Below are 144,179 nucleotides of genomic sequence, written 5' to 3'. Positions count from 1 at the left end.
AGAAGGAGCAGTGAAAAATCGATCGAGCGAAGAATTAGGCACTTTGACAGCACCTTCTGAAAGATGAGAGGCTGTGACCCCTGTATAAGGAACAGTGTTCCGTCTTGGCAGGGAGTTTAGAGTCCCAGCAAAACCCCAATCCTCTAGCATGTGTCATCAGGGAGGTCTGGGACTCCATCTTCACTTCCTCAAAAGGTTTGTGGGAACAACAAAGATTGAACTCCTTCCTCCCATGATGGCTGATGTCTCTGCCATGAGATACAGAGAATCTGTCCTCCACAGTAGCATCTACAGAGGATAGATACCCCTAGCAGACTGGGCGATGCATGCCAAGGATGGCACCAGCCATAGGCAGAGTCCCAAATATCTGAGGAGACAGTGCACCAGCCCAGGACACAGTTCTGATGTCTCCAAAATTACACTAGCCGCAGATACGACTCTCCCACCCATGGGAGAGCTACTGTTTTTCCACAGACTCAGCTTGAGTCTTGATGCCTCATTGACTCCTTATACATCTTGTCTTTCCTACCTTATGTCTCCTCAGGCTTGACTAGGCCAGCTTTATTAGTTCCTTGCCTGTCTATACCTTATTTGAAAAGAAAACACTTATGCTCTGGTTTTTATGCTCTGCTTTGGATGGAGGGAGAGGATGGGGCCGGCGGCTCCATGATATGATGGGGTGGGTGCGATGGTGTAAGTTGGAGGAAGCAGAGTGAGTCTACCCCACTATCTTTCTCCCATGGAGTATGTGAGACACAGTCTACATTAAAAACCAATCCTGGATAATTATTCCAGAGGCTATGGAAATGGAAATTCCTTAGAAAAGCAGAGGTTTCCATAGCCAAAATGACCTCTGGGGTCATCAGTTACAGGTTCCTATCTCTAGGTAGAACTCCACTTAATTTCATTCCAGGCTGGTGGGGGTCAGTACTGCTGAGGATATTTCTGGAAGAAGATGCAATAACTCATTCTACCACCAGGTGTCAGCACTGGAAGCAGATGCAGTCAAACAGGACTTGGCTTTCTAGCACAGGACAGGGGGGATCAGGAAGAGACCACCCACAAGGGCACAAGACCTTTCTCTCACTGCCAGTCATCATCAGAGTTGGTCTGGAGAGATCTGGGGCCAGACACGGGACTTCAGTGCATTGTCCTGGCTCCTGGCATCCTACAATAGCTTTGTTTGTTGTGCTGAGGCAGCTCCCACATGCTGAGGTCTGCCCTTGGAGTTGGAATCAGCCCATCCAGACACTCTGGTTCTAAGATCTCAGGTCTCTTATCCCTGAGAGGCCTGACTGCTATCCCCTCCCTGCTTTAATGGACTTTTCAAGTAAGAGAGCCTCTTATGTTCCCCTGACAATGCATTTTCCTATTCTGAGGAAAGGCTTATACGACTTTCAGGCAGGACCCCACTGCTGTTGGGGTCTTCAAAATATCTCCTGCCAACTCTCCATAAAGGGGCCTCTGTGCCAGCCTGTCACTTATCCTGAAGCCGGGTTTTGTGGTCACAGCTTTGGGAAGAACTTCAGAGAAGGAACATCACCCTCTAGAAGATATGGCATCTGAGAAATGATTCTGACTGTCAGCATAGTACAAGTGTATCTCTATTTTCTGCCTGGATCCAGTATAGTGTGTCCAAGGTCTGCAGAAAAGGAGATGATAGCAGTAGCATGCAAGCCATAGTAGTCACAGGAGAAGTAACTCTGAGAAGAGCCAGTTGCAAAGGGAAATGCCTCTACAGCCACACTTGAGAGGCTCTGGGCTCTGCACACAGAGCTATTATTCTTGTTTCCAGGTGAGTGCAGAGGTTGGAAGATGGTGTCACTTGGGTCACCACTGCTAGACACAGGCAGATGAGAACCCACCATTCTCTTGATTTTTCCTTATTACACATTCCAGAGTGCACCTAGAGCCTAAGTCCTCAGGCCCTCCAATGGCGGGCTGCTGTCTCATTAGTTCACTCTCAGGTACAGTCTGGGATGCTCTTAGGAGATAGAAAGGCGAGGGTATAAGATGGACAGAGAAGGGGAGCAGGGGGATGCTGGAGGAGGACAGAGGAGGGCTCACCATGCACATTGAGAATGTAGTAGGCCTTGTAGCTGCCCATGTTGCTGGTGGCTGTGCAGCCATAGGTGCCGCTGTCACTCTTGTTGAGGAAGGGAAAGATCAGGGCACTCTCCTGGGTCATCTTTAGGGGTGGCACACTGCCCTCCTTCTCCCATAGGTACTGCTGGGGGCTGTGGAGGCAGAGAAATCAGAAGTGTTCAGGAGAGAGTAGGTCAGGGAGTTAAAGGGAGACAAAAATAACTGGGAGTAGGGAAGTCAAAGAATGTTTGATGAAGGCTCGAGAAGTTATAGGGGCCAGAAACACTGAGCTGCTCAGAGATAGGGGGAGGGTGCTCTCTTGGGGATCGATCTGCGGACGAGGGAGATTTCCTAACTTGTATCTTACTGTAACTTGGTTCCTTATGGGAACCTCAGGTGCCCAGCCAGAGAGTGGCACCTCCCCACTTCCATTGCTTTGCGGAGAAACCATCAGAGGATCGAAGTTGTTAGACAGCGTCAGGGAAAATGAGAGGCTCGGACAGTAGAAAAGGAGATGGGAAGACTCTAGGTGAAGATCACAGTCTGAGAGTATGGAGGGGTTATCAGAGACCGGGAAATGGATCTTCTTACACGGGATTGCCACGACCCTCACAGTGTAGCAACAGCTTCTGGCCCTCGCGGGGTTTCGGAGGGTCTGGCCTAATCTCCGCTGTCGGTGTGTCTGTGGAGAAGGAAATGGCATCAATGAAAACTCTCACACTGTTTAGGAGATCGTCTCAATCCCAAAACCAGCCAGCTACGCACTACAGCTTCTACCCCTGAATGCCTCAGAAGCCCAAGAGGCTGTGAACAAGACCTTCGTCCCCACCTTCGTGAGCAAAGATCGCTATTGCCACTGAATGTGTGATGGACTTGTTCTGCAACCTCGTGGAGGGAGGATTCCAGAAGTTCTGTCCTTGGTGGAGACCCAAAGGATGTCTTAGAGAGCTGAGAAGGGGGTCACTGGTTCCTCTGTGCCTAGCACACTGCCTAGCACATAAATGGGACTTAATACATATTTTTGACAGAACGGATAAACTTGAACTTGACCATTTATGAGCTCACAACCTCTCAATCCTCTCTGCTCTGCAAGGGAGTGTAAACTGGAAGCAATGCTTGATTGCAATGCTTTGGTGGTCAGACCAAAAATGAAGTGAGAGCTTTGAAACAGCAAGAGATGGGGGCCATATTTTGGCTGCAAAAAGGCACTGACACAATATAGATGGGCCCTGCGAAGGAAGAATGGCATCTGCCACTGACGCCAAAGGGCTGCTTAGGAGGCTGGGTCCAGATGGCCGGGTAGAACAATACAACCAGATGCTGGTTTAGAACAACAGATAAAGAGGCCAAGCTTCCCCTAAGGATAGAGCCAACCTTAACAACCAGTTAATGAACATGTTTCAGTCAAATCAAACAGGACAAAGAGAATCAGGCCAGGTGAGAGAATGGGTGTTCTGGGGCCCCACAGCCATAAAAACCTCTAGCACGGTGCCTGGAGAATAGCATTTGTTGACTGACTGCCGATCACAGTTGGGCCAAAAGGGCCCTGGAGAGTAATTGCCAGATGGTCTGGTACCTAACAGAGAAGTCTTTGAGACTCAGATGGGAGTGCCTTCTTTAGCTCTGGCCAGGGACCGGGCCCAGGGGAAGGAGCCCAGGCCAGGGCCTCACACTCGTAACTAATAATCAGAGAAACACCTTATAGCAATATAGAACTTTGAAGCTTACAAAGTTCTTTCATACATATTGTTTCATTTATCCTCACAAAAATTCAGTGAAGTAAGCAGGAGCCACTAAGAGACGAAATGCTTTGGTGAAAGTTAACATAGTCCGTAAGCAGCGGCACTTGAGCTGGAATTCAGGTTGTCTGCTTCCAGATGGAGAGTCTGCTAAACGGAAAGTGAAGCCACCCCAAACCTACCTCACGTTTAAGTTTCTGCGATGTGTCTAGCAATTGATTTAAATAGCACTGAGGTCAGGCCTGGATCTTCCGTAAGAAAGAGATTAAGTGTTTTAGTTATTTTAGAAGAACGCCAGCCTGTAGATAAGTTAGGACAAGAAATGCATTATTTTATCACTCATTATCTTCTACCTTTGTACTTTATTTTCTTTTTCCCTTGGTTTCTCCACTCCAAAAAATTCTTTTTGAAAATTTCCAAATTTCCTCAGGTGAGGAGGGAAGTTTCCTGTCCGTACTCAAGGCAGATTCCATAGAGGGACGAGGATCCTTGGAAAAGTTAGGAGTAGTGATCATGACAGTGGCCATTTCAGGTTAGAATCTCAAGAAAAATCATAGGGCTAGGGCAGATAGGGGAGTACTGTAGAGAAGGATCTGGGAATAATGACGCCAGAGAGGTTGTGTTTTCCTACCACCTATTTTTTTTTGAAATCGCAGTATGTTAGACCCGGAAGAAGCCTTAGTGATCCCCATGTTCATCTTCTCATTTAGCAAATAATCAAGGTCAGTGGGATAAAGTAATTTTCTTAACAACACACAGCTAACAAGTGGTGGAGGGCAGACTAGAACCTGCATCTTCTGACTTCTGATTTGCTACAGTTACGACTACAATTTACAATCTAGGTGCAAAACACTGGCCTAGCCCAGGAGTTGGTACACTTACTTGCTGGGCTGAATCCTGCCAGCTACACGTTTCTGTAAATAAAGTTTTATCAGAACATGGCCATGTTCATTTGTTTACATATTGTCTATGGCTACTTTTCTGCAGCAACAGCCGAGTTAAGTAGTTGAGAGACCATAGGGCCCTCAAAGCCTAAAATGTTTGCTGTTGGGCCCTTTACAGAGAAAAATTGCTAACCCTGGGCCTAGTCCTGTCACCTCTTGTCTTGTTTTTTTAACCTATTCACTTATCTGTGCCTGTTGTTTCATATACAGTCACTGGCACTTTCCTTTTCCCCACTCCGCATCTCATACCTGATCCTTCTTCACCCACAAGCCCAGGACATACATAATACTTCGATGCGTTGAGAGGTGGATCTGTCAGCTCCCTTTAGAGATTCATGGTTCACAGAGCATATGATGTCTGCTCCGTCATCCTCCCGGGTAACCTGGAATGTCACTGAGCTGCTCACGGTGAAAGTTTTACCATTGGGATCTTCCTGTATTCGGGTTGGTTCCCCTAGAGTGCAGAAACAGACACATGCACATACACATAGACACAGAGTGAGCCCTAACATACAGATATTGTGTGGGCCCCACTGTAGACATACAGATGGTGAGTCTCAACTTAGACAAACTTAGAAAGTTGTGAAATGGATATGTACACACAAGGAGAATGTAGGCCTTAACACAGATATACACACACACGTAAGTGTACACAGAATATCTGTCATTTCCCCTTTCTCCTTTTACACCATGCCTTATGTGCATATACAAAGACGTATGGACACGTACCCCTCTGTCTCCCTCTCTCCTCCTTGACCCGGTACCACCTCCTCCCTTTACCCCAAGGTAGGAGGAACTTACCATGGAGGTCTTGGTCACCCTTCCTCCAGGTGAGCTGAGCTGCAGGTTTGCTCCCAGAAGACTGACAGCTCAGGGTGGTTGTCTCCTTTTCCCGTAATGATGACTTGTAGCCACTGATTACGGGTTTCTGTGGGATTCCTGCCATGGAAAGGGGATGGCCAGGATAGGAAGGAGAGGCACCATGAGGTCACACCTCAGCTCTCCCTGCTGAGATGACCTCTCTGGGGTGAGGATACCCAGTTTTATGATGGGTAGAAGACTAGGGAAATCATCTTTCTCTTTGGTCTCCTCCCTGAGGACCAGGAGGGAAGACCTGGGGAAAGGAGGTATGGTAGTGGGAGCTATACCCTACCTGAGACACTATACCCTACAGCACAAATGAGTGGCCACAGAAGTAGTATGAGGCTCAGGGAAGCAAAAAAGGAAATTGAAATATAGGATCAAGATGAGAGCATGTAAGCAATTGGGATACTCATCTTGGAAATGGTAATCATACATTGCATGCACTTCTCATGTTTCCATCTTACAATCTTGGGAGGTGGGTGGAATAGACATTATCATCCTCTGTCACAGGTTAGGAAATTCAGGCTCAAAGAGAGTAAGAGATTTGTCCCAGAGCAAACAGTAAGTAGAGAATAAAGGATTAGAATCCAGTATTCTTTGCATTTCATTCCATTACAAAGGAAATACAGGCTGAACTTTCCAAAATGTTTGGAGACTTGCCTGGCTTTAGGGTGCTTCAGGGCCCCACCTAGGGAGATTTGCTTGCAAGGAAGCATGCTGCGGAGACACTGGGGTTTGGGAGCCTCACCAAGTACAGTGACGAGGGACTTGGCTGTTCTCACGGGCATAGTGAAGATGGAGCAGGTGTACTCGCCCTCGTCCGCCAGGGCCACGTTGCTGATGCTGATGCTGAGCTCATGGGGAGTAGATTTAACCAGCTGAATTCGATTATCTCGAAGGGCTGGGGAAATCGGGAGAATCAGAAGCAAAGCTTTTACTGGAACCTTACATGTTTTATCTTCCAATCCCAGGCCAACTTCTTTGGGAGAAGGGGTCTAGTGTGGCTTGGGGTGGGGGAAAAAACTGCTCCTGGGTTTGAGCAGTCTTTAGGTTATTCAGTCACTTTCCTGGGCCATTGGGCACAGTAGCCTCGGAGAAACTCGGAAAAGTAGGTTTTGGATCTTGTGGGCTTCCTTGTGAGACATATGAGGCAATGCTGACATCAGCTATCTCTTAGGGTTCCTTTGAGGTGAATCACTCCAGGACCCTATAAGACCATGTGTGGCCTAGGTCTTACTGAAGCCATGTAATACTGAAGTTTCTCTTGAATGAGTTGAGAAGCCCATGGCTTGTTGCTTCCTCAAATAGCATACCTTCACATATCTCAGCCTCTGGACTACAGGGACATTTCCCCTCAGGCTCTTCAGTCCCCTTCCTAAGCCCATGGTTCCTAAGGACAGAGATAACTCATGGAACACTACCTCTCTTCTCCCCAAAGTAGAGAGTCTGCTGGGCAGGGTTGGACCACTGCAGGGATGAGTCCTCATGGTCTTTCACTTGGCACTTGAGCACCACGGTGCCACCAGCCACCACTGTCTCGTCCGATGTCCAGGGCTGACTGTCTGCAGGAGTAGAATAGGGTTAATTTCCTGAGGAAGCCCTGGCTCCTCCACCCATTTCTGGGCCAAAGTCCACCTCATCTAATTCAGACCATCCAAGGCCCAGGTGTCTGTCTCGTGGGGGAAGGAATAGAGGTGGTGGAGGGGGAAGGGAAGGGGGGGGCAGACCTTATTTCCTCTTGCTTTGAAAACACAGAAAAACAGTCACTTGCTGAATGAACTGACAGGGCCACAAACATTTAGAGGAATAAAGGCACCCCAAATCTCCACAGACCACTCCACATGTATCTTTTCTGATGCGTTCTACCATTCAGCTTTGAAAACACACATACGCATCTGTGGTTCTAAGTTTCGCCTTCCTGACACCACCTGTGCAGAAGAGCAAGAACAGGAGAAGTGGTTGTGACTAATAATCCTGCAACTAAAAGTGAGGGAAAGGCTGAGCGAGCCCTCGGGTTGTACATTCATTTACACAAGAGGTAGCTATACAACTGCAAAACAAACAAAAAAGATAAAAAGTAAAACTTGAAACATTTTGACATAAACTTTTCAATTCCTCCAACAATAACTTCCCTTCAGTCATCAATTCCCTTAACATATTCCTTTTGGGATTAGTACTACCCGCCTCCCACCACCCAAACCCAAATCACCATCCTGATGTTATTTTAAAGAGTAAAGGATTAAAGTTTTCCCTTCAGTGTGATGGAAATATGTTTTCTAACTCCTCTCCTTAGTCAAGTTACACAAACAAACAAAAAGGAGTAATAAGGTGTCATATGGATGAGCCATTTGAATCCCAAATATGCCTTCCAGTTAGGCCTAGCTGTGAGCCCCTCAGACTGTGTCATTCTTGCTTCCTCCACCCTATATTGGTCCATGTTCCCACAGCATGGATTCTGATTCCCAGTATTGATTCCCTCATCTTCAGGACTGACTTTCTGTGACCCAATAGCACTTACTTCCACAGAACTAAAATAAACAACACCTTCCAGCTCTGAGTCTGAAACTTCCATAAAATTTCTTCTATGGTGCTAAATTACTTAACCAGCATTGTTTATCTCTGAATAGGACACCAAGAAACTTATTTCTTACATTCCCTAACTGAGTAATTTAAAACAATCCCCATGCTCCCTACAGCACTGAACTTACCCCTGCCCTGTCTTCTTATTCCTTTCTTTCTTGGTCACCAGAGCTCCATTTTCAAGAAACATACAATGAGCGCTCCTAGCAGAGAAGGGGCCCGGAAGAGGGAAGGTAGTATGTGCTGGAGTTGACACCAAGCACCAGTGCTTCAGGATGGCTGCCTCTGAATTGGAGCACAAAGCCTGGCTGCTAGTTTTAGTGTTTAGAATCACAAAAATTAGACCTGAGGGGGATCTTAGCGATCATGGAATCCAATTCCCTCAATTTACAGATGTAGACAATGAGGCAATGGAGGTGAAGTGATTGCCTAAGATCATTCTACTAATCAGTGATTCTAGTTAGGACTAGAACTCCTTTCTTCTGACTCTCAATGCAGTGTCCTTCTCATTGGAATGCTCCTCAAGTAATCATCTAACTTGAGAATTGGAACTATGATTTTGAGATTAGTGAGCCAGAGACTAAGCTGGCTGAGTCAATTTGGAAGCGATATAGTCTGTATATATCTCAACAAAAGACTCGGGAAACCTTTTATTTACTGCTAGCCACATACCAATTTTTGACTTGTAATCCCGTTGTCCCGGTTCCTTTTGAAGAATTCTACCTCGATTGTGTCTTTCCAGAACCTCTTTATTCTGAGTAATACACTCCTCCTGGAATCATTTTATTTTTGGAAAAAGGTGTAGGGGATACAGAGGTCTGTGTACTGGAGTAAGGGAAGAAGAAGTAGGTGCCAGAGAAGTTTGTGTGGAACTAAGAACTACAACGTCGGATGGAAGGAGAAAGAGTGCGTGGTAATGAGGGGAGTGAGAACATGGGGTGGAGGTGACATGAGTGGGAGATGATGTGAGGATGGTTGAGGGAACTGAGGGACATTGAGATGAGGGGCCTGGATTCTCACCTTGACTGGCCAGCATGTCAGGGCTGCTCCAGACTGTGGAGCTGATGGCCTCGTCGAGTGAAGCCAGAGTTCCCAGCTCCAAATCCTGCTCCTGCCAGTAGCCTGGGGAGAGAATCTCCATCAAGGATGAGCCCTGCATACATGCTGCTTCAGTTTGGGATCTATACTTTCATTGTTGGGGATGGGGGAGAAGCTAGGCCCCTATGAAAAGCAGGCTCACCAGGATACCTGAGAGAAGGTGGGTTTCTCACAAAGGGGAGAGATTAACCAGAGTCCTGAAAAAGGAAGTGAGCTCCTCCTCCGAAAGGGTGAATTAAAGGAGGATGCTAAGTTTATCAGTAGATCATATATTAGAGCCAAAAGAGATCTTAGAGATCATCCAGTCCAGTTCTCCCACTTCACAGATGGGGACAGTGAAGCCCACAAAGGTTAAAAGTGACTTGGTGAAAGTCACTACAGAAAAATGAAAGATAACCAGAATTTTCACTACTTATCCAGGATTCTTTCCGCTACACCGTATTATCTACTAAAATAACAACAGGTTTAATAACTAGAAATTTCACACTTAATCCTTTTAATAAACCTGTTAAGTACGCTGGTATTATCACTCCCACTTTGCAGAGTGGAAACAGAATGAAGTGACTTGCCCAAAGTCATACAAAAAGAAGAGCACAGACTGGAAATTAAATGCCCGATTTCAATTCCAATGTTTTATTTATTTCAAGGTAAGACCCCTACCATTGAAGACACAGACAGCAGTTAGGGCTGAAAGTTGCCCCACGTCTTCCCAGATTGTTGCCTTCTATCGAGGGCTTAAATTCTCAAGTTTTCCTCTCCACCCTCAGTCCCACTGCCCACTTGATAGCACTGACTCTACCCCCTCCTCTGGCACAACAAACCCCCAATGCCTGAGTCACTGCCTCCTTCCTAGCAGGTAGCCCCTGACCTCTTTTGTGAATTACTGGAGAGTGTCAACGGCCTATTTCTCCAACTCAACCTGAAGAGGCGGAGGGACAAAGAAACCGGCCCGCGAATCTTTTCAGGGTCTCCCGCCGTAAGCCCAGAAGTAGCCAATCACGTGCGCAAAACTCAGTGAGGTCATCGGCTGCTGAGCAGAGTCCGGAGCTGCTACACATCCGCCCCGGAGTCCCGGCAGAACTTGGTCAGTCGTCCCAGCGCGCTTGCTGGAGAGCCAGCACGGATAGGCGAGTAGGAGAGGAAAGAACGAGAAGGGGGCGCTGGGACCGAGGGCCAGGGGAGGGGAGGGGTGCGAGACTAAAAAGAGAAGTGGGACATGGGTTTAGAGTCCGTGGAGAAGAAAGGGGACAGGACGAGAGAGAATTACCAAATCAGAAGAAAAGGGGAGAAGGGAGAGGGGAGAGGGAAGGAGAGAGAGGGAGGAAGGAGCGGGAGTCAGAGAGCCCCAGCGTCGTCGGGATAGGGCTCTAAGAGATAGCTTCAGAGGTTCACCGGCCTCCATGGAGACGCCTCTCCTCCCCTCTTCCTCATAGACAACTTCCAGGAGATTTGAGAAATTACTCTGTTCTCAAACAGGAGAAGCGCTAATGCCCAAAGGGGAGAGGGAGTAAAGCAGAGAAAACAGGAACTCTGTAACAGGTAAAGAGAAGTAGGCAGGAAAGGGGACAAGGAAAGTGTTGAAAAGAGGCTAGAAAGATCTGGATGGGAGAAGGAAAGGGGGCCAGGGAGAGGACAAGGGCTCTCAAATCCAGCAGAGACTCTCCCTGGGGGCCAGGCCCTCACCCTGCTGCCTTCTGTGGATGTCAAGGATGGTAGCAACCTGAAGTTGGTGAGTGTTTCCCATTATTTCCCAGGTTGTGTGTTTGTGGGTGCTTCAACACACAATAGCATGCCAGATTGGTTGTGCTAAAGCTTGGAAGGGTGGAGGGACAGGGAGAAGCCAGAGAGGGGTCAGTCCCACAGTACTGGTACCCAGTGCACAAAGTAAGCTCTATAGGCCTTTGCTCAAATGAATGGAGAAATTAGCCATCTCATACCTTGCCATAGAACTCTCAGTTTGCAGAATGGATTTTCAACCTGACTTCATTTAATGTCAAAACAAGCCTGAGAGGTAGGCAGCCAGATGGAATCGCTTCCTAGAGACGAGGTTTAGAGGTTCCAGTGACTTTCCTAAAGGCACACAAATAGCACACCTCTCAAGAATCCTCTTTCTGTCTCTGGTGGTGCTCTCAAGGCTTTTTCAATGGCTCCTATTTCCTATAGCATTTCAGCCCATTGTGTTGCAATTTATTTGTTTAGTTATCAGTTTCCTCATCTAAACTTGGAGTTGGTTAAGAGCAGGGGCCTTACCTTATTCATCTTTGTATCTTTAGCACTTGGCCCATAGTGGGCTCTCAGTACATTTAATTGGCTCTGGCAATTCATTCAGTCACAATTGGCACTGTGCTATGTCTATTCTTAATCAGGCAGAGCAGGCATTCTGTCCAACAGCATGAATTCAGTCTTCACTCTCCTGCTCCTTCTTTCATCTGTGCTTTTCTCTGCATTCTCCTCAGTTGCTTTTCTCCTGGCTTATATTCCTTTCATCCCTCCCTTCCTCCTGCATTTTGCTGGCATTTTTTTTTTTTCTGTATAGGATGAATAAGTGAAATGATGATGTAGGTCATTCAAACCAAACTGAATTGTTCAGACAAGGGGGCTTATAAGTAAACAAATAATCTCCAATAAATGGCATATTTGGGATATACTTGATACATTGTCTCTGTCGGTTTACAGGGAACTCACCCTGGATTGTAGTGTTTTAAGAAACTGATGAAGAGGTAGCTGGGTTTTTTTTTTTTTTCCACTGGGGGTGACAGTTCTCCCTCTAATTCTGGAAAGTACTTATGATCTCATGTGCCCTCTTGAGAGCTGTCTGTTAATATGCCTGAAAGTTTTCTTGCTGTTTTTACAAAATTGTACACCTGTAATGATAAATTCTGAATGGCTACTCCCCTGGGAGTGAATGAGTGATGATAATGCTATCCACAGAAATATGGATAAGTCGCAGAAATTAAAACCTGGGTGGTGAAAGGCTTGTGCCTTCTTTGGATTTAGATTGTGCCAATCATTTATGGCGTCAGCATAAATCCCCTCAATGGATTCAGACTGGAAAATAAAACTTAAAGAGTTCTCAGAAAGGGCGGCTTGGACTCTGAAGTGGATGGAAATCTGGTAAACTTTGCTTAGGCAGGGTCTTTGGAGGGAAATGCAGACATTTGGACTACAAGACCATTAGTGAAGGGAGGCCCAGGCTGCTCACATAGAAAAACAGATGAAGAGAGCTCTGGCCATATGGGTCATATTGTTTCCCTGCTTAGAAACCTTCGCTGACTTCCCATTGTCTGCAGATAATATCCGGATTTGTTAGCCTGGCCTTCAGGATCCTGTACCGTCTGATGCTAATTTGCTTTGTCTTTTCTTTACTTCACTCACTCCATCTCCCAGATGCATGATGCTATTTGGAATTCTTTCTATAAACCCTTTGCTTCCCTGCATACATTCCTTTTCCTACAATAACTCTGTTGATAATGCCCTTCACCCATCTTCACACATCTAAGCCCTATCCATCCATAAAGCCTATTTTTTGTGGCATCTCCTTCAAGAAGTCTTCCCTGATTGCCCCAAATGGAAAGAATTTCTCATTTCTCTGAGTTACAACACTTTATTTGCTTTTCTTAAATTACACATCACTCTGTACTTTGTACTGCAAGTTTGGCTTCCCTCCTAAATTATAAAGAGTCCTCGGTAAGGTTGATATCTGATTCATCTTTGTATCCAGTCTGGCCCTAATACAACATATTACACATAGAAGGTGCTTAATAAATATTTATTTAATAAATGAATCAAAGATGCTGAGCGTCTTCTATTGTGAGAACGAGGCCCAGCATCTGCCAGTGAAGAGGAAATAGCAAACTAAACAGGATAAGAAGATAGCCCAAGGAAGAGGGTAGACCAGCCAGAGGCTGAAGCTCTATAAGTCTGCAAGATGGTGGGAATCGATATTTATCAATCACCGTCTGTGTGTCAAGAAGTTAGGTGCTCTTTACTCATTATTCCAGAACTACCCCTTTAATAGGTATTATTATGCACACGTTAAGGATGAGTTAACTAAGACTCAGAGAAGTTAAGTAACTCGCCTGTATGATGGATCCAATAAGTGTTGGGATGAGACAGCCTTTAAATTTAGATATCCCTGACCACAAAGCCCAGACTTTCTGCATGTCCTCACTACACTGCCTTCTTCTGCAGAAGCGTGTTTTTCGTGTGTGGGGTGGTGGAGCAGGAGTTATAATGAGAAAGGTTTGCTTTTGCGTTGCTGGCCAGAGGTGGTTCACCTAAACAATATTCACAACACTCATCTGCAATATGATAAAAAAATAACAGTGTAGCAAGTTGGAAATGGGTGCTTGTGATAGTGATGGTGGTGGGATTTGTACCCATTGGATTACATTTTTAGTTGGATTTCTTAATATGTCTTCATCTGTACCTTTGGGGGCTATTTCACGTACCCCTAAGAGCCTTACAATGTGAGACTCTTCAGTTAACCAAGCAACAGACGTGTCCAGTTAAAACTAGTGGAATCCCCTCATGTTTTCACAGCACTCTAGCACTAGGCTAACAACTAAAAGATTATCTTCTTGTTTGCCCTCAACTGCCTCGGGGGTTTCTTAATTCTTGGTTTATTTACGCATAGGTTCCAGTATCTTTAGGATTCCCAGCATTTTAAAGGACAAAGTGGCCCTTTCACTCACTGATTTCCTTCTGATTGATTGTTCATATTAAGAGTAGCAGAGGTGGGAATTGGAGACTTCCTAATGTCCTCTATAAAGCATATGCTGGCACCTGTGATTCAGTTTTTCATTCATAGCACGGGACCTCACACATAGTAAGTGCTCAATAAATATTTATTGAATAAATAAACGAGTGACTCAAACTAATAAAAATGTATTACGTCTCCAATTTAAGTGACACTAGTAGGGAAGTCTATAAGAATGTGCCAGTATAAGCCCTGATGGCTTGATTTATGTATCTTCCCTGCCTTGTCTGTTTTGGGAATCTACAATGCATTGGCCTTAGGGCCGTGAACGGGGTCACAGGTGCACATTTGGGATGGTGTCACAAGGGGACGGTGCTCTCCCGCATGACCGCTGCTGGCCTTGCCAGTGCTTGGGTCCAGAGCCCCACTTCCAAGACTACAGAGAAAATCAGCTCCCTGAGTAGGAGTCGATGGTGATGGTGATGGTGATGATGATGATTCAGCATTTCTCTAACGCCAGAGTTAAAAATACTCTTCATCCCAGCCTACTTGTTATTCCTCACGACTACCATGACAGGTGGGTGGAGGAGTGTTATCTCCAAGGGAAAAACACTGGGGGCTGTGGCCCAGAATACTGAAGGGACCCACTTCTAGGATGGTTTACTCACACCCATTGCTAGGCCCCCTGGCCAGGTGATCTCCCTCTAATTCCTCCCTGACCTTGACTACATAGTGAATTCTGTGTGTATTGGGATCACACTCAGAAGAGAATGGCCATGGCAAAATCAGATTAGAACTTAGCCCCTGGAGCTCTTCTTTGCCCATAGCCCCATTTTTCTTTAACAGTGAATGTCTGATTCCGCATTTGGAGGAAAATGGACCAATCCCATCTGAGTCCTGATTTAGGCAAGATTTTGGGGAGTCACTTTGACCTGAGAGACTTAAGAGCTAAGAGCACAACACCCTGATCAAAAAGGACTCTGTTTATACTAAACTCTCTACAGTTGCTCTTGGGCTGCCAGGAATTATGCTGTTTCTATTGAGGTCACTGTGTCATTTCCTAATGTAAGACTTTAGGGCCTGAATGTCAAAATGTTCTCTTACTGGGGCCGGCCCAGGCGTAGTGCTTAAGTTCGCGTGCTCTGCTTCGGCAGCCTGGGGTTTGCAGATTTGGATTCCAGGCGTGGACCTACACACCACTCATCCAGCCATGTTGCGGAGGCATCCCACGTAGAAAATAGAGGAAGATTGGCACAGATGTTAGCCCAGCGACAATCTTCCCCAAGCAAAAAGAGAAAGGTTGGCAACAGATGTTAGCTCAGGGCCAACCTTCCTCACCAAAAACAAACAACAAAAAAAGTTCTCTTACTTTCTGCCCTCCGGTCTGCTCTAACTTTGTCCAGCCTCCCCTAAGTTCCCAATTCCCTAATAATCCTGATAGTACAGTGCAGCCAGACAAAAGCTGGAGCCATAAGAGATGGGCATTATTCTGTCCTCTGGGACTGTCTGTCTTTTCAGGTGTGCTTCCTCTCTTCCTTTGCTCCTCAGGGAGAGGCCTGTGTTCCTCACAGGCAGCAGGATCTCCTAAAGGATCTCCTTGCTTAGGACAGATTGCTTTAGCTCACATTCACTTCAGAACTTCAGAGCTCGGTCACACTTCAGCTGCTGCCTCCCTGATCTAGGCCCTCTCTCCAGCTCGCTGACCCCTCCACCCTCTTTCTGGCAGGGCTGCTGAGACCTTGCTCCTCCTTGTTCCCTCCCTCCGTTATTTCTGTTGCTGTCTGAGTTTTCTTCCTGGAGTCTTGTTTATCTACTTTCCTTCTGGCTCCCAGCAGCCTCTTGGGCCCAATGTCACTATTCTCCCGGCTTGGCTTTACTCTCCCAGGAGGCATCAGGATATAAATGAAAATAGATGGTAAATAGGGGTGGAGAACAGAACCTTCACTCTAAGAAGTGCTTGCTCTGCTGATTTGCCCTGTAGCTTGGTAAAGCGTGGCCAAGAAGCCCGGATTTATAGAACCAGGGATCCTGCACTGTCAGGGTTTAGGTTTGGAAGGGACTGTTCTGGGCTCAAACAGGTTTATTATTGTACGTCAGCAGACACCTTTTAGTTCCAGCCTAAGCAGGCTTTTGTTTCCTGGGCTTGGAATGGTGTGTGGCTAAGCTTTTCCAGGCTGAATGCGGAGGAGGGAATCTTTGGGGGAGTTGGCTAGTTTGCCTGTGGTGAGCGAGAGGGTGAGGTTAAAACAAAAAGCTTATCTCGGTGTTAACTCTCTTTTCACTGAAAAAAAAAAAATCCACTTATTCCAAATGTTTTCTCATATCCAAATATTTTTTAAAAAATTATCAAACTTCAATATGTCATGAATAAATATATTTTGTACATTTTCTAACATCTTGCAATCAATTTGCATGTCTGGTCATTTTCTACTGACCTCTAATGGCCAGAGAAGGTTATTCCTCAGATCTTTTTGATTCTACCAGAGGATGGAACTGATGTCCTTTCTGACCCCTATTACCGAAGTTCAGTTATTCCTCTCCTCTTTCTGTTACATGTGATTCTTCCAAAAATATTTGCTCATCTATGATTCTTAGAAGCATAGACTTTTAGAGTTGACAAGAAGCCTAAGTAGCCTCTAGTGCAAACCTCTCATTTTTTTTTAATTTTTTAATTAATTAATTTATTTTTCCCCCCAAAGCCCCAGTAGATAGTTGTATGTCATAGCTGCACATCCTTCTAGTTGCTGCATGTGGGACGCGGCCTCAGCATGGCCGGAGAAGCAGTGCGTCGGTGCGCGCCCGGGATCCGAACCCGGGCCGCCAGCAGTGAGCGCGTGCACTTAACCGGCAAGCCGCGGGGCCGGCCCCAAACCTCTCATTTTAAAGATGAAAAACCAAGGCTCAGAGAGGTTCAGGAACTTGGACATGGTCACACAGGCAGCTAGTGGGAGCTGTAGTTATAATGCTGCCTCCTGAACTCATTGTCATTTGGTAGCAGCCCTGGGGACTACCTAATTCTGAGGTTAAGTTGCCATTTAGTGTGATGCTTCCTGCTCCCCATCTCCCTATGTATTGTAGGGAGGAACCCCAGGACCCTAGGCCTCAAGGGAATTAACTCCACTGCATGCTGGGCAGGTTAGAGAGTTGGGGTGAGATGAGGAGGTGGTCCCCGACGATAGGAAGAATGGCATCTTCACAATCCTCAGGGCTTTATTGGCATATTCCAGTTCTCAGAAAAGAGGAGGCCAAGGAGCAGAAGCCACTTCCATGCCCTTAGGAGTTAAAAAGGGTAATTATGAGGACGGGCCACATGTGTGTGTGCACTAGCATTTGCATGGTGAAGCGCTGGGGAAATGCTAACCTGATTGTGAAGTGGGAGACAGACTAGAAGAGAGAAAAAAGCAGAGGAACATGTCCTATTCTTGAGCTAGAGGGGGAAAAAATCTGGAGGCAGAAGTGGGTTTGTGGTAGGCTGAGGGGGGGCCCTCAGAGACTTAGTTAAAATTCCGAGGAGCAGAGACTGGGAAGTGGGTGGCAGAGAAGGAGGTGGGGACAGCTGTTGCTTTGATTTGCTATTGAGTCAGTGTTCTCTGTGCATTAGCACTGGGAGGGAGCCCTGGGCTGGCCCCCAACAAAAACAAGCCCCTCTGTAGCCAATACTGCCTTGTAGCAAGAACTGCAATTGGGAGACAAAAAAGAAGGGGATCTGATTCCCAAAGAGGCCTGTCCTAGCCTTAGCTCCTTCCTTCTAGGACTGGGCTGTGTGCACTAGACAGGTGTCTAGGCTTCTGTACAAGGAGACTGGGAGGGGGGATGAGACAGAGCCAGGGGGATGGCTCAGTAAGAGCTTCTGGGAGAACGGGTTCTGTGCAGGGGTCTGACTCTTATCAGTTGTTTCTCAGGTAAGCCCCTAAGGCCAGGCAAAAATCACTCCAGCTGATGACAGCCCTGAGACAGTTTAGGAGTGTTCCTTTATCTCCATCTCCTCATTCCCTTCCCACCACGCTCACATACACAGAAATCAGGATGGGTGCAACCTGCGTGGGATCTGCATTCCAATGCAGTAGAGAGTCAGGAGGCCAGACTTTGTCTGAACTCTTAGATGTCCCTTGAACCAAGTGCAGGAACTTTATACCCTTTCCTTAAATTTTTCTTGCTGTTTTCAAACGTATGCAGTAGAACTGGGAAAAAATCCCCCATCTTAGGAAAGTACTTGGGAAAAGAAACATAAAAGAGTCAGTGTGGAGTAAATGAAAGCAGAATTCAGTTTAGCTCATTGGAAAATATGTTTAGCTATGGGAAACCAGGGACTGGGAATGGGCAAGAAAGCCCAGGGACATGGGGGAGAAAGAGAGAATAGATTCCCGAAGGATGAAAAATGTGAGCCCAAGTTCCAGAGCCTTGCTCCCGCACTCCAGAGCCTCAATACCTATTTGAGTGCAGGGACGAATTCCCTTCCTCAACAGGCTCTGTGTTATTCTCCTTTGCTCTTTATGTTGTACTTTAGATATTTCAGGCTGGTGGCTTAGTGTAATGCGATAACAATGCTGTGAAAAAGTTTAAGTTGATGGAAGTCAGGCAAGAAAGCATTCATCTCTGCTGGTTCTGATTTTACTGACTTGGTCAACTGTTTCCCTTCACTAGGTGACCAGAATCAGGGTGTGGGTGACAGGCTCAGGGCAGAGGTTAGGAGCAGTACATGCAGAAAAATGTGTTCTGCTCCAGACACCCAACACTTCTCCAGCTTCCCCTCTCCCCAATCCTAACTGAGATCTAGTCTCTTCCCTTGTCTTTTCTCCCTTAAAAAATGTATTTTTCATAGAGTGGCACATTGTTCAATTAGCCTTACTTTGTGCCTTTCTGGGAATTTAATTCTTCTATGAAACAGACACATTCCTCTAAGTCTACAAACATCACAGTTCCCAAAATGGCAAATAATACTGTCCTATCCCAAAGATGTCCTCCTCTCTTCTTAAACCATCATCGAGGGTCTCTCCTGTGATGCAGGTGTACACTCGTTTTTTGTTTCCCAAGATGCATATATATTCCAGCCTGGTTACCCTCTTTCTCTGCTTCAGCGTGTATCCCTCCACACAACCACACACACGACATACTACAGTTTTCACTATTCATTTGCCTGTTTTAATTTTTTCGGACATAAACGCATAGCTTTTCTTATGACCCAGATACAGAGCCCTTTTCACAATTCCATTATTAATCAGAACTCCTTACTTCCAGAAAACCATATGGCTTAAATTCAGAGATTCTCCCCAAACCAGAATTCAGGCTCTCTCTTCTGCTCATACTCCCCAGGAGAGGGCCAGAATCCTCTCCTCCCCAGGGCTGAGGCTCAGTCCATCTGTCACTGCCATCGGACTCCAGGGCTTGGAAACCAGAAAAGAGTTGGCATAAAGCAGCAGTTGAGGATAAATGAGAATATGTGAGGCCCAGAGGCTTAGTGATGGTGGTTTTTATATTTGTTTGAGATTATAGGGTAGAGATTCAGGGAGGAAACATATAATATGTGTTTTGAACGATTTAATCCCCAAGAACTAGAGTAAGAACAAGGAAAAATGAGTGAGTACAGTTGTCCCACTGTCATTTCTGCATTTGCTGGGGGACAAATGGTTAGTAGCAGATGGTAAAACTGGCCCCTCATTTTATAATAAGGAAAGAACTTGGCCCCGGTCTCTTCAAAGGCTGACCTAGGCTATGCTAAGTCTCAAGTTACTTGTCTTCGATGTATTTATTAGAGTCTTGCTGGATTTCCAAGAAGTGCCAGGTATTTAAGTCTGAGACTCCATAAACCAGTTCACCTTCTGGAGCTTTTTACCCTGTCTGAGGCTTTGGCTGGAATTCTAGAATCAGAATTGGAAGCAAAGAGCCAGGGCATAGAAGAAGAAAACTAAGCGTATGAAGCCAGGATCTGCAGATTCTCAGTGGAACCTGGAATTGGAAGTACTAGTTCTCCATTCTACCTTGCCAGTACCTGGGACTGTATGAAGAAAGGGGAGAGCTAAGTCATAGTTAGCTTAGACGTGAATGGCTGAGATATCAGCCTTCATTTCTTTTTTTTTTTTTCCCTAGGGAAAGGTGATGCATCTGACCTTCCTGACCCTGAACTGAAAGTAAATGAGCCAAAGGTGCTTATAATTAGCAACCAATACACAATTAGTGTAGGTCTAACTAGGGCAAGGAGAAATAAATTGGTAGAGAGGACAACATTTTAGTTCTTTCTATTATTTAGCTTTCTTCTCATTCTCCTGGAGACCTCTAGGAGAAAGATGGAGAGAGATGAGATGGTTAAAGAATCCCAGAGGTAAGAGCTCACATAGAAGAATGATACACATATTAAAAAAAAATGTTGGGATCTCTGCATTAGCATCCTTTCTGAAACATGTCTGCTCTTCATGAGAACAGGAGGTTCAAGGAGATGAATAGGTGGGAGATACTCCAGCTGTTACTGTAACCCTAATTCTGTCTTCCTGAAGGCTCGCTCATGGAGATAAATCACTTCCATTACCTGTCCTTGAGGAATGAAGTTTCTCCTTGTTTCAAATGAGGAAATGGAAGAGAGGTCCTCGACATTCATTCTGGAAGCCTGCCTCCCCAAATGGACTCTGCCATAGGTCATTCATAAGTGTTTACTATTATATGAACTATTATGCAGAAAGTGACATGGAGAAATCAGCATTTAGGGGAAGAGAAGCTTGTGTAGTTCTGATATGATGAGAGGAACAGGCTGTCTAGTCTCAGACTGGCAGGGGCTGAGCATTCTCGGCTCCTTGCTTCACTTGACATCATCAGTTTATTGGCAGATACCCCAAAAGAGTATCAGAGTCCAGTTTAAAGATGCATCTCCTGAGATCTGGCCAAGGACTTGGACTCTGGGATGGGATGGTTATAGGTAAGGTCATTTAGTTCTGTACAAGATGGTTTTAAAGATGGGGGACATGAATCAGGGTTTTAATATATTTCTCTATGCCTCTCATATATTGAATTCCTCCATTATCTATTCTTATAACCCATCACTATGTATTGTCTTTGCATTTACTGCTAACATTGAGGGAAAAGGGAAAATAAGCACAGGTCAATTAGTTGGTCATCAGGCTCAGAGTGGTGTTAAGAGTTGCATGCTTATAAACTGCGTAGGACTCATTTTGCATTCCACATTTATGTGTATATGAGGTCATCATATATGAGCAATACTTTCTCAATCTAAAACATGACAATTTGTAGTTCTGTTTTAAATCTGTAAATCCATATATGGCAAAACATCCAGTTCTTTTGAGGCCATTTGAGGTCACTCTAGGCCCTAGTCTCCTGAGCATTTCAAACAACACTTCTTTTCAACTTCAGAATTACTTGGTCTTTCTGTACTCTTCCTACAGTTGATTAGATGCTTGTGAGGACTCTCCAGATCTATATCTCAGGTTTTATTCCCTTCTTCCTGGTGGGGCAGGTTAGGGATCATAGCCAAGATCATGTATACCTTTGTGGTGGGGGGAGGGAGATTCCAACCCTGTTCTGAGGGCTGTGCTGTGGAGAGTAAAGAGGTTATGAAGCGTGCAGGGAGAGCAGGACCATGGAGAGCAGCAAGAAGAGCCTGGAGTGTCACCATCAGGGGCTAGCACCATGGAGAGCTCAAAGCACAGGTAGTTGGTTCTACAAAGAACAGGAGAACCAGGATCATGGGTTAAGGCAGCCAGATCTCAAGCAATCAAACTGAAAGAACAGACATCAGGGTTTCTGTTAGGATCATGTTACACCCATCACTTGCTCTAAAAGGCCTTCTGAAGTACTTTGTTATAACCCATCACATACACACCCAAGAGTATATAAAAAGTGAGGACCACACCAGACTGAGCCTTGGTAATTATGACAATTACCTAAGTATTAGTGGTGGTGGAGGGGGGGTTTAATTTGCTACAACCAATTATGAATAAAATTACGATTATCTTCTAATGAGGGAAACAGTGCCACAGAGACACTAGGGCATGAGGAAGCTGAACTGTGTATTACTGTCAGATGGAGTATGAGATGTATCAGAGTCACAGTGCTCTAAGGCACCTCAAATAGCTGTGAATAGTTCAGTCTTGATCAAACTTGGAAAAGAGGAATGGATAATGCCTCTTAAGAAGGGTCTTGTGCTCAGGACTTAGAAGTCTCTGCGTTAATTGGAACATTTGGTCACTCTCTTTAGGCTTGGGAAATTTGGGTAAAGAGACAAATAGTTCTGTCTTCAGTACTTGTTGCTTCAGTGAAGAATATGTAGCTTTACTGAGCTTCTATTTTTCAAAAATCTCAACAGCTTCGTGTGTTCAAGACTCTTGCCAGCTTGGCTTCCCAGTGCCAGAAGGGATGGATCTCCTTGTTATAACAGGATAGGATTGGGTTTTCCTTGGGTTATAGGAACCCTGAGTATCAGCTGGTTCTGACCTTGTAAAGAATCATCACTACTGCAGATCCTAGAGGAAGAGGCAGGTCTTTGGCCCCAGACTTGTTCTTCTCCATTTTTCAATTACATGGAGTGTTTATTCCTAATTTGACTGAGATCTTAAAGATCTGAATCTTTTTCTGATGGCTTGCTTCTCTAGGTTCTTTTTCTGATGGTTTGTTTCTCTGTATCTCTTATAAGCATTCCCATGGGGATTGCTATTCTCAGAGTTTATGGATGGCCTTCTAGGACATGACCTCATCCAGGAAACAAAATGTTCCAGTATATGGGCCTCTAGTCAACGGTTAAATACGAAATAGTAAATTTTAACATGAAAAATGAAAAGAGATATAATTCCCAAAACTTTCTAATACCCTGGATTTTTCATTTAGTAGTCAGTAAGGAGCTGGTCCAGTCCACAGCTTGCTTTCATGGAGAATCTGGAACCAGCCTTAGGTGAAATTCCATTACCAAGAATTAGATGACAAAAAAGGGCTTGTTGAGCCAGTATACAGTTCTACTGGAATAGGAAACAACAAAAACTGTGACTAGTCATAGCCCCAGGGGTGTTAGCTCTCTGGTGATGACTGTGAAGATTTTTTTCCTAGCATGTGACTTAAGGACGAGCAGCTTTTGATTCCATTCTACATTATTATTTGGACTGCAAGTAAGTAGTAACAGCAAGGAATACCAAAATCAAAGCTAGAGGTTTACAAAGCAATGGCACAACTACCCAATCTGCTGTTTCAAAGTGACCAGAACACCAAAAAGATGCCATCTGTGGAATTTTATGGCTGCAGAATTATGAGTCACTCTCCAAGTGAATAGTGAATGTCTCCAACAAGGCACTCTTGAAATGAGATTTGGACCTCCTTTTTTCCTCAGTTGGAAGAGGAAGGGGAGAGAGAGAGAGTCCAAAGGTAGTGAGCTGGCTCATTTACTGTCAGTCTGGGGCAGAGGATGTCAAACTGCATGTCGCAGAACCCCAGATTGTGCCTTAAGGATTGTGGGGTGTGTGGGGAAGCCCAGAAGAAGTGTGAAAGGGCTACAGGTCTTCTCTGTTTCAACAAGAGTACTTCTCCTTTGATCTGTTTTATTTATTTGATAAAGAAGTTTCACATCTTTAAAAGAAAGTGTGAAAGCCACTGCCCTAGAGGAAACCACTAAAACCAACAGTGCTGCCTAGCCCTAGACAGAGCTTAGGATAGCATCTTTGCTATAACTCCTGGATAGGCAGTTAACATGCCGCAGCTTGAGCCCCACATCGGACAGACAGGTTCTTCATGGAATTAACTAAACTCTACTATACCAGTGTCTCTCTGATGGTCTCAACTTCTCTGTACCAGAAAGTGCACATGCCTGAAAGGAGAGCATATCCTTCCCAAGGGTTACAGCTGCAGCTAGGAAGAGAACAGGAACAGAAACAAAACAGCACAGTTACAGCTGCAACTAGGAACAGAAACTGGATGGAGTAGGTCTGCCAAGCAGATCCGTGGGCAGCTCTAGAGTGAATGCCTGCTGGACTTCTCCGGCACATTGGGCATGATCTCTACACTGGGCACCTGGCCAGGGGGCTGCAGAATGGACAGCAGTGGGCAGAAGGTCACGGGAAAGGGAAAGACATTCCTGTGTGGGGCAGTGCAATACAAGGTTAAATTGCTATAACGTGGTATTAAGCAAAGCGTCTAGTTTCTATGCTAGATCAACTCACAGAGTGCTGGAAATAACTTGAGAAGGAAGAATCCAAGGAAGGCTGGTCGCAGGTTGAATGTCGAGCTGCTCATCAGAGAGATAACCACGGGGCACCTTAAGTTCACAGGGCTTGTATCCCCCAAACCTGGAATTTCCAACTTCTGCCAGTACTATTGGAGAAATGTGAAAAGGAAGGGGCAGATGGCACACTCTGAATGTCTAAACCATTCCTGGGTTTCTAGCTACAGCACTAGTGGCCAGGTTCAGGTATCACTTGCTTGTCCTTCTCCAGTCTCTTAATCCCTATTCAGCCTTATGAAGCCTAGAAAATGTATGCTGCACCCAGGGAGCTATGTACCCCAGCAGCACATGAAATTTGTTTTCCTTATTCTAAATGGAAATAGCTGCTCTACTACATACCCTTGATCACTCAAGCATCAGTCTATTAGAGTATCTTGTCCTTAAAACTTTCACACACATCTCTCCTTGTGTTGGTCAAACATCACCAGGTAAGCTGTGCACTGCCTAGCTCCCTGCCCAGGGGCCCCAGGCCAACTCAGGGGCACTAGACACACCTTCTGCAGGATCCTGGTCAGAATGGCCTTCAGGATCACCATCAATGAGTATTAAATCTATGCAGCTACCTCCCACTATCAGAGCTGGCTTTCTTAGATCCAGGAACTAAGAGGTAAAACTAATTTAAATAGAAGATCGTACGTGGTTGTGTTTCTAGTACATCAGTGCATCCTAAGACATTGCACCCCAGACATATGTCCACCATCTGGGAAGATGATGCTCTACAAGGAAAACGATGCTTGATTTGACTCTTCCTAGGGAACAGACCTCCCTCCCCATCCCCAACTTCCCAACCGCTCCTCTAGAAATTCTCCATTAAGAAGTTAGTTCCTTCCACTCTTTCCCTCAAGCCACTATTCTGAGACATATTTATAAATATGAGGATAGAACATTTCTCTTCCTCTCAACCTTAAGCCTGAGTAGGGGCTGTGCCCCCAGGTTGAGGATCAAGAAAGAATAGTGAAGTTGGTGAAGAAAGACTTAGCTAGTACATAGATTTACTCTATTATTGAGTGTTTACATCCTAGAGTTGAAGAGCTCACAGCTTTCTGGGATGACTTCTTTATGTTTAGGTCCCAGCCTGGTGCCATCAGTTCCCATGGCCAAACAGGTACAGTTTGGGTCACACTTGTCTCTCTTTAATGCAGCTAGCAGGATGGGAAGACCAGGGGCTGTAGTTGAAAGTCAAAGCCTAGTAGAGGGTTGTCATTGAGGCACAAACACTCAGCGCCTCTCCTTGCCTTGCACTTAGCCTGCCCTCCCTCAGGACTCTCCTCGCCTCCTCAGTGAGTAGGGTCTTGAGTACAGTCCTCTGGGGAAGGGGGATTCCACATAGGGGAGAGGAGGGACTGCTGTCTCTGTGGTGACTCCAGCAGGAACTCCCTTTGGGGAGCGTTGATAGGTACTGGGTGGAAGGAGTCAGCCAGCCAGCTGTGGGGAGGGGATCCCCAGTGTCCCCATACCAGCAGAGGCTCTTTTATCATTATGGAGACAGGGCTGAGGAAGGAGGTCAGGTGAGATGGAGCGATTATTCCTCCAGCATCCTGCTCTTTGCCTGTTTTCTTCAAATGAAATTCTCTACATCATCTTCCCAGTTTCAACCCCTCCCCTCTCCACCCCCGCCCCGCCCTGTGCCCATCCCTGCTGGCCACTGGGTCCATCGCCCAGGAGCCGCCTCCCCTTTCTCCTCCCCTGCGGTTCTTTCTATTTTTCCTTGGCATCTGGCCAGGCATAGCCACCTCCCTCCCCCTCACTCTCCCCACATCCCTCTGCTCCGCAGAGGTCCTGTTTCCTCTCCCCACTTCCCCAGCCCAGCCCTCCTCTGACAGGGGCGGAGGAGACTGGAGGATGCATTCCTTTAGTCCCTTCGTAGCCTGCCCTCCCTCCTCCAGGGACCTGAGGCTCTGAGCTGTGGCTTCCTTCCTGGTCTCCCTACAAACTGCCCCCTGCCACCCCATTAACCATCAGCAGCCTTTAAGAAAGCTTAGGTGCCCCTTACAGCGCTGACCTACATAGCCCGGTACAGGGTGGGAGGGGCTCTTCCCAAGTCCCCTCACCCCTGGCCCTGCCTCCTTTTTCCCCCTACTCTTCCTTCATCTCTCTACCGTTACAAACCAAAGAAGGTTTGAGTTCCAGACAGGTCTAGGCAAGCTACCCTACCCCAAATTTGGGAAAACCAGTGCTTAGCCCAGGAAAGCTTTGGGTTTTCCGTGCATCCTCCTCCCCAAATACCTTGATGCTTCCTTCTGCCCAGCCTCCCCCCACCTCCTCCGCTCCTGTCTGGGTTTCTTTTCCCAGCTTCTGCCACCGCTAGGGATATTGCCATCCCCGGGGCCCCCTCCGCCCTGTGTTGTTGTTTTGCTCCAAGGAGAAGCTCCCCAGTTCCTTGCCCACGCCCCCCTCCACAGCCTCACCCAGGCCCCCTTCCCTGCCCACTCCGAGCCCCGCCGCGATTGGGGGGACGGGCGGGGGGGAGCAGAAATGTTTGCATACAGCAGTTTGGGGGATTGCACTGGCTACCCAACCCCTCCAGACATACATACACAAACACTCGACACACGCCCTGACTGAAACAGCGACAAATCTCACTCCGCCCCCAACACACACCGACACAGACATACACACAGATACTGACACAGAAAAGCAGAACCAGACACCAACACAGACGCGCACACCCAGACACACACACACGGACATCAACACATCCAGATCCCGGGTTGCTTATAATAGACCCAAACAGCGGGTGCACACGCAGACACACTCGACAGTGTACAAGGAGGGTGCACACCCGGCACACCCCACGATCCACAGAGACACGGATGCTCAGAGACAGACACCGGGGTATTAGCAGCGCCTGACGACTTTAACCCCTGGTTCCAAACAAAGCCCACAGGCTCCCTCCGCCCCCACTGCCCATCGGAACCCCCGCCCCGGTCACTCCCCACCTCCCCTGGCGCCGCCCCCTCCCTCACTCACCGTCCTGGGAGAGGTTGGCCGCGCCGGGCGCCCAGCAGCAGGCGAAAAGCAGGAGCAGGGGCAGGGCGGAAGGGGCCCCCATCGCGCTTCCCGGCCGGCTCCCTTGCTGGGCGCTGGCGAACCTGGGTCCCCAGGGGCTGGGGCTGGGGAGGGGATAGACTACGACGCGACGGAAAGGGCGCCCCCGAGCCGCTTCGGAGCCCGGGGCCGAGGCGGGGACCGGGAGGGAGCCGGCGCTGCTGCAGTCGCGGGGATTAAATAGGGCGCTCGGAGCAAACCATTTGGTTGGAGGTGGAGGGGAGGTGACGGGGGGCTGGGCTGGTCGCGGGGGGGCCAGGCTGCCGCATTCCCCACTCCCCCTGCCTCCCACACCCCCTCCGCGCCATCGTGGTGCCTTCCACCTTCTCCCCCGGGAGCTCCGCCAGCCGGGCTCGGGTGTGGAGCAGAGGGAGGGAGCAAGCTCAGCGGTGGGACACGGCGAGCACCCCTCTTAGGCTTGGGGTGGCGAGAGGGGAGTCGGACAGGGCCCTGGGCCAGCTGGCGAGAGCGGCCACTGCAGGCCTGGGCAAGGGCGTGCCCACTAGCCCGAGATCCTCCAGTCCCGCCCTGCCTCCTTTGGCAGTTGGGGATCCCCATGAGCCCTAGGGTCCCCCTATCAACAGTGTGCCCAGGGACATCTCCCCAGTGGATAACCAGTAATCCTGACCATTTTCCTAAACGCTAACTTGTTCCGTTGACCCAAGAGCCCCTAGTTATCAGTCCAGCAACAATTTGTGGCCCCAGGCAATTTCCCTTGAAAGGCATCTTCTAGCAAACCTCCAGGCCACTGGAGTCAACATTTCCCTTAATCCCTTGTCCAAGAAATTACGCCCCCTCTGAAAACAGTGATTTCACTTAAGACTTTTGCCTAACCAAGCAGCGTACAGAGCAACTCTTAATCCTTATTCCCAGCCTTTACTCCCAGCCCTTCCCCCCAATAATTTTTCTTCTTTCTTACTCTTTTAGAAGATCTTGTTTTTGTTTCTCAAGTTTTAGGGAGTAGATACCTAGGTGAATGGTCTGATCTCCAGACCCTCAGGAAGCTGTCCTCTTAAGGACCAGTGAATATGTGACTAATGTGGTTCTTGTCCCTGAGGCCAGACAGAAGATGGATGAGAGAGGTAGGGTCTCTGTATTTGCTCTTGGCTCAAGAGTCCCAAGTCCCTGGGGTTTGCTGTTCTTTGTGATTGAGTATCTGGAAGAGTCTTGGTACATCTCAGAAAAGGATCCTTCTGAGTCAATTTGCTCAAACTTAGCTTTTCGGAATAAATTTCTAAATTTTAGAATCTTTGAATCAAAGAATTTTACATATATAAGGATTCTTAGAAGAGATATGGTCCAACTACTTATTATACAGGTGGAGTTGGGGTCTAAATGGTATTAACTGACCTACCCAAAGTTATTTTTGTTGTTAGTGGCCTCGAATCGATTCTGACTCCTAGCAACACTGTGTACGGCACAGCAGAACCCTGCCTGGTCTTTTTGCACCATCCTTTCACCTTGCAGTGCTCTATCAGACAGTGCTCCACTGCTATTCATAGGGTTTTCAAGGCCAATTTTTTTAGAAGTGGGTGGCCAAGTTTTTCTTCCTAGTCTCTCCTAGTCTGGAAGCTCTGTTGAAACCCGTCCATCATGGGTGACTCTGCTGGTATTTGAAATACTGATGGCATAGCTTTCAGCATCATAGCAACATGCAGCTGCCACAGTAGGGCAACCAACAGACAGGTGGTGGGGGTCCCTGACTGGAAAAAGGACCTGGGCCACGACAGCGAGAGCACCGAATCTTCACTAGTAGACCACCAGAGCTATCCAAGGTTATACTGACAGTTAATAGTAGAAAACGTAAGTGTTTGCTAGGACGTGGAACAGCATGATTTTTAAACTGGCTTCCAATCCTGTGAGGCCATGTTTTGCCCCTAGATGAGGGATTTGGGTGCATGTCTTCTAACTCGTGGACCAGTCCCCCCTCTGCCTCACTGTGCTAATCCTTAATGTTTGGAGAGTCTTTCCCCCTCTCAGGTAGGCTTTTTCGGCTCTCTGTGATGGACTGAATGTCTTTGTCACTTAGTAACTCAAGGACAAGGACATGGAGAGTACTTTGTAATCAGTAAAGCTCTATGTAAATGTTAGTCACTGATGGAGAAGCCAAGAGAATATTGTCTGGGAAGATCCTTCAGGATGGTCAGAATGCTGCCCCATTGTTTTTCTCTCACTGTTTCTAGAGTTTATCTCTGGTTTCTGGGAGAAGAGCTCTGCCTGCCTCTTGAACATCTCCTGAGTGTCTGGGTAGTTATTAAGAATTATTTGCAGGACGGTTTTTGACCACTTTGGGTTGCCTGACTTGCCTGCCTTGACATATCTCAGTGACTGCAAACCATTCTGCCTCCCTGGGGTTCTCTGACATCTTGAAATCTCTGAGAGGCAAAGATGGAGGGAGTAGTATGGTTGAAGGATGTGAAGAGCTGGATGTGAGAGAGACGAGAGGCTGGACTTTGGGCTTGGAGAGGAGGGGAGATAAGGGGAAGATTGGACTTACTGACAGAGGTGAGAAAAGGCTGGCATGAGTTTAGTCATGCAGAGAAAAGGAAGGAGTGGGTGTGTTTTCAAAGAGAGAGTAGACCTTCAGAGGGGAAGGATCAGGCTAGCCTAGTTAAGAGTCTTGATGGATAAAGAGTATTATCTTTGGAGCTGGAAGAAGCCTTAGAGATCATCTAAGTGGGCTTAAGAGTAGACAGGTTAGTGATGGGGGGGTGAGTGGGGAGTGGGAGTGGGCATGGGTGGGACAGGGACAGCAGGATATGGGATTAGGTCCCAAGCTCCTCTAAAGAATCCTCTTCCATCTGCTGCTCTGTAGTGATCCCCTTCTGCCTATCCTCTCTGAATTCCCTAGTGACTCTGCCCCACCCTCTACTGTAACTGTGTGGGACGAGAACCAAGGGTGGCAGGAGAGGAAGAGAGCTCTTTTGGAGAGAGTATTAAGAGCTAGCAAATGAGACTCTGGAATGCTCTTTTCCTACTGGCTCCTTTTCCCTTTTCTGCATCATCAGCATCAGTTTGGCAGCGCTTTAGGCCGTGGGAATAGGAAGCAGTCATTGGCTTTTAAAATTATAGAATAGAAGTATATTAGAGTTATAAGGGACCTTCAAGATGACCTAATTAATACCCCTTGTTGAACAGATGAGGAAAATGAAACTCAGAGAAGTTAAGTACCTTTCTACGTTCACAGAGCTTTATAGTGAAAGGGTGAGCTGTTGGATAGGGGAGGTAGAGAGCACCCTTAGGGGCAGGAGGAATAAGGAGAATTTTTTCCAATATTCCTCAGCAGTGTCCAGTTGAGGAACACCTCACTCCTGTGTATCTCAGAGTGAAAGGGTGGTTCCTCCTGCAGATGTGGATGTCTCTATTTGGAATACCTCCTTGCCTATAATCATTCTAATGCCCTTTGTACGTGTGCACCCAGCATCTTACAGGCACCCTATTCACTAAGAATGAGTTTTACAAAGAAAGATTGACCTACAAGGATTATCTCCATCATGAAAATAGGTAAAATAAAAGCATCCATGTTGGTTGTGATCTCTATGGTTACTTTCCACTTTGAAATGCTCTGACATACAATATGCGTTTCCCGGAGACTTGCACAAAGTGTGGAGTAGGTTGTCTGTGGGATTAAAGAACTGGTAGCTACAGTGAAAACTGGGGGGAGCAGAGAAGGGGAGAGGAGAGAAGGCGGGTCTTGGCTCCTAGATGTCCCTGTCCACTCAGCAACAGCCTGGGTAGCTGGGGGTGTGGAATGTCGTGCTGGCACTGGTGCTGGGCTAGACGCAGCTGTGTGGGCCCTGGGCATTCCTTGCCCCACGCTGCTCCTCTTGGGAGAGGAGAAGGAGGGAACTCAGCCTGGGTGGGTGAATACTACATATTCATCTGGAAGGAAGATGACAGTACCTGTAGGAAAAATCTCAGAAGACTTGGCTCAGTTCTGCTTTGCACTCCTAACCCTTCTTCTCTGTATGGCTTTTTCTTTATCAGTAAATTCTACACAGGTTTCCACATTGTTTTCCTCTTCAATTTTCCACCCAACTAAACCAGTACTCCTTGTACTGCTTCTGACTTCTATTATCCAGTTTTAATTAACCCTATCCTTAATAATATTCTCTGTATGCATTTTAATTCTAACCTTAATTGAATTCTAATTTTAATCCTAACCCTAATCTGTTACAGACTCTAACCCCTAATCCTAATACCGACTCCAATTTTATTGTCAATCTTAACCAGCATCTTAATTCTAACCTGTTATAAGCCAGTAACCAGGACAGCAACCTGCATATAATAAAAATGATCAGAAGTACCATTTACTGAGAACCTATTTATGCCAGAATTTGTGCTGGGTACTTTACATACATATCTCATTTAAGTACCCTAAGGCACCCTGATGTTGTTGGAATTAACTAGCTGCCTTACAAATATGAGGAAGCAAAGGCTTAATGAGATTATGTAATTTGTAAATAGTGGATTTGGATCCACTACTTAAGGTCTGCTTGACCTTCAAGCCTGTGATGATTGCTCTTTCTGCCAACAAATACTTTTGATTGACCTTTTCCTAAAGTCCTAACTAGTTCTTACTAGAATTACCGCTAACATACTGAATTTCTTGAAAGTGTATTATTAGGCTATTTTTTTTAAAATACATAGTAGTGCAAAATAGAAACTAAACAAACAAACCAACAAAAAAGCCCAGATCTCCCTGCCCAGAAACTCCATTGACTCTTTAAAACATTAATGTTTTTATAAAGTTAAAATAATCAAACTACAGAAATAAACAAACTTAAAGGAAAAGCCTCCTTCTCCTTCCCAGACTCGCCATATTGTGCCACCCCTGGGGGCATCATGTGCATTACAGTTCTGCAACACAGCAGCCTTGCCCCCCACAGCACATTAGAAAGGCAGATAAAGTCAAGGTAAATATCTACCAATGATATCACCCTATACATGTGTGTGATGTAGGCATGAGAATCACTAGACAATTTGAATTTATGATTAACAATAACTTAAAGGCCAGTGATGTGCCAGGTTCGAGACTAAGTTCCTTACATTTATTATACCTTTTAATATTCACGAGCTCTCTTTGCAGTATGCGTTACCCCTATTTTACAGAAGACCACAAGGCCCGGGGAAGTCAAATGACTGGTACAAGAGCACAAAGATGGTGAATGAGAGACCCAGGTTACAAAGAAAGATTTGTGTTAATCCAAAGCCTAAATTTTTAACCACCTAGCTTTAGCCAGGAAGGCTTCTTAGAGAAGAGGTCATTTGAGCTTGATTCTGAAGGAGAGAAGGGGAGTTGCTTGTTATTAGAAAGGAGGATGACCTATAAGGCTGTGGATGGACTCAGATGGATGTGGGAGGAGACCATACAAGGGGAAAAGGAGCAAGATAACTAGAGTACAGAGGGAGAGGAGAAAAAGGTGGGAGAGTAATAGGGGAATAGAACAAATACGAGAGAGACTGGGGAAATTTTTTGTGATAAATTCAGGCAAAAATAAAATCATGTAGTAAATATGTGTGCCACTTTTGCAAACAAGCTGATTGATGTATTTTGGAAAGACAGTAGGCGCACATAATCATCTGCAAACAGAAATACACATATTCAGTTACAGGGGTGTCTGTAGCCTCTCCAGCAAAGTATCTCTGCATTCCTCCCCCTGCATTCCGTGCTCCAGCAATATCAAATAGCTTGTAATTTCCCAAACATGCTATGTTGTTTCATGCCTCAGTGTCTTTGCACATACTATTGCCTGTACCTGGATTGCCCATCTCATTAAGCCTGATGAAACTTGTACTTGTGTTTATCCATCCAAACTGTGATTAGGTGTCGCCGCCTCTGTGAAGCCTTCTACCCAGAAATAATCACTCCTTGCTAGGTGCTACTGCGATATTGTATAGATAGTTCCACTCTTACACGACTTTCACTGTGTTGTGATGGTTTGTCTACATGTTTTGCATCTCTGACTGTGAGCTCTTTGAGGGCAGGAATGATATCGTGAATCTCGTTATTCTCAGTGCTTAGCGTAGAAATAGAAAAATAGTAGATTCTTAGTTAAATTCTACTGAATTAAGCTGAAATGATATGTTTATAATCACATAGGCTTGATAAACCGTTTATTTGCAGAAGTATATCCATGTATATAACCACATTTCATTAGCATACTCCCTACAGGTATGTACACATTCGTATAGATACAATGTGTCCAAAATAAGGTGAATGAGTCTAATACACATGTACACATATTTTCATCCACTTATTCAAGATACATTTTGTAATTCTTGAAATTAACTTTAGATTTTGCCACATCCTTTTGCATGTATTCAATTGTGGAAAATTTTCATCCTTTGAGGTTGGCTTTTAATTTTGAAAATAGCCAAATGTCTTTGGGATCCAAGCCTTATGGATAAGTGGCAGTTCATATTGGGTAATACGAAAACAAGATTTGGCTGTAAAGTAATAGTAAATGGCTTATAGGCTGACTAATACATTGGTTCTTAAGGCAGTACCCAAAGGGGAGTTCTAGAAAATTTCTGAGCAGTGACATTCTGGTTTATTTATTAATACAAATAAAAACAAACAAGAGTTTGTCATTTTATAGTCACACCTGGTGAATGTACATGCTTTCGTAAAAGAACACAAAAAATTGTATGTCTGGACTAGAACTCCCTGATCATTCATTCATTCATTATAGTTTGTGGAGCTTTTATGTGCAATGCACAATGCTAGTGGAAATTGGATATTTTGACCCAGCTGTTCTATTTCAGTCTATTAAAAAAAAACCTATAAATCCCCAGTTTTTATTTTTTTTATTACAAAGCAGAATGATCAGTGGATGCTCTTACTCCATCCCCAATTCCCATTTTTCAGCCTCATTTTATCTGTGAGGAATAATGCAAGGGTCAGGGAGAGAGTAATATTCAGAGTTGTGAAATACTTGATAATTAAGACCAATCTGACAGTAACAATAAGGTTTGCTTTTTAGAATCATAAAATAGGAGTGAATGTTAAAAAATGCTACAACAAAGTGTCAGTGTCTGGTGCTGGGGTCTTGAGAATACAAAGATGAGTAAGTCATGAAACTTACCTTCAAGGAACTCGTAGTCTGGTAGGGAAGATGGGCAAACACACAATTACTACACCGTGTGATAAATGATACAATGCAATTATATATAAAGCACTGTAGAATCAGAGAAGAGGCAGAGGTTAAATTTGTGGAAAACCTTAGGGAATGACTAGGAGTTGGCCAGGTGTAAAAAGGATGAAAGGCATTACAAAAGAGGGAACAGCATATGCAAAAGCAGGAAAGCAGGAAACAATATAGTCAGTTGTGACTGGATTGTGGAGGGAATTTATGCTAGAGATTGCTTTTTATTCTGCAGACAAGGAGTCATTGAAGGGTTTTAAGCAGGGAAATGTCAGGGCCAGATTTGCATTTTAGAACGATAACTCTGGCAGTGGTGGATGGATGGACAGGAAGATACACATCTTTGATTCAGAAGCCTGACCCTTCTGGGGATCACAAATTGAGTACCATGACATTGAATAGGACCCACTGAATGTGGTCTTGTCTGATCCTATGGGTAAGGTGACGATAACACTCAGAACACTGTTGTAGGACCCACCCACACCTAGACATAGTGTGGACAATGCTGTGGAGCATACAGGCGCAGACGGCGGTGCGCAGCAACATAAAATTGTGTAGAGTAAGGGGTTAGGTACGATGACCAACTGTCCTGGCTTGCCGAGGACTGAGGCAGTTTCCAGGACTTTCAGTGCTAAAATTGAGAAAGTCCTGGACAAATTGGGGTGCTTGGTCACCTTGGACTGTTCTTGGAAGAAACAGCCTGCACTCAGTGGCACCTGTTACTCACACCATCTCCCTGGCAACCAGCTGGGGGTCATCTTCAGGGCAGTGGGAGGGGGAGGAAAGCTGAGTGAGTTATTTCATAGTTTAGGGGAGGGTAGCAGTGGCAAGGGGTAGGGGGTCTTGGTGAGTCAGAATAGCTAGGCCAGTTGAATGGGAGGAGAGAGAAGAAGAAGCTTAAGTAGGAAACAGAGGGTGGAGCTTGGTTTCAGAAGGTCTGGGATCCCACCTCCACTCTCTGAGATCCTGGGCTCTCTGCTGGTGGTAAGGAATATTGCGGATTGAAAACAGCCAGCATTGCAAAGAGTGAGTGTATATATTTAGCTTTTCATTCATGCATAGGTTTCATATATTCATGCATATATTTATTCATTCAGCATTCATGGAGTGCCTACTATGTGCCTGGCACTTTGCGTCTGCTATATCATTTAGTCTTCACTCATGGCCCTGTGACTTGTAGGTAGTATTATTCTCATTCTACAGATGAGGAAAATGAAGCTTGGGAAATGTGGTAACTTCCTATAAGTCACACATTAACTGGTGGAGCTGAAATCCTAATTTAGGTGTGTCTCCAAAGTCCCTGGTCATTCCAGAAAACAGTATATCCATCTGTGCCTGATCGTAAGAGTTACATGAGGGCACCTATTAAAAACAATACAGGTACCCAGGATATTCTGGTTCTGTAGATTAATAATGATTCCCGGCCTTACTGTTAACAAGAGCTCCCAGATGATTCCACGGCCCTGACAATCCTGAGAAACAACACACCATAGCCTGCGTCTCCTCACGAAGAGCTCACTGACTCTTGAGAGAACCAAGTGTAAATAGTTCACTAGAACACAGTTGTGTGAAGTTTTAAAAACAAAAAATATCAATGAGCCTTTCAACAAATAGTTTTCTTGACTCTTTCTCTCCAGTGATTGCTAACCTTGTTTGTAAAACCCTACGCAATCTGGCCTCTCTCTGACCTCGTGTAACCTCATGGCCACACCATCCCTCCCACGCTATCCCTCCTTTTGCGTCTCTAACACACCAAGCTCATGCCCACCCTAAACCTTTGCACCGGCTGGTCCTCCTGAACTGGAACCTTCCCTCTCTGCTCTATGCAAATTGCTCTTGCTTGCACATCTCAGCTTAAATGTGACCTCTTCAGAGAGGCCTTCCCATTCCCTTGCAATCACTTGTCATTTTCTGCTATCTTCTTAATAATTTATCTTTTCTATTTTTTTAAATTTGTTGTCTATACCACTTCTCCAAGTAGATGTAAACTTCCTGAGAAAAGAAACCTTGTCAATTTTGAGCAAAGTTGGGTTGCCAGAAACTGAAAGAATGTTGCACACAGCAATGCCTGGCACATAATATGAAATATTGTTTGAATGAATGCATGAAAGAGAACACGCTCACTCATCACATTTGGAGAAGAGTGTCCACATTCTGAGTTCACACTTCGATTTTACAATCGAGAACTTTTTTTCTTACGTCCTAAGTAAAGCCTCCCCCTGCCACTTAAGGCGTTTCCTCTGGTTCACGAAAGAAGACATCTCTTTCTCTTTACTGGCTTCTGTGTCATGTCCCTCTAGAGGCTTTAAGACTGTTGTTAAATTGCCCCTCAACCTCCTGTGTATCAGGTGAAGTGTCCTAATTCTTAACCTTCTGCTAGTTCTTTTATCATTTCAGAACCTCTTCTCTGCTCCTTTTCTCTTAGACAGTTGGGTTCAGAACAGGTCCTGCCAGGTGATTAAGGCCGTGGCTGATTTTTATGAGTTGAATGTGACATGTTATTCCAGGCTCTCTTGTATGTTTTTCTGTTGTTCTTGATTTTTAAACTGTCTTCTTTGGCTCACTCATGGTTGCTTGTGGTCCATTTTGGTCCTAAGATCTTTTTAAGCCCTAAAATTCCAGAGTTTGCTGCCGCTGGAGTAGTATTCCCTTGCCAGGTGACACCTGATGAGATTTGCCACAGACCTTCCAGTCCCAGGGCTTCTTTGTGGACTAGTGTCCCCCTGTACGCATACCTGTCAGGCTGGCCATTGTTGCTGCCATTCCTGTGGCTAAGCCAGAAACAGAGGCAGACATATTTAGGATATTCTCGCTACATTCCTATGAAGCTGTGGCTACGGTTGGTGTGACTGTGAAGGTCCGGGAATGACTGTGTGTCCTGCTGTAAGAAAGTTAAACAGGTTCTGGGTCCGGCTGTGAGGAGTCATTTCTGATTCATGGAAGAGACAGCACAGGAGAGTGAGAAAGCATGAGTGTTGAAGTTGGACTCACCTGGGCTTGAATACCGCTGTGCCACTTCCTTTATTTCAGATTGGTCTTTTCACTCGCTAAACATTAGACATTCTTACTGTCTGTCTTGTAGACTTGTTGTGACCATTAACGGAGAACATTTATGCACAACTAGCTAAGAACTCAATACATGTTAGTTACCTTTCTCTGTGTCCCCTTCACCATGGAGCAGATGTATGAGAGATCTTTCTCTCTTCTTCCTGGGTGCACCGTAGAATCATGCTTTGTGTCCATTATCTGAATATAAAGTACTACTTGGATCTAGATTTTCAGTTCTAATTCCTTGTTCATCCTACTCAGGTCTCTCCTGTTTGGCTTGCTCTCTGCTACCCTCGTGTGGCCACCCTGACCCCTTGCCATTCCTGATCCTCTGCTCCCTCGGAGTGGTTGCTTTGCTGTAATGCAGTCTCGTCCCAGCTTCTTGGCCAAACTAGCTCCCGACTCCTGAGTTTGGAAAGTGTACACAAAACATTTTTCAGTTTAATTTCAGTCTTCTCTACTCAGGTAGTATTATCTCAGTTCTTCTGACTGTTCTTCATTCCTTTCTAATATTTCTCTCATCTGTACATTCTTTAGGAAATATATCCTCCATGTTGAGAGTTTGGATGCCAGTAAGGTCTCTTCAAGTTTCAAATCCCATTATCTGCTGCCCTGTTCAACACCAAGTTCTCTGTCTCATGAATGCGGAAAGAACAGTATGTTGCCATATATTATTTAATCATAGAAATCCCCTCTTTTTGCCATCGAATTCAGATCTCTTTAAGTCAGTAAGGGGAAATACACCTATTCTTACCTTGCCAATGGGCAATAGTGGGCCTTGGATAGACCCCGAATGCCAGTGCTTCAGAATGAAGATGTGTGGACAAAGGATAAATCTGCTTTCTCCCTCTAATTGCATAGCATTTTTAGCAAGGAGAATGAAGGATTATTTAGTGTATAGCGAGAACATTAGTTTCTTCAGAAAACTTTCTGGATGAGAATAAAGGAAAGTGAATTTGGTGAGGTGGCTTTAAACCAAATTTGAGAGGGTAAGACTTGAAAACCCTCTACTGAAGAGTTTTATCTTTATGCTAGTGGGAAAATTTTTGTCGTGGGATGTTATGTGATTGAATTGGTATTTATAGATTGATCTTCAGATTCAGCGTGGTAAAAATGTTAATAATTCTTTCTTCCTGTTAATCTGTAAATTCAGTGCAATCCCGTGCTAAATCCCAACATTTTATTTTGCATAACTTGACCAGTTGATTCTAACATTCTCTTGGAAAATAAAGTCAAGAACAGCCACGATTTTTTTTAAACACATAGAGTTGAGGGTGTGAGGAGAGGGTTTTCCAGCTATTCTAGGTTACTTTTAAATTATAGCAATGAAAACATTGAAATATTGCACGGGAATATACAAATAATTCCACGGAGCAGGAGAAAGAGCATAGTCACCAGCTGATTTGGGAATTTAGCGTACGAAGAATCCTACATCTGATACTGCACTTCTGCTTAGTGACTAAGGGTTGGACCATTTATTGACTTGGTATTAGAATAATTGATTATCTGTCTGCCAATTGGAATGGGGTAGGTCGAGCCTTCCTCCATGCCATATACCAAAATAAATTTCAGATGGACTGAAGTGCTAAATTTTATAAACAAACAAAACTAACAGAAATTCTTAAACACTGTAGAAAAATATGTTTAATCTCAGAGTGGGAAAGACCATCCTAAGCAAGACACAAAACTCAGAATCCATAAAGGAAAGGACTGATAAGTTTTACTGCATGATTTTTTAAAATTAATATAATTGTAGACACCGTAGACGACAAAGTTTAAAAGTAAGTTACAGACTGGGAAAATTTTCTTTACAACATATAGAAGAAAGTATTAAATTGATAATATGCAAAATATCCAATAAATACACAGAAAAAGACAAAAAATCCAATGGAAAATTGGACAAAGGATATGTTTAGGAATTCTGAGACAGAATATAGTTGTCCAATAAACATCTGAAAAGATGATCAACTGCATTTGAATTTTGAGAAGTACAAGTTAAAGGAACAAAGAGAGCCTAAATTGTTAAAAAGGATCGAAGAGACCCAACAGATTGTTAAAAATTAAAATGATGGATAGTATCCAGCATTGGCAAGCGTTTGGGGAAACAGGCACCTTCATTTATTGTTAGTGAGAATGAAAATCTCTGCAGCCATTTTGGAGGTATTTTGGCAGTATCTATCAAAATTAAAAATGGAAATACCAGCAGTGCTATTTACACAAATCTGTGCTATATATCTAGTCACACATGAGCGCTATGATTTATGAACATAGATGTGAATCACATCATTGTTTCCAGGAGTGAAAAATGGAGAACAACCTAAATATCCATCAGTAGTGAATTGGTTAAATAAATTATGTTATATCCATACTTTGTAATAACACATAACAGTTAAAAAGAATGAGGTAAATATATATATACCAACATGGAAAGGTAACCCAGATGTATTGAGTGAAAATACAAAGAAAATGCACATACCATTATCCCCTTTGTGTAAAATAGGAAAAAAGCTTAAAACAATATATGTATGTTACATTTTACATACCCGTAAATGTGTGTTTAAGTAAATGAATAGCTACTTACTGGCTGTGTGACCTTGGGCAAGATGCTTAACCTCTCAGTATTTTCCTTGTATGGAAAATAAAGAAAATAATAGTATATATGCCCTAAGATTGTAGAATGTGATGCTTAAATAAATTGAATCTATTTAAAATGCTTTGAATAGTGCCTTGCGTATAGCAGGCACTTGAGTGCTCCTATTGTTCATATACATATTAAACTTGGAAAATTATTATTTCTGGTGTGGGAAAGCATAAGGGGGGGCTATGATTGTTTATATTATATACTTAATTTTTTTACAGTGATCATGTGCTTATGTGTTGAGTGACTACAAAATTAATTTTAAAAGCTTATTCTAAGGAGATCTGTTAAAAGATGACTATCGAAATCCAGGAACAAAGTGAAAGTGTCCTGAGCTAGGGCGGTGGCATCGGGAATGGAAAGGAGGCACCACATTCGGTGTTGGTTATGGGAAGCAGGAGAGTGAGGGAAGACAGAGGCGGCTCTCAGTTTGGGGGTCTGTGATTGACTTGGAAAATGCTGAACCACAGAAAGAAACAGTGGAGTCAGGAGAATCTTTTTGTGGGGTGTAGTATTTTGGGATGGAGGAAGATTAATTTTGTTTAAACTGTGTTGAGTTTAAGCTTATGGGAACCCATCTAATAGGAAATATTCAGTAGACTGGATGTAAAAACTAGAGCTCTAGAGAAAGTTGAATGTTTCTGCTCTCACTTTGAGGCAGAGCAGCAGAAAATGTCTCCGGTTCTCAGGTCTCATTTTAAGAGTTCCCATCAAATATTTCCATTATAAAAATAAATAATCGTGGTATTCTGGAACAATCTCTGGGTTAGGGGGACAGAGACAATTCTAGTCAATTTGTTTCTTTATTCTTTTTTTTTTTTTCCAGAAATCATGTACTGAGCACATAGTAATGTGCCAGGCACTGCTCAGACTGACAAGGGTAGAAGGACTCAGGTTGCTCACCGTCTGGTAGGAGACAGACATGCGCAAAACTGATTGCAGTACAGTGTGCTCAGTGCTCCGGGAGCCAGATGCACAAGGCGCAGTCATGGTGTGAAAATGGGTGTGATCCAATCTGCTTAGGGTTGTGGTGGATGTCAGGGAAGATATTACAGAAAATGAGGTGACTGAGCTGAATCTTCAAGGAGGAGGAGCAGTCTTCCAGGCAGATGTGAGGGTGGGGAGAAGAGAAGGGCATTACAGAAAGAGGAAACATCGCACATCAAGGCATGTTAGTATGCAACCATAACTTTTTAAATTTTTTGTTTATCAGAGAACTGTCAGTACTTTGACATTGCACAACATAAGGCCAGGGGTGGGGATGGGGAATAATAGTAAAGGAAGTTGAAAAGACGAACAGAAATCAGATCATAGATGGCCTTGAGGCTCTTCTCTAGGCAATAGAGAAAGATTGAGGGGTTTTGCCTTCCAGAAAAATCACAATTGCTCTGTTGGTGGTGTGGCAGATGGGTGGAAGGGGAGCAGGGATGGCTGCAGATGGACAAGTGAGGGGTTATTAAAATATTCAAAGAGTTTCAGGTCTTATATTCAAGTCTTTAATCCATTTTGAGTTAATTTTTGTGTATGGTGTAAGGTGATGATTGACTTTTTTTTTTTTTTTATTTTGTGAGGAGGATCAGCCCTGAGCTAACATCTGATGCCAATCCTCCTCTTTTTTTCTGAGGAAGATTGGCCCTGAGCTAACATCCGTGCCCATCTTCCTCTACTTTATATGGGACGCCGCCACAGCATGGCTCGACAAACGGTGCCTTGATGCGCGCACGGGATCCCAACGGGCGAACCCCCGGCTGCCGCAGCGGAGCGCATGCACTTAACCACTTGAGCCCCTGGGCCGGCCCCGACTTTAATTTTTTTTTGTATGTAGCTGTTCAGTTTTTCCAACACCATTTATCAAAGAGACTTTCCTTTCTCCATTGTATGTTAAATTCGAAATATTATGATGTACAACTGAAATTTATATAATATTGTAAACCAGTGTTACTTCAATAAGAAAAAAAAAATTTTAAATATTCAAGCAGCCCTCGTTGCAAAGGATGAACAATCTGGACTAAGCCAAAAGCAACGAGAATGAACAGGGAAGGATAGATTTGAGAGCTAGTAAAGAGGCAGCATTGATAGAACTCAGTAGCTGATTGAATTTGGAGGATAAAAGTGAGGGAAGGAGTCTTGACAGACTCCAGGTTTCTAGGTTTCTAGCTTAAGTGACTGGATGACCAGTTCTGTCTTCCCAATATTGTTTTTATCAAATTAATCTTCTCCTTTCAATTTCCTATTGTTTAGCCAGTTCTATTCCTGGGGTCCAGATCTCCCTTGTAATTGACCTTGACGACTGCAGAAGCCCCCTCACTGTGTCCTCTTGAAATTACCCACCATACAGCAACCAGAATGATCTATCTAAAATGCAAGTCAAATCACAGTTCTCCTTTACTTAAAACCCTTGACTGCCTCTGCATCTCCTGCAGGGTTAAAATCGAAGGCCTTTAACACAGCATATGAAGGTCTCCATGGTCTGGTCTTTCCAGCCACATTCTTTGTCACTCCCTGCCTGGAACTTTGGACCTCAGCATCCCCTCATTTCTTGTAGTTTCTTACACAGACAAAATGCTTTTTGGCTGTATCTTTGTTCATGCTGTCCCCACTTCTTAGAGTGCCTTTCTTCCTCAGTTTCCCCAACACACACACGCATGCACACACACACATGCACACCCTTTGCACCCTAACCTCTTTTTTGCTCAGGTTCACAACTGTTCTTCCTTTAAACCTCAGCTTAGGTCTGTAGCTCCAGAAAACCTCCTTAGACCCCCCAGAGTGTGTTTGTTTGCCCATATTCTTTGATTCTGTAGCATGCTGGATGTATCTCTACAGTTGGGCAACTTTGTTTTATGATTCTGTTTATTTTCTGCTTCTGACTGTGACTTTATCACGGGCAGATATGGCGTCTTCATTATCTTTGTGTCTCCAGTGCCTAGCACATTTCTTGATATAGTGTGTGTTTGTGGGTATGAGAAATAAATACATTAATAAATGAGTAGTTGGTTGGTGCTACTGTTAACTAAACTAGTGGATTACGAAGAGCAGAAGATTTATGGTGAAATATAAGTTCAGATTTGTACATTTTACAATTGAGAGGCCTGTGAGTCATATAGGGATGGTTATCTAAAGGCATCTGAAATACCAAACTGGCTTTCAGGTGAGATGTCTAGTTTTAAGATATGGATATGGGAGTTTTCAGCTCATAGTTGGTAGTATGTGCTATGGTGCTATTTAAGATCCTTCAGGGAGAAAATATAAGAGAAGAGAGCCAAGCACAATTGAGAGCAATGTTTTTGATCACAACCCACAAAAGAAATTCATTAATTTTTTATTATGACCTAGAACACACATGTGCACACAAATATATGTACATGTAACTGAAAAAAAATTCATGAACCAACACATGGTCTAATTAGAGGGTGATGCCTTCTGCTATTTTCTTTTTTATCCTGTTCTGCAGTATCCTATCCCATCAGTTCTCTTCTCTTCTATTTAATAATATAAAAATGCTGCTAACATCGTACTGGCAGTCTGATAAATGCTGCTCTTTGGAACACTGATATTTAAGAAGGAAGAGGAGGGGCTGGTGAAGGAGACTGAAAGGAGGGGCTGAGAAATAGGAGGCAAGTTAGAAGAGAGTCCTGTGTCACAGAAACCAGAGGAGTGAACGTTTTCAAGAACGAAAGTGTGGTCACTAGTGAAATGCTGCAGAAAAGTGAAGTGAGATATTGAATTTTATGATTGGGAGGCCGTTAGTGACTTTAGCGAGGACATTTTAGCATTAAGTAAGCTAAAGTCAGCTGAGGAATGAGGGGAGTAAGAGAAGACAGACTGAGCATAACCTATTCTCTGTGAAAAGAGAGACTGCCAGGCACTAGTCTACTAAGGATTTTCTCTTCCTTTATCTCATTTATTCCTTATAATGACCTTACAAGGTAGGCATTATTACTTGAGTGAATCTTTAAAATCAGATGAGTAATTTGAGCCTCAAAGATTCATGTAGGTGCCCTTAGGTGCCCATCATCACATGGTACGTTGTGGAGCTGGGATTCAAACCTTGGTCAATCCTGACTTTAAAGTCTGTAGTTTTCCAATTGGACCGTAATGGTTAGTCTATTTTTGTAATATTGGATAAGTAATTTAATTCCTATGGGCATGAGTTTACTAATCTGTGTAATTACAGATGGAGAGGGTTGACAAAAATTATAGACTACAGAAATATAGAAAATAAAGAGCAAACATTCACTCACTTAGCATTATCAACTTAATCTTCAAACTAATTTTTTAAAATTTCTAAAAGTAATAAAAGCATGTGGTAAAGATTCAACTGATGCACAAAGGTAAAAATGAGACAATTATCTTAAAATCATTTTCCATTTTGAGCAGTCACTGATTCCAGGAAGGGAAGAGTTATTTGATTCTTTTAATTTTCTGATTTGTCAGTTAAGACAGAATACTAAGCGTTTTGCTCTCTCCCTCCCTCTCCTTCCCCACACTCTGTGGAGAGACTATATTGGGGATTCAGGAGTGATTTGGCAATACTATGGTGGAGTAAAAGAGCACTAAAGTAGGAGTCAGAAAACCTGGAATTGAGTACCAGCTTTGTGAATGAGTAGCCGTCATTTTATTTGTCTGGACCTGTTTCTTATATTTTAACTTGAGGTAACTGAAAGAAGGAACCACTGAAGTGCAGACCATAGAGAGCTCCCTTACCAAATGCTGCTCTTTCTGTCTTCTAAAAACCATAGCTTTTTACTCCACCTGTGGCCCTTCCCATACCTTCCTGGCCCTCCTGTCCTATCCCTGGGGCACCACCCTACAATTGCAAAGGCAGAGAAGAGACTTGTGGGGAAAGGTCTCAGTATCTCACTTCCTGGGACAAAATCTTAATGGGGATCCTATGCCACTCAGCAGGAACCTTCCGTGGAGGCCTGCCTGGAGCGGTGACAGAGGTTAGAACACTGCACCAATGGCTCTCCTCCACCCCCCTACTTCCGAGTTGAGTGACTGGGCAAGCCACTTAATGTCTTTGATCAAGGTTTTTCTTTGTAAAAGGAGGGTAATGATAATCATTCTTTCCACCATCTAGCATAGTTCTGATGATAAAATGAGATAAAGAATTCAAAATACTTTTATCATCATTATGACTACTGTTAATACTGTTTCTTAGAATCATAGACAGATAGTGTGAGGAAGGACCTTGGAAATTCAGCTACCAGCTTTTAAAGGAGGAGAATCTGAGCCTGCAGGAGATTATCTGGATTACTCAAGGTAAAGTACTTCCCCTTGACCCTATTTTCAGTGTGGGGACTGAATGCTCTTTACGACAGGCTTTAGTAGGGCCGGTCCTGTTTAGGCAATGACCGACTATTGTGTAAGGATAAACTATGTATAGACCTTGCTATGATTTGTCAGACAGAAGGTCCTCGTGTAAGGACAACTTTAGTTCCTGTGATTGAAACTTTCATGGTCACTTTTTTGTTTAATTAAACCGTTGCATTGTAAAAGATAAACATCTTTCTTCTCTTGCCATTGTGGAGTCTGCTTTCCTATGTTCATCTCAAGGTTCCTGCCAGACTGAATGGGAAGTGGAGCTGAGGTAGGAGAAAGATGAAGAAAGCCCAGTTTACTCCTAATATTAGGCAAAACCAAGGTTCTTGAATCCTTTGGCCAATGACCATAGAATCATTGACCCTTTAAGGATCCATCTTCTAATTTTTTGGCCTCTGGCCTAGAGTATCTGGCCCTTTAAGGACCAGAGGCCCCGTGGACACTGTGAAGGTTAAGGAGCCTGGTTGCCAGCCCATCCCCATGGTAACTCAATGCCATGGGGATTAGCAGGGCCCTTTTCAGGGCCTCCCAGTTGTAAAGCCGGTGGTGCATAGAGTCCCAGGCAAAGAAGTAAAACAGACACAAGTGTATTGTAGAGCAGGATGTCTGGAGGTGAACATGGGGAAGAAGGGAAGGAGCAAGTCATTCTGGACAACCCTCAGGAATCTGGTGCCCTATGGACCGGGTGGAAGGAGATTCAGCAGAACAGGTACTATAGATTGAAGATTTAAGAAGGAGGAGAGATCTGGACTAAAAGGATGGGGGGAAAGTAAAGAGGTGTGGAGAATGAAATCTGGAGAAAGGAAAAAAAGGGCGTGAGGATGAAGGAATGACAATACCAAGACTCTGGAGCCAAATGACAGAGTATAATGATCGAGGGTGATGCTAGAGGAGCTTGGAGGCCTGGGAAACTCAGAGAGCCTTAAGGATGATGGCCAAGGGGGCCAGAGACAGAGAGGAGCAGTGGACTGAATCTAGGGGAGACCAGGAACAGTGAGTTTGGGCAATACTGTTTGGAATAGATAGATCCTAGATGAGAACAAATGTAGATATGGCTAAGAAATTGAGCATTGCAGAGGATAGGGACTGGATGGGAAAGGATTAGGGAATGCCAGCTGCAGAATGTGGAGAGAAGTGAAATGAATGTGAATGAGGAGAGGTGCGCACAGAGGGAGAAGGGGCATTTTATTTTAGTTTATTTATTAATTTTTTTTTGTGAGGCGATCAGCCCTGTGCTAACATCTGCCAGTCCTCCTCTATTTTTGCTGAGGAAGACTGGCCCTGGGCTAACATCCGTGCCCATCTTCCTCCACTTTATATGGGACGCCGCCACAGCATGGCTTGCCAAGCAGTGCGTCGGTACGCGCCCGGGATCCAAACTGGCAAACCCCGGGCCGCCGCAGCAGGAGAAGGAGCATTTTAAATCAGGACATGACTAAGGGTAATGTACCTTGAGGAAGAAGGAGTAATTGATAGAAATGACAAGAAGAAACAGTAAGGAGACAGGACTGGGGAGTTAGTACTGAACACACAAGAGGGCGATGGCTTGGGGTTAGCACTGGAGGTCTAGAGAGCCCGGATTCTAAAGAGGGGAAAGGGAGTTGAACTAGAGAGGTAACATGAGAAATTAATTCATTTTTTTGAGAACCTAGGTGAAGCAGAGAAAATGTTTCCCTACAAATTCCCAGAAAGATCTGGTAGGACATGACGGCCCGCTTCCTCTCCTTTTGTTAAACACTGCTAGCTTCCTCATCCTTCTTGACCAAACAGAGAAATCACATCCTTGGAGACACACTCTCTAGAATTCTCGAGACAGTTACTTAGAGAAGGCTGAGAGAGGTGGGAGATAGAGGCAGAAAGGAAAGGGAGAGTCTGTCTCCAGATTCTTCACCATTCCTAAGACTCCCTTAGGGGCTTGACCTCTGAATGGACTCCATTGTGACCTTGACTAGCCAATTGTTGAAATAGATTGGCTCTACGTCTACTTGTGGGGAGGCTTGAGAGGCCTGGGTAACTCAGTTGGACTGGGCTAGACCTGGAATGGTTTCTGAAAGTTAGATGTGATGATTAAAGCAAAATTTGCTCTGTATTTGTCCTCCTTTGGCTTAATTCTCAGGCTCAATTGTTACCTGAATTATCTCAATTCTTCCTGCTTAAAGGATAGGAAAGAAGATGGGGAGGGAATAAGCAATCTGTAGTCTGGGTCATTGGCTAAGGAAGGAAGGAAACAGAGGCTTTAGGAACACAAATGCTTCATTATGATGGGTTAGAAAAATGCATGAGAGGAATAGAAAAATGAGCATGGGGCAAGACCCCACAAGGATGAAATATCTGGAAAAGAATTGAAGGGCCTTTGCCTTATAGGTGTGTTCATGTTGCCCTTCTTTAAGAGGTAGGGAGTTAAGAGCTGAACATCTATTAGTTTTGCAGAGTGGGTCTAGCACCATAGGCCTAACTTTGCAAAACATCTTTTTCAACCTCCCTGGGAGGTGCTGACAGGAGGAATGTGGTGGGCTGATTGCTAAGGGGTGAAATAGTAAGAAGGAGCTGATAATAATTAGGGACACTAGAAGACAGTCCATGGAAACCACTTCTAGAGGATATGTCCACAACAGATGTGAATTAATAAGGTTTAGGACATTGTAGGGACTGAGAGATGAAAGTATAGTGGATAAAGTCTGTGTTATCCAAATGACTATTTCACTGTCTTACTCCATCTAATATCCCTTAGCATTTAAAACATGGACTAGTTGGTAAAGATGCCTTTAGGGAAGCTAAAGATAAGTAGGACCTTAGTGAGTAGGACCACAGTAGGACGTGGAATTTATTGTATTTGTTTCTGGGACAATGGGGAAATTTTTTGGCATTTATCATACATATCCCAGCAACGCTTTATGAATGAAATAATATATGAGCATCACCAGTTTGACTGTGGGGTCAAAGAGTGGTATTCAATTAGAGGCATGAGTAATGTTTGAGTCACAAATCTTTGGAGAATTAGATCAGTACGGAAATTTTTTTAGAAGGGGAATGTACTTATCTTCTTAAGGGTTTACATAAACACGAATGACGTATATCTAGTTTAAAAGACAAAAATGATGTACTGTCTTCAATCTTTTTGTATGGCTCAACCTCATCTTTCCTGCCCTTTAAAACTGTCACTTTCTTTGACTGTTTCCCTCGTTATTTTTAAATTAAACACCTAGTTTAGAGATATTATTCACACTTATCAAGAAGCTTCACCTGATTTGTGGATAATAAAGTGAAATGAGAGATGTCAGAGAGACATCTCTGATTTGAAAAAAGCCCTTAGACAAAGTCCAGAGTATTTTTGTTGATATAGATTATAAGTGTAAGAGGTCCTGGAAAGACTCTTGTTGAGTGAGAGGTGTTTTTTGGTAGAATGGCAAGATTTCTGTGGGGGTGAGGGGAAGATAAAGGGAAGGTACTCAAGAGGAAGGAGGCCACCCAGGCAATAGAGTCAAGAAATGTGACTCATAAAACAGGGGAAGGAAGGGACAATGCCTTGCACTGTGAAGTCTCAGTTAATCTTTATCAAGAGCATTTATTATTGCCCCCAGTTTATAATGAGGAAATGGAGGATTGAGAAGTTAAGTAATTTTCTCAGAGTTTTGAAGAAAGTAAGCTGCACAGCTTGCTATTGACTTTGGATTTTTCTGCTTCCAGCTTATGGTCTTTGTGTGAACTTGGAAAATTGACTGATTATTTGGTGGACAATAAGATTGATTCCTTCTTGTCTTCCATATGTCTTATAGAGTAGTTCCTACACTGGAATTTGCCTACAGGATCCTTGAGGGTGGCACCGTGTCATTCTTTATCTCTCATCTTTGTATCCCCAGTGCCAAGTGAGAACATTGCGTTGAATGAAGCTTCTGGAGGGAGTTGGAGAGCTGAGACTCTTCATTCAGATTGTGGAGAACCATGATCTCTTAAGAGGCAGAGAAGCTTTGGGCAAAACTTGGGTATAGGACAATATCCTTGTGAAAAGCAGAGGGTATGTGTCTGTGTCTAAGAGAACATTGACTGAGCCTGGTGGGAAGTGTCCTGAGAACCTAGGCTCTTCTTTTCCTTATACCCAAGTGGTTCATGGCTGGCCTGTGGGGTTGAACTTCCCTTTACAGACACGTGGACCTCCTGACTAGTTCCTTGACTAGCACCTTGTTACCAGCCACTGAAAGTAAAACAGTCTTTGGCCAGCATCGAGTTCTCTGTGTCAGATTCTTGGAGTAGTCTAAGATAAATGTGTTAAGAAAGGCCTATGCTGTGCCCCCTTACTTTAGGTTTATTACATAAACCATCAGTTTCACTTTTCTGAGCTCCTATCGCTAGGTCCTAGAGGGCAGGCAAGCTTGGTTGGAGTGGCTGCTTTTGCGTAGGTGTTAGTCTTCTCCTTATATTCCAACCTGACTGAATCATCCTGGGCCCATTCTCTCCCAGATCTCATTCTTGGGGCTATATGAAGGGTAGGGAAGTATGAGATATTGCAACTATCTCAGAGTTAGAAGGGCCCTTAAAGATCTTCCAGTCTAAGCACTTCATATTGTCATATTGCTCTTCACTTGGCCATCACCTGGTCTCACAGGTTACAAAGAACTATCTTGAGTTATGATCGGAGTCAGTTGGTAGTATCCAGAGCTGGGGGCTGTAGAAGCACATGCTGAGGGAGGAGGAGGGAGTCTGAGCCAGCTTTGCTTTTATTATAACCTTTTGAGTGGGAGTGGGCTGGTGAACGCTGAATCACAGTCTTTAAATCAATGGACTATCATTGGGAGCATAGAGGCCAATTGTCCCCTGATGTGTCTAGGAATCAAATGGGAGAAAATGAGCTGAAGGTGAGGTAGGAAGGACTTAGGTTAGACATTCAGAAGAACTGGCATAGTGGAAACTACAACTAACAGTGATTATGGAATTGTCTTCTCTAGGAGGCTTTTGAAAATAGGGGCTGTTTTCTTGGATCTTGGCTGGGTATGGAAGCCTTTATATATGGTTATGGAGGGCTGGTCGGTTTGCTTGTCCTAGGATGCCTCTAGCAAGCCCACACAGCTGAGAAATCCTCATGCTTTAAATTAGGCAGCCCTGGGAGGAAAGAATGGCAGAGATTTAGAGCTAGGGAAGGTCGAGGGAAGGGAAGCAGGTTATTCACAAGGGCTGTCTGAGGACCATCTGTAATTCATTAGGGAGCTGACGTTCTCACTCTCCTCCCTATATGTACACACACACACACTCTCTCTCTTTCTCACACACGCATGCATACACACACACACTCACCACTGCTCCATCTCCTCCCCCATCCTTAATTCTAGTGAAGATGCTGAAGGAACATCACATCAGACTCCCGGGATCTCTTTCCTAGGCTTGACAGATAACAGCTTTCAAAGCTGAGAGGTGGACCAGTCTCCCGGAGCCCAGCTTCCCTCCCGGTCTCTGCCGCGGATCACACTGTTTTCTTACAGAAGCAGCTCCTTTGTCTCCGGGATCGAGGGTTTTCCTGAATCCTCAAGCTTTGCCCAGCCCCTGTCTGAGAATAGCGGGACTGGGATGAAACCACAGTAAGGGAGAGGGGGTGGAGGTAGAGATGGCTTCTGTTTTCTCTACTGGGCTGGGTGCACTCTGCTTAATTAGCATGAGAATGGAGAGAGAGACTTTTTCCGTATCCTCCCTTAGGGATAGAGAGGAAAGAAGAGCAAAGGCTCTAGCTCTGTCCTACTCCATAAGAGATTCTGGGACTAGGAAAATGACCACTGTCACATTCCTCCGGTCCTCTGAGGACCCCCAGGACCCACAGTAGTGAGAAAAGCTTTGATGGAGCCGGCTGGTGGATCTCCACTCCAGATTTTCCAGCTGTCCCTGTCCCCCCACCGCTCAGAGAGCAGGATGCTGAGATGGCTCGGTGATGCAGAAGGTATGTGCTTTTTCAGTTCTGGTGCTGATGCTGTGTGTGTGGTGAGGTCTCTGTGGCGCAATGGACGAGCGCGCTGGACTTCTAATCCAGAGGTTCCGGGTTCGAGTCCCGGCAGAGATGGTCACCTGGCAGGTGCCTCTTTTATTTTGTATGCTGTCATGCTAGGTTGATAATTATATTTATCCCTCCCTGGAGACTCTGGGGAAGAGAAATGCAACCTCTTTCTTTGGGAATCCTGGACCACCTCTCCTTTTCCCTTCCCTCCCTCTTCAATCTTTCTCTGTTCCTCCCTTACTGATTTTCATTGTCTAGCAAAGGCTCAGATATCTGCTGCATCTCTCTGCTCAGCCCGACTGACACAGCCTTTGAATTCTTTGCTTCATAGGGAAATCATTGGCACATAGTGACCGAGATGCCGGGCCACAGGTTCTGGGACCACTGTGGTTCCCTCCTTTTACCTCTGAGAATACAAAAAGGCAGACTGTCCCATATGCTGATGAGGAAATGTCCAGTTGTCCTCCAAGGTAACACCCACCTTGACCAAGGTGGGTCAAGAGATGGAATGGGGCATGAGGGGGTGATTTCTTGCACTGTCTTTGTCAGCTATACTTTCACATTCCTGTCTGGGCTTTTTGTGTTAAAGCTCATCACTCACTTCCTCATCTACAAGGAGAGATGTAATCATTGCTCTTTGTCTCAGTGAAATAAACTACACAGCAGCATACTAACTACCAGTGGTGGATGAAACTTGTCCCCAGAAACTCAAAGTTCTTATACTTAAATGCTCTTTACTGTGAAAAATTTGTAGCCTTTCCTGCTTGCAGGACAAGGTTTCAGGGTTGTATCTGAATGATATATTGATAATTCCCAGTTTCCAGCAAGCTCTCTTCTTACCACCTCTCTCATCCTGCATTCGCTTCTGCTCTCTCTCCCTGTCTCATCTAATGGGCCACATTCAGTAAGATTGGGAGCTTGGTCCGATTGGGAGGTAGCTTGGGTTTCTATTTTGGGCTGGTCTGGCTCTGTCTCCCTTGCCTATTGCGGCCTCTGGCCTATTAGCTTGAGGGAGCCACCCATGCCAGGAACTGACCTCCACCTCAGGTGAACCCACGAAACCTGAGAAGACACACCTCTCCTCCGGCTGCTGGGGAGTCAGCATCTCTCCCAGGTGGGGCTCTGGAGGGGCGACTAGAGGACACAGCCAGCCATGCACTTGCTCTCTAAGGAAGCTGGTGTGTGGTGAGGGGAGAGAATCCACACAAGGTTTAACCAAACCGTGCCAAGAGGTGGGATTTGATAGGGCAAAAAGGAGGACTCTAGGGGGAGACTGATGTTTTTTGCCTTTAGGACATGTGCACATTTGTAGCAAATTGAAACTCTGGAAATTCTTTGAAGTAGTACAGTACTTTAAAGGGACTTAAAATTCTTGCAGTAAGAGACAACATAACCTTCGCTTTCTGAGTTACCTTGGTGGAACGTCAATTCAGATATTAACTATCCCCTGCCAGCCCCATGAATATGCTCTTTGGAGGATACTGGTGTGGACTAGAAATTCTTGAGCAGACCCTTCGGGAGCCTTTCTTTTATTGTTAGCTCAGCCTCTCCTAGATATTTTTGCTTTAGGCTCTGGCCTGAAAGGAAGAGTTGGTGCGTGTGTGTGGGGTGGGGAGGATGGTGGTTGTTTAGGGAAGGGGCATGACACATTTTTCAAACATATCCAGAATACTACATCTTTCTAGTTCCCCCTGCATCATTCTGTTGCAGTGAGGCCATTCAGTAGTAACAGTTCTTAGAAGTAAGGAGGTTGTCCCTCTATCACTGTTAAAAGTCAGGCAAGGGTATAGGTTCGTTATGCGCCCACTCTAAGGTTTGCTCAATTCTAGAAGCTTTCTAGGAATAAAGGCTTCATGAAATTGTGGGGGCCGGGACTCTGGAGTGGGAACTGGGAGAGGATGTGTGCCCAAGTGGACATTGAACTGAGATTTGTTCAAATGTTCGATCAGGGTGCAATGTAGCCAGCTCCTTAGGTGAAATTCTATACCAGAGAATTAAAACACAAATAATCCCCCAAATCTGATTTTAGCCAGTCATTTCCATTTTCTAACTTGGAATCAGAAGACCTTGATTTACGTTGCAGTTTTGCCAAGTTGCTAAACCTCTCTGAACTTTAATTTACTTATTTATAAAAACCAGGTTGTATTATCTATCCTCCAAAAGTGAAAATGAATGAGAAAGTCTATTGTACAGTTCTGTACAAATATATAGGCTATGTTAGCATTTGAGTTGCTTTCGTCCGTTTCCTCAGCATGTGGGAAAGGTGCCTGACAACAAAGTGGGGAAATGAAAGGTCTGAATGGTCAGCCCCTGTCTGGAACATCCAGGGTGGCCGTATGCCATCGGCTGGGGCTGATGCTGGCTTGTGCTGCCCTAAGAAAGAGGATAGATTGGGCTTTTCTAGCTGGTGGAGTCCTTCTGAGGTCTATTGGTTCCTCTGTGCCTTAGCTGGGGGCTTCATCTCAGTCAGGTACCTCGAGGTCCTTGCTGGCTACACCACTTAAGGGAACTAGAAGCTTCCACTTATGCAAACATCACCCAGCCTTCAGCTCCCTCAGTGTCTGAGGGGTGGTGTTTTGGGGACTTGAAGAAGTTACATTACCAGGACTGGGGCAAGATTTTCCACATTGGTAAAAATTCCTCTATATGTGATAACAGCTTTCTTCTTAATATATGAGTGATAACTCCAATTTATGAATATCATAATTACTGCATTTTAAATATATGCAGAAAATAAAATCGAAATAGGTGGTGTTTTTATAATTCACTTCACTGTGGGGCTCAAATGTTTCAGAGGTGCTGGAGGTGATCGTTAATTACACAGTATGGGGGCAGCATATGTCTTATTTATTATTGTGTTCTCAGTGCCTGAAATATGGTAGGCATTTGATAGATATATCTGAAAGAATTAATGCTGACTTAGAGTGGCTATAAATTATGTAGACAGGAAAGAGAAACATAGCTCCTAGGGATCAGGAACACAGGCAATATCTCCATGAATTAATTCATTCCCTTTACAAATATTCATCAAGTGCCCACTTTGTGCCACTTTCCATGTTCCAGGCACTGGGATCCAAAATAGCATTGCTCACCTCTGTCATGGAGTGCATATTCCCATGGCAGAGATAAAGCATAGATAGGTAAATAATAATTATAACAGAATTGTAGGTAGAGATATATGCTGGAGGAACTTAACTGATGATAAGAGGCAGAGCAATGTGAAGCATAGTGGTCACAGAAGACGTTCTCAAGAGGTGACATTTGTGTGAAGAATGAATGAAGCAAGAGAGATCAATGAGATCTAGAAGATGGGCATTTCAAACAGAGAAATAGCAAGAGCAGAGACCCTGAGGTGGGCATGAGCTTGGTGGTTTTGAGGGAAAGTGCAAAGGTCACTGTGGTCAGAGTGGAAGGAGTGATGGAGACAGTTAGGTTCAGAGATTAATATAAGCATGTCATATAGGACAATGTTCTCAGCACTGTCGTTCAACTCTGCTTTGTGTAATGAGTCTAGTATTGTCTCACTTCTCCTTTACTATCCTTTAATGAAATTCATAGGTAATATAACCTTCCCACACACATGATTAAAGCAAATCAATATAATATCCTAGTTGTAATATAAGAGAGAAATAAAAGGAAATACAGTTGTAATAAATAATATACATTTTAATACATAATACTGGCAGTCTTATATCTATATGAAGAATCACCTTCAATGCGACAGCTGTGTATGCAGACCAATGTAGGTGTGCTGCATGGCTGACTTAAATATCGTGAGGGATGTCATTTACCAGCAGTGTTGTGATTTTCCAAACTGGTGAACACTTCTTGATAAATTTATGGTTAAAACACATTAAATCTTCTTGCGAAGTATGCAGTATTTTGCATTCATGAAAATTTTAGGCAGTTGTATACCATGTAGAAAACTCTCTGTATTTATATGTAAAAATGAGTTAGACTCTTGGCTCAGATATCAACAACTAGGTTTTCCATAGGTCATTCAAGAGAAGCGCACAACAGGGGACAAGTCTTCTTTGTGTGAGATGCACCTACACTTTGCAGCACAAACGAATCCCAAGTACCCTTCCTCTCTGCAGCTTGTAATGGTCCCCAGTCATTATAAAAACAAAAATTACTCCATCAAATTTTCAAACCACTTCCTAGGGGCAATTCCAGACCCACTGGTAAGCGCTGACATAAGGCTCATAGGTCAGGCTTTCCTTCATGTTAATGAAAACCATTGGTGGATTTGAGCAGAGGAGTGAAGGAATCTGATTTATGTATTAAAGGCTAATTTTGGCTATTGGTAGAGAATAGACAGGGATGAAGCCAGGGGCACATTTGCATGTCTGCTGGACCCAAAGCCGTTTAGAAGCAGCAGAGTGTGGCACTGTGGTTCCCACGTGATGGTGCCGGTACCACTAGAAGTGGAGGGTTTTATAACAATGTCCACCTACAAAAGTGGTTTATCATCTCTGGAGAGCTGACCTGGCATGGATGATTTATATTTTGTCTGGGAACTAGTTATTTTTACTTATTGTCATTACAGTGGTTGTCACCTACTATCGAAAATGTTCATTTTGTTTGTATTTAAATGCCATAGCAAATGAAACTTACTACCCCAAACGCTATTGCAGTGTTTATGTCCTTAGTAGTTTCTGTGATTATAATGGAACAGAATATCTTTAAACTTCTCTGGGTCCTCCATGGAAGTTGGATCATTTTGCTTCTGTAATGGTAGTGTTGTTCTGTGATGGTTCCATCCAGAGAATGCATGGTGAGACATGGAGTGTTATGATGAGAGAAGTTGAAAACATGAGCACAGTGGAGGAAGCAACTGCATGGGAATGACACAGAAGTCATTCCCATGACATGGAGATCATCCTGTGTTAGAATTGGCAGGCCTGCTGTTGACTTATTGTATGGTGTTGTGCATGCGCCAGGTCTCTTGAGCCTTGATTTCCTTATCTAGAAAATGAACCAAATACCTAGAATTAAATAAGGTAAAATGTAAACGTGTCTGGATAGTTAGATACATAGTAGGTGCAAAAGCAAATGCTAGCTTCCTTTATTTATGGACAGGTTTTTCAACCAGTCTTCTTCAGACTGCTTGCATCAAGCTAGTTTCTTGGAGATCATGTGTGGGGATTGGAGACTTAGCCATGGACCACCTGTTTCTGTCCCTTAAAAATGCTTGGGCATAGTGAAGTGCCAGGGAAAGTAAGAAATGCATAATATATCTTCAATAGTAGTTACTCTCCAGGGGTACTTTCTCTCCCCTGTGGTCATTGTGGGAGCCCTGAATTTCTCTCTGGGGCTATGAGCATAGAAGCCTTGCAGGAATCTTTAGTCCAGTATTGGGAACAAGGTTGCACAGGCCCTGTGGAGAGGGTCATGTGAAACCTTTTCTGCTAGGAGCAATGCAGGGCTTTAAAACCCAGATGAGGGCAAGTGTGTCTATCTAGAGAAGGTGGGATGAGACTAAAGACAAGCTCCTGGGGAGCTTAGAGGAGAGAGGAGACCAGAGCTTGGCTTCTGTGTTCCTGGCCTGGGCCTTTTATGGGAGTATTCCCTGCTGTGGACCCAGCTCAGTCCTGCATCTCAGAGGAGCATCATCTGGGAATCACCAACAACCCGTAATCTTTTCTTCCTTTTGCTACATCTATAGGCCACTTTTGAAGAGGGAAATGATACCATCTAAAATAGCAGATAATTTAGAACCAATTATGTTTATTTTGAAAGAATATGAAACTTTTTTCTTTTCTAGTCATGCACAAATTTCTAACAGTGCTTTTTAATTTTTGTACTTAAGTGTGCCCCTAACAGCTGAGGAGAGTGGTTGCTTACCCCCAGGTGACAGGAAGCAGAGCTAAAGTGGCCTTTGCCAAATACAATATTTCTTTGAAGTCTTATACTTTATGCTACATTCTAGTACAAATTTGGGTTCTGTTTCATTATATCTGCATTTTTTAAGTACAAAAATAATTATCCACCCCAGATCATATAGTAAAAGTGATGCCTGGCAAGCCCCACTTATGGGTGCCTGGCATAGTCTAGTTATAAAAGCACAAATATATATAAAAATGAATTTGTGACCACTGAGTATCCACTTAGAGATGAAGGGGGAGATAGTCTAGAGACAGCTTAAGTAGATAGAAACCTAACGGAGAATAAGCATTAATTCATTTACTCATTCAACAAGTGTTTATTTAGTACCCACTATGTGCTAAGCATTGAACTAGGTACTGGGGTACAGTGATGAGCAAAAAGAGACAGATTATCACACAACAACGTGTGAAATTGCAACTGTGAATGGAGGAGAGATCCATGGAGGAAAGAAAGTTTATGGCAGGGGGAGCTGACCTCTTCAGAAAGGCCAAGAAAGCTGCTTCCAGGAAGAGTCTCTTGACTTGAGTCTGTAAGATCAGTAGGAAATAATGAAGCAAAGAATGAAAGAAAGAGCTTTCCAGACAGAGAAACAGGGGGCAGAAAGGTCTGCGGGAGAGAGAACAAAGGACTGAAAAGCGAATGTGGTTTGACCACAGAGAGCAAAGCCAAAGGTGGCGTGAAATGAAATTGGAGAGAAAATCAGGAGGCTGACCCCATAGGGCCTTGTAGTAACTGTAGGGGGTTTTGTCCTTATGTGAAAAACAAGAGGAAACCAGTGAAGGGTTTTAAGCCAGAGAATAACATGATTAGATTTGCATTTTAGAAAGATTACTCCAGCTGCTGCTCAGAGAACAGAGTGGAAGGGTGCCAGGGATAGAGGCTGGAGCTGAATTAGCAGTTACTACCCATAGTTGTTGTGAGAAGTGATGTTCACTTGGATAAGGGGGATGATGATGGTGGTGGTGGTGGTAATGGTAGGGATAGAGAGAAGAAGATGGGTTTCAGAGATATCTGTAGGCTGAAATCTACAGGATTTGGTGGTGGATTAGAAGTGGTTCAAAGAGGAAGGAGTTGTCAAGAATGGCTCCAAGATTTCTGGCTTGCATACCATTGACCAAGATAGGAAACACTGGAAGAAGACCAGGTTTGAGGGATAAAATGGTGAGTTCAGCTTTGAGCTTCTAATTTTGAGGTGATTTTGGGATTTCCAAGAGGAGACATCAAGTATGTCTGAAGTTGAGAGCTGGATCAGAGTCTGAACTGGTGGTTTGATTTTGGGAGTCATCTGCATGTTCATGGAATTTGAAATCGAAAGTATGAATGAGATCACCTAGGAGAAAGTGTAGAGTGAGAAGAGCCTAAGAATGAACTAAAGGAACTCCAGCGTTTAATAGCACAATATATGTATAGAGAGAAGTAGTGGCAAGAGAGGAAGGAGGAAAATCAGAATATTATACTTCCGAAGCCAAGGGAAGGGAGTGTTCAAGAAGGGACTTGATGGAGCACCACATGCTTCTGAGAAGTCATGAACGATTATAATTAAAACTATCCATTAGATTAAGTGACATCGAAGTCAATGGTGGGAGTTTTGGTTTCTATGGTGTATCAGGACAAGAAACCAGATTGGAGTGGACTGCAGAGGGAGTGGGAGGTGACGACATTGAGGGAATACATACAGGCAAGTCTGACAAGTTTGGCTGAGAAGGGGTGAGGAGAGGGTGGTGAGCTGGAAGGCAGGAGGAACCAAACAAGAAGATCTTTTTTGTTTTTCTTATTTTAAAACTTTTAACTATGGAAAATTTCAAACATAAATAAATTAGAATAGTATTATGAACCCTCATGTACCCATCACTCAGTTTCAACAATGATCAACTCATGGCCAACTTGTTTCTATACCTCCACCATTTTCTTTGTTTTTCAGTGGGAGAGACTTGACCTATTTGAAACCCTGTGGGAAGGAAATCATTGAGAAGAGGAGTCTGGATATTCAAGAGAGAGAGGGAAAAAGCATAAATGACTGCCAAGGTTTCTGAGAAGGTGGGAGGGAAATAGGATATAGAGTGCTGGTGAAGAGATTAACTTTGGGAAGCTGGAGGACCACTCCTCTATTGCTGTAGGAGGGAAAGAGGGTGAGATGGTAGGATGTGTGCAGATGTAGATTTGCACGTTTGGCATCTGGAAGAAACAAAAATTTCATCTGATGGAGGTAGCACTTCTTCCTCTCCTCCTCCCCACCCTCCTCCTCCTCCTTCTTTTCAATTAAGTTGTCATGTCATCTTCAGAGAATAACTGGGAAAAAGAGGATGTTGGATGTTTGAAAAGAGCATAGAAAGTTGGATTACTTGTTGTGGAGAGAGAGACAATGATAATATAGCAGAGAAATGTGGAATATTTACTAGACGGTGTTAAAGACCCATTTGGAGGAGACGGATTGGCCCTGAGAAACAGATTCAATTCACGTACATATGTATGTATATTTGTACACCAGCTTGTTAATGTGCGCCTTTTTAATATAGTGTTGTTGCTCTATTCCCTAGTGGAGGAATGTGTCTATGTGCACGTACATGTGTATTTTACAGAGGCGTGGATTCCACAGTCTCCTGAGTGTGTGATTAGAATACATATATCTCAAAAGGGAGGTGATTTTAATTCTTAAAATGTAGGTGTGGCTATTCTAGCAGTACTTTGTGGCTTGTGTTTCTCATTAATTGGTTCAGGGCGCCACCTGCTGGAAAGCTTGCTCCACATCTCCAGCCAGGTTTTTCCAATGCAAAATCAAAAACCTTTCTTCTCTGAAAAGTCAGTGTTTTGCATACAGCATTTCCTCCGTGATATGTGAGTTTCATTTTTTAGATTCTCTTTTACTCTCTTTATTTGTGTATCAAATCAGGAACATTAAAATGTGCTCTTTTCTGACTTGATTTTGGTCAAAGACCACTATCTATCTCATTTTAATGCATTTGTTGTCTGTAAACCTCACCCACGATCCATAGACGAAAGAAAAGAATAAAATTTCAGATTTATCTGAAATGGCACGAATAAGAAATAGATTGTTGGTTAAAGACGTAGAACATATACATGATACAGAGACCAACTTTGTCCAAAGTAAGAGATGTCTTATTTAGCAATCCCTCAAATTTGCATTTTGTTGTCCACCCGCTTCCTATCCCAAATTCTTCTCCTTTAGATTCTTTGACCAGAACATATGTTTCTTTATAGTTTCCAAGCTGACCCCTCAGGAAACTAGTCTGCTATAAATGATTTTTTTTAATATAGTCTATCTTAACCTGAGGACAGTGTCCATTAAAACTTTTTCTCCAAGGTCTCTCAGTCACACCACTAAACTTCTCCCAGTTTCTAGGTTTTCATTAAATAACTCCTTTCCTCCAAATTAACTTACTCTTTGGGAGAGTTCAGGGATAAATCACTCTAATTGCTTCCTCTCCTTTAATTCAGTCAATAACTCTTAATTATGGTCATTTCACATATACAAATTCAGTCATGATTCGTATGAAACTTAGAGAAATGCCAATTTAAAGTACTGAGTCATTCACAAGAAAAGCAGCATTCTTCCCTTTACTCAACCAGTCTTCATTAAGTGCCTACTGTGTGTCAGGAGCTTTGAGAAGCCCTGGGCATATATGGAGAACAAGACGGGTGTGATTCTGGTTCTTACAGAGCTGGCCATGTAGTGTGGAAAACAGACATTGATTAGGTCATCCCAACAAGTTCTGGTGAGTTCTCTGCTAGGGGAAGTACACAGAACGTCAGGGAATATCTGGAAGCTAGAAAGTCGTGGAGGTCCTCCTGGAAGAAGTGGTGTTAAGCCACGAGGAAAGGACAGAACAAAAAGACACCAGGCAAAATATGGGACAGAAGCCTAATGTTGAGAACCCGAATGTGCAGGGGCTGATAAACCTTTTTAAGGTGTTTGGGATTTTTTTTTTTTTTTTTTTTACAATAAGTCTAGTTAACATCTGTCACCAGACATAGTTACAATTTTTATTTTCTTGTGATAAGAACTTTCAAGATACACTCTCTTAGCAACTTTCAAATATACAATACAGTATTATTAACTATAGTCACCATGCTGTACATTACATCCCCAGGACTTATTTATTTTATAACTGGAAGTTTGTGCCTTTGGACCACCTTTCCCCATTTTGCCCACCTCCTAACCCCCGCCTATGGATTTTATTGTAAGAACAAATACCAGCCAATGAAATATTCTAAGTGTGTGTATGTTGGGAGGAGAGGTGACTACACTTAGATTTACATTTTGGAAAGATTATTCTAGCTGAAATTTGGAGAAGGGCTGGAGGGAAGCCAGAATGGACATTAGTTTGAAGGTATGTGCATTGTGGCATTGGCTTATATTAGGGCAGTAGAGAAGGAGAGAAGTGAATGAATCTGAGAGATATGATGTTGAATGGATAAGACTTGTTGGAAATTGATTGTCAGAGGTAAAGGAGAGAGAAGACTCCAGGATGACTCCTAGCTTTCTGTCTTGAGCAAAGGGGTGAATTGAGGTGCCATTTAGTGAGACAGGGAATACTGGACAAGAAGTAGATTCTCATAATGGCCAGGGAAGATGAGTATTTCCCCTGTAGACATGCTGCATTTGAGATGTCTAAGATGTATAGGTAGATATGAATAGTGATCAGCTAGATATATGAGCCTGGAACTCTGAAGAGAAATCTGGGCCAGAGATACAAGTCAGGAATGATCAGTTTGTTGGGAGTAAATTGATATTTTGGGAGTGGTTGGTGTCTTATAGAATGTGGAGTGAGAGAAGAAGAATGGCTAAGAAGGAGCCCTGAGGAACCCATCATTTATAGAATTGTTAGAGGGGGGAGAAGCCAGCAAACGAGACCAGTCAGAGAAGCAGGAAGAAAACCAGGAGAGCCGGTGCCAGAGCCAATGAAAAGAAGTTTCTCGAAAAGGGCACATATGCAACAGTGTCAAATGTTTCTGATAGGGAGTGATGTTGTCTTTATAATTTAATAAAATGTGGCCTTGTCAAGTGCAGCTCCAGTAGAGGGACACAGTCGATTTCAAGGAGTTCACAGGTGAGTAGGGGTGAGGAAGTGGAGGCAGTGAGTGCATAAAATTAGAATATTTGCTTTGAAATGGAGTTTAGGGATGGAGTGGGAGCTGGAGGGAGAGGTATGATTAAGGGCTTGATATTGCTGTTTTATTTTTTGGAAAGGGAATGGTTGAGAATGTTTAAATGCTCATGGAAATTATTCCATAAGAAAGAAAGGCTGAAGGATCAAGAGAGGGAGTAGTCAATAGACAGTTTAATCCCTAAGAAGGCAGCCAGACATAATAGAAAAATAATAGTTTATTGTGCCCTGCTTTGTGCAGGAACTGTCCTAAGAGCATTATCTCATTTAACTCTTACACAGTCTCTCTGAGAGAGGTGCTATTGTTATCATCCCATTTTTTTGAGATGAAGAAACTGAAGCACAGATAGGTACTGTGAGTAACCAAGGCCACACAGTAAGTGGACGAGCTGGGATTCACACCCAAGCATCTGCTTTGTGACTTGTACCATTAATCACAAGGCCCTATTGTGAGATCCACAACGTAGCTGAAGGCTCAAATAGGAGGTGTCCACCCTTGCTGCTGTAACTGAAGAGAAGTGGGTTGGGGAAGGTATGGATGCAGGTAAGTGTCAGCTTGATTAGCGTTGTTAGTTTCCTAGGAATTCCATAACAAATTATCACAAATTGGGTGGGTTAAAAACAACAAAAATTTCTTTCACAGTTTTGGAAGCCATAAGTTTAAAATTAAGGTGTCATCAAGGTCTCACTCCCTCTGAAGGGGTTCCTTGGCTTGGGGATGCGTACCGCCAATCTCTCTCTGTCTTCACATGGCTGGTTTCTCTGTGTCTCAGATATCTCTCTGCCTTGCTCTTATAAGGATACCTGCCCTTAGATTATGGCTCACCCTAAATCTAAGATTATCTCATCCTGAGATCCTTAACTTAATTACATCTGCGAAGATCCTTTTTCCAAATAAGCTCACATTCACAGGTTTTAAGACCTGGACATATCTTTTTGGGGCCACTGTTCAACCCACTGGTTAGAAAGTTGAAGGAGTTCCTGTCCAATGGATTCCATATCTTCTATAAAGCAGGAAAATGAATAGTTTTCTGAGAGTGAACTCAGATGTAGAGGGATCAAATATCTGAGGAGGATGAAGAAATCTTGAAGTAATTACCATTGAAATTTAGAGTCAGCCGAGTAGGAAACGTTGTATGTTTGTGGAGCAGTGTGGAGAATGCAGATAACGTCTATTATCATTGATTTATAGTTGTGTGATTTTCTTTAGCAACGATTAGCAGCCTGGGTACAAACATGGAGAAAGATGACAGTTGAAGTGACTGGAGTTACAGTCTGGGGGGAGGGGGCAGGGATGTAAAGGAAGGACAGAGGTTTAGGATACTGGCAAGTGGTGGTTTTCTATAGAAGACCATAGAAGTGAAGCTAGATATGCATGGAAGTGAAGTCAGAAGGGGGGCTAACAGATGGGTCAAAAAGCAGGCAAAACACTGGGAGTAATTTAGTGAACTAGCTGCAATGGTACAAGGTTATTCTTGGAGTGTGGAACGTTGGATTGTACTATTTTACTTGAAGAAGAGAATCTGGTTGCAGTAGAGACAAAGGAAAGATTAATGGAGATGGAAAAGTCAAAGAAAAGAGAAGACAGGATTCTAGACAGGCCTCCCATTTGGACACAGAGTCACACAGGAAAATGGCGGGATCTGGGTGGCAAATGCTGCTAATGGTGTGGTGTTTGAGCTGGAGCTCTAGGACTGTTAGCGTTGGAGGAGGCTGTGGGGGCAGGGTGCAGTGGTTCTCTTGGGGTGATGTTCAACACGTATTCGTTAAGATTCGCCAGAGAAACAGAACCAGTAGGGTGTATGTGTGTGTATATGTGTGTGTGTGCAGAGAAAGAGAGAAAGAGAGAGAGAAAGAAAGGTAAATATTTATTATAAGGAATTGGCTCACGCAATTATGGAGTCTGAAAAGTTCAGACCCAGGAGAGCTGATGCTATAGTTCCAGATTGAGTCCCAGGGTCTGAGAATCAGGAGAGTCGATAGTCTAAGTTCCAATCCAAGTCTAAATTTGAAAGGTAGGAGAAGACCATATCCCAGCTCAAAAACAGTCAGGCAGAGAGAAAGGATTCTTTCTTACTCAGCATTTTGTTCTCCTCAGGCCTTCAATGGATTGGATGAGGCCCACTCACATTGGGAGGGGTGTGATCTGTTTTATTCATTCTACCCATTCATATGTTAATCTCATCCAGAAATACCCTCTCGGACACACCTAGAATAGTGTTTGACTAAATATCTGGGCACCCTGTGGCCCAATCAAGCTGACACATAAAATTAACCATCACAAACACCTTGATTACATGTATGGTCTTGATATATTGGTCTTTAGTCTCCTCCATTATAAAATGAAGGATGAACAAGATTATTTCTTAAGGTCCTTCTAATTATAATTTTTGTGTTTTAAAGCAGAATTCCAAGTCCTTAGGGTGGAAAGAAACATCGTATTAAAGTTCTTAACTGAGCATAACTCGGAAAAGACACATGTAAATCCACAGGTCTGACACTTAGAAACTGATGATTATGCTCAGATTCTGGTTATTACTCTCTACTTACCTGCTTTTTTTTTTCCTAACCATAAAGGTTTTGATAGAACAACTTTAACGATACAGCCTCAGAACCTTCTCTGTCATTAATACACAGTTCCAAAAGGTTCCTGGACAACAGGTCCTGGGTTATTGAAGTTCCACCTTTGCTGAATGTGGAGTAAGTGGTATTGTGACACAGCAGCAATCATCTTTGAGGTGAGTTTCTCATTCAGGTTAATGTGGCAAACTTGTACTCAGAGAATGTATTCCAACTTATCACTTTTGCTTGAAATCTGTGCATTTTACAGGTGGATTGGATATGTCTTTTTAAGTAGGTGTGCCCGAGATAAAGATGGTATTTCCTGGAGGCAGAGAGTTGGGATGAGATGACATTTTCGAGTGTGGCACATGTGCCTAGTTTGGGGTTAAGGAAAGGAGAGAGTATCTAGAACAGCAAGTAGAGCCCTGGTTTAAACCCTTCCAGCTGGAGGAGTTCGATGGAGAAGAGTCAGGAAAGTCAGTGTCTTCTCAAATTGGTACTTTCTCTTTACTCCACTTGGAATGCCGTTCCTCCATATCTTCACTTGATGACTTAAAACATCCTCTGAAATATCAAACTCCTCTGTGTAGCCTTTTGTAACTTACCTCCCCCCACTCTAGATCAGGTGCCCCACTTTGTCTGCCTGTCACATCCTGTGTGCACCTCTGTCTGGTGTTCACCATGCTGTATTTACTTGTCTTTTATTTCTGTCTCCACAACACAATGGCTGACACATAAGAGGCGATAAATTAATTTATTCTGGAGTCATTTTATTGTGGACTTTTAATGAATTTGTCATTATCTTGCTTCTGTCACCATATCTAGTAACTATTTTATGCCAGTCATTGTACCGGTAACTAGGAGAATAATGATAAACAAGACGTATGAGGTCCTGACCCTCATGAAGCATGTATTCAAGTAGAAGAAACTGACAAAAAGGGAAGCAGCAGAAAAAAATAGATAAAGCAGCCACCATTTGTAATTAGTTTGTTATGAAGGGAATAAATAAGAGACTGAGATAGAGATTGATAGGCATAACTACTTTGGTTAAGATAAATAAGAAGTCTTTCTCAGTTGGTGACGTGGGAGAGAATTAGGGAGATGAATATTTCAGGCAGAGGAAATGGCAACATACAGGCTGTGAGTTAAATATGAGTGGAATAGAATGAGCTGAGCAGTCTGGAGAGACACTCCACAGCCTGGAGAGAGGAATGAGATTATACAGAGATGTTGCCCATAGTTAGGAGTTCAGAAGAGAGAGCTGGGGAGACCAGTAAGGAGGCACTGCAGTAACATCATGAGTGAAGGAGATATTATTGTCTTAGAGGGATAATGTAATGGCAGTAAAGACAGAAGAGTGTAGGTTTGAGATTATGTTTTAAAGATAAAAACTGATCAGATTTGTTGATGACTGGATGTGTATAATGAAGGAAAGAAAGGAATCAAGAATGTCTCTGATTTAAGTAATTGATTGCCATGTACTGACTTGGGGAGATTTGGAAGCAGGAGAAAGAAACAGGCACAAGAGAAAGTTAAAAGCTTCATTTCCATTTGGGATATGTGTAAGTTATCCAAGAGTAGGTCCCAGCTGGTAAGTTTGATATGAGTTTTAAGCTCAGAGGAGCTCAGAGGCTTCACATATAAATTTAAGAGGCCTCCACATAAAGATGGTACACAGATCTATGGGAATCGATGAGGTCATTTAGGGAAAGAATGTAGGGAGAAGAGCAAAGAGAGCTCAGGACAAGCTCTTTGGATCTCTAAGGTTTGGAATTTTAGGTAAAAGAGGAGGAACCCTTAAGAAAACTGAGGAGAAACAGCCAGTAAGAGAGTGGTTTTGGTAAGAAAAAAAGAGGAGGGTTTCAAAGAAGAGGAAGTGCTGTTGCTGAGTTTAGTAAGATGAGGACTGAGAAGTGTCCACTGAACTTTGCAGAGCATGGAGGCCAATGGGTGCTTTGTCAAGAACAGTTTCAGTGACTGGTGAAGTCAGAAGCTGAATTACAGTAGGATAGGAGTAAATGAGAGTTCAGGAAGTGGAGACAGCGTGTGTAAAGAGCCGTTTCAAGAAGTTTGGTTATAAGAGAGAGCAGAGAAGTGGACCAGTAGTTGTGGAGAGGTGTGGGTCAACGAATAATTACTGTTGGTGTTATATTCTTAATGAGAGAGAGCAGATTATTTTTTTGTTTTTAATTTAATTTTTAAATTTTATTTTTTTTATTGAGGTAACATTGGTTTATAACATTATATAGATTTCAGGTGTACATCATTATAATTTGACTTCTGTATACACTATTTCATGTTCACCATCAAAATTCTAGCTTCCATCCTTTACCATGCAAATGACGCCCTTTACGCATTTAACCCCCCTGCCTCTTCCCCTCTGGTAACCACCACTCTGTTCTCTGTATCTATGTTTGTTTGTCGTTTATTATTATTTTTTTTAATCTGCTACATATGAGTGAAATCATACAATATTTGTCTTTTCCATCTGACTTATATCACTTAGCATAATACCCTCAAGGTCCATCCATGTTGTCGCAGATGGCAAGATTTCATCTCTTTTTTGGGCTGAATCGTATTCCATTGTATATTATACCACATCTTCTTTATCCATTTGTCCGTCGATGGCCATTTAGGCTGTCTCCATGTCTTGGCCATTATAAATAATGCTGCAATGAACATAATAGTGCTGCATGTATCTTTTTGAATTAGTGTTTTGATATTCTTTGGATAAATACCCAGAAGTGGAATAGCTGGATCATATGGTAGTTCTATTCTTAATTCATTGAGAAATCTCCATACTGTTTTCCATAGTGGCTGCACCAATTTACATTCCTACCAGTAGTGTGTGAGGGTTCCCTTTTTTCCACATCTTCTCCAACACTTGTTATTTCTTGTTTTTTTACTAATAGCCATTCTGACGGGCATGAGGTGATATCTCATTGTGGTTTTGATTTGCATTTCACTAATAATTAGTAAGGTTGAACATCTTTTCATGTGCCTATTGGCCATCTATATATCTTCTTTGGACAAATGTCTGTTCAGATCCTTTGCGCATTTTTTAATCAGGTTATTTGCTTTTTTGTTGTTGAGTTGTATGAGTTCTTTACGTATTTTGGATATTAACCCCTTATCAGATGTATGATTTGCAAATACCGTCTCCCAATCATTAGGTTGTCTTTTCATTTTGTTCATGGTTTCCTTTGCTGTGCAGAAGCTTTTTAATTTCACATAGTCCCATCTGTGTATTTTTGCTTTTGTTTCCCTTGCCTGAGGAGACATATTCAAAATGATATTCTAAGGCTGATGTCAAAGAGTGAATTGCCTATGTTTTCTTCTAGGAGTTTCATGGTTTCAGGTCTTACATTCAAGTCTTTAATCCATTATGAGTTAATTTTTGCTTATGGTGTAATATAATGGTCTACTTTCATTTTTTGCATGTGGCTGTCCAGTTTTCCCAGCACCATTTATTGAAGAGACTTTCCTTTCTCCATTGTATGTTCTTGTCTCTTTTGTTGAAGATTAGCTGTCCATATATGTGTGGGTATATTTCTGGGCTCTCAATTCTGTCCCATTGATCTGTGTGTCTCTTTTTCTGCCAATACCATCCTGTTTTGATTACTATAGCTTTGTAGTATAATTTGAAATCACGAGTATGATACCCCCAGCCTTGTTTTGCTCAGGATTGCTTTGGCTATTTGGGGTCTTTTGTTGTTTCAGATAAACTTTAGGATTCTTTTTTCTATTTCCATGAAAAATGTCATTGGCATTTTGATAGGGATTATATTGAATCTGTAGATTGCTTTAGGTAACATGGACATTTTAATTGTTAATTCTTCCAATTCATGAGCACAGGGTATCTTTTCATTTCTTTGTGTCTTCTTCGATTTCTTTCAGCAATGTCTTAGGGTTTTCCATGTACAGATCTTTCACTTCTTGGTTAAATTTATTCATAGGTGTTTTATTCTTTTTGTTGTAAATGAGATTGTTTTCTTTATTTCTCTTTTTGCTAGTTTGTTCTTAGTGTACAGAAATGCAACTGATTTTTATATGTTGATTTTTTACCCTGCAACTTTACTGTGTTTGTTTATTATTTATAATAGTTTTTTGCTGGATTCTTTAGGATTTCTATATATAATATTATGTCATCTGCAAATAGAGACAGTTTTACTTCTTCTTTTCCAATTTGGATGCCTTTTATTTCTTTTTCTTGTCTAATTGCTCTGGCCAGGACTTCCAATACTATGTTGAATAAGAGTAGTGAGAGTGGGCATCCTTGTCTTGTTCCTATTCTTAGAGGGATAGCTTTCAGATTTTCTTCATTGAGTATGATGTTAGCTGTGGGTTTGTCTTATATGGACTTTATTGTATTCAGGTACTTTCCTTCTATATCCATTTTTATTGAAAGTTTTTTTAATCATAAATGGATTCTTAATCTTGTCAAATGTATCTATTGAGGATGATCACATGATTTTTATTCTTCATTTTGTTAATGTGGTGTATCATGTTGATTGATTGATGGATGTTGAACCATCCTTGCATCCCTGAAATAAATCTCACTTGATCATGGTGTATGATGCTTTTAATTTGTTGTTGTATTTGCATTGCTAATATTTTGTTGAGGATTTTTGCATCTATGTTCATCAGTGATATTGGCCTGTAATTTTCTTTTTTTGTGTTGTCCTTGTCTTGTTTTGGTATCAGGGTGATGTCGGCCTCATAAAATGAGTTAAGAAGCATCCCCTTCTCTTCAATTTGTTACATGAGGACTTAGTACTGCCATTTTATCTTTTGTTTTCTGGTTGCTCTATATTTCCATTGTTGCTTTTTCTGTGTGTCTCTGTCTGCCGTTTCACTTTGGTTGTTTTCTGTGATGTTTTTCTCAGTTTCTTCTTTTTTCATGTTTCATATCTTTGCTGTGAATTTCTGTTTTGTGGTTACCATGAGGTTTGTATAAAAGGTCTCATAGATAAGATAGTCCTTTTCCTGTTGATAGTATCTTTTCTGATTTGCCTATCTGATTCCATCCTTTTCCTCTTCCCTTTCTATTTTTTTGGTTATTGCAAATTATCCCTTTTCGTGTTGAGTTCATTACCAAATTGAGTTGGTTATAGTTTTTTTAATGCTTTCTTTCCCTTTAACCTTTATGTTATAATTGTTAACCAATCTATTCTAATATAGAGTTGCAATTTTCTGATTCTGTCTATTTATCACCTTGCTCAAATTTTGTGTACCTTTGCCTTTTTGTTTCAGGTAGGAGAGCTCCTTTCAACAGTTTTTGTAAGGCAAGTCTAGTGATGATGAACTCCCTCAGCTTTTGTTTGGGACAGCCATTATTTCTCCTTCATATCTGAAGAATATCTTTACTGGATATTCTTGGCTGGCAGTTTTTATCTTTCAATGTTTTGAATATATCATTCACTGTCTCCTGGCCTGCAGAGTTTCTGCTGAAAATCTACTGATAGCCTAATTCCTAGTTCCTTGTAGATTATTGTTCTTTTTTCCTGGCTGCCTTTAATATTCTTTCTTTATCATTGACTTTTGACAGTTTTGTTATAACTTGTCTAGAGAACGTCTTTTTGTGCTAAGATAGTTGGATATTCTAGCTTCATGGATTTTTATATCCAGTTCCTACTACAGGTTTGGGAAGTTCTCAGCTCTTATTTCTTTAAATAAACTCTCTGCTCCCTTCTTTCTCTCTTCTCCTTCTGGGGTACCCATTATCCTTTATGCTGTCCTTTCTAATGGAGTTGGATAATTCTCATAGAATTTCTACATTTTTTAAAATCTTAGTTCTCTCTCTTCTTCTACCTGCATCAGTCTAGATTTCTATCTTTGAGCTTGCTAATTCTCTATTTCATATGGTCTGCTCTATTTCCAATGCTTTCTAATGCATTCTTCATCTCATTTATTGAGTTCGTCAGCTCCAGAATTTCTGTTTGGTTCTTTTTTAGAGTTTCAATCTCTTTGGTAAAATATTCCTTCTGTTCATTAATTTTACTTCTGTACATTAATTCAAGCTCATTGAACTGCCTTTCTGAGTTTTCTTGTATCTCACTGCCTTTCTTCATGACAGCTGTTTTGAATTATTTGTCAGTTAAATCACAATCTTCCATGACTTTATGTTTAGTTTCTTGAGAATTGTTGTTTTCTTTTTGTGATGCAGCGTTACTGTGGCTTTTTGTGGTACGTGATGAGTTATTCCTCTGCTGGTGTATTTGTTGTTCAAACACTTTTCTTATTTAGGCATAACTTTGTTTGTTTTGATTCTACTGAACTGGTTCACTTTTAGAGGCCTTTCTTTTGTTTTTCAGTAGGCGGCGCTAGAGCACCAGTTTTTGCTTTCTCTTACTTGAGCTGCCTCTGGATATAGTGGGGATTAGCAGTTTCCACCTTCCACTGCCTCTATTAGGGGCATCACTGAGACCCTTGTCATCACCACCTGTGCCTCCAGGGGTCACCGATGTCTTGCTGTTGCTGGTGTTGCTGTGGTCACTGGCTTCACTGCTGGGGGCATAGGGATGGTGGATGCCCCCACTGCATCTGGGATCACCTGGCTAGCAAGCATTGCTGCCTGGTGGGAGGAGGGGCAGGAGGAGAATGGTGAGGGAGCCAGGTTCTCAGGGCCCTGCCTCCACTGTTTCCTGATTCCTTGTGGCTGCAGGTGCTGCTGCACTAGGAAAGCCACAGTTGTGTACACGCCTCCACTGCTGCTACCAGGTTCTGAGCCTCCACCAGGAGGTTGGGATCACAGGGCTCCACCTCCACCATTGCCTGGCTCCCTGTGGCCGCAGGTGCTGCTGTGGTCAGGAATCTGGAGTCATGTGCATGCCTCCACTGCTCCTACTGGGCTCTGAGCCATGGCCCGGGGTTGGGATCACGGGGCTCCATCTCCGTTGTTGCTCTGTTCCCTGTGGCTGCAGATGCGGCTTTGGCCGTGAGGCCAGAGTTGTGTGTACACCTTTGCTGCTGCTACTGGGTTCTCTGGGACTGAGGGTGGCTGGCTTACTTGCAGTGGCTGGGGGCCAGGATTGAGGGTACCACCTCTGCTGTTCCCCTGTTTCACCTTTTCTGTGTGCTCCAGCCCACCCATCTTCATGTTTACTGATGTGTGGATCTCTCCAGCATCCTGGGGTGTTGGCCAGTGTAGCCTTGGTTGAGTTATGGATGTTTTACTTGTTGTAGATGGAAGAGGAGAGACCAAGGAAGCACCTCATGCCACCATGATGATGACATCGCTCTCCTGGAAAAAGGGAGAAGCTGGAGGTTCAGAAGAGGAAAAGGGATAATGTAAGGCTTGAGGTCCTCTAGAATTTAAGAAAAGATGGAGTCCAGAACCCAAGGGAAAGGAGGAGCTTTGATGGGAGGAGTTACCCCTTCCCTGTTGTAACAGAGAGAAGAAGGATATGATGAGGGAACATGAGTAGGGGGGTTTGTAGGTAAGAAGATCTGGGGCTTCACATCCAGTGGCTTCTATTTTCTCACTGAAAAGTGAGATGAAGCCATTAACTAAGAATGAGTGAACAAGTCATTGCACCTATTCTGCTCCTAATGACAGTGAAGCTAATTTTGCTCATTACTGAGATAGGCAACACGTCTCTTATTTGTCAGTACTCCTTGGATTTTTATTCCTTTTTGGCACAGATGGATTCCTATTCATCTCTTTTTTTTGTTGTTGTTGTTTTCTGAAAGTAGTTTGTTATGGTAGTCAGTAGTTTTTTGATGAGATTCAAAATTCTGTATGAATAAATGCCTTCAAATCATGCGTTGGGGACAAGAGCTGACCAGGTTGGTTGACGGCGTGAGGTGGGAAGAATTGATAGTTGTAGTTTATAGAGCAGCTTCTTAAAGATTTCGGAGGAGACAGATATATGGGAAAGAGCATTTGTAAAGCAATGTAGGAAAAAAGAAAGAATGGAGATGATTAAAAGGAAAGTTTTAGTTTTGCCGTGTGCTGCACAATATATAACACTCGTTTCCATCTTCGGCAAAACTTTTAATAAAATTTATGTTCCTTGTCAAGGCTGACACTGGTGCTCTGACTGGGCTCAAGATAGTGTAGAGTGATGCAGAGGCTACCCAAAGGGCCCTGTGCATATTTGGGTTACATTAATGTTTTTATTGTGAAATAAATTATTCATACCCAAGGGTGTGTGTAATATATATGAACAGTTTAAACAGCATAATTGTAATCATAAAATAAGCACTCAAGTTCCAACCAGCCAGGTTAAAACGAGAATGTTGCCAGTTCCTTTGAAAACTCTTGGGTGAACTTCCTCAATTGCAACCCCCTCCGAGCCCCCAGAGGTAACCAATCATCCCTTTGGCTTTCTTTATAGTTTTATCTCACATATAGCTATCTCTAAATAATGTTACCTAATTTTGCCTGTTTTTAAACTTTATATAAATAGAAACATATTCTCTTGTGTTTCTTTTGTTTCCTCATCATATTTTTTGAGATTTATCCATGTTCTTAGATGTACAGCAGTTCATTTATGTTCATTGATGCATAGTGCTCCATGGTGTGAATATGCCACAGTTTATTAATACATCCTGCCCTTGATTGACATGTGGGTTGTTTCTAGTGGTTTTTTTTTCTGTTATAAACAACGTTGCTAGAATATTCTTGTATATCACAGTGCAACAATTTTCAGATTATGTACGTGGGAGTAAGATTGCTAAATCATAGATTATATGCCTATTCAACTTCACCAGGGTATACCATATTCTTTCTAAAGTGATTCTACCAATTTTAGGTTATGTTTTCATTCCTGATAATACCAGAGACTTTGCAAACTTGGAGGCAGAGATATTACCTGGTCACCTTTATAGAGATAGCCACAGTGCAGGAAATGGGTGGTGACTTCCAGGCCAGTGCAATTTTGGTTGTGTATTTCCTCTTTGGTTCATTTCTTCTTTCCTTGGCCCCCATTCTCAGACAAGAATATCTCTTACCACGTGAATGTGTTGAGAAGGCTTCCAGGAGGCTGAGAATGTCAGAAAAGAAGAGATTCAAAGTTAGAGGCAGAAAAGGAAGGGGACATTGCCTCACGCACACAGTTTTGAGGGTCTAGAATGCCCATCGAGCAATAGAGGGGAGAGGGTTGACTTGCAAATGTTTTGCTCAGAATTCCTGGCCCCAGAGTTGAAATGCTTTTTGTAGCTAGGAATTCCCATAGTCACTGGAGGACTGATTGTAAGAACTATGTTTTCTAATCTTTTATCCTCAAGGGACGTGGAAATGTGGATATAACTGCCTGAAAATCTGGTGTCCTGATGCTCAGGCCTCCGTGCTCCTGTGCTTCCTGTAATGAGAGTGCCTGGTACCTACACACCTTCCCTTCTCTGTGTCCTCCTTTCCTCTAGAGGGTCAGCCATGAACCAATCACATTAGAAAAATAACCTCTAATCCTCAGAAGATCCCTGAGAAGTAGATATTGTTCCAACTTTAGAGTTGAGAAAATTGAGGCTCAGAGAGTTGAATAACTTGCCCCAAACTAGACAGCTGCCAGGAGGCAGATTTGAGAATCAGAGTCACAGATGTTTACTTTTATCTCCGGTATCTCTCCTTGTGCTTCTGTTCTTTGTCTTGTCCTTGATAACCATGTGGCCCTGAACAAGTGTCTTCTCCTGTCTGAGCTTTAGATTGTAAAGTAACAGTTCACATAGGCTTAATAAACGTTTATTAAAAAATGAAAATCACTGTATGGACTTCTTACATTCTAGGAATAATGACATTCCGGGCCAGCAAAAGGTCTTTCTCCCTTGACATTATTATTGTTGTTGTTGTTTTTATATTTGTCTCCTAAATCTACTCTCACAGCCTTTGGCTAAACATGCGAATTTAGCCTGTTCTACAGCTAGTAGGTGCCTACACTTAAGAAGGTCTTGGCTGTAAAGCTTGCTTTGGTGTTATTGTTGGTAATCTGTTATTCTGCTTTCATCCTATTTTGCTGGCAGAGAGCATATTTCCCCTCATGACGGTCAGGATTTTTAGTGGAGGCTTTCCCAGGATGTGCTGTTACAAACTCACACACACCCTGGCTCTGATATTTGTCTCAGAGAAGCAGCCAGGCATGGCAGCACACCAGCATGCCATTATCCTGGTCTCTGGGGACAGTGCTATTGTGGCCTCCCAGGCTCTTTACTTCTCCAGTCACACCTCCCTCTGCCAGTAGGGGGCGTCAGAAGCAGAGTGAGAAGGCCTCATTCAAATGTGTCATTCAAATATTAAAATCTGTCTCTGTCTTGGTGTGGCTTCAGGAGATTCAGTTGCCACCACCTGGGATTCACAGGGAGGATAAATTATTCAGACCTTTCTCCTGCATAACCTTCCTGCTTCCTCGCATGCCAGTGCCACCTCACCTATTTCTCTCTTTCTTTCCTGGGCTGGAGAGAAGGGCATATTGGTTCTCCAGTGGATCCCCTGATTCATTGGGAATGTGAAGGCGATGATCTGAGTTGTTCTCTATGACCAAAAATACTCTACCCCCAAAACAATAAATTGAAATAAAAAGAAATCCTAAACTCTTCTCGTAATGGTCATGCCACATAAAGAAAAAGATAAGGGCCTTCAGTTCTAGTGCCTTTTTGCAGCTGGTTGTCCTGTAATCCTGTATTCTCTGCTTTAAACTGGGGAGAAAATCTCAAAGAATAACAAAGATGACTGAGGATGGCAATAGGCAAGAGACCTGAAGTTTTTTATAGTCTGGAACAGATGCTGGCAAACTTTTTCTGTAAACGGACAGACAGTAAATATTTTAGGCTTTCTGGGCCCTTCTGTCTCTGTGGAACCTTTATTTCGATTTACAATCCTTTAAAAATGTAAAAACCCTTCTTAGTTTGGGATCCTTACAAAGATGGACCACAGGTGGAATTTGGCCTGTAGTTTGCCAACTCCAGTTCTATAAATTCATCCTCAATTTTAGAGCAACAAACTATCATAGAAAAAACTTCTAGAGACATGATATGTTAAATTGTGAGAGGAAGCAATAAGCAGGAATGTCAGGATCAAGCATGAATATTAGGAAAGAATTTCTGGAAAACAAAATGAGCAAAGACAATGAAAGGAAAGGAAGGACAGAGATTGCGAGAAAATTATTTAAGAGAATTAGGGATGTGAGAAAGAGGCAGGGAGATGGGATGAGGATTGAACAGAGTATCTCGAACAAAGTAGAGAATCTGAGAAAATGGAGTAAATGAGGTATATTTTCTCCTAAGTATTGTTATTGGCAAATACACGCAAGCCCTGCTGTGTGACAGACCAGATTTGCGTGGGCATTTGGGAAGGAAGTAACTCCCATCTTGTGGTTTTAACTACAGTCTGCTTTTAACTGTATGTGTCAGGTTAGAGGCCCTTACTTGCTTTCCTGTCACGTTGCCATGCTCTTGGTTTACTGCATGTTCAATCAGCTTTCGTGATTCAAAAAAAAAGGAGGGAAAGAATGAATCACTGCCCTGGGGTGCAAGTTGGCAAGGGTGAGTGGGAAGCAAAGCAATAATTGTCAAAAGCTTTCTATGGATTGAGAAATAAATGCAGTGATATCAGTGATGTAACTCTAATCAAAATATGAACGTTTCTTCCCTCAGATAATTGACCATCCAAAAATATTCAAGATGGAGAAAAAGGAAAATCAGAACATGAACTGAGAGCTAATACATGTGTCAAAGAGAAAATAAGGAAATAAATCTTAAATGTAAGACCGGGTTGGAAACCAGTTAAACCAGGCTACTTTTTTACTAGAAGATAATTTGGAAGACAGAGACTTCTAAAAGCCCTAGAAATACTGGACATCACAGGAAAGGGCCCATTTTCCCAGAATTATGAAAGAGCACTAAACGAGGAGTCAAACTATCTTGGCTTTAGTCTTTAGTCTGTTCCTTTCTAGCCTTGTGACTTCAGGAAAGTCACTTAGCTTATCTAAGTCTCAGTTTCCTCATTAGTAAAGTGGAGATAATATGTTTTTCCTATTTAATACTGTTGATTTGATTTGTACATGGATATTAAAGGGCTTTGTAAAGTATTAAGAACCATGGTAACGACAGAGATATTATTAGTTTGGTATTTTCTTATTATTTATTAGTATTTTATTAGTGGGTTGACTTTACTTGTACATGGAAGCTTGTGTGCTATGATTGAGGGATTTCTAAAGGACGAGCTGCCTATCAAATTTCTCCTAAATTGGACTGTGGTAACATGATTAAATCATTCCATGAGATTCTATGTTTCTACAGTCCCTAGGTTATAAAAATCAGAAATATTAAAGTGCAAATGTATCAAAGACAAGACCCAATTCAGCTGTGGCCATCTTAGCTCTTGATCAGCTGGTCACCTAGTAATGTCTTGGGAGAACAGAGCAGAATTGCCACTAGAGGTGTCCAAAGAGCTTGGAGTCACCATGAAAGCACTAAATGCCTGTCAATAGAACTCCAGAGGGGAGCAAGACATTAAGAAAGAGAGCAAAGGTCTTCTGCAAATGGCTTCACAATTGTGACCTAGGCCAATTTGTTCTGCCTGGAGCTAGGGTTTTTGAGAGATGGCAGCCTGTGACTTTTTTTCTTGAATTGCTTCCCAGTGCCTTTTTTACCTAAACAAGTATTCTCACGACAGGATTCTGACAAACCCTCCTGGAGCTATTATGACTTTCCACCAAAAATTCATGCTTCCCACCAGGAAACCATCTTTCCAGACTGGTTTGTATCTGGATGGGGCAGGTGAGTGGATGTGATGTGTGCACAGGCCGAGGTGGTTAACAAGCAAATACACTTTCTCCACTCTCTTTTTTCTTGTCTTCTCACGGGATATTGATGCCAGTGGCGATGCTGGAAACCAAGTCTTGAAGATGGAACGGCCACAAAAAGGAAGGATCTGAACCCAGGCCACCAGTAGCAGAGCGCGTGCACTTAACCGCTAAGCCCTGTGGCCGGCCGGAGCGAGTTTTTTTTTTACTTTCACTACCTGTCAGTCTTGGGTTAGCAGGTGTTCTTCTAACTCACTTGCTATCCTCACTTAGGAATGCAAAGTGATGGTGACTCAATAATTTAGAATTTCGCTGGTCTCTGTGGCAGTGGAAAGGAGGTGCTGGAAAATACACCACGTGTCTGCTCATATTTCACTGACCCAAGCAAATTATATGGCCATGTCCAAATTTAGGAGGATGGAAAGTTCAATCCAGCTGTGGCAGATTGTGTAGTTGTTTTAGGAAATAATTTTCTCTTGTTCTCTGCCCCAGGAACAGAGTCTTCCGCCATCCTGATTTTGTAACTTGCTTTGGCTGATGCAATGTGGGCGGAAGTGACAGCATCCTGTTCCCAGGCAGAGGCTATAAAAGGAGTCTCATGTTTTCACCTTCTCTTTTGCACTCTACCGTACAGCAATGGAAGGGCAGGCTCCCAGGATCCATTAGTTCTTCGTTCAGGCTCCTGGTTTGAGAGACGTGTGACGCTGATCTAGAGCCTGGAGCAAAGCCCAGCGGAACCACTGCTGAGCCAAGACAAATCACAGAACGGTGAGCAAGAAATGTTTGTTGTTATAAGCCGCTAAGATTTCAGATTGTTTGTAACTGGAGCAAAAGCTAATACACTCCATCATGTACTCAGAAGGAAGAAAAAGCCAGAATATTGGTGACTATTCCAGATGACTACCATCTTGCCTTTTAACTGTTGTGAATATTGCAGAAGATAGCCAGCTAATAAATATAGAAGGAGCGATACTGCTAGAAATCACTATTTGCTTATCCTGAAATAATTGATTCACGCAAAAATTATCAATGAATTTTGAAACCATTAGGTGAAAGTTTGTTTGTTAGGAAATAGAATATTTGGATGAGGCCTAAGTATCACCCGACAGATTACTTGCTCTTTGCAAAAGATTAAATGCACCTTTAAAATAGACAGAACTGTTCTCATCAAACCCTGCCTCACTGATAGTGGACAGCTTGACATGTGTGCCTCCTGGTGTAATACAATATGAAGTAGCAGCACTGCCTTTGAAATACCCTTGCCTAAAATGTTTCATCTGTGTTTAATCAAGACTTTTCTAGTCTAGAGTTCCAGTGTATAGGGAATACAGGACACATAGAAGCATGGTAAATACCACTAGGAGAAACAACTCATCAGGAATGTGGTAATTTTATAAGGTGATCATTTTAGACTCTTCAAAATACTGATGTCATGGGGATAACAAAGCATTGCGTGTGTGTGTATGTGTGTGTGTGGCTGTTCTGGTTTAAAAGTAACAAAAGATATAAAACAAAGGTAGTGCATAAGCCATGATTAGATTCTAGTTTGAAAGAACTAACTTAACTATAAAAGCATCTGTTGGGCTGGCCCCATGGCTTAGTGGTTAAGTGCGCGTGCTCCGCTACTGGCGGCCCAGGTTCGGATCCCTGGCGCGCACTGACGCACTGCTTCTCTGGCCACGCTGAGGCCGCGTCGCACATACAGCAACTAGAAGGATGTGCAACTATGACATAGAACTATCTGCTGGGGCTTTGGGGGAAAAAAAGGAGGAGGATTGGCAATAGATGTTAGCTCAGAGCCAGTCTTTCTCAGCAAAAGGAGGATTAGCATGGATGTTAGCTTAGGGCTGATCTTCCTCGCAAAAAAATAAACTGAAATAAAAAAAAAATAAAAACATCTGTTGTTTGCTTTGGGAAATTTGACTGTGGCTTGGATATGGGATAACCGGTTTTTTTTTTTTTTTTTTTTTTTTTTAAGCTGAGGAAGATTCACTCTGAGCTAACATCTGTTGCCAATCTTCCTCTTTTTTTTTTGGCTTGAGCAGGATTTGCCCTGAGCTAACATCTGTGCAAATCTTCCTCCATTTTGCATGTGGGTCGCCACCATAGCATGGCTGCTGATGAGTGGTGTAGGTCCGTGTCTGGGAACCAGACCTGTGCCGCTGAAGTGGAGCGTGCTGAACCCAGCCACTAGGCCACAGGGCCAGCCCCAATAACAGGCTATTTTTGATAATATTCTGAGGTGTGATAAAGGTATTGAGGCTATTTGGATTTTTTTTCTTATTATAGGAGATGTATGCTGAAGTATTTAGTGGCTAAATATCATAGTATCTAACCTAGTTTCAAATGGTTCAGCAATAAATTTGTATAGATAAACACATGCCTTATAATATTTGTAGTTCAGGCAAAATGTTAACATTTCTTGAATCTAAGTGATAGGTATGCAAGTGTTCATTATCTTATGCTTTCAAATTTATATTTGAATTTTTTCATAATAAAAATTCTGGAAACAAAACAAAGCAAGGCATTGGGAGTAAAATTCAAATTTGTACTCAAAATTTGTACTTCTGTCATCCTGATCCAGAGGTCTAGCAAGGTAAATGTGGCCTCAATTTTCTTTTCTTTTCCTTGTTTCTGAGCCATTTTATTTCAGGGATTCTGAGCCTGAATGGTTGCTCTTATCTCCTGCATCCTCCACCTTTTTCCCTTATACAAAGAACCATCCATTAATTTAGGGAAGGAGATCAATAATTACAGTTTACTTGACTTACAGCCCACCTGGAGAAACCATATCTTACTGGATAGCCTGGTGTGTCTCAGTTTTAGGAGGAACTTTATATATCAAAATGCATGTGCTTGAACTTGCTGTGTTATTATTTTTCCTATATTGCCACCTCTTCTGCCTCATAAGATGAGGCATTTCTCTTCTCCTTTAAGAAGAGCAATTAAGAAATTAACCTTCTTTAAGGTTAATTTCACCTTTGCTCCAGAGCACATCCTTTCCTGAGGCCTTCAGGATCTTGATCTGATCTTCTGTTACCCTCACTCTTCACATAATGTTTTTTGACTTTTGGCCTTCAGCTTAACACACACACACACACACACACACACACACACACTCACACACATCTGTCACCTCCATTTAAAAAATAATTCATTTTTCTGCCACGTAACAAGCCTTCCAGGATGTATTGACCTATCTCTGTTCTTCCTTGACTGCAGAATTTCTAACTACAATCTATATGAGCTATTACCATTTTCTAGCCACTTATACAATATTATCATTTATTTCTGCAACAACTCTTGCTAAAGTCACGAAAAAAGCAGCTTGATAGTCAAATCCAATTTTCTATTTTCTGTACTCATCTATATTTCTCTTTCTGCAGCTTTAAAAAGAAATATTCAGTACCTCTTCTATTTTAAGTTTTTTTCTGTAGTGTCCAGAGGGCCTTACTATTGTTTCAGAAGAACAGTTATTGCCAAGTGACTATAGAAGACCTGAGGTGCACAGACCTTTTCAGAGCAAGACTGGTCACTTTATTGGACCCTTTCTTACAAAACCCAAGGCCACAGGGGTTCTATTAACTCAGACTACTGTCTTCTTCCAGGCTCAATTTCCCTCTCTCCACTTTAAACCCTTTGTGCTCCTCTGTGTTTTTCTCTTGTCTCCGTTCTGTGGCCTTATACCTGGACTCCTTCTCAGCATGGTCTTTCATACTGACTCTCTGTTTGGGATATTCTTTTATCTTTGACTGGAGTTCCTCACATTGTACTGTCTCTTGGATCTCTGTCTCAGATTCATGCACAGCATCCTGAGGTCCATAGGTGTTTCACCCTTGCATTGTATTCAGGTTCCCAGGACACTGCACCTCTGACAGGACCAAGTATAATGGACACCACCATCATACACAACAGTGGTTTTGCCTAATAAATGTAGTTCTTAGGGCTTATGTGCCTTGCCCGTGGCCTCTATGGCTAAGACAGAAGTCAAGCATAGACTTGCTTATCTTGTGCCTGCAGACCCAACTTCTACAATTCTACGGAGAGGGCATGACTCCTAATTCAGCTTTGAACGTCAATGAAGATACAGGCTCTGACATTTTGAGGAGAGGTTTAAAAGCGGCATTTATTTTGCCCTACCTGAAAGATGAGACTGAAAAGTACGTTATACCCTGCACAAGAAGCTAGATAAAAAAGGCAAACTATGCAGAATCCCTGGCTGCCTCATGTGGACTTTATGAAGCCACTTTCCCAGTCAGAGCAAAACCTCTCTCTCTCAGGGTCCACTGGAAGAGAATGATCAAGCATCTGGTGTGGCATTGCTTTATGTCTGTTCTAAGATTTGACATTAAATTATGTTTCCCCTCCAAAAAATCTGAAAAAATAGGGTCAGGAGCCATGCAGATCAAATATTGTAAGCTGTGAAGATCATCTTTGTCCCATCCACCTAGATTCATGATAATCTTCAAGGCCACACTTCCCAGCTCCCAGACAATTTCACCTGGGCCCCTGCCAGGGACAACTACAGTGGAAGGGAACAGGGAATCATTGCAAGTTGTGGAAAAGTGGAGAAGGAATTTCCCTTGGAAACTAGTAGCCTCAGTCCTAGAGTCTGTGCCCCTGGAGAGCCATAAAGCACATTCCAAGTAAGAAACGCTCTGCCCGTGAGAAGTAATGAGATAAATGGTCATATTCAGGCATATGCATCCCTCCTTCCCAACCTTCCTAAGACCATGGGTTTTAGATACTAGTTCTTAACTACAGATCTGTGTAAAGTTGGATTTCAAGCCATTGGAAACACTATATATCTGGCTTGTTCAGTGGACCCAGACATCTACTGAGCCCATGCACACCCTACAGGGATCATCTTTATGAGATCACATCTGTGACACTCTGTGGGGATGGGCTTTTGCCTACCATATGGCTTCCTACTGCACTTAGTCATTCTGACGGAATTCTTTGCTGCAATAATCCCCTAGCATACCATGATCCTTCGCTTCACCTAATTATACCCTCACCAGTGCTACCTACTTTTTTCACCTGTATCTGGGTGTTAATAAATTATATGGTCCATTAGGGCAAGGTCTTCTCACAACAGGATGTAGTGTTACCCTCACATTGGAATGTGACTGTGCCTTTCATTATGCACACTATTTATACTTGGAACCAGAAGAACAGCTCCTCTGGGACTATATAGATAAAATTTTCCATCTAAATAAAAGTTTTTTTGCCTCAAACTATCCTGTTTAGATCTTTGCTGTCCTCATGTAGAAGGATGGAAATTTAAACTGTGACTGTATAGTTATGACAATATGTGCCTAATATCCATTCTCACTCATCATTAAGTTGTATTCAGCTGTGAGGCTGAAGTATTCATGAAACTCAACCTTGTGGGGAAAAACAACCAATCAAAAGCAGGAGACTGGTGAGTAGGTAAAGCCTTGCAGACATTCTTAGGAAAACTGAAATATTAAGTAATGCTTTTCTTTTCGGAATATAACTTTAGTATCTCAGCGGTTAATAAGTGTGATTCTTCATAATCCAGTGGGTTGAGAGTGACTGCTATCCAGAAAATCTATCAAAAACTCACCATCCTGTACGTCACTTCACACAGTCCTTGGTTTGTTGGGGGCTGGGCTAATTAGGGCAGCACTAAATCTACACAAATCCTGGTGAATACATGTATGAGAGCTCAGAAGTCTAATTTGTGGGTGATATGTTCTCCAAACAGGGTTATTTGCATGAGGTAAGACAAGAAAGTAAGCCCCAAAGACTGAAAGTAATATAACCATTTTTGGGTTTGAGGGCACTATTGGAAGATCATACTCCGTTAACCACCTCATTGTCCATTGACTAATCTCCTTAAGAAAGATCAACTTTACCTGAAACTTGGCTATAGCATCAGCTTTTTTTTTTCCCCCAAGAAATCTTCTTTTGCCCAGATCTTAGCCTATCCCTGATTCCAGAGTTGGTGTAGGGGGAGTTCCTAGGAGAACCAAGCTATTAACTTTATTTGCTCCCAGCCCTGAAACTGGGAAATTATCTAGATTTCCTAGTAGACCTGCCCATGCCTGCTCTAAGGGTCTCATTGTGGTCCTAATGTGATCACATTTTTTACCAATATCTCTTCTAGCCACTTCCACTGCCATGTTTTTTCTGGCAGGATTTCTCAGCTCACTCGCCTGAACCTCATCCAAGGCTACAGGAATTTGTTGACTGACATGGCAGACAGTTAGACAGGAATGCTCTGAACTATGGTTTTCAAACTTCCCTATACATCAGAATCACCCTGGAGAGCTTGTTAAAACAGCTTGCTGGTGCCATTCCCATAGCTTTGGATTTATTAGGTCTAGGGTAGGGCCCAATAATTTGCATTTCTTTTTTTTTTTTCCCCAAGGCCCCAGTAGATAGTTGTATGTCATAGTTGCACATCCTTCTAGTTGCTGTATAATTTGCATTTCTAACAAGCTTCCGGGAGATGTTGATGTTGCTAGTCCAGGGGCCACACTTTGAAAAACACTAAGTGTAAACACCCTTGAAATTTGACAAACAAAATAAAGGAAGAGTTCTTTGCTTTCATTTCCCTATTGCTAAAATATCTTTGACTTAGTTCTCAAGTTAAAAGGAGAAAAACTGTTCAGTCTTGCGTGAAAATGGAAACAGAAAGCTAAGAACTTTGATGGGAGGAGCCTTAAAATCCTCTGTTAATTTTACCCCTTTCCTTCCCAAAATTTAGCAGCCAGTTAAACAGCAAGAGCTAGTCAAGTGTCCAAGTGACACTAGCCAGTGACACTCTTTCCTTATTATCTTTCAAAACCTCTTCTGTCCCATCATTAATAAATGAAGAGCTTTACCTGATATATTTTTCCACCTTCACAAGACAAATAGTCAACCTTGAAGCTTTGACTCAAGGAGTAGTCTGCTGTGGAAAGATTTCAGTGAGGTAAGACCTGTGGGAAGTTTTCGAGAAAAGCTCTGGGGAACCAGTTGCTAATCAGAAAATTAGTTATGGGTTTCTGTGGGGAGAAAAAGGTCTAGTATTGACTATATTCCAGAAAAGGAAAAGCCATCGGTTATCTGATTCTAAACCATCAGTTGACTGAGGGAATAGAAGTCACCTTTTATTTCACCACAACTGAGACCTTAACAAAAGGAAATGCATTTGGCTGCGGCAGGAGTTAGAATATATTGTCCAAGGGGTTGACCCAGACTGAGTCTAAAAAGAATTCTGATTTTCTGGGTGTAATGGTCTGCAGGCGTCTTATTGACATGAGTTTATATTTGGAGGCTTTTGATTTCTGGCTGAAGGAGGGAGAAATTTAAGGGCTGGGCTGCAGTTCCTAGGAAAAAGATGACAACAATGGTATGACAAAATGTCTATGATGTAATATTAGGTTAAAAACATCAGAGTCCAAAACTATATTATACATTATTCTTACAGTTGAAAAAATACCTGGCAGCTAAACTCTCACTCCACAAACTCAGAAAGGCAAGAAGTATGGCTTTTTAAAATTTTTCTGTTACACGTTTTAATTTCTATTTCTTATAGTCTATTCAACAGCAGAAAATTTATTTCAGTTCATTTAAGATTGGACCCCATTTTTCCTACAGTCACAGCTAAATTCCTAGAGTTTGAGGAACCAATTAGGTTGTATTCTAGTGATAACTATTCTATAAAATTTGTTGAGAGAGCTTTCATAGCCCTATTAAATATATAATAAATATTTCTAAAGGTTTCATCAAATGAAAGCTGTTAATTGTGTTATTCAACTCTTCTATATTTTTGCTGAATTTTTTTGGCTGCCTGAACAATAATAATAATTGAAAGGAATGTAATCTCCCACTATCATGGTGATTTGTCAATTTATTCCTGCAGGTCTATCAATTTTTGTTTATATCTATTGAGTCTATTTAATAATATGCATACATGTTTAGAATTATTGTATTGCTTTGGTGACTTTAACCTTTAATCATTGTATAGAACCTCTGTCCTTAATGGTGCTATTTGTCTTAAAGTCTTCTTTGACTGATATTGATGTAGCTATACTGGCTGTCGTTTGGTTAATATTCAGCTGATGTATCTCTTCCCATTCTTTCCTTTTGAACGTTTCAGTATTTTCATGCTTTAGGTATGTCTTTTGTAAATAGCATGGGAGCTGGATCATGTTGTAATCCACTCAGACATTCTCTTTTAAGTGTCAGGTTTAATTTATATGTATTGGGATAATTGATGTATTTGGATTTGATGTTATCTTATTTTCATATTATACTTCTTTTTCTGTGTTTGCTTTCTCTTTTTAAAAAATCTTTTTTAGGATCAGTATTTATATATTTCCCTTGATCCTTGTTTCATAAGTCTTATGTCATGAATTCTGTGGGGATGAGTCACTTTCTTAAAGTCCAAGTAAGCTGCTTCCAGATGTAGCCTTTATGTCTAAATATTTAGCAGAAAGGTCTCTTTCTCTTTTTTTAATTGGGGTGAAATTCACATAACATAAAATTAAGTGTTTAAAAATGAACAATTCTGCAGCATTTAGTACATTCATAATGTTGGACAAGCACCATCTCCGTCTAGTTCCAAAATATAACAAGGTCTCTTCTGCTTTGTCCTGTAATGTATTTTATTAGGCCTCATGCCAGATTGTTTTAATTTTCTTGACAAAAGAGAGCTCTACACATACCCAGCATCTTCCAAAGGAGATGTGGCCTGCCCTTGGCCTCATTCCTTGTCCACTTTGCAATTAGAATAATCACCAGTCTAATCTGAGGTCAAAGAATGGATGAAGATGCCTAGTCCTACCTGACCTCGCTGCAGTTGCTGTTGCGAGCTAGTGTTTAGTGTGGCTTCTTCTAACTGAGATGAGTCTTGTCCTACTGGTGGATTATGTTTTTTGCCTTTTTTAATTGAGATATAATTGACATATAACATTACATTAGTTTCAGGTGTACTGACTGTTTCTTGTAGGTGCTGAACGCTAGATTACAAGAAAACCACAATCCCCAGTAAAGGTTGAGCTCTACCTGACTCTACCCCACCCTAGATCACATTCTAGTAAGGATGTATAATTCCCTGACTGCTAATGGAATGGAATGTTGCTAGGATCCAGCAACCTCACCTCAAACTTTTCCCTGATGCTTTCTAAACAATGTAATTTCTGAACATATGTGGAAAGAACAAGAGTGTGAACAGATGACACTTTGGGCACTAAAATATCAATATGCATGCAGTGAAAAGTTTGATCTCAGTTTTCTGCTGACAGAAACGGCGCAGACCCCGTTTCTCTAATCTAGAGGGACAGGAATTGGGGGAGGGACAAAATGTCTTCCAAACTTTTCGATTTTAGGAGGACAAGTTTTGGGTAGTAAAGTATATTAAGGTTACTGATTTCTCTTATCAAGTCATTTCCATCAGCTACTCACACTCTGGCAATAGATTGACTGATGGTGTAAGATTTTTTTTGCAAATCTGTGTGTTTGTCTTTGCCTTCATAGATAATTTGCTGGAAAGTTAGGAACAGAAATTATGCACCAGGACATCTGCATAGATTTTTTTTCAATGACATTTTGGGGTCCATAGACCCTGGTACACCAAGTGCGCAGGGAGAGGATCTGAAGGAACATAGAATTTGGGCCTTTTGTGCATAAATGGTGCCCAGAAGTTTGTTAACAGCTCAGATTCTTGTTCTCAGAGCCTCCATTGAATAAGATGTGGTAGGATGACTCCTGAGGCAGGTTTTATGTGGAATTAGGGCCATGTTCTTGGTCTCAGTCACCTGCCCAGAGATCAAGGTGGAGGCTGAAGGGAGAACCTCAGTCACTGCCTCTGCCTCTGTCCTGTGGTCTAGTCACTGAACAGCTATTTCCCATGGCTCAGCAAAGTCACCTGCCCTCCTGGGAGGACAGACGCCTTGGAGTCCTGAAATTATCTCTTCTTCACAGCTTCTGCACTACAGTTTCCTTCCTTTTTCTCCATGGGGGAATTTAGAGTATCAGATCTCTGTGAATTTCCTGGATCTTTGGAGATCTATTTGAGGCAAGTCGGTAAAGCACTGAGAAGAGCGTTGGTTCAAATGACATCATTTAGAAGCTCAGTCATTTTACTTTACTTCATTTATGTTTTTATTGATCTGATCACCACCTGACACATATTTTTGTTTATCCCACTGTAATATTGGCCCCATTCAGGCATGGGATTTGTTTGACTTTTATGAACTGTATCTGCATTGCCCAGTACATAGCCTGGCACGTTGTCATTAGTATTTATTGCATTAGGTTTGCTTCCTTTTTATACTTTATTTTTATTATTCTAAGTCACTCTGAAGTGAACACCTTCAGGTTCTCATTATACATAACTCTGATGTGGACATCTTCTTTTGAATTATTTCATAAGATACATCACTTGAGTGCAATTGTTAGGTCAAAGGTGTAACTATTTTTGACTGCTAATATGTATTAACAAATTGCTTTCCAGAATGTGCTGCAGGTTGTCAGAGTCTCCATAAATGTATTTGTGGTTTTTACTTTGCTGATTTAATAGTCATAACATGATAGCAATAAATTAATTTCAATTTCTTTGATAATATTTTAATAGTTCCTTTATGTACCCTTAATCTATCATGGAGGAGGAAGAATAGCATTACTTCCATTTCTCTATACTTAATTACTCCATAAGTATTAAGTATTATGAGCCTTTATATCTAGAAGATATTTGGCTGTTAGAGAAAAATTGTTCACGGGCATCAAAGGGAAAAAATAAAATGGGAACCAATTAATGCCATTTGTCATTTTTGTGTGTTATCGTTCATGTATATCATCTTTATTCTGAAGGCTAAATGAAATTACCACTCAGGTCTGAGTATGAAGAAAATTTTGCTGTTTTTTCTTTTCACCATAAAAATCATACCTCTCTTTAGGTTCCTAACTAGTTGTAGAGGACTTAAATTTTTCCAGAAAGAAAAGGGCTGAGGTTTGGAGGTAAAGCAGCTATGCATGCTGGTGTGTGTATGCATGTGGGGGTGAGGATGGGGATGCTGGTGAGAAGCTAGGCTGAAGGGAACCTGAGGCAGTTATGATTTGTATTCAATTTAAAGTAACAGAGACTCGAATGAACAAAAACAAAAAATGTTGGCTTAAACAGACGTTTAATGAAATGTTTTGTTTTTTTTATATCTGTTATAAACTACCCGGGACTGGTATAGCAGCTTTGCAAAGCCACCTGGGACCCAGGATACTTCTTTGTACTTAGTCATACTTAGGGTGTGCTTGTCACCTCATGGTTACTACATGGCAGTCTCAGTTCCATCTTAGTGTCCTATCTGAGGCAGTAGAAGTGGGAGGGCAGAGGGCAAAGGGCCAAAGGCTTGTCTTTACCTCCACTCTCACCCGTTCACAAGCTCCTCTGTAAGGCCCTTCTCACAACTTTTGCTTGGTTAGCACTGTGTCACATGGCTCTCCCTATGTATCAGGAAGTCTGGGAAAGGTAGGAACTGTTTTGTTGTGTTTTTCTCTCTTTCCTTGCTTGTAAACTGGGCACGTTGAGACCATGCAGGATGCTTTTAGAAAGGAAGAGTGAAGATTTAATATTGAGTAGTGTTCAGTAACATTGAGCTGCCACAGAAGAGTGAGTTTGTCAGTCACATCGTCTTCATCACCCTGGAGGTTTGAGTGAGAGGTAAGGCAGGGATTAGAATAAACATTAAAAAGCAACAAGAGTTCAAGATGATAAAAATGTTTTGAGTCGATATCATTGTGAGTGTATTTAATGCCACTGAATTATAGACTTAGAAATAGCTAAAATGATAAATGTTATGTTATACATATTTTACCACAATAAGAAAAGAAAGCAACAGGAGTGATAGGCATTAGGCTGAGGGAGAATTCTAAACTTCTCTGGGAAGAACGGAAGTGGAGGAGCTGAAATGTAATGAGATGGTTCTGAGGTGGATTGTCTGAGGTGGATTAACTGTAGCAGTAGTGATAGAACTCTTTGACGGAGCTTAAACAAACGTTTCCTATGTCTATCCATTGTCCCCCTCCTGTTCCTCTTCTAAAGGATTGAAGAGTATGTCTTCTTAGATGCTGACTGTAGCCTGCAGGGTCACCCCTCCTGCTCTGATGATCCATCTTGTTAAATGTGTCAAGCAGAGTCTTCCCCACCCACATCTCGAGGAAGCCTGACTCATTTGTGCTTTGTATTGGAAGGAAAAGTAGAGGCTTTTGGAGTTGGGATTGGCTGAAGCATTAAGTTTTTAAACACTTTTAAGAAAAATCTAAATTCTACCCAGTTTCAACCCCTGGGCACACTGCTTTCCTGCATATACTGCTTTCTTGAGGACTTTTCTGTCTGACCACTTGGTACAGTTTCTGAATACAGGTTGAAATTGCTCTAGATGTGACTTCCCATTTGCTTCAGAGTAAGGCCAGAGGCTGGACTATGGCTTATCAGTAGGGCCACGAAACGTCATGATTTGCCTGGTTTATGACTATTGTCCCAGGGTAATTCTTAGTAACACCTCTTTTACTCTTAAATGGGTTCCAGTTTGGAATAAATTATATGGCCCTTCTACCTCTAAGGCCCTACATGATCTGTCCACCCCCCTCCCAGGGTACTTCTCTGACCTCATCTCCTATTATTCCCCTCCTTCTTGCTCTGCTGTGACCACACGGCTCCCCACTGTTCCTTGAACTCATGGGTGTGCTCCTGTCCTAGAGCCTGCACACGAGTTGTTTTCTCTTTCTAGAATGCTCTTTCCCAGATATCTGCATAATCAACTCCTTCAAGTCTTTGCTTAAATTTTACCTACCCGATGAGACATAGACTGACTACCCAATTTAAAATTGCATCACTCAATCCCCCTGCATCCCTGATCCCCCTTATCCTGTTCCAGTGTTTCCTATTTCAGTAACATACTATATCACTTACCTATATATCATGTTTGTTGTTCCTCTCCAGCTAGAATATGAGCTTCTCGGGGGCAGAGACTTTGTCTTTTTTGTTCCTCAATGTAGCGGAAGTGCCCAAATGCCTCACACGTAGCAGGCACTCAGTATATATTTGTTGAATGAATGAGTCAAAGAATGAGTGGAAACATATAGGATCTATGGCCCATTTCTTCAAAGACTTGCCCAATAACTGGCTAGCTGTAAAGAGCCACGGTGTTAATAGCTGATGGTGACTTACTAGTTTATCCCTAAACTGGATATCTTTTGCATTTTTATTTCCCAAAGGAGTATTGGAACTTTTACAGCATAAATTTTGACCATTTTATCACAGATGAGTTTTGGGGAAATTTGGAAGATAACTAGGTCTTCAGGATTTCTAGAAATAATCCCACAGAGGCAGCTGTCTATTTGATCTAAGAGAAAGGCTAATCCTGCAATAATGGTTCTAAAAGTAAAAAGGTATCGATATTGGCACAATACTATGTAGTTTATAGAGCTCTCTCAATTCCACTATCTTATTTAATCCTCACAACAGCGTTTTTTATTATCCCTATTTAATTTATGAGGAAACAGAGCCCAGAGAAACTAATGACTTTCTGAAAGATGTATCGTTAGTTAAGTGGCAGAGTGGTTAAGTGGCATGGCACCTTCACACTCCTGTGTCAGCACCACATTTTTCTTAATATCCCTTTCTAAATTATATCAGGACATGCTTTCATTAATTGCGTCTTTTGCAGTCTTGTGGGAAAGTATGCAAGAAACAGGGAATATTCTGACCCACAGCATGTGAGAGGATGTCATTGGGGTCTAGTAGGCAACTGGACACTGTGGGAGCAAGGCCAAGGGCATTTTTCACCCAGATCCAAATGACATTTTATACAATGCTTTCACAAGAAAGAGAAAAAATCTTTCTTTCTTTATGACATTTCACAGTCCCCTCCAGTTTCCTTCTGCTCTCGCAACCGTGACAACTGTAAGCATAATAATAGTAGTAATAATTATGATATATTAAGCTCAAATATGCATCATGAACTATTCAAAGTGCATTATATGTATTAATTCACTTATATCCCATGTCAATTCTATGTAGTAGGTACTGTTATTGGCCCATTTATCATAAAAAGTCCAGAAAGTGCATTTGATCACATTTCAAAGCATAGAAATGGGATTTGAACCCATGTAGTCCATTCCAGAAAAGTGTCGTTCAATAGAAATATGAGCCTCATGTGAATTTTAAATTTTCTAGCAGTTAAATCAAAAAAGTAAATAGAGGGGCTGGCCTGGTGGAGTAGTGGTTAAGTTTGCGCGCTGCGCTTCGGTGGCCTGGGGTTCGCATGTTCGGATCCTGGGCGCGGACCTACACACCGCTCATCAGGCCGTGCTGTGGTGGCATCCCACATACAAAATAGAGGAAGATTGCCACAGATGTTGGCTCAGAGCCAATCCTCCTCAGCAAAAAGAGGAAAATTGGCAACAGATGTTAGCTCAGGGCCAATCTTCCTCACCAGAAAATAAAAAGATAAAAAGAAACAAATGAAGTCAATTTTAATAATGTGCTTGGTTTAACCTAATATATTAAAAATAGTAATACTTCAACATACTTTGGCTATAAAAATTATTAATATGATATTTTACATTTTCGATACTAAATCTTCTAAATATGGTGTGTAATTTACTCTTATAGCACATCTCAACTTGGGTGCTAAATTTTAATCAGAAATACTTAATCTGTCTTGAGATTTCATAAAATTTATAGTTGAAAAAGTAGATTTACATATCCAAGTTATTTCAATTGTACTTAAGTCTTCCAATAACTGAACTGAATCTGAGTTTTTAAATGAAAATTAAATACAACGTAAAATTCCGTTCCTCTGTTGCACATTTTGAATGCTCCATAGCCACCTGTGGCTTGTGGCTGCTGTTTTGGTCAGAGTGGCTCTAAAGTCCATGCTTATAACCACAACGTCACGTTGCTTCGATTGCCAGGGGAGAAGCCCTCCTGTCACTGTGGCTCTGCCCCAATTGCCCCATCCCTGAGTAGTCTCTTTCCATCTTCTCCTGGTGAACTTTTCAGATCCTCTCACATTAGCCCATAATCTTCATCTTCATATTCAGCATTAACATTCAAATGCCCTGAATTACACAGATCCTACATCCTACTTGGGGGAAGGTGAAAAACTGTGAAACAAAAAGAACATGTAGGTTTTCCCTGTTAGCTCTGCTTAATATATAAGAAAATTCAGGATGCAATAGGGCTATGTTGTACCAATCCTGGGGGAAAATAATAGCCAGAATAGATTTCATGTCAGACCCATTGCTTAGTGAGGTTCCAAAATAGCTCCTTCAATTATGATTGAAACCCCCCTCACATCCTCTTTGTGTTGGTGTGGGCAAATTTGGGAGTGGGAGATGATTTGTAAGGAATTGAAAAGTGAAATAAATGTTTCAGATTTCGTCATCAAGGAGGAAGTTCTTGCCCCTCTCTAGCCAAGAGGATGTTGAAGTGAAAAGAAGAAAGGAGAGATCTGTAAGACGACTGAAAGGGGGAGCGTTCAGGACTGAGTACATCTTCGCTTGCATTTCAGTCAGTGGTAAGCGCTGACTTAAAATCTAGGAAATGGTTAGTTGGGTCACTGTACTCATGCATGCTGGGCCCAGAACCACAAAGTAATGAATTGAGGACTAAGAAAACCTGCCTCCATCTTCTCCCCTCCAACTGCTCCCTTGGTGAGGTGGAGAGAGGAGATGACTCTCTCTGAAGACTGACCTAGAGGAAGCTTGGCTGCTGTGACTGATGGTCTCCCTGAGATGAACACTAAGCTGAGGATTATTGTAAGGCCAGGCTGACGTAATAGACTAAGAAAATAAAGCATGGTAATTGTGAAAACTATGAGTGTATGTGATATCATCCAACTAATGTAGGATGAAAACAAGTATATTCCCTGTCCTGTGTGTAGGCGGGACAGCCTACGACAGCTAGAGTACACCTCGGCCTGGGGGAGGGTAGACCTGGAAGCCAAGTGGAGATTGATCCACTGCCAGTAATCTCACCCATGTGTGGTGCCCTTTGGATTTTACAAACATTTTCACTTCAGGTACCTCATTTGAGCCTCCAAAAAAGGCCATAGAGAAGATATTATTAGCCTGGCCTTACAGATGAGGACTCTGAGATTCAGAAGGATTAGGGAGCCATTTAGGGCCACACAGCCAAGAACCAGGTCTTCGACTTCAGCCTCTTCTCCACTGAGCTCCGCTGCCTCCTCTATGGGTAAGACCTACGACAAAGAGCGTATGTATCCTGACTCGTTGTAGAGGAACACTCTGGACTCTCTAGGGCTTAGAGATAAACACAAACTTAGGTTCACGAAGGGTTTTATAGTCACATTTCTTCTTATTTCTGCTTCCCCCTTTGTAATAGGAAGGTCTAGGATTTCATCTAGTTCTCTCTAGCCTGACCCATTGGCGCTCTCCTTCTTAATTCATGTGGTCCTTCTTTCCTTCCTCTCTCTTTCCCTTTTCTTCTTTCCTCCCTCAGACATTCATTAAGTGTATTCTATGTATTGAGCATTACAACGAACATCAGGAAAACAAAGATGAATAAAAGATTGTCTTTGTTTCAAGAAATGCATGGTTTATAAGGGAGACAGATTAAAAAACAAGTTGCAGTAGAGACAGACAGTGGTGGCCCAGAGAGAGCATTTTATGGGCAAGGTGGAGGAAGGTTGGGAAAGCCTTCAGTAACACGGAGGGTCAGATGTCTGGAGGGGATGACTAGGAGTATGTCAGACATTGTAAGGTAGAGAAAAGACACTCTATGTTCTGCGAAGAGTCTACCTATAGTGATGCATGCTGAGTTTTGCTAGGTTTTATCTACCAGTTCACTTTTTACCTATTGTGGGCATGCTGTAAGGGTACCTAGTTTGATTGCAGACCGTGGAGCCCTGGCTGAAGCATAAGCAAGTTCCATGGTAGAAGCCAAAATGAAAGGTTAGGACTAGGAGTAAGAATTACATTCTGCTCTCAGTTTTTAAGCCCCAAGAAGGCAATTATTAAGGCCAATGTGCAAGTGTAAACACTGATGGGAAGATAACTTGAGGCCAGGGTGCTTCCTTGTTGCTGCTTCAGTCAGTCTCCCTTGGTTCAACGTGATCTTGTTTCTAGAGTTGGGCTTCCCTGCTGCCAGATTAGAATTCTACATTCAGCATAGGCAGGCCTGAAGGCTGAGATGAAGTGATACTCTGGCTTTTCTGGGGAATGTGGGAGGAGCCCAGAGCTGTAAGAAGCCCTTTGCCAACGAAAGTCAGTGTAGCACGTTCCAGGGAGGAAATGTGGCTGCTTGGTTGCTAATCTGAGCAGACAGCAGCGTACCAGGCAGGTGTGGTTGTGCTCCTGCTCTCGATTCAAGCGGGTGATTTGAAAAGAGACAAGTGGTTCCCAGAATCAGACACAGAGTAACATGATACGTGGAATAGTCTTTGAGAGGAAAAGAAATACAGCAGGTCTAGACAACCCTGTGGATTGTGGTCCTGAGTTATACATGATAGAGATGAGTCAGAGTCTCAGATCCTAAGTATTTCACCTACATCACCTTTCACCTCTAGTCCATGGTATCCACCTGGTCCTGTGGCCACTCTCAGGAAGTTTTTTTCTCTGGACAATAAAATTTAAACATTTTCCTCTATGACCATACATATCTTATCTGTTTCTCTGACTATCCTTCCAATTCTGTCATCCCATTCTCCCTGCACTTTGTCTCCTTCTGCCTCACCCACATCTGCAGTTTCTGACCTATTTTCTCAGAGTGTGTTTTCCCCACCTTCTTCCCTGCTTTTTCTATTAAACTTGGATTCCGTGGTCCAGAACTTCAATAACACTTCCCGTTATCCTTAATTCTATTGTTCAACCATCCTTTTGGTGCAAGACTCCAACTGTCTGCCTTTTTTGAACTTACTCTGGGGTTACTGAGCACTGATGGAAAAAATCACACAACCGTGAAGCTGGTGCCACTATATATTTAAGATTCTCAAACTCAGCTGGGTCCTCACTTGCCAGCATCATGAAATGTCCTCTCCTCATCATCCTGTTTTTTTTTTTTCCTGCATAACATTTGTCACAAACAGAAATGATCTTGGGGGTGTGTCTGGTTATTGATCATCTTCCTCCACTGAGGTTCCGTGAGGAACAGCCTTTGTTTATAGTACTGTCTCCTCCATCCCCAGCACATGGTACATGGTAGATGTTTGTTAATCAAATAGACAAGTCTCAGTTAGATGTCACTATATCTAGGAAGAGTTCTGGAATCCTGTCTCCTATCAAGTCTGAGTTAGGGATTTTTTCTTAGCATCCTGGGTTTATCCATCACAGCATTTTTCACACATTATTCTCATTACCTATTTATTTACTATTATCTTTTTCTAGATCAGCACCGTCAGATAGAACTTTTCACAAAGCTGGAAATAGTCTATATCTATGCTGTCCAATACAGGAGCCACTAGGCACATGTGACTGCCAAACACTTGAAATGTGGCTAGTGTGAGGGAGGGAAAGACATTTTTACTTTTATTTAATTTTAATTAATTTTAAATTTAGATAGCCATATATGGTTAGTGGCAACCATATTGGAGAGCACACACAATTCTAGATTTTAAGCTCTATGAGGTAAGGGGCTGTTTCTGTCTAGTTTTCTATTGTATGTCGCAGGGCCAGCACAGTGCCTGACATACCATAGGCATCCAGTAAAAAGAAAGTTGGGCATATAATCTGTAGATTGGGTGTCTCTTAGAGGTTGATCCTCTCTGTGGTGAGATGGAGGTTGAATGTGAGAAAATTCTATTTCAAAAGGACTTGGATATCTGTGCCGATGAGTTTAAGAAATTTAAGTTATTATCGTGTGTGTGAAAGATCTGCAAATGTGAACTAGCAATAGCTGCTAGGCCTAAGGTAGCTGAAGTTCTGATAGAAAATGCTTATTCTGCCTCAGCTCTGAACTATACCATAGAGAGTTTTGAAGTATATTTTCATAAATTGTCTGAAGATCTACAAAATAAGAAAAATGAAGGAGGTACCTCTTGGGAATGAAACATTACCTCAGAATGGAGTGGGTATCTCTTTTATTTCTCTTTCGTGGCTGAGTGGTTGTAGTGCCTGCAATTCTTGAGTTACAAAATTGATTTTCCAATTTAGTGATGTGAGGTAACACTTAGAGTTCGTGCCATATAACAAGCACTAATCTAAGTGCTTTATATGCATTAATTTCTGTGATCCTCAAGTACTACTATTATCTCTATTTTGCAGATAAGTGACTTGCCCAATGTTATTCAGCAAAGTGGGGAAACAAGGATTTGAACCCAGGCATTCTGGTTCCAAAGTCCACTCTCCCTTGTATTGCCTCTTGTATAATCAATTGAGCTGTCTCTCTATACTTATCATAACTCTAAACAGGTTTGCTGTGGCTGTGAAGTTGTGTGTGTATATGTGTGGTGAGAGTTTCCTTATGATGGTGATTCTGCATTGCAGCCGAGAAGGTGAGGGGACTGGAATGAATAAGGAGTGGGATGATGTAACTATGGTCCAGTGGAAAAGAATTCACCTTGGAATTAGAAGCCTCTGTTTTCTCACTTAGGGAGTTTTGGAAAATATTACTTACCTCATTTGGTTATTAAAATTACATAAAGTATGTATGTGAAAGGGTTTATAAAGTATAAAGGGCTTCATTAGGATGGGTGCCTGAGAATCTAAACTATTGGCACAGTAGCCATTAAGGAATGCCAGGTCTCAGAGGTTACACAGTTACAGGACTTAGGGTTGGCCTAAGATTCGGGGAGAATTCTGACTTTTCTGTATCCTGCAGTTCAAGGATTCATTCTCTTGTAGAGTGAAAGAGATGCCTAAGGGCTTTCTTGCAATTCCAGATTTTCTGTGTCTTGGAGTTGCCTCAATCCCAGAGCAGCCCAATGTCTAGGAAATGACCCAAATTACAAGCAGAAAAGAGATTTAAGGATGAAGGGAGCACCTTTTTTTTTTTTTTTTTTTTGTCACTAACGGTCAATGCAGTCCCTCACAGCCCCTCCAGAAGACGAAAGTCGCTTGTAAGCTTTGAAGCAGCCAGTTTACATATACCTCTGCTCTGATGGCTGCTAACACCTACGAATAGTTACATGCGTCTTCTTGGCTGGTTCCAGCTCTGACTCTGTAGTGAGCAGCACTCTGTCACCATGGGGGGTCTGCCTGAGAGTACCACTTGCTGTTCTGGCTGTGATCATACTTCATGGGAGAGCTAGTAGGCCACAGAAATTATGAAAAGTTGGGAGCATTACAAAGTTATTGCTGCCTTATGAAGCAATTATTTTATTATTATTTTTTTTTTTGGTGAGGAAGTTCAGCCCTGAGCTAATGTCCCATGCCGATCCTCCTCTTTTTTGCCGAGGAAGATTGGCCCTGAGCTAGCATCCGTGCCCATCTTCCTCTACTTTGTATGGGATGCTGCCACAGCATGGCGTTATAAGCAGTGCATCGGTGCGCACCTGAGATCCGAACCTGCAAACCCTGGGCCGCTGAAGCAGAGCGTGCGCACTTAACCGCTTGCACCACCGGGCCAGCCCGAAGCAATTATTTTAGAATGTCTCGTAAAGCTGGGAAAAGAGATTGTGGGATAAGTACCATCAAAATCCATAAAAATTTTTTAAGTGAAAATAAATGGCAATTTATTTATTAAATCCTGGATTATGATTCCCTTGGTATACATGGGACAACCAACATTTATTAAGCTCATACTGTGAGCTACCCACTGTGCTAGGCGATATTGACACATCATCCTATTTCTCCTCACAGCATTCTTGCAAAGTAGACATTGTACCTTTATTTTACAGATGAGACTCATAGAGGCTAAGTAACATGTCCAAGGCTAATAGCTGGTGAATGCAAGAACCAGGATTTGAAGATGTGTTAAGATTTTAAAGTCCCTGCCCTTTCCAGTACACTAGGTTGCCTCTCTTAAAGCTCAAACGAGAAGGCCTGGGTAACTAGTTAAAGGAGGATCTTTTCAGCGCGCAGTAACATTGTGGTTGGATAGCATCCGAGTTATACATTAGATTCAAAAGAATACTTATAGTGTATCAGGAACCAGCATCCTTTCCTTTGGTAGCAGAGCCTTTTTAGAGTCCAGACCTACTCTACCAAGACAAATTACAATCTGGTTTATGGTAATGGGAGATTTTATAAAAACGGACAGGTGTGATGTGATGTCTCAAGTGTTATTGAAATTTAACATGTGAGACCCTAGTGCAATTCCATACTCTCTGCAATTTCTTCTAAATTTGGTCCCCTTCTATCACCATGATAGCCCTGACTTGAAAATGAACATCTGTAGTCATCCGTATAAAGTATAAATCGAGGCTGCGATGTTTTTCTTTTCAACTTTTTTACCTCCTTCTTAGGGAATTCTTGATGGTATATGATGTACAATATTTCCAATTAAGTTATTAAAATTTTAAATGCTTCTAGCCATTACAGATTTCCAGGCATCTATTATGCTATTTTAAGGGTAGGTCTTTCCACTTCAAGGCAAGTGTGGTACCTTAATGATCTCAAGTTGCATACACTTTCGATATCAGACAGAATAAATGAATTACCTTTCAACACAGGCCATAAAGGAGGAAGACAAAAACAGGTGCAGAATATAATAGACACCGTTCAGGGCACTTGGCTGGGAAAATAGAGATGACACAGGGTGCTCATGTGAACAGAGGCCCCGTAGGCTGAAGTGGCAGATGCTGGACCTGAGGTCTCTTACCCTGCCTCCCTCTTCCTGAGCCCTGGGCACATGCAGAATTCACAGCTGAGCTGAATTCTCATAAAGTGTCTCAAAACAGAGCTCATGCAGCCACCACCAACTGACTGGTGTTGACATAATGAAAACTCTTCTCCATCCAAGCTCTATTTTTTTGTTCCCGCCTTGGGGAGACTACTGAATTATTTAAAAAATCCCTTAGGCACAGAGTAAAAGAGAAAGACGGCAGATTCAGAGTTTCCTGCTCTTTGACTTAGATTGACTAAGTAAATTATGGTAGATTATGAAACATATATAACAAGATACCAACTCTTTCCGTAATTATATTACCATAGAGCCAGCAACGAAAATGGTCTGAAGGATTTTCACAGAAATGTCGGGAATGCTTGTCTCTCTGGATGGAGGGGTTAGGAGTGTTGCTTTTTTTCTACTTTTGTTTGGTGACATTTTCTGATTTTTCAGTGATGATTTAAATTGCTTTTTTAACGAGGAAAAGAACTGAGCTTGATGAAAGAAATAATAAAATATATATTTTTTGATATTCAGGTTGCTTTACCTTTTTTGCCAGCATAAGCAGCCTAGAACGAGAATAACCGGCTGAAAATAAATTAGACGTACAAAACAAAACGGTAGAACAGAATCCTCAGTTTGGGAAAAATTATTTTAAAAATGTAAACCTTCAGAAATAGTTGTAAAAGAACATCACAGTGTGCCAAGTTACCAGTACTTAAAAAAAACTCACTGAGAACATGTGATTTCTTAAAATTGTTTAATACTACATAGATAAAATAATATTTATAAGCACATGTTTAAGATGCAGAGGTATGACAGCACAACAGATACCTATGTGCATAAGACAAAATTTATGAAATAGGATATTATCATTATTTCTGAAGCCCCGGTGTGCCCCGCCAGTCCTTTCCACTTCCCACTCCCCTGAAGGAGCTAGTATCCTGAATTTTGTGGGTTTTTATCCCTCTGCTTTTCTTTTGTTTTGTATCCATAAACAATATATTAATTTGCACATTTTATATTTTAAATAAATGGAATCATATCATGTATATTCTTCTGCAACTTGCTGAAATTCATTCATGTTAGTCTTGTAACTGTGGTTCATTTTCACAGTTGTATAATATTCCACTACGTGAATATACCATAATTTATTTGTCCATTTTACAATTGATCACTTTTTTTTTTTTTTGCTTTAATAAACAGTGCTGCTAAAACGTTTCTCTAGGAAAAGGAGTACTGTGTCATAGGATATGTGTATGTTCAAAATTAACAGATAATGCCACATTATGTTCCAAACAAGTTGTACCTCCTCATACTTCTGCCAGCAGTGAATAAGATTTTCTATTTATGCACATCTTCACCAATATTTGGATTTGTCATACTTTAATATTTGCTTCTCTAGGATTGCAAAATGACATCTAATTGTGGTTTAAAATTTCATTCCTTGATTACCACTGATGAGTTTAAGCAGCTTTTAATATATTAGTTTGCCATTTGTGTTTTTTCATGTGTAAAGTACTGCTCAAGTCTTTCGCTCATTTATCTGTTGGGTCGTTTGTCTTTTTCTTATAGATTTATAGGACTTCTTTGAATATTCTGGATACTAATCCTTTGCCAGTTGTATGGGCCTACATATGTCTTCTCCAAATTTTTGGCTTGATCTTTCTACTTTCTCTGATATTTTTTAATCAACCCGAAGGTCACAATTTTAATGTAATTTGATTTATCAATATTTTCTGTCACGATTTTCATTCTGTATCCTTCACTACTCCACTATCGTGAAACTGTTGCTGTATGTTTCCTTCTAAAAGTTTTGTAGTTTTGTCTGATTTAAGTTTTCAATCCACTTGAAACTGATTTATTATTTCTTTTTTATTTCATATGGAAATATGAGAATTACTATTAATATAGTTGTTCCCTGTCAAACATGCATTTCCACATTTGATATTTTATTTCTATGTTCTATAACTTGATTTTATGAAAATTAACTTTGCAAATTTTTGGTGCATATTTTTGCTGGTCCTTTTAGTTATTTGAGATATCTGTTATGCCCACCAATATATAAAAGCTTTCCGTTCCATCTTTGTGTTTTCAACCAATCTTGTAAGTGTTTTCTATACCTCTATCTGAGTGAATGATAAAAAGCTTGTTCAGAACAGAATCCTGTGGCACGCCTCTCCAGATTGTTCTTCCAAGCCGAATTCTATTCACACATCAAAGCTCTAGAGGTGCACCTTTTAAAGCAGCTACAAATCCACTTATCAATATTATCAACTTACATTTTTCTAGGTAATCTGCAGCAAATATTAAATTCAGTTTTTTCCCCCCCAGAATCTAATGTGTCTGGCTATGTCATTCCACTGACTCCCAGGAAATTCAGATGCCTTTTAATATTATATAGCCAGGGAGGGGAATTGAAATAACATGCTAGACTTTGTGGAATTATATATACCATCACTAATATTTTTTTCCATTTGTAAATGTCATGGAGGGATGCCTGTGCGTGTGTGTGTGTGTGTGTGTGTGTGTGTGTAAATGACTTTCTAGTATTTTATTTATGCAAAAGCAGATTGGTATTTGGTTAAGATTTTAGGCTCTGGAGAAAAATTACCTGGGATCAAATTCCAACTCCTCACTATATTTTTGTAACCTTGGTTAGGTTACCTATCCTCTTCGCACCTAGTTTCTCAATCTGAACATGGATTCCATAATTGTTCCTATATTTAGGGTTGTGGTTGGGCCTGGAGAATACTGGGATATGAGGATTCATCCTCTCCCTCTCAGGTTCCTGGCGGTGCTCCCCACCCCTCCTGACCCTTCACCATGTTCTCCTCCTTCCCCAGAAGACTGGACCTTCAGCCTGCTTCAGTCTGATAGTGTGAAGTGGGCAGAGAATGAGAGCCAGTCTCTAATCTGTGTAATTGTGGGGCATGTTTTCTGAGTTTAACCTATGCCTAGTTAGGGGTAAAACTGTAATCTGCTGTTACAAACTCCTGCTGGATATATATTTATGAAATTTAGGACTTGAATATATTATGTAGGAACTTAACTGTTTTCAGATAATGCAATATGGTGAACCATTTCCTGTGTCATATTCTTCTTCAATACCAGTTTGGTGGCTAGTCTCTTAGTTTTGCATGTTCAGATAATATTTTCATATTTTACTGTTAAAATTGTGTTAGGATGAATAGCCATCTATTTAAACTGAGTTCACATCTTTGTTTCCTAATGTAAACGTCAGGAAGTGGATCGCTCGGTTATAATTGTTTGCTCTCTTTTTTCAAGAATCTTTAATTCACTATTAGATCCAGACTAACCAAAGAATTTCACTTTAATCATTTCCTTCGTTAGTTTGAACACTAGAAATAGGGCTATCTTTAGGGTGTGTGTGTCTTTATGCAGATCACCCTCTTTTGCTGCCTCTGCCTCTGTTACATTGCATAATTTCAGGGACACCATTCACTTTCTATTCTGTGTGTCCTCTGTGCCCTTGAAGCCCCTTCATGATAGAGCATTTTTATAGGTGACATAGGTCCTACAGAGGACCTTTACAATGGGAGAGGGCACAAAGCCACTTCTTTTGTTTTGGCAATCATTGGCATTTTGATGAACACACACACACTCACACACATACACACATGCACGCATCATTTGCTAGCACCTCCTTTACATTTCAGCCTCCTAAGTTACTTTTCAAATAACTAGCTGGTTGCCTTGATTCATGCTCTCTTACAGATTGCTCAAAATACAAAGATAATGAAGATACATGTAATGATTGCATTTTATGAGTGTGTGATTTAATCATTGTCATCAGTGACGTGTCCACCCTCAAGCATATATGATGGTCTTATAACTTGTGGATCTGTAGGGATACCAGGCATTCCTCCTCCCCTTCCTCTATGGGAGTAGTGGAAAGGGATCCAGCCTATAATACGAAAAAGGAAAGACAGAGCCCACCAAGGCACACCATGACAAGTGTGTCACTGTGGACTGACTCTGCCCTGCTTTTTTCAGGGGTCATAAAGCCACACATGGTATGAATCTGATTAAAGAAAAGCTTTTCTGATCTCCATACTTGTGAGATCAAGAATGGCTGAATATAGAAAATTTAACCTTTATCTCATCATTCTTTTTTCTAGCTGTATTATTTGTTACTTTATCATTTATTAATTATTTCTTGCCACCTTGCTAATTTCAACCTTTCCTTAAGACCACACAAGCCAAGTTCTATAAGTTTCACGTTGGGGTTGAGATTTCTCCTTTAACGGAGATTCATCTTTCCAGCTTACAGCCTGTGTCTTTATTCATTCTCATGTTTCCATTTGAAGAAGAAACCAAAAGGGGCAAGTCACTAGGAAGTTAGTTAAGACAAGGGATCCCAGGAGCCATTTGAGTTTGAGTCTTTGAGACTGAGACACTTCATGCCTATGTGGTTAATTAGAGTAAGTTTTTTAAGCATCAACTTAAAAGAGAATTTTACCCTAAAGAGGGATCAAAAATTACTGTCCCAGTGGTTTCCTAGGATTGAACCGTGCCTTTCTCTCTGATGCCGACACTGACATGAAGACTTGTGTCCCTAATCACCATGTCAGAGCACTAGACAAACAGCTCAGAGTAAAAACAAACAAATAACCTTCAACCACAACCTTGTAGAAAAGATAGTAAGAATTTTCACTATAGGGATTTAAGGGAAAGTTTTGGACTTGGTGTAAAGTGGCCATAGAAAACATCTAATTAAACTCTTTTATTTAGAGATTTAAAAAGCTGAAGGGCAAGGAATTTAAGTGGCGTGATGGCAATTACAAAGTTATGAAATGTGAAGTGAACACATACTTCTAGCAGCATATGAAGACTGATTCATAGACTTCCAATTCATGTAATATTTTTACCTTCTGGTATGTTTCTGAAATTAATATCCATGTGCTTTTCTGGTATATGTCTTTACATTGCACTCCTGCACTTTATTTAAAGTGACGGTATTTGTGAACAGGACTGAAGTTAAGAGTTGAGCATTGCCTTAGGTTGGTTCCCCAAGAAACAGACTCCGAGCTTTGCCTGTGGGAGGTTTGCTGGAGGATGCTCTCTGGAACGCTTGAAAGTAGAGAGGGAAGCAGTTTGGGCAGAGGGAGAAGTTGAACTGCAGTGCAGTTGTAATGGGGGCCACAGCCAGTCGCACTGGGTACTCTAGAGCTGAGGTGGCCTCCATTTGTCCCTAACTGAGGTAAAGGGCTGGGACTTGACCCTCTCTGCAGAGTGATGTAACCTTGGGCGACGCAGCATCCTTCAGCCTTGAGCTATCCCAGGAGACAAACTCAGCTGTCAGCAGCCAATATCCTGGGAGCTGGGGGAGTGAGGGCTTTGGTTGTGGGGTCGGGGGATCTGGGTGGTGCTTTGCAACCTCCAGTCCAGTTATAGTGGTGACCTTGTGATTATGGGGCTCCGAGGACATGTCCTTGAGTGGCTGTTTTTGCTTGGGCTGCCACATAATTTAATGAACTAAGCAGAATGGCCCTGTGTTCTGTTTTGCATTCAGCTATCCTGAGAGTAAAAGAAGGAAATTAGGAAAAGAACTTCTTAAAGAAGAGCCAGATAGCGAGACTGAGTAGGGAAGGCTGTAGGTAGCGGAGTTGGACAAACAGCCCAAAATAGGGGCCTCTTTAGCAAGACACATGCTCTGTATTTACCTCCTGTGCTTCTGTTTGCTGATCTATGTTGGTTTTTATCCTGTTGGGTACAGAATTGTACTTCTACATGTTGCCACCAGGAGGCAGTGTTTTGTAATCTTTAAGAGTTTATTCTCTGGCTGCACAAGGCTGAGTTCAAAGCCTATTTTTACCACTCATTAGTTGTGTGATCTTGCGCCATTCACATAATACCTCTAAGCCTGTATTTCCTCATCCATAAAATGAAGATAATAATAGTACTTACTTTGCCTGGTTGTCAGAAATATTAATTGAAATAACACTTGTAAGCACCCAGGTCAGTGGCTCAGAGATGGCTGGTCACCCAGGCCAGAAGTTGCTATGAAAACCTTGTCCATCTCATATGTATGACAGTCATTAGCCAGATTTTCTTAAAAAGATGCTGTGTTTTCTTTAAATAAAGGACAAAGGAGGGATGCTAAATGTAGTGGGTTTGACGATAGACTAACATCAAGCATGGGAATGGAGATAAATCCAGCTGCTCTTAGCAATCAATACATAGGAAAAAAAGCTACAGCTGATATTTGGACACCACAGTTTCATTGAAGTTGCGGCTTGGTGGAGGGGCATCATTTGCCTCCTTGGAGGCATATGTTTTGAGATTTAATTGGGAAAACCAGAGTGAAGCTGTAGGTCATTCCCTTGACGTTATGAACCAACAAACATCAAACCCAACTGACTTGTGAGGCTCCTGGTGCGTGGGGCACCTTCATCCTGTGATTATAGGGCATGTTCCTTTATGGAAAAAACATCCTGGCCACATGGTGTCAGAAACACAACTTTTATGTCTCACATACACACACATCACTCCATTTCCCAGAGCCAATTCAATCACCCCTGAACCTCAGCTAAGCCTGATAATGTCAAAATAATCCTCTGCCTTGTCTATCCGTCCTCCCCCTCTTCCTGCCCTACTGATGTCCCAGCTACGGCCACTCTCCTGGCTTACCACCAGCTGCCTTAACTCTTTCCATTATTTTGTAGTTTTCTTTCATCTACTTTGGTAAATGAGAAATAGGGAAGGAACAAGAGTAAATTGGAAAGTTTCTGATTATGCAGAAAACCTTAGAAATCAAAGGACCATTTGGTGCTGCAGAAATCTACCCAACTGTGCTACTTGTCACTATTAAATTCAAAAATAGACTCTCCAGAATGAAGGAAAAGCCTGGAGTTCCTTTTCATAACCAACAAATGGTATGATAGATTATTATCATTAAAAATTCATTAATAAATTATTAATATAAATGTTGGGATATAAATACCAAAATCATCATTCTGATCCCTCTGTTCTTGTCTTGAGGCACCCTTCTGCAATTTAGCACAAGGACAATTCCTTCAGACAGGCTTCCCATTGATGTTTAAAGGTTAGTTTAGTGTCATGTATGCTGATCTTTTTTTTTTTTTTTTGGTAATCATTTTTATTTTTTTATCACAACCTCACCTGACTGCCATCATCCCTGCCATCACCCCGACTCAGCTTTGTCACTTGTATAGTCAATATGAATGACATTGACTAGATGTAGAGGTCAAGGAAGAGGGAAGAATTGGAGAAGACTGTGGGATTTGGAGCCTAGGTCATTGGGAGAATTGTGGTTCCATTAACAGTAAAAGGGGAGTCAGGATGAGAAGGTACTTAAAGACCTAAGATAATCACTGGTTTAGGATATGTTGTTTGAATTTTTCCTTATACATCTAGATAGAAATGTTTAGCATGAATGCTTATCTGACTTTTAGGGTGGTGGGGTGGTGGAGGGTCTTGGTGATTTGGGTTTGGAATTATTTTTTACATGTGGTACATGAGAATCATATATTTAACAAATGTGTGTTGAAATCTTACTATATTCCAGTCCCTGCAGTGATTTTTTTCTTTTGTTTTTAAACAAGATAGTTTCAGTTTCTGCCCCTACAGAGTTTATATTCCCGTGAATAAGGCAGATAAGACATTAGACCTCATGAAACAATATGATAGTGATAATGCGGTTGAAATTAATAATAACGGATAGTGTTGGCTGAGTACTTTCTATCTTTCAGTTACTTTGCTTAGTGCTTTAAATGCATAAACTCTTTATTTTCACACCACCCACATAGAGTGGGTACTATTGGTCTTCAGGAAGTTAAGGACTTGTCCAAGGTCACACAGGTTGGTGGGGTGGGGATTTTAGCTTGTGTGGGGGCCAGAGCCAGTGCACTTCTTTGCACAGTGTTGCTGTATGGGAAGTCCTGGGTGTGATAGGAATGAGCAGTAGGAGCATGTAACCAGGACTTGGGCTGGGGGGATTTGAAAATAATTTTGGAGAAAGTGAAAGATAAAGAGAGACCTGGAGGTGAATAAGAATTAACAAAATGAAGGAGGAGGATGAAGTGGAGGGCCAGGTATGTTCAGGGTAGCCTGGAGCTGAGCGCGTCGAGTCAGAGGCATGTGGGGAAAGGCCTGACCACAGGGCGCTCTAGATGAGATGGCTAGGAGGAGAACAGAAAGACAACCCCACACCACAAACAATGGGCCCTTGTTAGTAAGGCAGAAAGAGGAAGAGGCACTGAAAATGTAGGCAACAGTGTACGATTCAGAAGCTAGAAAAGCCTAAAATCTGTATTCAGGCTTTATCATTGCCTCATCCATGTTGCCTTTTTACCTACTCTCTGTTTCATTCATTGTGACTCAACATAAGCAGAGCAAACTATGCTAAAAATCATGGAATGAGGGGTAAAATTTGGAGGAAATGAATAATTACCTAGCAGGATTTGCTAGGTCTGAACTCCATCCTTCTTGAAACTCTCTGTCCTGCCTTCCAGGACCCCCCCAGCTCTTACTGCTTTTCCCTTCTGCTCTGGCATTTCTTTGCAAGTCTCCTTCACTGACTCTTCCTCTTCTGCCTGACTACTTACTGTCTGAACTCCACGTGGCTCCAAGACTCACCCTCTTCTCACTCAGTGTGCCCCGTCCTGACAGTCTCATCCTGTTCTACAGCATCAGTTCTGACGCGTTACACATTATTATCTGGAGTTCTGACCTTTCATCTAAGGTCCAGGCTTGTATATTCAATTGAACATCTCCATTCACATACCTTGTAGGCACCTCAAACTCATTGCTTTATGCACTAAAGCCACACTCTCTTCATCTACCCTCACGTACTCCTTCTCCAGTGCTCCCTTTCTCTTTAGATGACCTTGTCATTCACCTACTTTCCTAAGCCGGAAATCTAGGAGTAATTCTTGACTCATCTCTTTTGAATGGGTTTATGGTAGACATATGTCGTATTCGTGGGTGCCCAACATCTTCTAAATAATTCACATGTAACAATGCCCACCTCCCCAAATCAGAAGTCAAACTCTCAGTTTCTCTTGCAGCCCAGATGGACATGTGTGGCGTAGGCTTGCCCTGTCACGTGCTTCTGAGTGAGCTTGATTTGGAAATCATCAACACGAGAACCAGGTCTACATGGGGCTTCCATCTTGCTGATATAGCCGGCTTCAGAGGTGTCTGGGTTTTAGGTGACAGCAGTAATTGCAAGGTTGAATTCCTGATATGGAAGTGGCATTAGTACTGTAGATTTTGCGATTAAAGTGAACTCAGGTCTTGTTATCTTGTGTGCGTTACAGAGCACTAAGCTTACTTATTCGGAGCGGTTTTACTGCCTGGTTTGCAGTGTGTGCATGTGGGTGGGGGAAGGGTGTTTGGAAAGCCTGAAGGTGTTTTTTTTTCTGTGAGCCTAAACTTGACTTTACTCCTTCAGCCTTCACAATAATCAGATAGGATAATATTTAATAAAGCCCCTTTGTATATGTTTATTAAATCATGTACACTTAAAAAAATCACACTGTACAAAAATTTTTTTAAAAATAAAATTAAAAAATAACCAATAGATTCTGTTGTTTGCAGTAAGAATCTTGAGACTGTTTGAGAATTCAAGATTGTTGCTCCTTCGCTGGTAGAAAGTTTAGCTGTGTGTTGATCTGTGTAAGAGGTGCAGGGAAGGATGTGGTGAGAAAGAACCAGAAATGGGTAGAGTTCGGGGCATGCAAAACTTGCCCCTGTGGGTTTGTTTATTTGATCTGTCTGTACTCCTAATAAGGGTTTCTGTATATTGGTATATCAAGTATATAATTTATGTCCAAGTATTCCAAGAAGGCAGGGCAGAGTAATGGAAAGAGAATGGGCATTTTAGCAGAAAACAATTGAGTTTAAATTCTGTCTCTGCTACATACCAGCTGGGTATCCTTGAGCAAGTGACTTAACTCTCTCAATTTCAGTTCCCTCATCTATGAGGTGTGGTTAATGTATTTACCACACGGACTTTGCTCTGAGGTTACGTGAGATAAGCTGTGGAAAGGATCTAGCACTTAGTGGCTGAGTGATAAAGGTTATCTGTCTGCGCCAGAGGCAATCAGGAACCTTAGGGAACAGACGAAGTATTGACTCTTAAGTGGACAGTCCGTGAAGTATTGACTATTCCATTCTGTTGGCCTGGGATTCCACTTTTTGTGTTCCCACTTATTAAAATCTGGTTCTTTCGGACAGGACCAGCCCAAGTGCTTTTTATTCCTAATGGATCCTTCTCAAATTCTCTCAGCTGGAAGTAATTAATTCTACTTCTGAAATACTAATATATTTTAAGGTAGGTTATATTTGGAATTTTTTGTAAAATATAGATCCTTAGATGACCAAGTGGGAAGGTACTTTAGTGAGCATCTAGTAGAGCCCCTTATGTTTTAAATTTAATCTTTGTTGTCATCAAATTCATATATTACTATAGATCAAGATTCAAACAGTATTGCAAGGATGATAAAGAGGAGCCCCCTCACCCTTGCACACTCCCTTCTCACTCACCAGAGACAACCACTTTTAGCCTCTTCTAATAATTTGTTTTATTCCTAGTTTTCAGTTTTAGCCATTCCGTTATCTGTTGATTTTCTGCAATAGAAGATGAAAATTTAGTTTTCTCACACTCTTTGTACATCGTGCGAGCCCCACATGTCACAAATACACGTGATTCCCTCCTCCCATTTTCCCAATACAGTCATTTCACAATTTTTGGCTAAATCAATGTTTGGTGTTTGATGTTGCTATGACTATGTAAATAAAACTCGCAGTTAAGCCATGTAGTGTATTATGTTTTCACTTCCTTCCTGATGCATCTTAAAATTTTTTTTTCTGAGGTCAATGACACTTCAATAGTTTGTTCAATATTTATGTCCTTTTCACTAATTCTTTCTAAACTGCCAAAATTGTAAAATTATCCTCAAAATAAATTCAGATACTTTATCAATAACCACTCACCACTGCCAGCACACACACATGTACCACACGCGCTCTTTCCTTTGGGACTAGTCCTTCCTGAATTTTCTGTCCTCTGGCTTCAGTCTGGACAAACTGTTCTCTGGCCATGCAGAGGTCAAGGTTCAGGGACTTCTCTTCACCCTCATCCTGGGGGTTCCCTGAATAATGTTCTTCCTTCCTTACACCAACATGAAATTAATTATCAGCTGGGTATAGAAGACCAGGCTGAAAATTGTTTTCCTTTCAATGTTAAGGGAATTGCTCCACTGTCTTCTAGCTTTCGGTGCTGCTGTCAAGAAGGCCAATGCCATTCTTCCTCCTAACCTTTGGATGTGATCTATTTTTTCACTGGAAACATTTAAGATCTCTTCTCTCCTTGGTATTTTGTAGTTTCAAAATGATGTACTTTTGGATACATTGTCCCCCATTGATCAAACGAGATATTATTTCTTTGATAACCACCTTTCCTCCATTTTCTTTGTTTGCTCTTGCTTGAGCACTTACTAGCTGATTATTATCCATCCTGGCATAAACCTCTAAATTTTTTATCTTTTCTCTCCTTTTTTCCCATTTCATTATCTTCTAGATACACTTTTAAAAAGAATTTTTCAACTTTATCCTCCACCACTCTATTAACTTTAAATTTTTTCTGCTGTCACATTTAGGAAATACATCTCTAAAAACTCTTCTGTTAATTTGTTCATTTTACACATTTGTTACTATTATCTTTTGTTTCATTGATGCAATGCCTTCTCTTATCTCTCTGATGATATATATATATGTATTTTTTTCCTTCTGCCCCCAGCTTTGTCTCTATTTAAGTTCCTTTTTCTGTGTGTTTTGTTTTCTTCTTTTAGGTTAGAGGTTTTCCTGGATGTAATTCATGTCTGTTTACTCATATTTAAGAGTGAAAAGAGCACACACACACACACAAACTGATTGGAATTCTTTGTGTGTGGACCAGGTTTATTTATAGATTGGTTTTGTTATAGGATTAATTGGAAAAGGCCTAGATCTTTGTATTGGGGGACCCAAAATGTCAGTAACTATAGGGATTTTTCTCTTCTTTAGTCAGTTAATATTGTGGGATGCTCCAGTCTTCTGCCTGTCACATAAACCTGGCTGTCAGTACTCCAAGAATCAAGGAGGAAAGGGCTTGGCAATCCCACTTCTGTCTGTGTAGACTTTTACTTAAACTTTGTTTTTCAGCATGTTGTCTCCACCCCATCTTCTGTTCCTGGTGTTATGCCATCTGGTAATGCTCTGATTTCATTTCTTGGGAAACTAAAGCTGGAGGATGAGTACTCACCTGGCTGCTCAGGATGCAGGAGTGTGCCTGTTCCTCATGTGACCTTCAATAAATGTGCTTGTTCCCACCTTCACCCCTCAACCCACTTTTCATGGAACCTGAAGGCTCAAATCACTAAGCCTCTCTGGGATGGTGTGGTATGAACATAATCGGTTCTTTTTTCTTTTTTTTTTTTTTATGTGTGAGTAAGATCAGCCCTAAGCTACCATCCGATGCCAAGCCTCCTCTTTTTGCTGAGGAAGATTGGCCCTGGGCTAACATCCGTGCCCATCTTCCTCTACTTTATATGGGATGCTGCCACAGCATGGCTTGACAAGCGGTGTGTCGGTGCGCACCCGGGATCCGAACCTGTGAACCCCGGGCCACTGAAGTGGAGCGCACGCACTTAACTGCTGTGCCACCAGGCTGGCCCCACATAGTCGGATCTCATTGGGGTATACCTCAATAGAGAGCTTTCTCCCATTAACCAAGTCAGTTATCCCACATCTATCCACTTTCCACCTTCCCAAAATGTGGTATTAATTCTGGTATGTTGTTGTCTTCTCTTTGGTACTCTTTAGCCTTTGTGGGTTTCACTCATTCATTCATTCAACAGACATTTTTGAGTACCTTCTATATGCCTGGCACTGTTTAAGGTGCAGTGGGTACAGTAAGCAGATAGCAGAAATCCCTGCCCTCACAGGGCTTACACTTTTGGAGTGGGAGTCAGAGAACAAACAAACAAGTGAAATGTATAGTATGTCAGATGTTGGTCAGTGCTGTGTCAGGAAAAATAATATGAGGAAGGGGTTGACAACATGCTGGTAAGAGAAGGTCTCACTGATAAGGTGTTATTTGAGCCGACATCGGGAGGGAGTGTGGGAATGAGCCATGCAGCAGAAGATGAAGGAGGTTCTGCAGCTCTTGGCTGATTACCCAAGTTTAGTTAGTGTTCTTTCTCCCATAGCACCTTGAGCATGCTTTAATTATAGCACTTATCATCATGCAGTGTTCTAATTATTAAATTACACGTCTATTTCCATAACTTGGCAAAGCCACTCAGCATCTGGGACCTTGTCATTAATTTTTGTATTCCCAGAGTCTAATAAATCATATTAGGTATTCAGTAAATATTTTTTTCCAGCTGTATTGAGGTATAATTGACAAATAAAATTGTAATGTATTTCAAGTGTTCAACGTGATGATTTGATGTATGTATACATTGTGAAATAATTACCTCAATCAAGTTAATTAACTCATCTATCACCTTACAAGGTTGTGGTTTTTTGTGTGTCTGTGAAAATGCTTAAAATATACTTTCTTAGCAAATTTGAAGTATACAATACAGTCATGTGCCACATAACGACGTTTCAGTCAACAACAGACTGCATATACTGCGGTCGTCCCATAAAATTAGTATCACATAGCCTAGGTGTCTAGCAGTCTATACCATCTAGGTTTGTATAAGTACACTCTATGATGTTCGTATAAAGATGAAATTGTCTAATGACACATTTATCAGAATGTATCCATATCATTAAGCAATGCACGACTGTACAGTATTATTAACTATAGTCATCATGATTACATTAGATGCTTAGAACTTGTTTATCTTATAACTGAAAGTTTGTACCCTTTGACCACCATTACCACATTTCTCCCACCCTCCTGCCCCTGGCAACCACTATTCTACTCTATATTTCTATGAGTTTGACTTTTAAAAATTTTTCTAGATTTTACATGTAAGTGACACCATGCAGTATTTGTCCTTCTCTTTCTGGCTTATTTCACTCAGCATAGTGCCCTCCAGGTTTATCCATGTTGTTGCAAATGTCAGAATTTCCTTCTTGTTTTATGGCTGAATAATATTCCATTGTATATATACCACAACTTCTTTATCCATTCGCCTGTTGAAAGACGTTTAGGTTGTTTCCATGTCTTGGCTATTGTGAATAATGCTCCAGTGAACATGAGAGTACAGGGATCTTTTTGAGATAGTGATTTCATTTCCTTTGAATGTATATCCAGAAGTGGGATTGCTGGATCACATGGTAATTCTATTTTTAACTTTTTGAAGAACCTTCCTACTGTTCTCCGTGATGGCTATACCAGTTTACATTCCCACCAACAGTGTACAAGGGTTATGTTTTCTCCAAATCCTCTCCAGCCTTTGTTACTGCTTGTATTTTTGATAATAGACATCTTAACAGGTGTGAAGTGACATCTCATTGTGATTTTGATGTGCATTTCCCTAAGATTAGTGATGTTGAGCATCTTTTCTTATACCTATTGGCCATTCATATGTCTTTTTTTGAAAAATATCTATTCAGGTTCTTTACCCATTTTTTAAATTGGGTTGTTTTTTGTTTTTGTTTTTTTCTTTTCTATTGAGTTGTAAGAGTTCCTTATATATTTTGGATATTAATTCTTTGCTGAATATATAGTTTGCAAATATTTTCTCCCATTCTGTAGGTTGTCTTTTCATTTTGGCAAATTTTTTTCTTTTGCTGTGCAGAAGCTTTTTAGTTTGATGTAGTGCAACTTATTTATTTTTCACTTTTGTTGCCTGTACTTTTGGTGTTAGATCACAAAAATCATTACCGAGACCAATGTCAAGGAGCTGTTCCTATGTTTCCTTTTGGGAGTTTTATGATTTCAGGTCTTACCTCTAAGTCTTTAATCCATTTTGAGTTGATTTTTGTGTACAGTGTAACATAAGGGTCTAATTTCATTCTTTTGCGTATGGCTGTCCAGTTTTCCCATTACCATTTTTTGAAGAGACTGTCCTTTCCCCATTGTGTATTCTTGGCATCTTTGTCAAAAATTAGTTGACTATTTATGCATGGGTTTATTTCTGGGCTTTCTATTCTGTTTCATTGATCTATGTCTGTTTTTATGCCAGTACCATACTGTTTTGATTACTATAGCTTTGTGATGTAGTTTGAATCAGGAAGCGTGATGGTTTACTCTTCTTGCTCAAGATTGTTTTAGCTATTCAAGGTCTCTTGTGGTTCCATACAAATTTTAGGGCTGTTTTTTCTATTTCTGTGAAAAATGCCATTGGAATTTTGAAAGAGATTGTGTTGAATCTGTTGATTGCTTTGGGTATTATGAACATATTAACAATATTAATTCTTCTAATCCATGAACACAGAATATCTTTCTATTTTATTTGTGTCTTCTCCAATCTCATTCATCAAAGTAATAGTTTTTAGTGTATAGATCTCTCACCTCCTTGGTTAAATATATTCTTGGGTATTTTATATTTTTTGATGCTATTTTAAATAGGAGTGTTTTCTTATTTTTTTTCCTTAGAGAGTTCATTGTTATTGTATAGAAATCAACTGATATTTGTGTGTTGGCTTAGTATCCTGCAACTTTACAGAATTCGTTTATTAGTTTTAATGGGTCTTTTTGTGGGATTTAGGGTTTTCTATATGTAAGATTGTGTCATCTGAGAACACAGACAGTTTTACTTCTTCCTTTTCGATTTGGATGTCTTTTTATTTCCTTTTCTTGCCTAATAGCTCTGGTTAGGACTTCCAATACTATATTGAATAGGAGTGGTAGGAGTGGGCAACTTTGTCTTGTTCCTGATCTTAGAGGGAAAGCTTTCAGCTTTTCACCATTGACCATGATGTTAACTGTGAGCTTGTTATATATGGCCTTTATTGTGTTGAGGTACGTTCCTTCTATACCCACTTTATTAAGAGTTGTCAAATACTTTTTCAGTATCTATGGAGATGTTCATATGATTTTTATCCTTCATTTTATTAATGTGGTGTATCACATTTATTGACTAGTGTGTGTTAAACCATTGTTGCATCTCAGGGGTAAATCCCACCTGATCACAGTGTATGATCCTGTTAATGTACTGTTGAATTCAGTTTGCTAATATTTTGTTAAGGCTTTTTGCATCTATGTTTATCAGGGATATTGGTCTATAATTTTCTTTTCTAGTAATGTCCTTATCTGATTTTGCTATCAGGGTAATGCTGGCCTCATAAAAAGTTTGGAAGTGTTCCCTCCTCTTCAGTTTTTTGGAAGTGTTTGAGAAGGACTGGAATTAATTTTTTAAATGCTTGGTAGAATTCACCAGTGAAGCCATCTGGTGCTGGACTTTTCTTTGTTGGCAGATTTTTGCTGGCAATTCAATCTCCTTATGCATTTTTGGTCTGTTCAAATTTTCTATTTCTTCATGATTTAGTCTTGGTAGTTTTATGTTGCTAGGTATTTATCCATTTCTTCTAAATTTTTCATTTTGTTGGCGTATAATTGCTCATAGTAGTCTCTTAGAATCCTTTGTATTTCCATGGTATTAGTTGTAATGTCTCCTTTTCCGTTTATAATTTTATTTATTTGAGTATTTTCTCGTTTTTCCTAAGTTAGTATAGCTAAAGGTTTGTCAATTTTATTTTTTTGAAAAAACAACTCTTAGTTTCGTTGATCTTTTCTATTGTTTTTCTAGTATCTATTTCATATATTTCGGCTCTGATCTTTGTTATTTCCTTTCTTCTACTAACTTTGGGCTTAGTTTATAATTTTTTTGTTTTTCCTTGACGTGTAAATTTAGATTGGTTGTTTGAGGTCTTTCTTTTTTCTTATTGTAGGTGTCTATCACTATAAACTTCCCTCTTAGAGCTGCTTTTGCTGCATCCCATAGGTTTTGGTATGTTGTGTTTCATTTCTTCTGGGATACTTTTTGATTTCCCTTTTGATTTCTTCTTTGACCCATTGGTTGTTCAGAAGCATGATGGTTAATCTCCACATATTTGTGACTTGTCCAGTTTTCTTCCTGTTACTGATTTGTAGTTTCATACCACTGTGGTCAGAAAAGATCTTTGGTATAATTTCAGTCTTCTTAAATTTGTTAAGACCTGTTTCGTAGCCTAGCATATAATCTATCCTGGAGAATGTTCCATGAATGTTTGAGAAAAATGTGTATTCTACTGCTATTGGATGGAAATGGTCTGTATAGGTTTGTTAGGTCCATTTGGTCTATATTTTTTTCTGATAAAGTATAGCAACTCTTGTTCTGTTTGGTTTCCATTTTCATGGAATATCTTTCCTCTTCTTTTCACTTTCAGTCTACATGTGTGCTTAAACTGAACCTAGTCGGTTGTAGTCAGCATATAGTTCTGTCTTCTTGTTTTTTTTTCTAATCAATTCAGACACTGTATGTTTTTGATGGGAGAATTTAGTTCATTTACACTTAATGTAATTACTGGTACATAAGGGCTTAAAATTGCCATTTCATTCATTGTTTTCTGGGTGTTTGTAGATCCTTTGTTCCTTTCTTTCTCTCTTTCTGTCTTCCTTTGTGATTTGATGATTTTCTGCTTTGATCCTTTATCTTTTATGTACTTACTATGGGTTTTTGCTTTGTAGTTACCATGAGGCTTACATTAATCATCTTATAGTTATAGCAGTCTATTTTAAGCTGATAACAACTTAACTTTGATTGCATAAAAAAGCTCTACACTTTTATTCCCCAATCCCTTATTTAATATTTTTGATGTCACAATTTACATCTTTTTTGTATTGTGCATCGATTAACAAATTATTGTAGCCATACTTGTATTTAAAACTTTTGTCTTTTAACCTTTATGTTAGTGTTATAAGTGGTTTACACACCACCATTGAAAGATTAGAATATTCTGAATTTTACTATATATTTACCTTTACCAGTGAGTTTTATACCTTGGTATGTTTTCATGTTACTAATTAGCATCCTTTTATTTTAGCCTGAAGAATTCCCTTTAGCATTTCTTGTCAGACCAATCCAGTTGTGATGAACTCCTTCAGCTTTTGTTTTTCTGGGAATATCTTTATCTCTGCTTCATTTTTGAAGGACAGCTTTGCTGTGTAAAGTATTCTTTGTTGGCAGTTTTTTTTTTTTTTTCCTACAGCACTTTGAATATATCTTCCCACTCCCTTCTGGTCTGCAAGATTTCTCCTGGAAAATCTGCTGATCGTCTTTTGAGGGTTCCCTTGTATGCAACAAGTTGCTTGACTTGATGGTATTCCACTTGATGATGTTCCATAAGTCCCTTAAGTTCTCTTCACTTTTTTCAATGTTCTTCCTTTTTTTTTTTTAATTTTTTTGTTTATTGCAGTAACATTGGTTTATAACATTGTAAAAATTTCAGGTGTACATCATTATACTTCTATTTCTGACATTTCTCCAAAGAAGATATACAGATGGCCAACAGACACATGAAAAGATGTTCAAAATCACTATCTATGCAAATCAAAACTACAGTGAGATATCACCTCACGCCCGTCAGAATGGCTATAATTAACAAGACAGGAAACAACATGTGTTGGAGAGGATGTGGAGAGAAGGGAACTCTCATACACTGCTGGTGGGAGTGCAAACTGGTGCAGCCACTATGGAAAACAGTATGGAGATTCCTCAAAAAATCAAGGATAGAACTACCATATGATAGTTCTATCATACCAGCTATTCCACTATTGGGTATTTACCCAAAGAACTTGAAAACACCAGTTTGTAAAGGTACATGCACCCCTGTGTTCAATGTTATTTCTTTCTGCTCCTCTGAGTGGCTGATTTACACTGACCTGTCTTCAAGTTCACCGATCCTTTCTTTTGCTTGATCTTTCTGATGTTGAACTCCTCTACTGAATTTTTCAATTCAGTTGTTGTATTCTTCAGCTCTATGACTTCTGTTGGTACTTTTTTATATGTTCTCTTTGTTGAAATTTTCACTTTGTTCATCATTACTTTCTTTACCTCAGTGAGCATCTTTATGACCATTATTTTGAATTCTCTATCAGGTCGATTACTTATCTTCATTTCATCAGTTTCCAGAGGTTTATCTAGTTCTTTTGTTTGGAATATATTTCCTTGTTTCTCATTTTCCTTGACTCTCTGTGTTGGCTTCTGTGCATTTGATAAAACAGCCACCTCTCCCAATCTGGAGATACTGGCCTGGTGTAGGAAATGATCCTCACCAATAAGCCTGGGCTGAGCTAGTGGTTGTTCATCAAACCTTTGTACTTGTCCAAACCGTTGTCTTTTCTCTCATTGGCTTGCAGGAGATTAGGGTGTGCCTAGTTCCATCAGTTCCCCAAAGGCGGGGCAAATGCCCACATGTCTGTTCAGGATCCCAGAGGAGTACGTATTGCCTGCCCTTTTAGCTTCCAGAAGCAGGCCAATTGGAAGCCCAACTTTTGGGCAGCAGCTGGGAAAGTCAGGACACTACATATGCAGTCTAGCCCCTATCAGGGAGAAACTGAGTGCTAGGTATCTTTGCCTACTCACTCTGTGCTGAGCCAGGGGGGATAGCTTCTAGGAGTGCTTATGCACCCATATAGAACTGCCTCTTTGTTCTCTGTGACCCCAAGGGACTCATGAATTCCAAGCTCCATCAGCTTCCAGAGCTAGAAGATTTAGGAGCCAGTCCTTTGAGTGGCAGTTGTAGAAGTTTGGGTGCTAGATGTGTGGATATACTCCTTTCAAGGAGAAGATGGAGGCTTGGTTTTATTGCTGGGTGAGCCTGTAGGAGATGTAGGAAGTTTCCATATGCCCGTTCAGGCTCCCGGAGGACTACAAATGATGTGCCCTGTCAGCTTGCAGAAGCAGGCTAATTAGAAGCCTGAACCTTGGGAAGGAGTTGGGAAACAATGCAATCAAATCCCTTCCAGAATCCTATTGGCTTTCTAAGGTAGGTGATTTGTGAACCAGTCCATTGAGTGGCAGCCATAAAAGATGGGGCACTAGATGTGTAGTCCAAACTCTCTACTCCTCAGGAAGAAAGGAGTTGAGAGTTAGGGAGTTGGGGATTCCCTCCCAACTGTAAGGCACTGTATCGGGGGTGGAGAATATGGGACATGTATGTCTCAGCTTTTCTTACCTGTTTCAATGTGGGTGTTTTCGCAGTTGACAGATATGTAGCAGTCACTCAACTAATTTCTGGGTTTCTCTCAGAGGGAACTGATCCATATGTAGCTGTATATTTGGTGTGCCCATGGGAGGAGGGAAATTCAGGAGCCTCCTATTCTGCTATCTTGCTGGTGTTCCAATCCCAATAAATAATTATTGATTTAATAAATAAGAAATGATATACTCAAATCAATTGCTGGCTAGAATCAAGCCCTCAATTTCTGAATTTGGCTAGGATTCTGGAATAGGAATGAGGACTGTATGTGTTCTTTTAGATGCCCTCTGTGATTAGTGTGTCTGTTAATACCAGAAAAAGATCATACCCCAGTCCTTTAGTTATAAAGTATATTAATAAGTCATCTGCTGTCATTTTTCACAGCTTCTTGGTCACTTCCTTCTTTGATTCAGTGTAACTGTGTGACATGAATCAGCTACAAGCTGCTACAGGAATTTTCTTCTGTGGCTGTAAAAGGGAAACAAAACCAACTCAGCCAATTCTAGCTTGAGTTGTCACTTCTCCTAGCTTTTGGTCTCAGATTCTCAATTGGGCCTCAGGGTGAAGGGGAGGTGTTAATCAGAAGAATATGTGAGGCTTTCTGGATGTTCCAGAGTCTATGTAACTTTAAAAGTCATCCAGGTTACTCCCCTACGCATCCCTACTAGTTTAAAATCTCTGAAGAGAAGGCAGCAGGCACATGTTTGTTGATCACCCCAGTGGTCAAGAGCTAAGCACTGTTTTAGAACTGGATTAGAGAGGAGAGACTGAACGGTTTCTGCATAGGAAGAGAAGACTGAGGAAAGACACACACATGCCCCTCACCCCTAAATGTCTTGAACCTGAGCCAATGGGCAGAATTTGTGAAAGGATGGATTCACTTCTGTTTTACTGTCACTTTAAGCCACATCCCCTGGTGTCTCTGAGCCTGTCTCATTCCTCTTAAGCTTCAGCCTCCCTGGTGGTTTCTCTAACACCCCATTTGTAAGACTGATCTTTATGCCACAGTTCCCCTGGTGGGGTCCTCAAGTTACCTTTCAGGGAAATGACCCATTTTACTTGACTTAAGCCCCTACATAGCACTTGGGAATCTCCCAAGAAAGAATGCCTCTCCTGGGTCGGCCCCCTGGCTTAGTGGTTAAGTGTGCACGCTCCGCTACTGGCGGCCCAGGTTCGGATCCCGGGCGCACGCCGACGCACCGCTTCTCCGGCCATGCTGAGGCTGCGTGCCACATACAGCAACTAGAAGCATGTGCAACTATGACATACAACTATCTACTGGGGCTTTGGGGAGAAAAAAGGAGGAGGATTGGCAATAGATGTTAGTGCAGAGCCGGTCTTCCTCAGCAAAAAGAGGAGGATTAGCATGGATGTTAGCTCAGGGCTGATCTTCCTCACAAAAAAAGAAAAAAAAAGAAAAGACTGCCTCTCCTTACACAGTGCAGGGCCTCATATTCCTGACCCCAGACCCAACTGTGAAGCCTTAGATCTTGTCCTAGTGGGCTTCTCTGGTGTGATTTCAAGATCATGCCATTTCTTTATCATCCATTACCTGAGAACTCTCATTCTAGCCAGGAAAGCCTCTCCTTTCCAACCTTGTACCTCCACCTTCCCCATACTCCTCTTAAAGTCTCCATCCTTAGGTAAAACATTTTTAAGAAGATATCCACCTACATTCTCTTTTCAGTCCCAAATCCAGGGTACCACTTCCCGTCCCAGGTAAAACTACTATTTCTCACAAAATATATCTACTTCTATCATTTTTTATACTGATAGCAAACTTTGGATGATTGCTCTTTGCAAGGCTCTATTACAAGTTCTTGACTTACTTTCATGGAATCATCTTATTCTAACAGTAATCCTTCAGTGTAGATGATAAAATTTTTCCCATTTTGCAGTTGAGGTTATGGACACTTTTAGGAAGGTTGTAATTTTCCGGATGTCACATAGCTAGTAAATGGCAGTATTTGAGTCTGTGTCTGACTATATAACTGTGTCTGACTATATAGCTGCCTTAGGCAGCAAGTTAACATGGTTTGAAATCCTTGGGGGATTCAGAAATCCTGGAGTGAGGAAGGTGGGCACCATTCTTTCATAGCAGATGCCGCACAAGGCTTCCTTTGTTTCAAAGGGTATGTCTCAAAGAGTAATCATTCTAAAGTATCACTTCTTAAGCGATTTTCTTCTTGTTCTTCTGTATCACCAATTTTCACTCACTACTAGATCATTCTCATCAGCATGAAAATTCTGTAATTTCTCCCATGTTATAAAAGCAAGCAAACCAACAGAAGGAACCTCTCCCAACCCCACATGTCCCTTCAGCTTCCACCACATCTCTCTGGCGCCTTTACAGCAAAAGGATTGGTTTTTACTTGTATTCTCCCTTTTCTCCACCACTACGTCGAAACTGCTCTTGTCAATGCTACCAGTGATGCCACACTGCTAATTCTATGTCATTTCTGCAGTCCTCAGTTATCTGGCACATCAGAAACGTGTGACCCGGTTGATCCCTTTATCTCCCTAAGAATCATCTTCTTTTAACCCTCTTTACCTGGTTTTCATCCTCCTTTGCCAGCCACTTCCTTACAGTCTCTGTGGCTAGGCAACCTTCATCCCTCATACTCTAAACATTGAAGTGGCCCCATTCTTAGCATAGATTTGCCCTTTCTCTCCACCTTCCCTCCCCTAGTGAAGTCGTTCATCCTTCTGGCTTTAACAACTACTACCTGTGTGCTAATGACTCCCCAGTTTATCTCTCCTGAACTCTACCTGCATGCCTGAAATCTGCTTTTGAAGCTCTAATAGGCATCTCAGATGTAACATGTTCAAACCCAAATTCCTGAACTTCCCCCTAACACACTCCAAATCTGCTCCTCTGACATCCTGACCCTTCTCAGTACCAATAGCAAATTGATTCTTCCAGGTGCTCAGTCCAAAAATCTAGGTGTTTTTCTTAACTCTCTTTGACACTCTAAATCCAATCTACCAGTGAATCCCATTTGCAATAAATCAAGTATATATTTTTCTTCTTATATCTCTACTCCTACTCTCCTAGACCAGGGCACCCTCACCTCTCACCTGCATTATAACATTAGCCTCCTAACTGGTCTTGCTTCCATCCTTGCTGCTCTTCAATATATTCTCATTCAGGTAGCCAGAGTGATGTGCTAAAAATGTAAGTCATATATATGCTGCACTACTTTGCTCAAAACCCTCTAATTTCACTCACAGCAAGTTGCCTACTAGGCCAGACATGATCTGGTTAAGTCTTCCTCTCTGATTTTATCTCCATATACCCCTCCCCTTTGTCCCTCCTCTTCAGCCACACTGATTTAACATTCCTTAAATCTTCCAGAAACACTCTTGTCTCAGCCCCAGCACTTTCTGTTCTCTCTTCTTAGAGCCTCATTTGCTCTAGTAGCTGCTGGTTTGCTTCCTGTCCTCCTCAGTCATCTGCTTAAATTTTACGTTTCACTTTCTGGTCTCTACCTTTCCTGACGACTCTATTTAGATTAGTAACTCCACCCCCATTGCTGCACACTCTTCTCTGCTTTATTTTCCTCCATAGCACTTATCATCATCTAAAGTATTTTTATATACTTGTTTATTTATTGATTTTTCTGTTTCTCCTACTACCAAAAGAAGCTTTCTGGGAGCAGAGATTCTTTTTTGTCTCTTTTGCTTATTTGTTTATTCACAGTGCCCAGAACGGTATAGATACATGTAAGGTATTTGTTAAATATTTGTTGAATTAAAAAAAATAGATAAAAAAATCTTTCTTCCAAGCTTGCATAAACAAGAGAGTGATTGGATGTATGTGCATGTTTGTGTGTGTGTGTGTGTGTGTGTGTGTGTGTGTGTGTGTGTTTGAGGAATAAAAGCCAAACCTAAAGTTTGGAGAGAATATTATTCACCTAAATTGTCAAAGCCAAAGAATGATGTTAACCTGCAAACTGGAGTCCTTTGGTTGTAGTCATTTCCTCTAATGCTGAACCCCACCAGATTTTTACGCCAGTTGTGCCCATGGCATGGAGTAACCATGGGTTAGCTCACTCACCAGAGGAGTGTAGAATTTGTCATTTTTTCTTGCTGTCATAGATCCAGTAAGACACATGCTAACCGTGCTGACATTTTCTCCTCCCTTCCTATCCCTCCTCCCCAGCTGAGTTTGACTTGGTTACAACCAAGTGCCTGCCTCTGTTTCCGTGCTACACGTTTCATCCTCCTGAGAATGAAATTCTCTAAACCTTAGCTTGCTTGGCAAAGTCTTTGATTCTGACCCCCTTTACTCACAACCTGGATTCTCCTATACCTGCTGCTAAGTAAGATCCTTCCATGAAAGGTCAGATGGCTTGAAGAATGACCCAGATTTCCACCTGACTCCGAGTTCTATGTCCTGCCTAGAGTCTTGGTTTAAATTCTCATCACTTCCTGCCACATTGGATTGTCTCAGTTGCTGGTATATCCTGAACCAAACTTCTTTTTGCCATGTCTCTTTGGACACAGTGCCCTAGAATGCCGACTGCCTCCAGAAGAATGAACCCTCCTACCGAGTCAGTGCCCCTAACTTCAGCTTCATCTCAGCTTGCCGCTCCCTGCTCCTCCGTCTGCTTCAGTCTGCGTTCTTCAGAATCTTAAGCCCGCTGAATTTATGACAGCCAAGTTGTTAGGAAGCTGAATCAGAACTAATGACAGTGAATTAGGGAAACAGGAAAATAGAGAACCAGGGGAACAGGACAGGTAATCAAAATGAGGAGCACCTTACCTGGGAAGGGTCATAATGAGTTGGATCATGAACCAAATGGATACTTGGATATCTCAACCCTCAAGTCCTAAGGGCATCTCAACACACTGTATCAAAACTTCTCCCATGCACACCTCTTAGTCCGTGGCAAATTTATTTCTCCTCCCTTATTTTCATTTACCACTTAATTTTTCAAACTAGAAACCTAAAATAATTGATTCTTTCTCCATCTCTCTCTGTCTCTTTCACCTTCAATTATTATTCAGTTGCCTGTGGATCAATGTCCCTGACTTCCAACCTCTCCTCTTTCACACTGTCATTTCTGTTTGCAGTTCCTTAAGGCCCTCATATATATCCTGCAAACTCAAGATCCAAAATAAAAGTATGTCACATTGAGAAAAATTTATATCCACCGTGGGGAATATGGTTCTTTGGCCAGAAGGGAACTTGAGAGGGCACAAAATCCACGCATCTGCATCTGTGTTGGACCACACACAAACCAGGAACCTTTTTCTTCTTAAAGGCAGCATGCCATGGTAGAAAGAGCATGGCTTTTGTAATCAAAGAGATGTGGATTAATCCAGTCTCTGCCACTTAACTGTCTGTGTATTCTTGGACAAGTTATGTAGTTTCTCTGATCTGTAATTTCCTGGTTTGTAAAATGGAGATGATAATATCTGCGTTGGGGCATTGTTGTGTAGATTAAATTAGTTAATTAATTTATACTAAAGTAATCACTAATACTATGATCTGTGCCAGTCACTGTTCTAGATGCTGGGAGTACAGCAGGAAACAAAATAGACAAAGATCCTTACCTTTAAGGAGCTTACATTCTAGTGGGTGGAGACAAATAAACAAAATGAATAAAATGCATAGAATATATAGTAGACAGTAAGTGATAAGCTGAATTTTTAGACAGAGAATTTCTTGAGAGTTAATTCAATAAATATTTATTCAACAAATGTCTTTTGAATACCTAATTGTGTGCCAGATACTATTCTAGGACGTAGGAATGCAGCAATGAACAGCAAAAGTTCCTGCCCACACAGAAGCTCCATTATGGTGGAGGCTGAGGACTAAAAATTAAACAAACAGCAACAGAGTATACACTACAATGTCAAGTAGATGAGTGCTATGAAGGAAAGCTAACAGTGTGAGGTAATAGAGAGTAAGAGCCACGTACTGTTTTACAAAATGTGCCCAGGAAAGGTTGAGCTTAGAACTTAGAATGGGACAGTTGAGCAGGAATCTAAATAGAGTGGGGGAGCAAGCTGTGTAGATATTCTGGGTGAAGAGAAGTAAAATATTTAGGCAAAGAAAATAATAGCTAGTATTGGAATTATAAGAGGGCTAGATATTTGGAAGATAGGTAGCTTCCAACTCACAGCCTTTTTTTTTTTTTTTTTTTCAAACAGGGACTCATTCCACACTCTGCACAGTAAGAAGGCAATTGGCAATAGAAAGAGCAGAGGGTCTGGATTCAGAAGACTTGAGTTCAGACCTTCTTACATGCTTTTAGTATCTGTGTGGCCTTAGCTGAGTTATTCCACTTCAGATACCTGATTTAACCTATAATAATTGGGAGATTATCATAAATGAAAACTGATGCATGTCAGGCACACCACGCTGAGTATTTACACCCTCTGTCCTCCAAGCAACCCTGAAAGGTAGGAATTAACATCTTCATTTCAGAGGTAAATAGGTGCTCCCTGAGTGTTTCCTTTCTTTTCCATCTTGCAGGCTCTATGTAGCTCTTTGTAAACTGTAAGGTGCTATCCAGTGATCAGTTATTATGTGTGGTACAATATCATGCTTCTCATACTACAGTGTGTGTAATCCAGGGGTCATGAGGCTACTAAATAGATCTGAATGCATTTTCTTTGGGTAAAAATTTTACCATGTGACAAATACTGTAAAATATTTTTGAAGTTAGCAGATATAATGGGATAAAATGCAAATTCAACATTTATAAGATTAAAACAGACTTCAGAGAAATAACTGAGCCTTAATTTTCTCCTGTATGAACTGTATTAACATGTGATTATGTTATTATAGGAAAAAGTTATAAGAAGACAAAATTCTTATAGAGAAGTGGGAAACATGCTGAATTGACTCTTTAGCATATCGTAGATACTCAACAAATATCCTTTTCCCCCCTTCCTTGCATCAGTAGGACTGAGACTTTTGGGTGGCTTTGTCATTCCAAGTATGTCAAATGTATTCCTTATATTGATAATAGTTTTAGTTTTCACTTATGAACTCTACATGTGTAAGTAGAGTTTTTCCAGTCGTTATCAGCCTATAGGAGCAAAATAATAAGGCCATATTGACCGTAATAATTTAGGATGTATTAACACTGACTCTACTGTTGGGAGTATTCAAACTCCCCTAAAAGGCATAATCAGTTATTTTCAGCTCATAAGCATTCTTTCTTGTTCTTTAGCTTATGTCTTCCACCCCACATGTTGTTGCTCTGGAAGTCACTAATTACTAGTGATCTGAAACACCATTTTTTATGTTTATTAGACATTTGAATAAATTACTTACTCATATATTTTGCCCACTTTTCAGATAATTTATCTTTTTCTTATTGATAGGTAGTTCTCCATATATTTTGAATGTAAAACATCTATTAGTTATATACATTGCAGATATCTTCCCAGTCTGTGGCTTGTCTTTTTACTTGGTTTACTGTGTTGTTTGATTTTTTTCTTTCCACAAGGAACTTTAAAATGTGCATGCAATTAAATTTAACAAAGTTTTGGGGCTGGCCTCGTGGTGTAGTGGTTAAGTTTGTGCGTTCTGCTTGGGCAGCCCAGGGTTCGCAGGTTCAAATCCCTGGCGTGGAGTGACACACTGCTTGTCAAGCCATGCTGTGGCAGCATCCCATATAAAGTACAGGAAGATGGGCACGGATGTTAGCCCAGGGCCATTCTTCCTCACCAAAAAGAGGAAGATTGCCATTTGATGTTAGCTCATGCCTAATTTCCTCACACACACACACACAAAATTGACAAAATTTTCCTTTCTGGCTTGTCCTTTTTGTGCTTTAAGAAACTTTCCTCTACCTGAGTGTAATGAGAGATTCTCCTTTGTTTTCTTCATCAGCGTTACTGTTCCTATTTAGATATTTAATCCACCTATATATATATTTTGTGTATGATGTGAGATAAGGATCCAATATTATCATTTTCCATATGGATTGTCATTTGTCCCTACACTTTTTGTAGTTGCCCATACTTTCCTTGTGATCTATAATGCCACATCGATTATATACCATGTTTTCCGTGTATGTGTGGTTCTTTTTCCACATTCTCTATTTCTTAGTTGATTTTTCTCTTTGCCACTATCATATTGCTTTAATTATTAAATATTTATGGTAAATGTTGGTATCTAGTAGGGATAGTGCTTCCTAATAAACATCTTAAACTTTTTTGGGGTATTTTTATCTTTACTCTTTCATGTAGGATCATCCTGATATGTTCTGCAGGAAGCCCTTTGAGATTTTGCATGAGATTTGTGGGTTAATTTGGCCAGAGTTGTCATTTTCATTTTATTGAATCTTCCCATTCAAAATATTACATATATCTTCATTTATTCAGATCTTTTTATAAATCTTTCAATAAAGTTTTATAATTTTCTCTTTAACGGTCTTACATATCTTTTGTTAAATGTTAAGTACTTTGTAGTTTTGTTGTTATTGGAAATTGTGCTTTTTTATTCAAAATTTTTTTCTATTGGAGTGTTGCTGAAATAAAAGAATGCAATTTTTCTATATTAATCTTATATCTAAAAACATTGCTGGCTTATTATTTCTAAAATTTTGTGTATAATTTTGGATATTGCACATGGTAAAATTACTACACTGTGCTCTTGGCAACAAGATAGAGAAATCGATAGAACAGAATAAAGATTCCAGAAATCAACTCACTTATATATGGACAACTGATTCTCAACAAAGGTGCAAAAGCAAGTCAGTGGAGAAAGGATAATCTTTCAACATATAATTCTGAGAAAATTCATACCCATATGCAAAAAAAAAAAAATGAACTTTGAATCATACTTTGCACCATATACAAAATAATTCAAAATAATAGACCTAAGTGTAATAACTTAATAGACCTGAGTGTAAAAACCCTGAACTATAAAATTTCTAGAGGAAAACCTTCAAGAAAATCTTCTGATAGTGAATTAGGCAAATATTTCTTAGATATGATATCAAAAGCACCATGCATGAAAGAATAAAGTGATAGATTGGATTTCATCAAGTGTACAAAATTTATCAAATTGTGTACTTCCAATATATGCACCTTGTTGTATGTCTGTTATGCTTCAAAAATCTGTTTAAAAAATAAAAGTGGAATGTGTCATGATCTCTAAGAATCCCAGAGGTACTGCATAACCTTGGAATTTCATAACCATAGAATTTCATGGTGGCAGCGACCTTCTTGCTTAAGAAGTTCTTGCTTATATTTTAACTAAATCTCCTTTGCCGTACAGTAAACGTTTTGGTTATTTTCCATTTAAAAATATATTAACAGGGGCTGGCCCAGTGGCATAGTGGTTAAGTTTGCGCGCTCCACTCTGGCAGCCCGAGGTTTGCAGGTTCGGATCCCAGGTGTGGACCTACAGACCACTCATCAAACCATGCTGTGATGGTGTCCCATATACAAAAAATAGAGGAAGATTGGCACAGATGTTAGCTCAGGGATAATCTTCCTCAAGCAAAAAGAGGAGAATTGGCAACAAGTGTTAGCTCAGGACCAATCTTCCTTACCAAAAAAAAAAATGTGTGTATATATATATATATATATATATATATATATATATATATATATAACAACTCATCATGTTTCATTTTGAATGTGGAATTCACTTTTGTGGTGTAATGTTAAATGTTTTGAATTTCTTACAGGCTGATCCCAAAGTTGTGAGATGGAGAGTAAATACAAGGAAATCCTGTTATTGACTGGCCTGGATAATATCACTGATGAGGAACTGGGTCGATTTAAGTACTTTCTTCCAGATGAGTTTAAAATCCCCAGAGCAGAACTAAAAAATGCCAATAGGACGGAGTTAGCGAACTTGATGATTCAAAACGTTGGTGTAGTCTCTGCGATGATGAAGACCATACGTATTTTCCAGAAGCTGAAATATATGCAGCTGGCAAAAACTCTTCAGGAAGAGAAGGAGAAAGGTAATGTGGGAGTATGCTCAGCTTCCCGGTCCCTTTCTCTGTCTAGTCCGGGCTTTTCCTTTCATGACATCAGTGGTATAGGCCCCTGGTGTGTGTTGTTGGAATGTTTTTCCTAATTTACCACACTGCCCTTTTGCCCCCTTTTACTGAGAATCACTAGGAAGTGTTTGTTACAAATCCCACATATTATTCCTGCATGTGTTTGTCATCCCTTTTTCCACTTAGCATTTCATAATCTTTTCACTTTGTCTGTCTTTGCCTCCATTCTAGTTTGCAATGGACGTGGACACAGGACTTCAATGTTAAGTTTTTGAAGTACTGTTTACACAAGTATGTAATGCTCTCAGATTTCACTGAAGGCTTGAAGATAACATAAATAAATTATAGCACTGAAACATCATAAAGTGGGACATTAGACACATTTGCTCCTCCTTATAGTCAGTCCATTCCTCTCCTTGTCCCTAGCCTGTTAGGGTCTGAGTTAATCCTCTTTTCTTCAGGGGGAATCTTCTATACACAGATCCTCTCCTCCTAATTCAGGGATTCCCTCTTCTCTCTAGCTCCTCCCGCTGATGACAATATAAATTTCCCACAACAAAGACTGTTTTTTTAATATTATTCAATAAATCGCTGAACATCTCCATCTGAAGTAACTGTATTTGGTTTATATTCCTGATATTATATTCCTAAGAAGAGCCAACAAAGGAGCATCTCACCCAAGGACTTTTCCACATGAGAGTCTCCAAATACAACAATTTTGGGATTCTACGTACAACTCTAACAGCAAAAATCATGGCAGCTTTTATGTAGTATTTGTGTGTGAGTACAGCATGGATAACATGGTTTCTCACGCCTGATTTCTGTGGTGGATAAATGATGACGTGTAAGTGATGACAGAAGCGTGTAGTGCTATACAGATATAAACTGTTATGCAGTATGTAAGGCCCTTTGCAGAAGGGACTGATTATGTTACACATTTTATTTTCCTCTGCTGCAGTTAGAGGGTGTAACTCTTAAAGATGCCCTCAAGGTGGCAGTAACTACACGTAATTGCTCCAAGTAACCAACAGCCCTGTGTTTTTCTGATTCTGGGACAAGAGACAGGAATCTAAAAGTGTTGGCAAACATAGGCTGAAGATATTTGAGACTGTCTTTTATTTTTTCCCCCAAGTCAAGAATTCATTCTTCTGTCTGTCCAGCAGAGCACCAAACTTCCCCTACTGTAATCTTTCCTCTACTTTGCTGTTGTAATGATCCTAAGATTTTATTGTCCCCACCAGGTAAAAATAATCCAGTTTGGGACCAGATTAGAAACTCAGTAATAACTGGTAGCTCTGTACCCTGTGCAAGAAGTCAGTTAAGTTCCTGTTTTACAGCTCTGAGATTCCATCCTAGATCATTCTGAGACCCACTTTGGATGTAGAAATTTATTGTGTCCCATGCTGTTCTTAACTATTCTGCTAGGAAACTAGTTTTTGTTTTGTTTTCTCTAGGTTTCATCTTTCATTCTTTATTGAATGTTCTGTCTGTATAACCATTGTTTATCAGCATACCAAGTGCTATATGCTGTTCTACTCATGACACCATCTGATGGCAGGTAAAGGAGATCTGGTGAAATCTTGAATGGAGACAGAGTCAGTAGTCAGTAGATGGGACAGGCTTTTGTAGAAGGAGAGAGAAAAAATATGAGGGCACTTAAGCCTGGAAAAAGAAGCTGAAAGAGAACGTGCTCAATGTCAATAAAAGTTTCGTAAGATTAAAATAGAAGGCTGAAAATGATAAATGAAATAATAAATAAAGATCTGCACATGAATATTAAGGAAAATGAGAGATATATGGTGGGCTGATACGCTCTTCCACAAGTATTTCCTTGGTACCACTATGTGGGAGATGAAAAATGGCTGATGTGATGTGGTAGAATGGTATGTGATTCCCTTGGCCTCTCTTGAGTCTGTTTCCCCTCCTACACCGTCAACACAGAAGGGAGACGTTATCTGCACACCTCTCTGAAACAACTGCATCATGGAACTAACTGACCATTGGAAGGTTAGAGCAGAGAACTATCTAATATCCCTGACTGACAGTCAACCACTTTGTGTTCTTTGAAAGGTAGTGATAGATAACCCACTACCCCGTAAGACAGCTCATTCTACTCTTAAACAGCTTTAGTCATTAAATCATTCTTCTTTCTAGTAAATTCAAAAGTGATTGCGTTATTACTTGAGCCCAGAACTGCTCAAGTTCTATCAGAAACAACATCTGATAATTTCTTACCCCCTCTTCTGCCTGAAAGTGTCTTAAATAATTGAATGTGGCCATCTTGATACATGGTCTTTTTAAAATCAGGCCTGAAAGTTGGCTTTTTATGATGAAAAGTAACTTTGCCATTGACCTGGGGGACCTGAGCCAGATTATACGGCCGCATTATGGTGGCATTGGTGAGAAGCCAGCATGCCATCTATCCGTCCATCCGTTTACGCATTCAGTAAATGTCCATTGAGTTACTAATAGGTTTAGATTCTGGTGATAAAACAGGGAGTTAAAAACAAATCCAAATTTTATAGAGCATATACCCTAAATCAGGAGGTAGATATTTTTCATAAAAGCAAATTGATGAATGTGATAAACTGAAGTAAGTGCTCTGAGAGAAAAGAGATGGTCCTTCAAGGGCATGTGTCAAGAGAACCTAACAAAAGCCAGGAGTTAGAGTTGGAGTTGATCAGAGGAGGCTTCTTCTCTCAAGGAAGTGACCCTTGAGCTAAACTCTGAGAAATGAATAGGAGTGAAAGGTGTCTTCAGTCAGAGGGAACTCCATGTGAAAAAGGCCTTGTGGCAGAAAGTGTTGACTTACTTAAGGACATGAAAGAAAGCCAGTGTGGCTAGAGTACAAAGAATCTCCAGACAGTGGTATGAGATGCCCTTGCAAAGCCTTGTAGAACGTGATTAGAATTCTGTCTTTGTTTCAAAAGAAATCAGAAGTGATCAAAAGGTTTCAAGCAGGGACGTGGTACCAGATTTGCATTTCGAAGTGCTCCCTGTGGATTTGTGTGGAAAAAAAATTTTAGGGACTAGTTTGACGTTGGGGAGAACAACTATTGCCATAGGTCAGAAAGAAGTAATAGTTTTGATTAGGTTATGAAATGGAAATAGAAGGAAACATATTGAATTGAGAGAGATTTGAGAAATATTAAGAGTTGGTGATAGATTGGAAATGAAAGGTTAATGAGTCGGCATTGTCAGGGAAATTCTTCAGTTACCTTCAAATAGTTAAGATTAGCAGGGTGAAATAGACGTATATAAACATATGCACACATTATATGTATAAACATATATTTATGTTTACGTATGTATTACTTTTTATTGTAGTATATCACAAATACAGAAAGTATACAATCTTAATAACACAGGTAAATAAATTATCAAAAAGTAAATAAAAGGAGATAGTTTTCTTAACCCCCTGAATCTGGGCATAAGCATGTGACTTGCATTAGCCAATGGGACATTAGTAAACATGATGAAAGCAGAGGCTTGAAAAGTGCTTGTACATTGCAGCTTGCCTTGTCTCCTTCCTGGGAACCCTTCTGCCCTCCTGTGAACTAACCGTGCTTAGCCTTTAGAGGATAAGCCACCACAAGGAGTGAGGCCCGAGTCATCACAGTCTTCCCAGGCATCTCAGCCAGGTCCCAGGCATGTGTGTGAAGCCATCTGATCACTCAGCTTCACCTGAGCCAGCCAAGATCAGAAGAACTGCTCAGACAATCTACAGAATTATAAGAAATAATAAATTTTTGTTGTTTTAAGCCGCTAAGTTTTTCAGTGATTTATTAGGCAGCAAAAGTTAACTGGTACACCTCCCTCCAGTATTTTATGCTGTTATTATTATTATATATTTTACTTCTATGTGTTATAAACTACATAAGACATCATCATTATTGTCATTGTCTTTATCATTATTGTGGTATTAAACTGTCAATATTCTTTTATATTTACCCATATATTTGCCTTTCTTTAATATTCTTCATTATTTCATGAAGTTCTTGCTTCCTTATAGCATTTCTTTCTTTCAGCTTAAAAAGTTTACGTTATTATTTCTTGCAGTAGATTTCTGATTATAATATATTCTCCTAGATCTTGTCTGAAAATATCTATATTTGGCCTTCATTTTTGAAGATATTTTCTCTGGGCATAAAATTTGAGATTTTCAGCATTATTCTTTCAGTACTTTAAAGATGTCCTTGTAATATCTTCTGGCTTTCATAATTTCTATTGAAAAGTCAGCTATTGCTCTTATTTTGTTTCTTTTTTTTTTTCTGTTTTTGGTGAAGATGATTAGACCTGAGCTAACATCCGTTGCCAATCCTCCTCTTTTTGCTGAGGAAGATTGGCCCTGGGCTAGCATCTGTGCCCATCTCCCTCTACTTTATATGTGAGACGACTGCCACAGCATGGCTCGATGAGCGGTGTGTCAGTCTGCACCCTGGATCCTAACCTGTGAACCACAGGCTGCTGAAGCAGAGCACGCGAACTTAGCCACTATGCCACTGAACTGGCCCCATTATTGCATTTCCTTTTAATGTAATGTGTGTTTTTCCCTCACTGCTTTTAAGATTTTCCCTTTGTTTTTGTTTTTCGGCAGTTTTACCGTGATGTACTGAGTGGTGTTCTTTGTATATTTTCTGCTTGTGGTTTACTAAGCTTCCGAAATCTGTGTGTTGATGCCTTTCATTGGTGTTGGCAAACTCTCAGTCATTATCTCCTCAAATATTGCTTCTGCACCATTCTCTCTCTATTCTCCTTAGGGAATTCCAACCACAAACAAGACATGTTGGACATGACCTGCATATTTCTTATGCTCTCTTCTATTGTTCCATTCTGGTTTTTTTTCTTTAGATTCTGTTTATATAATTTCCATTGACCTGTTTTCTAATTAACTAATCCTGTCTTCTGCTATATTCAGTCTTCAATCCATGCAATCTATTATTAATATGAGATATTGCATTTCTTTTACAGTTGACTCTTCTTTTACAGATGGCAATTGCATGTTGAAATGATTCATTTTTCTCACTGTTTTGTGCATCATTTCCTTTACTTTCTTTAGCATGATGAACGTAATGATTTTAAACTCCATGTCCACTAATTCCATAATCTTGTCATATGTGGGTTTGCTTATATTGCCTACTCTTTTTTTTTTAGACCATTACTCTTCTCTTTAGGAGCTTGGCTCATTGATTTTTTTCCTTTCTTAGTGTTTTCCTGCTGCTTGTGAATAGTATTCTTATAAATAAAATTTTTCCATGTTTTATATTTGTTTTTGATGGCAGAGTTTGTTCCTAATAAGGAAGCCTACAATTGTCAAAAGCAGAATCTCTTCATGTATCGTTATATTCCTGTTTCTATATCTCTAAAGGTATTTACCCTACCGCCACAATAGGGTAATGCACCTGCAATTGTGTGAGAGTGTGTGTGTGTGTGTGTGTGTGTGTGTGTGTGTAGGTAAAGCTCCAAAACAGGATTGACTCAAGATCATTTTATTTCATTGTAGGGAGAAAATGATATGTAAATTTTCTCAGCTGCCTATGCTCATCTCTTCTTGCTTACTGTGTATTTATTTATTTTTAATCAGTCGATAAGAAATACAACGAGAAAAAAGAAACAAAGCTAGTGAAAAGGAAAAGTCAAACTGAAATGAGCCCTGGTGCCTCTGCAGCTCCCAGAAATAGTGGCATGGAGCAACATACTGGTCAGGTATGATGAGCAAGTACAGTGGCTTGGTCTTTGTAAGAGCATCCTCTGGTCACTATTCTGGCCATTTTCCACATTGGAGCCCTCTGTTCTTTACCTGATAGCTTGCAAGTAAAGACAGCGAGGCTATACTATGAAAAGTATATCTGGGTAACAAAAAGAGAAATAGCTTCAGATTCATCAGATTAAACACCTATTGATAGCTCCTAATCTCTGTCTGGCCCTGGTCACTTTAACGCTTTGTTACAGGTTGGATTCTGTAAGAAGAAAACTCTGAGATAGACAGTTGTTTTCGGGAAGTATATTTTAGAGTGCCCTCAGGATTAGTACCTGTGTCGGGGGGAAATAGAAGAGGAGTAAAAATTTCCACTCCAATGCAGTTGCAGCAAAGACCTCAGCCAATCCCACAGGGAGCTCAGGAGCTGGGAGTGCCTTTCAGAGTTGTCATGATTTGGATGGAATGGGGAATACCTTTATACACCTTCATTGACTAAGGTGTGGCAGCCCTCTTCAGACAAGAGTAATGCCTGGAGAAGGTCTTGGCCTCTGTAAGAAGGAATACTTTGGTCCTGAAGTGGAGCAACAGGCAATATGTGAGAGACTCACCATGAAATTCACCAGACACATGCAATTTCATATCCTGTGAGGCAGGTATCATAGAATTTTATAGATGTATGTACTAGGAAAGCTGATTATATTTACTACCTTCTGTTTGTCCAGAGCAGCCACTCTCTCTGGGCTTGGCCCAGAACCCTCTGAAGTTGTCAGAGAGATAAGATTCAAGTATTGCTGCCTTCCGGTCATCAGTAATGAAAATATGCATTATCCTACTATGGATACGTGATACCAAAGAGAAGAAATCTTAGAGTAGGCCTAAGTGAAGCTGACATTTTCCTGAATTGTTTCAAATAGATTCTATTGCCTTGTCCATCAGGGTCCCCTTATGGATAGGCATTTTCCCACACTCCAGGTCCCATTAGAGATCCCTCTCAGAAACTCCTACACTTGGCCTTATATACCTTTGTTTCCTGTGTTCTTCTTTGACTCTAGACAGCAAGTTGGTTTTTAAAAGTAGCATTTGCTTCTAAAACAGACCCCCAAAATCTCTTATCTCTGTTAATTTGAAAAAGCTATGAAGAAAAGAGCTATAATCCTATCACCTAGAGAAAGCTGTATTTGTATTGGTGGATACCTCTCTAGTGTGTATGTGTGTATTTTAATTGTTTATTTATCTCATAGGAAACACCTTATTTATTCTATTTGGGAACTTTCCCTTTTTTGAGTCAATTATAACAGTTTATCATATTATTCATCTAATGCAGTTTTAATATGTATAGTATAGTATTCTGTTATCTGACTTTACCGTATTTTATTTATCTAAATTCCCATTTTTGGATATTTAAATTATTTCAATTTTTTATGATTACAAGTAACAAGATATAATTCTTTTGTGTAAACTTTAGTGCATAGTTCATTATTTCTAAGGGTAAATTCTTAAAAGTAGACTTGATTCTCCTATTTAATTTTCCCTTTAACTTACTTGTTGGATCTCTGACCTAGATCACTCCCTTTACTTACATTTAACTTAATCGGTAATTATCTTATGCACAGGACCATCTCTAGGAATTTGGGGAGACCTGTGCAGGCCATTGAGCTCCTTTACTTTATACCAAAGTAAAATGAGTATTCAAGACAGTATTCGGTGGAGGAACAAGGACGTCTTGTGCTCTCTAATGGTGTCAATAGAAGAAGATAGAATCAGATTCACCCGTTTGCCTTAGCAATGCTAGAGATGTGATGGGCTTTTTACATATAGCAGAAAAGCAAAGATTCAGATCAGGGAGCCTGCCTCCAAAACCTGTTATACTGTCTCATCTGAACACAAGACTTGAAATCTTCCCTCTGTATTCTCTTTCTACCTAGATAATTATAGATCTCAATCTTTTCCTTTGATTCCAACTATCTTTGGCTGGCTGTCTGAGGTTTAATATTGTGAGTGAAGTGAGATTCCCTCAATAGTACCTTCTTTACTCAAGCTGTTGTCTTTCTTCTGTTGTCTTCAGCCTGAACAGAAACAGATCGTGGCCCAGCAGGAATCTGTCAGGGAAGAAGGGTTGCAGAAAGGCCCTATGACCGTCATGGTGCTGAAAGCAATGAAGCTGTTCAAATTTGAGACCCGAGAAGGGAAGCAAGAGATGTTTCATGCTACGGTGGCTACTGAGAGTGAATTCTTTTTTGTAAAAGTTTTCAACAAAGAGCTAAAAGATAAATTCATTCCAAAGAAAATAATTATAATATCCAAATATTATTGGCGCACTCATTTCCTAGAAGTGAATAGTGCCTCACTTGTGGTTGATGCCAGATCTGACCAACAGATCAGTGTCCCACAGCACATTATCAAAAAAGCTGGTAAAACCCCAGCCATCAATGAGCTTCAAACTCAGCCCCTTGGAACAATTGTGAATGGGCTGTTTGTAGTCCAGAAGGTAAGTTTCTATATATAATTTTATAGTGATTAGCAAAAATAGCTTGTTCTCCACTATGAGCTTGAAGAGACTTCAGAGAGTATTCATTTCAAAGTCTATTTATATAGCAAAAAACTGAAAGAAAACTCAAAACACTAAAGAGCCACAGAGTGATTGTGCCAAAACTGAAATACATTAAAAGTGTTTTTATTCTCAAAAAGCGGTCACATTCCTATTTAAGCTTCCTTTTAACCTCATAGATTCTGAAAAAGAGATTACTTCACACACAAATAATGTTTGCCCTCTGCGTTATTTTTGTATTTTATATATATGATCTTTAGTTTAAGTGGCTATTGTTGTGAATACAAAATTACTGTAGTTGAGTGATAAACCAGATTTATTGACCTGGAAGGCCAATAACTAGGGCAAGATTAAAGAACTGGGATTAAAAGAAGAAAACAGAAGAAAGAGTTAGTATGAGAAAACTTATTAGAAGTGAGATATAGCTCTTAATTTTTTTTAGAGTCAAATTAATAGACAAGAATAATGTTTTTAAGACTTTAAGAGAAAATAATGTTAAGAATCATGAAAAATGTATTCAATCTTTTCCTAAAATGCAATTCTTTCAGTTTAAAGTATTAAAAATTATTTTCTAGAATAAATAAAGCAAAAAAGAAGTGAAAAATAGTAATATATTTTGACTCTTAGCCTCAGGGGAACTAGCTTTGTGTGACTAATTCCTCTGGCCTAGGATAGAACTGGAAGAATCCAGATAGGGAACCTGCTGACCTTTCCTCCAGGAGCCTTAACATAAGCTCTCCTGTCTTGGGGTTAGTTGCAGGGGAACTGATAAGGAGAATCTGTCCTCTTGGAAAATGCAAGCCCAAACTGACATGGGATAAGAAGGTCATGTTCTTCATCCTAGGTATGAGCCTTCATCTAGCCAACCAATCACAAATATATATTCATTTAGCCCACTAAATTAAATCTAGAATACTATCAATCTTCTAGAGAACTGATCAACACCCTGCTCCCTTTTGACTTGGACTTGATTATGAATTATTTCTTGTCCTCAATTCCTGTAGGGGAGGAAAACTTTTCCTTTCTTCCCTTCTAGGTTTTCTGGCTGGTCTAATAATTAAATGGATGTAAGACAGATTAACAGGAGAAAAACAAATTTAATTTTGTACAGATAGGAGTCTCATTAAAAATATGAGACTCAAAGACAGCCAGGCAATTGAGGCTTATATACCATCCTGAGCTGAGAAGAAGGGGGTGGGGGTCTGGGGCTTCAAAGGGGAAGAAGACAAAACACAGGAAGATGAGGAGAGCAGGTGTTTGGTAAACAGATATTTGCTCTGCCATGCAGATCAAGTTTTTCTTATATAAAAAGTTGTCTCTGGTAATAGCTTTCTTCTTGTCACAGGCCCCCTATCTAAATTCTTTTAGGCAGTTAGGGAGAGGTAAAAAGTTGGCTGGGTCTTAATTGCTTACAGCTCAAAACAATCCACATGTCTATGTTGCACATTTTGAGGTGACTTATTCTGCTCCCCCTCATTCTTAACTCTTATTTATACTCTTTACTAGGTTTTATATCATTTGCTCATGTCTTTCCTGGATTTGTTGCCATAAGTGACTCTCTTGTGTCAGGGTGGAAGAAATTTCCCCCTTATCTCTCAAGTTCTTGTGACTGGACTAATAATAAAATTTAACACAAGACAGATTAACAAGAGAAAAAACAATTTAATTTTGTGCACATGGGATATCATAAAAATGATGCTCAGAGAGTGACCAAAAGGCAGTCACTTTATATCTTTTTATACAAAGAAACAATAAGTTTGTGAGGATTTGACAGGACAAAGAAACTTAGGTTTGGATGCTTAATTAGAAAGGAATTTAAGCAGAGTCTGGATTTGGGTTAGTAAATTAATAAAAGAGTAACAAGGTTTATTTATACAGGCTTCCTGACCTGGGGTGGAGAAGTACCTTTCACATGGGAGATTTATTTACTGCTTTCTGGGGGGAACAAAGACAGGAGGGTCAGAGTGCCCTTTAAGCACTTGCTCAAGTAACTTTAATTCAAAATAATCAGTATTTCACTTTGGCACATCTTGGAGTGGCCTATTCTGAACTCCAACAACTCCAACTCCGGGTTCTTCTTTCCCATGCCTGCATCATCTCCATCTACCAGTTATTGGTACTCACAGTTATTTTGGCCTCCTGAGGAAGGGAGCTTGGGACTGGACAGATGGACACAGGAGGCAAAATTTTCTAAGTAAACATAACTGTCTCCTCTACCTGAATTTACTAATATCTATTAGATATATGTCAACCAGTTTCAAAGCTGGATGTTTTTCCGCATATTTCTTTCTGAAGGCTGTGGCTGGCACTTCTGTTGTCTGATGGATGGTGGCACTGCTCAATCAAATTATGAAAAATTAGGTGTTGATTTCATTTTGCAGAAAACGGAACGGAAGACTCGTATATTATTGGAAGTAAACAACAAGACAGGGAGGATGGAAGTATTGGTGCTTGGAAAACAGAATAAAATCGAATGTGAAGAAGGGGATAAACTTCGCCTTACGTTCTTTGAGATATCAAAAACTGGAGACAAACCACAGGTGAAATCTGGAATTCACAGTTCCTTTAAGGTAGGAAGTGCATGGAGGAAAGTCAACACTCCAAGGGGATGATATGAAGTGTTTGCTTTCAGAAAGCTGGACAGGTGCTATTGGACAGGATATGGTGTGGAAGACCCTGATATGTAGTACACCTCCGTCTCACAAAACTTAGGAACATCCCTTTCAGGAAATACACATTCTAGATATACAGTTAGGAGGATATGGGCTTCACAAGGCATAGACACACACTGTGGTACCCACTCAGCCCCCAAAAGAGTTCATTGGCAACACTGTAAATCTAATGCAGACTGTTTGCCCAAAGTTGGGCAAATTGTTCTGACAGATGTATTTAAAAGTAATTGTTCTGACAGATGTATTTAAAAGTAGACACAGACCATGTACACCTTAAGGTCACATTTCACAGAGTCAGTCCAGCCATCTCTGCACCTACCATGGATCAGTGCAGACCCCTCTTCCTGCTCTTCCAGCTCTCCTTCATACCCATCCCACTGCCACCACTTGGTCCTCTTCCTTATGTCTCAGCATTGTTCGCACTGACAGCTGTCTCCCTTTGTAAGAATGGGGGTGAGGACTATGTGCTCTTGTTAAGGAGGAGTGTGTATCTCAGGCCAGATATTATCTTCAGGAGAATGATCCAAGAGTAAAAAATGTACTAGGAGGGAGAGAAGGAGATAATTTTATGAGAAGAAAAGAAAGGTGCCCTTTAGGAGGACAGAGTCACTGTGAGCAGAGGAAGGTAACTGATCAGCTGCATCTCAGACTATATATATGTTTTCTCCATCCAGGTTATTAAGGCAAAAAAACTGAAATGAAAAGGATCGATTCAGGTCAACTGGTCTAAACAACGTTTAATTGAAGAATACCTGACAAAGTCTCTTCAACCAGATTGTGAGCTACCTGAGAGCATCAGTACACAGGCTCTGCGCCCGCCCCCCCAAATTATTCAAGATGGGATAATTGCTGGATGAACAATTCCAAAGATTCCACATATTAGCACAATAAAAGTTCATTTCTCATTCATTGCAGTCAGGTTTAGTTTGGCGTAAGGATAGGGCTTTGCTCTATGTAGATATTCAAGGATATTATAGTTGTTCCATCTCTGTTGAATAAATAAAATGATTCGTGGAAAATATGTACTATATGTAGTTACACAAGTCAATATACACTAAGGATATAAATAACCAAATTCACAGGAGAAAAAATATGAAAAGCTAGTAACATGAAAAGATTGTCAATCTCACTAATAATCTGAGACACAATTAAACAATGAATAAGACTCTGCTTCCACTTAGAATGCAGAAAGTGAGAAAGAGTCTTGCTCCCATGCTTACAGCAACAAAAGAAAGCCAGATGATCTTGCAAAATCACAATGTTTTTGAACCCATCTGAGAACAGAGGCTGCAGAGTGAGCATCTAATAAAAAAATCTAAGGAAAGAGAGACACCTCCAAGGAGAGAAACGGTGCAAGCACTTGTTCACTTGGGGGGAGATGATAGACACTAAATACCCCACAAGATAGAAGAATTCATCTAAAAATTTTATTGCATTACTCAAGCTTGACCTTGGGCCAGCATGAAAATATAGAACCACTGGAAGCTTCAACCACAAGGAGAATTTGCAACCACTTACAGGCACTTCTGAGTGGATCTCATTGGATGATTGTAAGAAAGATTAAGGATAGGCCTGGGGGAGGGAAAGGTTAGCTATTGTGGGAAAGACATGACGCCCTGGCTGAATCCTTCCCTACAGAACAGAAAGACCTCTGGGGGAAGAGAAGCAAATTCTGGCATCTCTAGGGCACAAATGAAGACCCATTGATCCAGAGTAAAGAAAAATTGTTCTATTCCTAGAGAAAGGGAAGAAATAGGTTCTGGGTGCAGAATAAGGAGTTCTCCTACAGTCGGGAGAGGAACAGGATCAGGGGTGAAAGTCCCACCCCTAAGACTCAGGGACACAGTGCCTGCCAAAAACTGAGGCTGAACCGGGACAATAGGGAACTCCCCCACCACACTCCCTGCAACCTGCTGCTTACCACCAGGCTAAAAAAGCACCAAATAGCAAGTCACAGCATTTAACTGTTAGGGGACAGTCAAGAACATGTACAAAAACATTTTTTTAGGTTCAGGTGTAAAGGGAAGAAAAGCTGATGATGTACCACTAGAGGAATTTGAAGCATGTGGTGCACTGAGAGTAAATAGAAACAACAAATGTCAAACCCAGCTCTACTCCTGACCAAATGGATTCAACCACCATGGTAAATCATAGCAAAAAGAATCCATGTCCATTTCCAGGCATAAATACTATTCACCTCAATCTCTATTGTCACAGATGGCTTTCAATAAAAATTGCAAGGCACACAAAGAAGCAGAAAAAAAATCTGTGAAGAGACAAATCAATCAAAAGAACCAAAGTCAAATATGATATAGATGTTGGAGCTCTCAGGTAGTTTTAAAATAAATGGACAACATGCATCATCAGATGGATAATTTCAGTAGTAAATTGGAAATAAGGGAAAGAATGAAATGGAAATGCTAGAAATGAAAAACATCATTACAGAGCCGAAGAATGCCTTTAACCAGATCATCAGTAGGCTTGGCACAGCACATGAAGGAATGAATGAACTACAGATAAATTAATAAAAATTATTTAAATGGAAATACAAAGAGAAAAAAATGAAAAGAAAAAGTCAGATTAGAGTATCTAAGAGATAAGGGACAATATCAGGCAGTTTCAAATATCTGTAATTGGAATCCCGGAAAGAGAACAAAGAGAGAATGAGGCACTAGGAATATTCAAAAAGAGATAAAGGCAAAGAATTTCTCCAAACTAATAATAGACTCCAAATTACCACAGATCCAAGAATCTCAGAGAACATCAAGCAGAATAAATAGTAATAATGAAATAATAATAAACCACACACACACTTAGATATATCATATTCAGACTTCCAAAAGGTAAAAGATAAAGCGAGAATCTTGAAGGCAGCCAGAGAGAAAAGAGACACATACACACGTGTACAGACATAAGAATTACAGCAGACTTCTTGTCAGAAACTACTTGAGCCGGAAGACTATGGACTGACATCTTTAAAGTTCTGAAAGAAGACAATTGTCAAACCAGAATTCTAAACCCAGTAAAAATGGTCAAACATGGAAGAGAAATAGACATTTTCCAACCAAGGGAAACTGAAATAGTTTTTGCATATTGGAACTGAAGTAAAATAAATGTTAAAGGAAGTGTTTTAGGTAAAGCAAGATAATACAATACAGAAATTTAAGTCTATACAAAGGAAAAAAGTACACTAAAGCTGAAGGTAATGTAACACTTATTTTTTCTTATTGTTAAGTGATCTGGATGATAAGCAATCTTCAAAAAGAGGAGTTGGCAAAATCTTTCTGTAAAGGACCAAATAGTATGTGTTTTAAACTGTATGGGCCATATGGTCTCTGTTACCCATGCTGACCTTTGCACTGGCTGCAAAAGCAGCCATAGACAGTCCATAAATGAATGCGCATGTTCACGTTCCAATAAAAAAGTATTATGAACACTGAAATTTGAATTTTATATATTTTTTATGTGTCACACAATATTCTTCTTCTGATTTTTTTCCCCCGAATGTTAAATTGACGTAAAAACCATTGTTAGCTTGTGGGCTATACAAAAACAGATGGTATGCTATGCAAAAATAGGCAAAGGGGTGGACTTGCCCCATGCATGGGCCATAATTTGCCAATTCCTAGTCTGAAGAAAAAATATTA

At 41.2% G+C, this 144,179-nt stretch overlaps 2 protein-coding genes and 1 non-coding gene across 8 annotated transcripts in view; 2 read left to right on the top strand and 1 right to left on the bottom strand.

Annotated features, from left to right (window-relative positions):
- Nucleotides 1-27,400, bottom strand: part of CADM3 (cell adhesion molecule 3) — a 29,397-nt gene extending 1,997 nt beyond the window's left edge. Inside the window, exons 1-8 of one of the 2 annotated variants that reach the window (XM_058539543.1) lie at nucleotides 27,190-27,400; nucleotides 9,233-9,334; nucleotides 7,054-7,194; nucleotides 6,381-6,533; nucleotides 5,570-5,707; nucleotides 5,052-5,222; nucleotides 2,677-2,767; nucleotides 2,068-2,237 (exon numbers count right to left, since the gene is read on the bottom strand). In XM_058539543.1, the coding sequence (XP_058395526.1) occupies nucleotides 2,068-2,237; nucleotides 2,677-2,767; nucleotides 5,052-5,222; nucleotides 5,570-5,707; nucleotides 6,381-6,533; nucleotides 7,054-7,194; nucleotides 9,233-9,334; nucleotides 27,190-27,271 (1,048 nt within the window). In that variant the 5' untranslated portion in view covers nucleotides 27,272-27,400. The remainder of the gene's footprint in view (nucleotides 1-2,067; nucleotides 2,238-2,676; nucleotides 2,768-5,051; nucleotides 5,223-5,569; nucleotides 5,708-6,380; nucleotides 6,534-7,053; nucleotides 7,195-9,232; nucleotides 9,335-27,189) is intronic. The other variant, XM_058539544.1, reaches the window with a different exon arrangement.
- Nucleotides 27,401-51,395: 23,995 nt separating this feature from the next.
- On the top strand, nucleotides 51,396-51,469 carry TRNAR-UCU (transfer RNA arginine (anticodon UCU)). The gene has a single exon. It is a non-coding gene; the product is annotated as a tRNA-Arg (tRNA).
- Nucleotides 51,470-77,183: 25,714 nt separating this feature from the next.
- LOC131404635 (interferon-inducible protein AIM2-like) lies at nucleotides 77,184-143,974 on the top strand. 5 transcript variants are annotated; one of them, XM_058539546.1, is made up of 6 exons: nucleotides 77,184-78,488; nucleotides 125,791-126,042; nucleotides 129,291-129,572; nucleotides 135,196-135,317; nucleotides 137,387-137,800; nucleotides 140,242-140,472. In XM_058539546.1, the coding sequence occupies exons 3-6, from the start codon at nucleotides 129,311-129,313 to the stop codon at nucleotides 140,470-140,472; spliced, it is 1,029 nt and encodes a 342-aa protein (XP_058395529.1). In that variant the 5' UTR covers nucleotides 77,184-78,488; nucleotides 125,791-126,042; nucleotides 129,291-129,310. The 5 variants fall into 5 exon arrangements, with proteins under 5 accessions (XP_058395529.1, XP_058395532.1, XP_058395528.1 ...); XM_058539549.1 differs by lacking the exon at nucleotides 125,791-126,042 and adding an exon at nucleotides 93,112-93,253; XM_058539550.1 differs by lacking the exon at nucleotides 125,791-126,042 and adding an exon at nucleotides 141,207-143,974 and having other exon boundaries at nucleotides 77,640-78,488; nucleotides 140,242-140,430.
- Nucleotides 143,975-144,179: the final 205 nt, after the last annotated feature.

Source organism: Diceros bicornis, chromosome 4 (assembly GCF_020826845.1).
Source record: "Diceros bicornis minor isolate mBicDic1 chromosome 4, mDicBic1.mat.cur, whole genome shotgun sequence".
NCBI classification, from domain to species: Eukaryota; Metazoa; Chordata; class Mammalia; order Perissodactyla; family Rhinocerotidae; genus Diceros; species Diceros bicornis.
The sequence above is the reverse complement of the archived record's forward strand: the minus strand, read 5'-3'. Positions and strand labels throughout refer to the sequence as shown.

Coding starts and splice junctions, on each gene's coding strand:
- LOC131404635 (XM_058539546.1), top strand. CDS start 129,311: ATGGAGAGTAAATACAAGGAAATCCTGTTATTGACTGGCCTGGATAAT. Junction 135,318..137,386: donor TGGAGCAACATACTGGTCAG/GTATGATGAGCA, acceptor CAGCCTGAACAG/AAACAGATCGTGGCCCAGCA. Junction 137,801..140,241: donor GGCTGTTTGTAGTCCAGAAG/GTAAGTTTCTAT, acceptor TTCATTTTGCAG/AAAACGGAACGGAAGACTCG.